Source organism: Diceros bicornis, chromosome X (genome assembly GCF_020826845.1).
Source record: "Diceros bicornis minor isolate mBicDic1 chromosome X, mDicBic1.mat.cur, whole genome shotgun sequence".
Lineage (NCBI taxonomy): Eukaryota > Metazoa > Chordata > Mammalia > Perissodactyla > Rhinocerotidae > Diceros > Diceros bicornis.
Window position 1 is genome coordinate 110,824,801 of NC_080781.1, and position 144,179 is coordinate 110,968,979.

The 144,179-nt window shown below is 41.0% G+C and overlaps 2 protein-coding genes and 1 pseudogene across 4 annotated transcripts; 1 reads left to right on the forward strand and 2 right to left on the reverse strand.

Moving 5' to 3' along the window:
* Nucleotides 1–14,445: 14,445 nt before the first annotated feature.
* ATP1B4 (ATPase Na+/K+ transporting family member beta 4) lies at nucleotides 14,446–30,386 on the forward strand. Of its 2 annotated transcripts, none has more exons than XM_058535307.1 (8): nucleotides 14,446–14,508; nucleotides 18,450–18,705; nucleotides 22,774–22,902; nucleotides 23,164–23,268; nucleotides 26,230–26,426; nucleotides 27,090–27,146; nucleotides 29,385–29,480; nucleotides 30,225–30,386. In XM_058535307.1, exons 1-8 carry the CDS (start codon nucleotides 14,446–14,448, stop codon nucleotides 30,384–30,386), a joined length of 1,065 nt encoding a protein of 354 aa, XP_058391290.1. The 2 variants fall into 2 exon arrangements, with proteins under 2 accessions (XP_058391290.1, XP_058391291.1); XM_058535308.1 differs by having other exon boundaries at nucleotides 18,450–18,693.
* Nucleotides 30,387–40,088: 9,702 nt separating this feature from the next.
* Nucleotides 40,089–63,306, reverse strand: LOC131400344 (chloride intracellular channel protein 1-like; annotated as a pseudogene).
* Nucleotides 63,307–74,712: 11,406 nt separating this feature from the next.
* Nucleotides 74,713–112,706, reverse strand: LAMP2 (lysosomal associated membrane protein 2). Of its 2 annotated transcripts, none has more exons than XM_058536621.1 (9): nucleotides 112,483–112,706; nucleotides 102,169–102,287; nucleotides 100,764–100,977; nucleotides 96,748–96,906; nucleotides 95,520–95,779; nucleotides 94,608–94,730; nucleotides 90,834–90,897; nucleotides 90,265–90,429; nucleotides 74,713–79,973 (listed from the first exon to the last, which is right to left on the reverse strand). In XM_058536621.1, exons 1-9 carry the CDS (start codon nucleotides 112,544–112,546, stop codon nucleotides 79,834–79,836), a joined length of 1,308 nt encoding a protein of 435 aa, XP_058392604.1. In that variant the 5' UTR covers nucleotides 112,547–112,706; the 3' UTR covers nucleotides 74,713–79,833. The 2 variants fall into 2 exon arrangements, with proteins under 2 accessions (XP_058392604.1, XP_058392603.1); XM_058536620.1 differs by lacking the exon at nucleotides 74,713–79,973 and adding an exon at nucleotides 85,060–87,725.
* Nucleotides 112,707–144,179: the final 31,473 nt, after the last annotated feature.

The following is a 144,179-nucleotide window of genomic DNA, read 5'->3' on the forward strand; positions in this document are numbered from 1 at the left end:
CCACAGGTCCACACACGCAGTCAACTCAGTCCTGCCCCGTGGCACACCCCGACCTCCCGAAGCAGACCCAGTCTCTCCATGGTGGGAGCCCCACACACTCCACCACTGCCCCACACTCTCCACCCGCTCCTTGTGCACACCCTGCCCCACTGAAGTGGGCTCAGTTGCCAGGCTGCAGAGAATCCAGTCCCCAATCTATGCAGGCCCACAAGTTGCCCGAGGGCCTGCTGTTGGGTGGGGCCAGTCTCCAGGGTGGGCTGCCTGCCCTGGCTGAGCTGGACCAAATCGGTGCTCTAGCGGGTGGGGCAGACCCCGGGCCAGCAGGCCCCACGGAGAACTCCAACGGCGTCTGTGTCAGCATGCCCACACCAAGCCACAACAATGGCCGCTGCCAATGTCCCAGTCCCTGGAGAGGTCTCACCTCTCACCGAGATGCACTCAGGGCCTATTAGCTGAGTCTCTTTTCACCAACGCACTGTGAACCTTTCTTTCTGGTGATTTTAGGTTGCTTTCTGAAATGGGTGAGTTTGTGTGTGGGCCCTTTAAGAGCTGGTTTTAATTTCTTTGTGAACCAGCTTTTCTGGGGGTACTCACCAATGTTTTAGTAGCAGGCAAAGTCAGATATTATGCCACTCGATTGTGCTGGGTCTACAAAATGCCTACAGCGGGGGCGCTCCTCCAGGGAGGGCTGCGTACCTTTGGGCTGCTCCCGGGTGGCCATGAGGCGCTGCGGCTTGTGAAGGTGGTGTTTCTCTCCAGAAGGGAGTTTCTGCCTCTTCTACCTCAATTAGGATTGTCCTTTGTTGCAGGAGTTCCTCTTATCCTGTTTTTAGTTCTGTCTCATGGGTAATTATTCCACGAGTAGTTGTAAATTGGCTGTGTCCGTGGGAGGAGGTGAATTCAGAGTCTGCCATGCCACCATCTTGACTTCCAACTTTCCCTATGGTTTTAACGTTTCAAAATTTTTCATTAGGCTGCACAATAATATTTTATGCATCAAATTTGTATGTAATCAGTACTAAAAATAAATGAACTATCAAGCCATAAAAAGACATGGAGGAACCTTAAACACATATATTTACTGAGAGAAGACTATGAAAAGGCTACATACTGTATGATTCTAACTATATAACATTCTGGAAAAGGTAAAACTATGGAGACAGTGGAAAGGTCAATGGTTGCTAAGGGTTAGGGAGGAGGGAGGGATGAATAGATGGAGCTCAGAGGACTTTTAGGGCAGTGAAACTATTCTATATGATACTGTAGTGGTGGATACCAGCCATTATACACTTGTCAAAATGCATAGAATCTACAACCCCAACAGGGAACCCTAATGTAAGCTATGGACTTTGGGTGATAATGACTTGCCAATATAGGATCACCAATTGTAACAAATGTAGCACTCTGGTGGGGAATGTTGATAGTGGGGGAGGTTGTGTATGGGGTAGGGGAGGACAGGGAGTATATGGAAACTCTGTAATTTTTGTTCAGTTTTGCTGTGAACCTAAAATTGCTCTAAAAATAGAAGTCTATTTAAAAATCTGTATGTATATTATATTTCACAGTTTTTTAAAGGAGGAAATGTCTAAAGAGAAGTGATTACAGTTATAGTGCTCTAAGTTTCTTGCATTTTTAGGAGGTACATCAATATATTAATTTGAGACTTAATTAAGTGTACTGGGATGTCCAAGTTCAAGTTCTATGCTTTTCCCATTACACCATCCTTCCTCTCTGGAATCAAGTTAGGAATTATTGACTTCTCAAGGTCTCCTAGGTCCAGTCCTGATAAGTGAACAGCCATATTCAGTGCCTGGGCTAATTTTTGCTGTTTCATAGCTTCTCCCTCTTCCCTACTTCTGAGGGTCTCCTTGCTGCCACGTTTGAAAGTTCCTTCCAGTCTTATTCTCTCCAAAGAGTTGGTTTCTTCCCTTGACTTCCAAGTTACAGTAGCTGAGAGGTAATGGCCTCCTCCCTCATGCCCTCCCCTGAAGTTAATCACCCTTTGCCCCCTACCGCAGGGAGGAACAGTGACAGAAGCCTTGGCGTACCATTTGGAAAGGTGTCTGACTCGTGATCAAGGGGATTAGACTAAGAAAGAGGCCAAGCTAATGATTAAAGAGAAAGTTAGGAATAATGTTTCCTTGCTTCTATTCCTAGCAGTACTGTACTAGTACGGGATTGCTTCAAATTAACACCTGACTTTTTATCTGTGAAACTCTGTTTGGGCTCACAAAATGCATGGGAAAAAATGTTTTGTTGATACCATAAGAGTGACTGACCAGAGAAGTCTGGGAATTTTTATAAATAAAATAACCATGAATCTGCTTGTAAACACCGTGCCATTCCACAGCATCATTCCTTTTTTTAGCCAGTTTTATTTATTTATTTATTTTTGAGAACAGATTGTGTCACTGAACAGATGTAGCCTTTGCTGGGAAGGAAAGGAGTGGAAGTGGGTTATAAGAGAAGTGTAAGGTACAGGCCTTGTTTTCAAGGTTCTTACAATCCTATCGGAGAGAAGAAACATTCAGCTAGGAGGAGGAAGGGTGGTAGCAAACCAGTGAAATATCTCACTGGTTTAGAGTACATGATCATTTCCTTTTTTTTTTTAATTTTATTTATTTATTTTTTACCCCAAAGCCCCGGTAGATAGTTGTATGTCATAGCTGCACATCCTTCTAGTTGCAGTATGTGGGACGCGGCCTCAGCATGGCCGGAGAAGCGGTGCGTCGGTGTGCGCCCAGGATCCGAACCCAGGTCGCCAGCAGTGGAGCGCGCGCACTTAACCGCTAAGCCACGGGGCCGGCCCTGATCATTTCCTTTTATGCCAGAGGTGAGGCTGACGTTTGATGAAGAGGAGGAAGGTTTGTGTAGCTAATTAATTGTGAAAAATGAGGGCACCGTGTAGGTTTCTTAAAGGTGAAAGCCAACAGAAATGCTTTCAAACACTCCTTGGGCAGCTGTGTTTTCTCTTAAAGAATGACTCTGCTAATGTCACCTGCGATCTGTTCTTTCAAGTCCTCAGCAGATTCTAGAAGCCTTATTTCCCTGACCCTCCTTTCTATCACCAGTGTTGCTGCCTGTCTTGGAAAGTAATAAGACTCCACTCCTTGGACAGCGTTCTACATCCTAGCTGGTCCACAAGTTTAGATTGAACTTTCACCTAGTTAGGGCCGAGGAGTGAAGTTTGACTCCAACAAAGAAAAGTCGTAAGAGATATGCTCTTATGTGGACAGTGTCTCTCAGTGAGGTAGCACACATCAAATGAGGTAAGTGAGGATAATCCTCTCTTCTATATGTTATACTTTCCTGATGACCAATAATTTTTTATTTATTTGTTTAACGTCTGTCTTCCCAACTAAAAGGCATGCTCCATGAGGATGGTGACCATGTCTTTTTCATTCTCTGCTGTATCCCTAGCACCTAGCACAGCATCTGACACATAGTAAGTGTACTATAAATATTTGTTAAATGAATGAAGAATTAATTAATTAATTAAAAGAGATTTAAATCCTGACAGGATGTGGATAGAAACCAGCAAATGGGTGAGAAAAGGTGGTGTATAATAAACTGAGGTCTTTGTTGGGAGCCATGGAATAACTGCAGGAACAGAGCAGGAATTGTGGAATAGTAGAGCCTTCTAGTAATAGTAGTGAGAAAGTGAGGGAAATGAAGCTAACATTTGTTGAGCATCTTCTAGGTGTCTGGTGCTTTAACATGTATGAACTCATTTAACCGTCACAATTCCCTGAAGTAGGTACTATTACAATACACACTTTACAGATGAAAAATATGAGAGTCAGGTTAGATAACTTGCTCTTGATCACTATTGTGAGACAACTTCCCATGGATCTCTCATGTTTCTGCACATCTTCTGAGCAGAGACACTGACTGACTTTGTTCCGGAGTATTTTTTCAAGGATATTTCTATAGTGAACAGCTTTGGAAGACACAGTGTCTCCCTCTGGAGCAAAGGAAAAGCATACTTACTTCCCATCATAAAAGATTCAAATTCATTAAGCTCAGTGTTGCTCTCCTGTAACAACGCACAGCATGTGCAGGTGTCACCTGGCCCTTTTCGAGTAGCTCCTATGAGACTTGGGGGCAAGGGGAACTGACACAAGTAAATGCTTATACTCTGCCTACTACTATTGCTGTGAGAAATAAATTCCCTTATCTCTGAGCCAGGAGTCTCATGTCTTCTGCCAGCATCCATGAAAATGTGGCAAGCTAACTTGTTAGCTTACAAGTAAGACAAAATCTCAGAACCATCACAAGTCTTGACTGTCACACAGGTGAAAAGTATCAGAACTGGGAATTGTACCCATGTCTATTTGACTCCAGAACCCACACTCTTTTCCCAGGATGGTGTTGCTTCCTGAGCTGTGTTCAGGGGTAGTTGCTGCGTCATATGATGTCATTCCTTCCTGCCCTTCCCCCATATCTATGTGTCACTGGACCTGACTTTACTTTTCAAGTTGGATGACTTGGCTGTCCCATTAATCAGAGAAGAGGTTTAAAGTATCTGTTTAATTGTCTTTCCTTCTGTCTCCTGGGTTAATGAAAGTCCTTAATCTATCATCCTATCTTCTTAGTCATGATATTTTCCCAGGGCTATGGTTCTTGCAATAGTCAGCCTTTTGTCAGACAGATTTATATTGATGGACAGAAATTCCCAGAGGACACAACAACTGGAGCACCTTAGATACTTCATAAATAATCAGCTAGTTTTAGCCTTCTGGGAATACTTGCCAAACTCCACATCAAAAGGCACTAGGCCACTTATATCCTTCCTGGGCCACTTAAGTGGTAGTTCAGGGGGTGTACAATGGTGGGATCCAACAATAACATTTTCCATATATTTCTAACCCCCAAATTAATTGTGTAAAGTGGTTTCAGTAGAGATTTCTAATCTCAGGAGTTCCAAGTATCCCTTTTGTTCATATAGGTTTCTTGCTTTCATTATCTACAAACTCTTTTATCTTTAACAACGTTGGGATGTTAGACAATAATTCTCTCTGTTCACTAAAGCTGGAGCAACAGCTGCCAGCATAGTGTGGGGAGAGGAGAAATAGGAGGCTGTGGAAGAGTGAGGCCAGTCCCACTTATGTCCCCAGGGGATTGATCTACCAGAAGGCCTGATGATTTGTCTAGCACTTTCACCAAAGTGATTACATGCCATCCTCACAACAGCCCTTTGAGGAAACTCAGGTCCAAAGAATTTAAGTGACTAACTAGTTCAACATCATACTGTGCATGTATAGCAGATCTGAGACTATAATTCCTCTCCCTACCCTGGATACTTAGTGAGTTCAGAGGATAGTGCCCTGGTTTCAAGGAGGCAGAGGAGTAGGAACATTAGGATGATGATTCTTCCTTTTGACAGCTTCTGGTCATCTTGCCCAGAAGACAGAATCTCAGGAGGCAAAGGTCAGGGTAAAGTCAATGCCAAGCCATGTCATACTTCCTTCCACAAAGGCAGAGCGAAAGAGTGGCATAAGGCCTGGTGTACTGCAAAGAGCTGGAGACTGGGAGTCCCAGAGTCTGACTTAACCATGACTTTTTATTTCATTTCCCTGCATCCAAAATCTACAATGTGTAGGTGTCTTTGGACCTGAGATGGTAGTCTTCCCCCCCCTGGAGTCCAGCCATATGGCTGGTCCCCCTGGCCAAATGGCCCACTAGCAGAGTTTCAAGCAGTGGAAATAACCTCCCCACAGCCTTCAGCTATCCCCTCCTTGACCCCCTTCAGCATCTGTTGCCCTTGTCTGAACAGAGGATGATTGTTTCATTTCTTGACTTCTGGGCATAGATTTACCAAGCTGGGCTCTGCTTGGGTTGGAGCCAGAGGTGGTGGGAAGAAAACAGTTCAGAAAAGGACTACACAAGTTGGGGTTTCCATCATCCTGAACCAAGCAAGGAAGAATGGAGTTAGGAAAGGGAGGCATTTGGGACACAGGCATCTATAAGACAGGGAGGGTCTCGAGAATGTGGGCTCAGGATTTCTCTGCTTGAATTGTGTGTCTGTTTGAAGAGGCAAGAGACAAGGAAACAATAAGCTTATTTCTGTCCTGCCAGCTCCTCAGGTGAGCAGCAACATGCCCTAGAGACGTTCTTTTTTAGTGTGGGCATTAGGAGTTCTCTAAGAACTGGGAACCTCATAGAACGTGCATTAATTTAATCTTTTTATCATAGAAACAGAGGTCCACTTAGGATACCTCAAGAAAAGAAAGCTTATGGTGAGGATACACATAGCCTGGAAAACTACTAGATTCCAAAGCAGCTCTAGTCATCAGCGTCTTGTTCTCTTACTCTTATATAATGTCCCTGCTTCCCTCTGTATGTCTGCTCTATTCTTCTCTTGCCACTGATTGGAAAATTCTCTCCATAGTCTATAGGAACAGTTCCACAGGGTGCTGGTCTGATTGGCTTAGTTTGTTACTATCGATCCTATTGGGCAGAGCTCTTTGTACCTGGCTACCTTATCTGTCACCAAGTTGTGGGGCCATTCCTGGTACAGTCAAGGTCACCTCTATGCCACAACTAACTCAGTTTGCCTTCCTAAGCAGGAGGCAGTGAGCAGAGTATTGGACATGGCAGATACCATGACTAACAGGTCTAGTACAGAGGACTTCCCTCTGAAGGTTTATGTCAGCCTTGGTGACAATTCACCTATAAAAGATTCAGCTGAACAGGAGAGAGACAGGGCCAGTTCTCTGTGTATGTGGAATAGGCAACTGTCCATGCCAGTGTTTCCTAGGACATGATCATTGAACCCCTGCATCAGATTCATCTTAGTGCTTTTTAAACCTTCAAATTTCTGGCCCTCTTTCAGACTGTCAGAATTACAGTTTTGGAGTTGGGATAAGAGGATCTTCATAGTTAACAAGCTCCTCACATAATTCTGTGCACACTAAAGTTGAGGACCTCTGCTCTATATCCTTCAAGCTTCACTTGAGTTGTTGTCCCTTTCTGGAAAGTTCTTTCCCTGCTATCTTTGTTTGGCAAAATCCAGCCCCGTCACTGGAGGCCAAACTCAGGTGTAGCTGCATTTATGAAGCTCTCTCTGATTTAATGTCTCCTTAACTCCAACTATCTCTTGTTGCTATGAGATGAAGGATATTAGATTAAGAACTGGAGTGCAGGGGAGTGTTGAGAATATGAGAAGGAACATCTGGGATGGGACTGTAGGAAGGGACTTATGTTTTACCCCCAACTTTTATTTGGAAAAAATTGAAAGTAAACTATGATGAATACCAGCATATTCTTCATCTGGAAATTGTTAACGTTTTAGATTTGCACACATGCTGTCTCTCTCCATGTATATATATATACACATATGTAATACAAGTATGCATGTATTTGTATGTATTTATCTACAACATTTGAAATTAAATTGCAGGTATCATGCCACTTTGCACATAAATACTTCAGCATGTATCTCCTAAGAACAAGAGCATTCTCTTGCATAATTGTAATACCATTATCTCATCCAAGAAATGTAAACATTGATAGACTAACATTATCCAGTATCGAGTCCATATTAAAATTTCTCAGATTATCTCCAAAATATCCTAGCTGTTTGTGTTGATATAAGTTTTAATCAAGAATCATGGATTTCATTTGACTGTGTTTTCTTTTTAGTCTTCTTTAATCTAGATTCTAGAACAGTACTTTTGGCTTTTTTCTTAATGATACTGATATTTTTGAAGAGTCCAGGTCAGTTGTCTTGTTTACAAGCTGGATTTGTCTGATTGCTTCCTCATGATTAGATCATATTAAACATCTTTGGCAAGAATACTTCAGAGGTAATGTTGTTTACTTCCCATTGTGTCACATCAGGAGGTCCACATGCCATTGCTTGTTATTGGTGATGCAAAATTTGATCACTTATTTAAGGTGATGTCTTCTAGAACTCTTCATTGTAAAGGTACATTTTTCCTTTGAAACTAATAAGTAATCTGTGCAGTAATCAAGAATGTGCATATTCAACAAGCTCTTATGGTGATTCTTGAGTGCACTGAAATTTGAACCACTGTTTTACATGTTACGATGTGAATGAGGGTCCTCAAAAACCTCATCTGCCTCCAAAATACTGACCCCAGGCTCTGCATGTCTGCCTTCACCATTTGCCTCCCACTCCACCTCCAAATACCTGCTCCCTCTTGCCTGGCTCCAAATCCCTAGCATGAGAGACATTAGTAGGCCAGATGGGGGCATTGCCTCCAACCTGAGGGGGCTTGCTCCCTTTACCCTTCAGGTCATTGGCCTTGTGAGGAAGAGCCCTTGAAAAAGGACAAGGTATTTCTGTTTGGTTGGTTGGCTTTTTTGTTTGTATTATTATCAATAATAATTGTTATTATTGAGTGAACTAAGCCAAGCACTTTATATAAATTATGACATTTGATCCTTATGCCAATCCAATGATTTTACAGAAGAGAAAATTGAGGCTCAGAGAGGTAAAGTAACTTTCCCAAGGTTACACATCTATTAAGAATGAGAACTGGATTCAAATCCAGTTCCAATTGTAGAGCCCATGCTTTTAAACACTATGCTGTACTCCCTAATGAGAATAATTCAACCTGTCTTTAGAATTCTCTCACCATTTTCTTCTGAAGAGTTCTAGGTTCACAGCATTCCTGAGTGTGAGGAAGCAGGGACACTGGACTTATTCTCTTTCAAGGAGGAGAGATGGTGCAACAGAAAAATCAATTTGCATTCCTGTGGTCTTACAACAAGTGAGTAACTGAGCAAGGCTGTTGATGGAGAGACCTTAAGGCTCTTGCTTATGAATTTGATTTTGATTTAAGAGGCAGCTGAGAGCCATTGTGATTTCTGACTAGTGCTTGCTGAATCCAGAGTGGGTTCAGGTTGGATTAATATCTCTGTCCGTTGTGTGGGGAAACACTGCTTCTTGATAATAAACAGGTTTGCAGGGTTTGGTGGAAAAGACCAATGTTGCCCAACAGCCCCTTCTGTGCTTAGCACACTTGATTGACTGTCTTTAGGTTTACAGTTCTCTGTCCAGCCTGTCACAGGGAAAAATGCTACCTCTTAGATTCTAGTTAGCTCAAGAAAACCTCTCACCCCATTCCAAATAAACACACAAAAAAAGCCTTGTAAAGGTGCTCCAAATTTGTGTAGCCCACAGTTTTCTTTAGTCTACCAATTCACCCATGAGAATGCCCAAACACTGCAGTGAAAAGAAAAAAACAAAACAAACAAAACCACAAAAAACAAGACTCTCTCCTGCTAGCAAGAATCATTTGTAATTTGGGGATTTATTGCACAATTTATCTTTAGGTTCAGGTTCCCCATTTCTTAGCGACAGAGGTGTCACGAAAATATCTCTGCACCTGTTGCAAAGACTCATCTATGTCTGGAGATAGGCACAGACAAGCACATATAGAGTATCATCCCAATTTTAGCATATGTGCTGTTGAAGCAAGAACATGTACATATAAAGTATCACCCAAGTTTAGCATATGTCCTAATAAATTAAACAACATCATATATAGACAAAGAAGATTTCAAAGTTGGAAAAGTCCTAAGAGGTCATCTAGCAAAGCCTTCCATCCTACTCCTTACCCCCTGGCCGTGCATGCTTAGAACATCTCTATACCGAGATATCAGAGTTTGGGCAGCTCCAGTGTCAAGTTGCTTACTAACTTTCAGAAGCAGCTGGTCTCTGTGACCAACTTTTTTTGTTTTTTTTAACAAAGGTCTTTTATAAAATAAGGCAAAATCCATCCTCTGGTATCTTCTAGTGTTTTGGAGCTACTTCTTCCCTCTGGAGTCACTCAAAACAAGGGATATCCTTTTCTGCTCAGACTCTACCCCCTGACCCTAGAGGGACTGAAACTTCTAGCACCGCAGTTCCCAGCCAGGACCCTCTCTGCAATGACTCTTCTCCCCCTCTGACTCTTCCTTTTCGATGGCATATATCTCCAAGGTTCATTCTCCCAGTTGGTGCTGCCCCACCTATATTGCTCTGCTCCTCCCTGCCCACCAAGCAAGTGCAAAGCTTCTGGGAGGCTGGGCCTCTGCAGGCCCATTGCAGTGCCATCACTCTGCTTGCCAAAAGCCATTTGATGCAGCAGGTAAGCAAGCGGTTAGAGAAATGCACTGGGTTTCAGAGAGGGATCAGTCTAGCTAAGGCAGAAATAAGCTCTAACTTAATAATAAGCTCATCACACACAGTAAGAGACACCCTGACTTATTCAAAGACACCGTGGGCGGTGCAGAGGATGAATAAGCATGATTCACTGCCACTCTGGCACCCGGGGCAAGAAGAATAATAAAACCCAAAGAATTGTAGCCGCCTGAGTAGTAAATTAAGAGATCCAGGGCTCAGCTAGACTCTAGACATCAATGTTACCATGGCAATAAAGGGCCCCAGCATTCAGCAGCTATTACAGAGCAGGCATCTAATAGGCTAGTCTATGTCACAGCCAAAGCCCAAGGGGCTAGCAAAGAAGACCAATTAGCATATCCATTCATTAGGGGCCTCTGCACACTTCTTCTCTTAATACCAATTAGTTGTTTGTTTGAACCAACGTCTCTTGCCTGCATTATACTCATTAGTGCCTTTTAGCCACTGGAAATAGGCTTGAATCTCCACAAGGACCTCACAATTTCCCAAGCCTTCATTTTTTTTCCTTAGGGGTCTAGGCTCATACAGTCACAAACCCATGGCCCTCAGTCCCTCGAAATGAAAGCATCTCTCACTGTACAGCTGTACTCGACAGATGGAAACTCTGTTCAGGAATGTGATGCGCTAAGGGTTCTTCCTGGAACCCAATGAAGTAGGGATCCGGGGCCATTATCTGGATCATTCAGGTCAAGGCAACCCTCTGGCCTTAGCCAGTGAGCCTGCTGGCCACGCCTGCTGGCCACTACTCAGAGGCTAGCTGTTCGGGAGGGGAACTTTGGGCACTGGGGACCATACTGGCATCATCAAAGTTGGGCAGTAGCTGTTCCAACTTGAAGGACTGTCCCTTAAGGTCCAGCCCAAACCCCGCCTATTCCGGGAAGCCTTCCCTGATCTTTGCAGCCCCGAATGAGTTCCCCCTCCTCCATGAACTTCAAAGATGACACCCTATGCTGCACAGAATTCATGGGCAGCCTCAGGCCCTAGGCTGGCCTAGAGATTCCTCACCCATGACTTTAGAGTCCACAAGGTCACTAATGCTGGAAGGGACTGGGGTTCTAGAGAGCACTCCACAATGCCTGGGTGACTCTGATGGCAAACAACTCTTAAGCACCACTGCATATGACCTCCCAGAGACTCCCTGAAGATTTAGCCAATCTCCAGGTATACAAAGTACACAACTGCTCTTTGATGGCTCTGGGACACACTCCCCTCCTCCACCCCACAATTGTGGAAATGGCCCACAAGAACAGATGCCATAAACTAGCCCATCTCATGGTAGAGGCAAAGATTCTCTGAAGAGTGCTACCATCTCTTCCTTCCTTTGGGAACAGGAAGACTCAGTCCATAGGATTGTTTCTGTTCCTCAGCAGCAGCCATGTGGTTTTACTAGAGCGAGCAACCAGGAAAAGGGGCTTATAGAAGCAGCTGCTAACACCTATGCTCAAGGAGTGGTATACAGTTTTAGAGACTTGACTCATTTGCCTTTGAATCTGCTGTGAAGTTCAAAGCATCTCCTTTCTCCCTCCTCTCTTGCCGCTGTAGCCACTGCTTTATTTGCAGCCCCATTGGCCACTTCTGGCTCCAGTCTGCTGCACTGTTAAGCAGATTGCTTTTTTTCCAAAATTGGCAGGAATGGTTACTCCTTTAGCTAGAGTCTCTCTCTCTCTCTCTCTCTCTTATTTTTTTTTTTGTGAGGAAGATTAGCCCTGAGCTAACATCTGTTGCCAATCATCCTCTTTTTTGCTGAGGAAGATTGGCCCTGGGCTAATATCCATGCCCATCTTCCTCTACTTTATATTGGACGCCACCACAGCATGGCTTGACAAGCGGTGCATTGGTCCACACCTGGGATCTGAACCCGCTAACCCCTGGCCACCGAAGCGGAGCATGGGAACTTAACCACTACACCACTGGACTGACCCCTAGTGCAAACTCATACAGATTTCTGTCTTTGAGATCTTATGGGATTTTGTGATTTTACCCCACCCAACAGTTGGCATTCCAGAAGACAGCCTGGGCTATAGTCAAAATACATTGCAAATATATTAAGTATATAGCAAACTCCGAATTCCACAGAATGCTAGGGAATGAGAGATTCTGGAGAATGGAATATTTTGTTACCTGAGGTCACATTATTCCAAATCCCCTTTTGTCTTCCCACTCTTGGTTTTTTTCCCCCAGCTTTATTGAGATATAATTGACATATAACATTGTGTAAGTTTAAGTTGTACAACATAATTTGATATACTTCTGTATTGCAAAATGATTACCACTGTAGCTAGCATTAGCTGACACCTCCATCACGTCACATAATTATCATTTCCTCTTTATGGTGAGAACACCCAAGATCTACTCTCTTAACAAATTTCAGGTATATAATACAGTATTATTAACTATAATCATCATGCTTTACATTAGATCCCCAGAACTTATTCATCTTATAACTGGAAGTTTGTACTCTTTGACCAACATCTCCCCAATTCCTCCACCCCCCAGCCCCTGGTAACTACCATTCTACTGTCTGTTTCTATGAGTTCAGCTTTTTTAGATTCCGCATATAAGTGTGATCATACAGCATTTGTCTTTCTCTGACATTTCACTTAGCATGATGCCTTCAAGGTCCATCCATGTTGTCACTAATGGCAGGATTCCCTTCTTTCTCATGGCTGAATAATATTCCATCGTATATATGTGCCACCTCTTTATCCATTCTTCTGTCGACAGACACTTAGGTTGTTCCCATATCTTGGCTGTTGTGAATAATGCTGCCTCCTGCTCTTGGTTTTTGAAGTCTTGCTAACATGACTGTACACTCTTTTCTGCCTTAGTAAGACAAGACCAGTTAACTTATCCTTTGCTGGTTTTTGAGGCTTCCAAGGGCTTCGGGATTCTCATACTTAACATCAGGAATAACACAAAAGGCTCTAGTGGAGAAAGTATAAGAGATGGAACTCACTGTCTACTGAAACCAGGCTATCCCCTGGAATATATTTTGCTTTCATCAAAATCCAAAAAGAGGAATGAGTTTCTATTTTTTTTTGCCAGTGGCCTCTTTCTCTTCAAATAAGGGTATGGGGCAGATTCTGTTAAGGAAGAGTCCCAATTAATAACGTTCTAGTAAATGGAGTCTTTATTTTAAATTAATCACTACTGAAGCTGTCTTCATCAGAATAGCCTAGACTTGGAATTATGAATAAATCTATCTATCTAAGCTATTGTGCTGGTTATCTTGGTTATGAATATGCCCAGAATCTCAGTAACTGCAACATTCTCAGCCACCTGGGTGTAATGGGGGAGGGGTGACTTGTGAAGGAAGGATCACAAACTCCATCCAGACCTGTTAGACACCCAGGCTCCAGTGGGGTGGACCAAACAGACCAAAAATGCTATATAATGTTCTTGGCTATTTCTACTAATTTTTCTTTTGTTGGATCTCACATCGGTTACAAGAGTTATATGTGTCTGGGAAACTGACACTGCAAAGTTCTGGCTTGTTCTCTGCCCTGATGCTAAGGGATAAATATAGATCTCAACCACCACAGAAATTTGGTCAGGATTCCAAGGGGTGTGTGTGTGAGGGTCAGTGACTGATGGGGCCATTCTGACATGTGGACTAGAAAAAGGCTTCTTTATGTCCAAGACCCTCTTTGGTGTGAGGAGGGGTAAAGCAGGAGCCTGGCCTCTAAAATCAGAATGCATAATCCACATAGAAGGGGCTTGTGGATTGACACAAATAAGGAATATTGTAGGTGGCTTGGTGTGTGTGTGGGGTGGGGAGAGCAAAGGGAATCTTTCCTGACACCCTAGATCCTTTTGCATGAGATCAGCCTTATGAAAAAAGAAAGTTACTCTTGGCCATCTCCCCTCACCCCCAACTCCTACCCACGCCCCACCCCCTGCACACACTGATATCCAACTCGCAACTGAGAAGAACACAACTTAAGATTTCCATTGGGCCCATAGTATCTCAGGCACTACAGAAGGACAGGGAGTGGGAAGAGACATGATGTTGGGGGTGGTGGTGAGTTGCTCATCCTCGTGACCCAGAATATCTCCCCCTCCCTGTAATGATGAGCTTGCTTTTCCATAAGGGCTTTCCTTTGATTCAGGGAAGGGGCCAACCAATGAGAGAGGGGCATGTTAGATTATTTTGGGGAAGGGCTCATGCCAGGAGGGTTCACATTTACCAGGCGTCAAGTGTCCCCAGCAACCAGTGTCTCCTGTACCAGCAGAAGCTCCAGAACTCTCACCCACTTGCCTGCCTCTGCCGCCTCTTTGCCCACTGAACAGCCATGAGAAGGCAGTTCCGGTCCAGAAGGGCTCCTGCCTTTCCTTACGGTTATCGCTACAGACTTGTGAGTCCCAGGGAGCAGAATATTTTGCTGTCCCTTTTTAGTGGGGTGGGTTGGGGGTTGTGTAGGTCTTGGCTTATGGCTGCTTCTTCTTGGGATGGGCAGGAACAGTGAAGTTTAAGGAAGCCCATGGTTTCAAGAGCGAGTAGTTATTCCCAGCACCCCATTGCACCCTAAATTGCTGGATTGAAGGAGGAAGCCCTCTTCCTGTGGAACAAAGATAAAGGAAGGGGAAGATGCAAGAGAACAAAGAGTCTTTTAAATTTTTTTCTTGAGAGTCTAGAATTCGAACAGACCTTTTGGAGTCTGGGAGCAGAGGTTTCATTTCGATAGCAAGAAATTTAGCCAAGCGAGAAGGGAAAGGGAAGAGGAAACAAAAGGCACTGCCTACCCAGCTGTCTCAATCTCTTTGAGTGGTAGCTTCTTAGGAACCCAGCTGTTCTTTTTCTAAAGCAGAAATTCCACACTCTAGCTAAAATCATAGTATCCTAGATAGAAGCTGAGAATAATCCTAGACATCATCTCTCCAGACCCCGCCTTATGTAAAGGAGGCTGCTGGGGCTCAGAGCACAGGAATGACTTGCAAGTTAGCGGAGGAGCCCAAAGTGAAATGCAAGTTTCCTCACTTCTAATCTTGTGCTCTTTCCATTATATTTGCAGTATGCAACTCCCTAACCCTCTGATCCTTCACCACCCATTGCTACCCTGCCTGCCACCCCACTCTGCCCAACACACACACACACACACACACACACACACACACACACACACACCTTTGATGTCACCATTTATCTCCAGGGTGTATTACACATTTCTTTGAACCCAGAGTTTCTATACATTTATTTTGCTATAAATCATTAGTATATGACACACATGCTACTTTTTTGGGGGAGGTATATTCTGAAATATCCCCCAGAGAGGATTGTGATCTGAGCCCCAGGAAGAAACAAAGCTAAACCATTTTTCTTTGGAAATGGCCACTTTTATAATCAGAGAGTTAAGTGAAGACTGTCAACAGCCAGCAGAGGAAAATACGAATTCTTCTAAGCCCATATCAACCTATGGATGGCTTCCCTTTACTTTCCAGCCACAATTTGTAGAATCATTCTTTTGACATCCCCAAAGTCCCTTCCAGCTCTCAGAGCAGTTACAATCTATAGGGCATATATATCTATTTATTACTTGGCTTCCTTTCTATGTAATGTTGCTAAAGTGTCGTTGTGTAATTTTAATTATTTGTCGACTAGTTTGGATCTTAAAAGCATCAGAAGATCTTGCTGTTTATAGGGAATACTTGATCAAATTTAAAAAGAAATTATTTGATGCAATGAATAATCGTGTGCTGATTTCTCTTTTAAAATTAACCAATCATTCGAATGTTTACAGGGCGTTACTCAATGCAGGGCACAAATTTATCCTTTGGGTCACACTGTTTACATGTTTGTTTATATGTTTATATATTTAGAGTGCTCAAAATGGAGCCACCCTCTGCCCTTCAGACTCTTCCCTTTTAGGGCAACGTGATGGCCCCAGCACACACCCACTACTATATCCCAGCACACTCGCACACACTGTCACATGAGGGCAGTGCCACTTTAGGAAACTAACAAAAACAGACCCTCTCATTACCAAAGGATTCCCTCCTGTTAAATAGTTAGTTGCACAAAAGTGCCTCTCTTGCACAATGTGAGGTTCTCCTATGTCTGGAAGCAGAGGAGAGGAAAAACGACATTTGAGGGTCCTGAAGCTCAGGCAGTATGAGAGCCATGGGGAAATTAGCTCTGAGAAGGTTAACTCTTCCCAGGAGGGTAAAGCTTTAATGACAAGCCATCTTTCATGGGATTATCAGGAGAGCTCATATCTACAAATAAGATGAGGCTGAGGCCAAAGCCAGCTGCCACCTCTGTGGAGCAGAGGTGGAAAGCAGGCATATTGGCAACAAGGAGAGAAAGAAAGTTGTTCAGAAAATATAAAGGGAATATAAATTCCTCCATAATGAAATGTTACACTTCAAATTCTCTGAGATTCTCAGTCGCAGTAGATTCTCTGGGGGCCATGATGGCTACCCACTACAGTCCACATGACTGCTGAGATTAGGGTGACAAGCTCTGTGAGAGCGTTCCCTCAGAGTCCTGGTTCAGGAGTTTTAAGTCAGACCGTTATCATTGACATCTGTTCAGTACCCACTAGTTACCAAGCTGTGGGTTCCACACTCTGGAGGGCCATCAAGGAGTTAGAAAAATATGGACCCTACACCCTCGGTGCTCACAATGTAGTTCAGGAGGTAACATGTGTACATATGTTCACACACAAGTGAGAGAGATTTAAGAACATTTATTAATCCATTCAACATTGAGCAATGGGGTTTATTCTCCTAAGCCTCACACTGTGAGTCCATGTCAACGTCAGAAATCCTTGATTATAAGCACCTACAATCTCTTGGGAACACATAATCTAACACACTGTTGTGCTCCATAAATCTGCTAAACCACCTCTAGGCACTTGTGCTCAATGTGATAGAGGAGAAACATCATTGTCCAGGGTATTAAGAGACATAGGTTCTGAGACTGTCAACTCTATCATGAACTTGCCGTGTGGCTTTGGCTAGATCCTGTCCCCTCTCTGGGCCTCAGATAGACAAGTGAATCTTCAAGGTCCCTGTCAGTTCTGATATGATGTGTGACATAAAGCTGTACATTTGAACAAATTAGAGAGCAATTCAAGAGTGCTTATAATCAAGAGCTAGATAGTGCTGGGAAGACTGAATGCTGAGAGTAGAGCCTTCTCATTCTGTATCACTTTTACTGATTCTGAACAACCCAATTTTCTGACCCCCACCCCCACTAATGGCAGCATATTTAGCTGAGTGTCCTCTAAATGGCCTTTGAGGAATCAGGCAGGGAGGGGGCAGCCCCTGGCCCCTATCGTTTGACACATCCAACCCCAACAGGTGCACAGGCCCTGCCACTCTTCAGATTTGGACAGCAGAGAGAAGGGAGGGTGGCCTTGTTTTCTGCTGCGGTAAGCCTTGGCAGACTCACAAGAGCAAAGGTCCAACTCTCCAGCCTATGGCTGGGAGGCATTTGAAATACCATTTGGTGAAGTCTGGGTTTTTCTTTTTTTGTTTCATTTTCTTAGAACCACTTAGAGATTACAGTTTCAGATCTCAAGTAATGGCTGCAATCAGTCAATCAACAAATATGTGCTGAGCACGTACTACGTGCCTAGATTTTTCCCTAGAGTATGGGGTTGGTGAGGGGATACTAAGAAAGTATCAGTTGGGGTCCCAGCCCGCAGGTGGTCTGTTCAACCAGCTCAAGGCAGGAAGAAATTCCAGCTTGGGCAACAGTCAGAGAAGCAGCGAATAGCCCCCCATCTCTTGCTTCTGTTGGGAATGCAGTCTAAGTTTTGAGGAGGGGTACAGTAGCTGGCCTTTCCTCCTGATGTCTATCCCAAACTACTTTTAGCCACAGCTTGGGATGGTGAGGTTGAGCAGCTGAAAGTGTACCGGGTGTTAGGATGAAGCTGGCTTGGACTGAGAATTTGCCATCACGGACTCAAGCGTCTAAAACTACTATATCCTCTGGTGTTGAGCTCAGCTCTGCCCTGACAGGCCAGACAAAGTTAAGCAGAAGGCCAAGGCCCCAGGACAGAGTAGTGACGTGAGCAGTCCCACGGGAAGAACCCAAATGCCTGAAGCTGAGAACAAAGCTTGTACCTCTATGGAAAGAATATTGGGTCAAAATGGGTCATATAAAGGATATCTCCTCCAAAAGAACAGACAGAAAGAAAATCTGCCTCTTGTAACAATGGGTATGTTTATAGGGAAGTGCAAATTTGAAGCATCTCCAAATATTGAGTCGTTTTCCATTTATTTTTGGCTGGTGGGATGCGCCATTGGAAATTTTTTTCAAAAAGGGGATTGAATTTTGTCACTGTTGCAGGATGATCAGGATGAAGTGAACCAGAACTACTTAGCAGATGAAGAGGAAGAAGCAGAAGAAGAGGCTCAGGTGATGGTGGTACATGATTTGGAGGAGGAGGAGGAAGAGGAGGAGAAAGAAGAGGAGGAAAAGGAGGAGGAAGAGGGTCAGGGTCAGCCAACAGGCAATGCCTGGTGGCAGAAATTGCAGATCGTGAATGAATACCTGTGGGATCCGGAGAAAAGGATGTCTCTGGCCCGAACAGGTCAGAGTTGGAGTAAGTCCCAGTTGTCCCAATGTCCCAGTTGGGTGTCCTTTGCTTTTTGTCCAGGCTTGGTGTCCAGGACTCCTTTACCATATGTTGGATGGGCTTGTCTGCAAACTCCTCTTAGATTCCACGTGAAGGGATAAATGCCTAGGGAAATGCCTAGACTATGGGCAGATCCCATCAGAACAAACTCCAAGTGGGTAAACAAACTTGATTGCATAGCTGAAATCCACTGGGCTCAATATCATTTGCAATGCAGAGACAGTAAGAAGTTGAAAAAGCACAGGATTTTTTTCATAAGTCCCAGCCCTGGCACTTTCTATATATATGACCTTGGGCTCATCATTTACCCTCTCTGAGCCTCAGTTTCCTCACCTGCCAAATGAGAGAAACAACCCCTGCCTTGCCTCTCTCACAGGATCAGCCTGAGGCTCCAATGATGTTAAAATCATGAAGTCGAAAGTACTATGCAGAAGCCTATCTCTAAGATATGAGACCCAAGTCCCTGCTGACCTGACCAAGAGTTTATAAAGCCTCATCTTTTCACCTAGTAGAAGGAGAGCTAGGAGGCCTGCCCCTTGCCCCAGCTTGTGGGTGCTTTACGTTCCCATAGTGTATACAGCAAAATTAGGTTTAAAGGGATCATTTCTAGTGATTAAGGCTGAGCCTCCATATTGCTTGATCAATGGCAGAATTGCATTCCTTAGTGTTTCCTCTTTGTACTACATCCTGCCACCACTTTTACTTCAAAACCTCCCCAGCACTGCTCTCCCAGGGTCCTACTCACCTCTTGAAATATTAATGCTGAGCCTTCTCTTCAGGAGATGTAGCCCGTGGTCAAATTCACACTTGCCACACTCTCTGCACAGCACAGAAAAAGAGCAGCTGCTGGTTTGGAACTCAGTTAACCCACAGGAGAAGGAAAAAAACAGAGGCTGCCACAGATGAAAGAAGAGTGCCCTAGTGCCAAGGGTCTAGGTTGCTGAAGTTGATGGTCATGCCTTCTAAAGGCCCCTTTGGCTGAGAATTCTCTCCCTTGTAGTTTATGTTTCTAATTCAACTCAGTCAGAGTGAAACAGCTAGCCTTGCTTCCTGGAATTAGGAATAGCAGGTGTGGAGCTCTGAACAACACCCACCTCCCTTCACCCCTCCTCATTTCCCAGCCCCACCCATGACCATCCCTCCAACTCTCAACTGGAACAAATGTACCATTCAAGGAACATTCCAACATTCTGGAAGCTGCAGGCAAATACTGGACACTCACTGGGGCTCCAAAGGGGGCACAGCTGTTTCTTCCTTGCCTAAAGAGGACTGGAAAAACAGGCCCTTGTGAAATGCAAGTGTGATTCTGGGAGAGGGAGCCCTACATTAACTCTTAACCAGCCAGCCATTGAAACTTCACCAGATGAGCTGATCCAAATCGCTCCTATGGAGAACAATCCATAGGCCAGTACGTGAAAATGAGGGAGAAAGGTTCAAGCACCCAGGGAAGATATGGCAGTGGAGACACTGCACCGTAGGCCATATCCTGGCCTCTGGGTAGCAGGTCTAAGGAGAGTCCAAGAACTCAGGCTTCTTCTGTTGGGCTACCCCTGAGCAAAGGGCGAATAGTGATGTTAATGTCTAGGCCACCAAGTGTGTGCCCTGCTGCCCTCTTACTTGAGAACTAGGTACCCACTTGAGCACTTACTAACCCTATCCCAGCCTGGACGTCAACATAACGAACATATTCGCCCAGCCTTTTATTATGTTCTGGGCTTTTCCTTTGGTAGCTGGGCAACCTCTATTCTTAGGAACTGTATGTTATTTTATTGGATATTGACAAGAACCGTATGAGGTAGTAATATTATTATCCCCATTTTACAGATGCAGAAACTGAGGCTTAGAGAGGGTAAGTAACTTATCTAAAGTCACGTAGTTAATAAGTGGCAGTGCTGGGATTCAAACCCAGGTTGGATGAACACTAGAGTTCATTCCCTTGCCAGAACACCACACTGTCTTCAAGAACTCTAGCAACGAACAAGGCCCTGAAGGGTAGGGCCTCAGGACTTGATGGGGTGTTTTGGTGGGAGGAGTGAAGAGTTAGGATCCTGGGTACCTAGTCTATCCAAGATATCCAGGTCTATCCAACGTTGGGTGGGGCATTCAGGAGAGAACCCTGGATTACCTAGAGGAGTGGCCCAAGTAAAACTTGGATATCTGGAGCAGAAAGGGTTGGAGGGATCACTGGGTTCAGATGGGTACGGTGCTTGATTGTGCCGTGTGTGTGTGTGTGTGTGTGTGTGTGTGTGTGTGTGTGGGGCTGAGATAGTTAGCCTATCACAGACTCCAGGGCACAGACTCCTGGGTAAGGCTGAGGGGATGCATTGCTAGTGCCATTCTCCCATCTATAGCTTCCTGGCCACACATCCTGGGCAAGAAGGAAGATATCTCCAAGGCAATATACCTGTATTTTATTGCTTTCCTTTCATCCATGAAACTGAGTCTTTCAGTCCCCGCAGATGGCTCCAGCTGTTGATCCATTCCCAGGATAGGGATGGCAGTAGAGGAATGGAGGAGAAGGCACAGGGCACATCCCATTAGGACAGCCAGTGGGTAGTAGCCAAGTATCACAGGCACGCAGGTGCTGCTGTTTCTCCTCCAGGGACTCCAGCTGAAACAATGTGTTCATGTTCCTGTTCTGCTTTAGTTCATCTTATAAAACATAAAAGTTCCAATTCCAACTGGATTACTAAGAATTTTTTTCTCCCTTCTTCCACTCCTTTTTTTTGGTTAATTTTATTTGGTTCATGGTTCAATTTAAAAATTAATATTTGGATTTGGTTTTGGATACAGCAAAGTTATGTGGTTTGTTCCAGTTTCTGGTTCATGATTCAGTTCAAATCTGTAGTTCTAACATCATTTCACCACTATGAGCAGAACCAGATATAGTTGCCCGAGAGAGCCCTAAGGAGGACTTGAAAAGAGCTTCTCAGCACCCATCTCACACTCATTCACCTCACTCTATGCTGCCTAATCCAGGGGCAAACTTAATCCTAATACAGCCCACAGAGGAGGAATTCACACAACTATGCTTCTGGTCCTATAGCAATAATAATATTAATAATAACAATGATGATGACTGCCATTTATAGAGCACTTGGTATCTACCAGGCTGTGTGCTATGCTATTTATATGCATTATTCAATGCTAAGTAAGTGCTGTTATTGTCCTCATTTTATAGATGAGGAAATTGGGGCCCAGAGAGGTAAACAGCACGTCTAAAATTAAACAGCTGGGAAGTGGTAGGGTCAGGATAGGATGTAAGGAGAGGCCGAATTTCAGATATTGTTATGGATATAGAGAAGGATACGAGGTAAGTGCTAAACTTACTCCCATTTTACCTGTGAGGAATTGGGGGTGCAGAGAGGTTCTGTAACTTGCCCAAGCTCACAGGTAGAGCTCACAAGTAGCAAGTGTCAATAATTAAGTACAGTTTCCTTCTCCTCCCTTCCTTGTCCTGTGTTAATGTTCTTTTTGAAAAGCAGAGCCACTTAAACTTTTGCTAAAGATTTGAAATAAGTAGGGTGAAACCTCACTTTGCCTTGATTAGAGGCAAGTCCAGTAGAAATTAATCAAAAGTTTGAATTATAGGCTATGTGAAAAGAAAAGCTGTCTTCATCACTTGCAAATAATCACTGGAACCAAGCTGCTAGGACTCTTCAGGGCACCTGCTTTAATGAATAGTGAAGAATGATTTGTACTTAGGACATCAACCATTGCCCAGAGGACTCCCAAGCAATTTGCCCTCTGCAGTACTTTAAACTCCACTCCCCTGTAATCTTGTTCACGGTCATCATTTGCTCAGCAAGCCCTTCCATCGGAGATGCTGTAAAGGTAAACTGCAATCAATCAGACCTCTGACACAATTCTCATCAATTCCAAATTCGTGAAATCTGAATGAGCAAGGACATACTGAATCTGGGGATAAAAAAAGGGCATCTCATGTGTTTGAGTTGGTTCTGGTTCATGAGTTCAAGTGAGGAGGCAGGGCTTGTTGGCAAACACTGACCACTCTCATCTCTGATTGTTCTGCAGGCCTGATTTTAGTCATTTACTTCTTTTTCTATGCTTCCCTGGCTGCTGTGATCACCCTCTGCATGTACACGCTATTTCTGACCATCAGTCCTTACATGCCGACCTTCACTGAGAGGGTGAAGCCTCCTGGTGAGTGCCCAAATGCCCTGTGTTGTCAGAACTTGCTGGACAGAAATCTGCTTGCACAGCATGTTCAGCTTCAATTAACTTTGGCTCTTCCCGGTAATGACTTAGGGATTCAATTATTAAGAGTTAAAGTAAAATGGTACTTGGCAAATTATGGTCCTTTTCATTTTGATTGCCTGGGGGGAAATGATTTCGTGGGAATTGATACAAAAAAAATTATCCGAAGAATGGGTTAATATATCCAAGACATGTTTTCATTGCCAGGAGTTATGATCAGACCCTTCGCCCATAGCCTTAACTTCAACTTCAACGTTTCTGAACCTGACACTTGGCAGCATTATGTGATTAGCCTAAACGGCTTTCTCCAGGGTAAGTAAGTTCTTCTGATTGGTGGAAATCTCTTTGGAAAGGTGAAGGGAGGGAATTCAAAATTCAAAATTCACCTAGCTCAGAAATCCCACTCTTACTAACCCCAGCCCATCCTAGTCCTTCCTTACCTTGCATCCCCCTCAGCACCTGTAGATACAATCAAAACTGCTCTGGTTTTTGATTGTATATTGCCTTGAAAACATACAAGCCAGCTTTGCAGCAAGATGATAAACTCATTGGGGCAGAGAACTTGTTTTCTCTTCTTGAACATCCTGCAGCACCCATTTATCTCCTGGGCACATCCAGATGGCTCAATAATGATCAATTATAAAAGATAATTCTGGGGGGAGGTACTGGTGAGAAAAGAAGAATGTTCTCCAGAACTGGAAGATTCCTGCCTCCTATACTTTCTCAATGTAAGAGAATTCTTGGAGATGGGCCATCTTGAAGGAAGAGAACAAGTGTCTTTATTTAACAGCATTCCAGAAGGGAATTAGTGGCAGAACCTCTGGGTGGCAGTCACTCCAACATTTTGATCTCAAGTGTTTTCAAGATGCCTATCTCTATAGCATCATCAGATACATTTTCAGGGGCAAATGAATGGCTTTTTGAGAAGCCCTTCCACAGGGTAAAACTAAGGCAGCAGCTTGGTTAAGGTTAAACCCAGAGAACAAGGCTCTGTATTTGTCCAGCTATCAAAGAGGAGCCTCAGTGGGTTTGCATTGTTGCACCTATTATTTGTGGACAAAAAGTCAGTTAGGCTGGTTTGGTTGTCCTGGCCTGGCTGAAGTGGGGGATGGGAGTGGCCAGTAGAATGTGCACTAACTTAAGAAGAAAACAATCTCTTATGTGATGGGAAGTATTATGTAAATACATAATTTTTGTCATTTAACTTGAACCCTGCAGAGCAGAGTCTATCATCCTCATTTTACACATGAGGAAACTGAGGCTCAGAAAGGGGAATTAATGTGACCAAAGTCTCCCAGCAGCAGAACCAGTGTTTAAACCCACATCCATGTTCTTGACACCCTTGCTACTCAAAGTGTGATCCAGGGATCAGCAGCATCAGCATCACCGGGGAGTTTGTTAGAAAGGTAGACTCTCAGGCCCCTCTCCAGACCTGTTCAATCAGGATCTGCATTTTAACAAGATCTGCAAGTGATTTGTATGACCTTTAAAGCTTGAGAAGTGCTGCTTTTCATTATTCTTTGCTCCTGCCATATGACCAGCAGTTAGAAACTCAGCTTTGTATCAGTAATGCTCAGTGTTATTTTGGCAAAGTCTGAGCTTCAGATTCCTCACCTGTAAAATGAGGGGATCTGGGTTCTTTCTGAGTCCATGCAGTTCCATTTTTGGCCAAAAAACAATGTTTTGGGCATCACAGCCAGCACAATATCTTCTTTTCATTCAAAATGCTTGTGAGCTATTGCAAATGTATTTCCAGAATCTCTGCTGAGGAAATCACTCTGAGAAGCTAGTAGATGGAGAAATACCAATTCTGACCTGATGACAGAGGGTGGGGGGAACATTAGGAAAAGCATTGTGTTTTTAGTTCCAAAGTGTAGATAATATGCCCTGTTTAAAAGGAACACATATCTGAAATAGACATCCCAGAGTATCAATTTCATCCCCATGATGACTAGGATTTTGCAACAAGGGTCATGCCCATGTCACATTATTTTTAATGGAACTACTTCAAGAGAAACAATGAGCATGTGATTAAAGCTTCTATTTAGAAAGTTATTATTTGAACATAGCTCTTGTTCTAAAAAAAAAAAAAAAAGATTAAACAAAACCTTGACTTGAATGTAGTTTTATAAAAGAAAAAATAAAGGCTTAGCCATAATTGGAATCGATTTAAAATTTCCAGTTTCTTCTTGATAATATGAAACCCAAGTCACAGCCTGTCTAGATGAGGCTCCAGTAGTACATTTGGAGTTTTACCACTGGTGGATCATAGGTACACAATTTCCTCTGAAAAACTGAGCTACTTGGAACATGAATGCATGGGGGCTAGATCTAACTGGACTCCATCATTTAGAACCAAATTGAATATAACACAGTAATTTCCAAAGCCCAGTTCTATGGCATCTATTAGCCCAAAGAGTCAGCTCACAGATAATCTCTTTCAGCTCTCTCTCTGATTATGTTTACCTTGGAAACATGTTGCATTCCATCCAATGTAAAGGAATACTAACTCCCAGGGCCTCAGGTCTCAGTAGACAAGATCTCACCCCCTCACCCTCTGAGTGGAGACCCTATGGTTGTCATTGGTTTCTGTCTTTCAACCTAAGCTTCTATTTTGCAGTGCTGACTTCCCTCTGTAAAGAATGAGGAGCTGATCTATCTCCTCCTCTTCTTCCTCCTCCTTTTCTTCTTTCTCCCTCTCTTCCTCTTCCTACCCCTTCCTCCTGTCCCACAACACACACTTTTCACTCTCTTGCATCAGGTGCCTCTCGTTGACCTCAAAGGGAGATGTGACCTAGAGATTTAACCCAGGAGCTTCGCCTCCTTATATACGCCATGCTTTGACACCATTCAGTCCCTTTTCCAAAATCTGTCATCTGTGTGCCTATTCCTCTTCCAGAAGTAGAAGAGGCAGCCATCCAAGTTTACAATTTACCATATATGAAAAGAAATAATGGAAAATAGAAGTTATAAAGTGACCAACATATGACCCATGGATAGATACTCAGAAGTTCCAAGGGAATAAGAAGCAAGGGGGCAGGCAATCAAAGTGAGCTGAGGAGACGAGCCCAGAAGGCTTCCTGGAGGGATGTTGCTGATGAAGGGCCTTGGGTACCTGATGCCAGGTCACAGGGCCTAGGACAGACTGAGTGGGCTTTCGGAGGAGCACAAGCAAGCTGGAGAAAGGAAACTAGGGAGGAGGACTACTGAAAACATGGCCTTCCCTTAGAGCACCTGTCTAACATGACCCTTTGCCACCCGCACATGCTTTAGGTTATAATGACAGTCTTCAAGAGGAAATGAATGTAGATTGTCCTCCGGGGCAGTACTTCATCCAAGATGGCAATGAGGATGAGGACAAGAAGGCCTGCCAATTTAAGCGTTCCTTCCTGAAGAACTGCTCTGGCCTGGAGGACCCTACTTTTGGCTACTCTACTGGACAGCCCTGCATCCTTCTAAAGATGAACCGGGTATATTGGCCCTTGATACTCTGGTGATGAGAAGTGGATGAACTGGGTAGGAGGGCTCTGGTCACTCCATTTCTCTTGGGCTCTATCTTCACACACTGCAAGTTTGGCCATTTTTACTGACAGCATCAGTAATACAAACAACCGGACAAAGCTATCAAGCAATAATTCCTTTTTCTCCCTGAACACTTCCTATTTCCATTCTTCTCCCCTATCCCTAAACCTGCCCTTTAATGCCCTCTGTCAGGAATGAGATCCTGAACTGTTTGGAATAGAGGATTGACATGGGGGTGGGGCAGGGGACAATTCTTATATCAAGAAATGCATTTTCCTTCTCTCCTGCCATGACTTAGGTATGGCAGAGCCTTACCAGGCAGATCCCTCTTGAAACCAGAAAGTTCTTTACATCTTCAGGGTTATCTTGCTGCAGTTACCATTCTTTGACTATCAGGCACAAATACAATAAGGAATAAGCTGAGCTGCACAGCTCTGAAGATATTTTGCATTTTCTGCTTTTTGTATCATTTCCGAGGGGGCAAAATAGATTAAGCTTATGCCTAAGGAAGGGATGACTCAGGGGAATTTAGAAAAGCCCCATTTTTACTGTCATATCTGCTTTTTTAAAAACAAAAACAAAAACAAAACACGCTGGTTTTCTTTTAATAGATTGTAGGCTTTCGTCCTGAGCTTGGAGATCCTGTGAAGGTTTCCTGCAAAGTTCAGGTAAAGTGCCTTTTTGAATGAGCATTGTTAGCGCATCTGTTTCATGCAAAAAGGTGGTTCATCCCTTCCAAGGGCTTTACCATGGATGGTTGGCTATGGGCTAGGGAAAGGATTAATCTTTTCATAACTACATCTCCCTTTAGTACCTTCAGGCCTCCCTATTTCCGGAAAGCAATCAATTCATGTGTGTTTGCATGTGTAGTGTGTGTGTGTATGTGCTGATTTATACCTGTGAAAGCCAAAGACTGAACCTCAGCTAAGGGCCAAAGACTGAACCACAGCAGGGAACAACAATGTGCTGAGCCATTAATTGGGATTCTGTTTACACTTTTGCTTTTAGCTCTAATTACTTGTTTCTTTGAACTAAACAAACAGCTTTCATTAGAGTCATTAGTCCCCGCTTTTAAAACTGAATTTCACTTTTTGCAGCAATGACCAGTGGCACTGGGCGTTGCAATAACAAATGACTACAAGGGAAGTATAAACAAAACTCCATTAATATGCTAATTAACTGTCCTTCGAGGGACCATTAACTCCTATCTCATCTGTACCAGTTAGCTCCTTTGTAGGAAAAAGCCCCAGATCTTGGGTTTGCTTCTTAAACTGGCAGTGGCTCCCTCCTTTTTGACAACATCAACTGCACCCTCAGCCTTGGACAGTTGTCTTGCAAATGTGTGAAGCCAGGTAATCCCATTCTCAGTACTAGAAATACAGCTTAAAACTCCAGTCTTGATGGTGACAGTTCAAAAGCAGCAAAAAGGAGCATTTATTCAGCCAATAGTCCACATTCAGCAAGCATTTATTGATCACTTATTATACACCAGGTACTTTGCTAGGTATGAGGGATGCCAAGATAAATATGACTCTGTCTCTGAAATCAGGGCAGTCAAGTATTATGGGTGCTATGAAAGGTGCAGTGGGGACATTGGAGAGGGAAAGGTTAGTTCCACGTGGGAAGTGATGTTGCTGAAGATGAGCTTTGAAAGGTCAGGCAGTGTTTGCTAGGTGAACAAGGTAGGAAAGACATTCATTCTGTTCACATGTACGTGAGTATGTGTAAATGTACACACATGTGGGGTGTGACTATAAACTAGTGGAATTGATTTCACAGACCATTCACGAAAAATGAATTTCATTGCTTTTTAGAAGAATATGTAAATAAATCATAAAGACCAACTCAGTCTTAAACTAGCATATTAATTGAATTGAATCCTGCTTATAGTTCTCTAGTGGAAGCCATTCATTTTTCAGCTTACATTGAACCTTGATGAGAACTGTCCTTCAAAAAAAGAGAAATAATAAGAGTCTTTATACATCCTATAATAATTAATACTTGCCAAATCTACACCCACTGAGGAAAGCAGGATGGGTTAATTACTAGAATAAACTAAGGAGAGCTTAGTTTATACTAAGAACGATTATACTATATTGACAGAAGTAATCACATGACCCTAGTGAGTGATTTGCTAGTAGTGATGCACTCTTTGTCCCTTATCAGCCTCAGACCTCTGCTATTTAGGGCGAGCCTAGTGCATAGGCAGAATGGGCAGTCCCCTACCTGACATGATATAATGAGGGTAGACTTGTTTATTTAATCATTTCCAGTACTGGGCCCCTCTTGCTTATCTTCCTGACTCTACCTACTTAATTAAGCACTACAGAGAATGTGGTTAGAGACATGAGTTTAAGTGAGCCCACTATAGGGAGTGTCCCTACTCATCAGGTCCCTGTGCACCTGGTTTGACTTCTGATAGAAGTAAGCCCACAGTATGCAAGTTGTTGTGGAATGGGATTTACTAAACATGTTCCAACTTATACCTGCCTCAGCTCCAAAGTTCAAGACTGGGTGCCAGGCCCAGGGTGATTCTTTAGAAAGGGGCTGGCATGGTAGGCCCTCTTGCCAGAGCAGCACCAGGTACTGCAATCCCTTTGGAGCTCTTCTGTCTGGGTCCCCTAGGAGCCAGCTCAGAGCCATACTGAGCACCTTCAGCCTCCTCAGTCCAGGCCTATTTTGTTTGGCATTCTTTGAACTGAAAAGCCAAGGCACAGTGTCTCCCTGGAAACACTTCTCTGGGGTTAGGTCTGGGCTGAGCTGTGCCCCATTCTGCTTTCATGGTCTTCTTGCGACAGTTGGTTGCGGGTCACACAGTGATTTCACCTGGGGCACAGGCCCCTTTAGCTCAGGCTCCAACCCACTGAGTGACCCAGCACTCTACATGTACCTGCTTTTACTTACAGAGAGGTGATGAAAATGACATCCGATCCATCAATTACTACCCAGAGTCGGCTTCTTTTGACCTCCGCTACTACCCTTACTACGGCAAACTGACTCACGTAAGCCTGTATCTCCTTCAGTCTTTGCTGTCAGAAAGGGCTCAGAGACAAAGGAAGGGCTGGCTGGGATCTATGAGAATTAGGGAGCAGCAGGTAGTAACAGAGGGGTGAATAGCTGCTGGCCAAGACCAGGAGCTTCCTCTACCAATTCCTATCACAACCACTCCTTTCCATATCTGAAGGAATCTCAGATATGGTCTGGTCTAACTCCTTCAGTTTATAGATGGAGAAATTAGGGTTCAGAGAGATAAAGTGACTTGTCCAACATCACATAGCTGATTAGTGGTAGAGCCAGGAGCAAAAAAAATCACTGCCATTGCACTCAGTTATGCATAAATAATTGGGCATAATTCTGTGTTTCTCCCATTTGAAGCCTTGGGGCAGTGAAGGCTTCATCTCTAGCATAGAGACTTGATAGATACTAGTTCTGGTTTGATTCATGGTCTGATATCCAGAAAATCATATTACGCTGAGTTAGAACTGGTTTTCCCCAGAGTACAAGCAGACATCTGACAGTGACTTACGAGAGAAGTGTGAAATTTCCCCACTGTCCCAGGGGAGAGAGAGCATGTCAGTTGCTTTAGGCATTTGTGACTTGGCATCATGGGATTTACTCAGTCCCCTTTTGTGGAGGTTAGCCCATCCTGCACTGAATATCTGATCACTTCCATCCTATTACCCCACCACCACCACCATACACCCTTCCCTCCTCACATTTAGGATTCATTGTTCTTCCACCTACAGGTTAACTACACTTCCCCGCTGGTGGCAATGCACTTTACAGACGTGGTGAAGAACCAAGCGGTGCCTGTGCAGTGCCAACTGAAGGGCAAAGGCATCATAAATGATGTCATCAATGATCGTTTTGTGGGCAGGGTAATCTTCACTCTGAATATAGAAACCTAAGAACTTCAGGGGGCCACTCCCACCTGTTCTGTTTCTGTTTTATTTCATGTTACACCTGGTAGCAGCTGAATTCTTTTTCTTCAATCAGGACACAGCCAGATGGACACCCAAGACAGCAGATCATCTTTGACATATGTATAAAATGACATTGTGGGAGCTATTTGATTTTTTAAAGGTAGTCTCTCCTGATGACAACTATTAATTTCCTTTCCCTCCACTTAAAACTAAAACCCATTCTTGCTGCTAGAAGTCTCACTGTAGTGTAAACATACTATCTGATAAAATTCACAATAGCCATGAAGGAGAATTTCTATGATGATTCTAAATTCATGTGTTTTCTAAAACATTGTTGTTTTACGAGGTGAGATTCTCCCAATCAGGCTGATAACTAACGTTTTTTTTTACTTGCCTGGCAAGGTCCTTCCCTGGGAATCACCAATCATATCAACCCAGAATATACCTAGAGCCACCATACCTAGGGAACTCTATATCCAGGGGTGCTTGAGAAACTGGCTGCCTTGCATGGGCAACTAAATACTGATTCAAAGACTAGGTTATCTTCAACAGGGATAGAAAGCAGTGCTGACTGGATATTGTTCTGGGATACAGATGAAGACCTTCCCCATGATTTTTTTGGGAGGTGGGGCCCAAATTGGAGAGAATGTGGATGTGATTGGTATTTGATTCCTTGCTCTATGGTGCGATCATCCAAAGGCAAACATTCCTGCAAACAGGTTTGTTTCAGCTTTAGGCAGAGGAGAAAACATGGAAGAAGATCTCCATCAGCTAATTCTTCTTGGGCTATTTGTTTGACTATAGTGTGAGACTCTTTGAGACCATCAGGGACGGATGTGTTGACCCATAGCTACAGCTCTGGGGATTGAAATCAGGGTCTCCCAATTAATGCATGGCAAGACAAAAAGCTCCTGCCAGGCCACCCTAAATCCAAGGCCCATTAGTCAGCTTTTCATTTGCTTAAAAAATGATATGAGGCAGATGTTTATCCAGGTTGTGGATCAGCCAGGCTGCTTTGTCTTATCTTTGGCCATGTGATCATTCCACTGCTTCTTAACACCTCCACCGGGCGGCGGGGTGGGGGGAGGAGGGCGTGGCGGTGGCTGGGAAAAGGAGAAAAAGCGAGCATCAGAGAATAGCATAATGTCTCAGGGTCCAAAGCAAGCTTAAATGCCATCTAGAAGCATCCAGATTCTGAATCTCCTCTACAATGTTTACGTTCTCCAAAAAAAGGGAACTGGCAGTCTGGTAGTGAAGACAAACAAGTGAAAAAGTAACTACGATATACTGTGACAAGAGTTATAAAACTAGTATGTGGAAACGCTATGGGAACATGAGGAAAAGTAACTAACTTGAGCTGAGAAAGTAGCAGAGGAAATTTCACATGCAAAGTCACAATCATGAAAGACCATGGTGTGTTTGGGTAACTGTGAGAAGTTCACGTAACTGGAGTTTAAAGGGCTCAGAGGAACGGCAGGCAGTGGCAGGGGATTGGGTTAGAGAGGTATGCAGGTACCAAAAGAGGACTTTGAGTTTTATCCAGTAGATGAAAAGGAGTCATTAAAGTGTTTTAAGCTGGGAAGCTCTGTGATCATATTTGCATTTTAGAAAGAGCACTTTGGCAGCCACTATGTGAAGGGGGGATTGGAGAGGGGCAAGACTGGGGAATGGGCAATAGGGAGAAGGAGGAGTCAAGATTGACTCTAAGGTTTTGAGCTTGACTAGAACCAGTGGGCTGGTGATATGAATACAAGAAAGAAGCAAGATTGGAGAGGAAGATGTTAAGATCAATTTTGGACATTTTAGGCTTGTGATTTCTATTGGTCAGACATTGATGTGGAGATGTAAACACAGTGGGGTTTGGGAGAAGGAAACCTAAGAACAAAAGCAACATTTGGTTAAGTGAACTCTCTTAAGAAATTCTAAGCTATTTAATCTTGGGGATTTGAGCCAGTTATGTAAACACACCATAACAATCTAGTCTCTCAGTGTTTTTCTCTTAGCTTTGTGGCAGAAAGGACTGCTGCTGCTCTTTCAAATCTCCTTCCTAGACACCCTCCAACTCCTTCCAACTCTATGGACAGGGTAGAGGAGGGCTGACCGCTATTAACAAGTGATAGAAGATATGCGACAGCAGATCTGTGGAAAATACAAAAAACAGTGAAACTGTCTCCTCCCAAACCCTTTCCTTACCAAATTCAATTTTTAAAACTAACCTTTAAAAAGAAATAAACAAAATGCTTGAAGACAACAACTTTAAAGCCATTTCAAAATTACCTCCAATAATCAAACCCCCAAGATTCAGTAGTAAAAGATAATAGAACATTAGATCTGGAAAGGATATTAGAGAGCGTTTAGTGAAAACAACGTGCATTGCATCTGACTCCAGGTCCAGTGCTCTTTCTACTCTGAGCTGCTGCTTACCAGGAAGTACCATCTTTTTAAAAATCAATGAATGATATCCCAAACATTTTGAAACATATGCCAAATCTGAGTTAGAATAGTTAACATTTCACAGGAATTCAACTACTGGTGCTATATTTTATACGTAATACATTATCCTGTTAAATATGTTGACTATTAAACAGACAAAGAATTATGACTCTTTTGTCATACAGTATTTCTCATTCAGTGGAATCCATCGTGTCCACAGTTACAAAGCAGTATTGAATAGTACTAGGATAGTTTGGGTTGTCAGCTGGGGCATGAAAAAATCACTTTATTATACAGAACTGGATATTATAGTATATTCATTAAAATTGGATTCTAGCAGTTCAATAAACTTCTAGTGGATTAATTTAAATTGTCTCCTATCCTGTGCTGTACTAGGATTTGATTTGTATACCATCTGTTGCAATGCACTTGGTTTATTTGATTGTCAATGAGAAATACTACTTCCAAATGCCTTCATGATTTTGTCCATGCTAGACTTAGGATTTTTCACCCCTCGCCCCTCTGAAATCATTATCCTGAAGTAACTTTTCTTAGGCATCTATTTGCTGGGAATCCTCATGTCGAAAACATTAATATTGTTTTGGGGCGTGTTGACGACAATAAATTGAAATAAAAAAGAAGTGTATGATTTCCTCTTTCTAGACTGTACTGCTGATTTTCCCTCAGGAATATGGGGTAGCCATGTGGGTAGAAAACTTGACAATTTACGGCCTATTAGTTTAAGACTTTTTTTCTTCCCCCTCTTCATTTTTTTTTTTTTTTTGATTCTTGGGGTTTAGCCACAGGAGGATGAAACTAAAAGTTGTTTCATTTCTGAGCTTTTTTCCTTTGCAGTCTCCATGCTCTGGTTTCTCAGAAGACAACTTTGTCAGAGCAAACTTCCTTTCCTCATCAAGGTTGAGTCTTGGTATAAATTGTTCTGTTTGTTAGTGTTGGAGAAGAACACTAAGAGAAACTTTGAGGTGAGGAGAAGGAACCAAAATCCAAAGACAAACTCTGTGATTGCTTAGTGACAGCCTGGCTAAGTGACTTTAGGGCACATCTGGCCACAGACTGTCTCCCAGAGCAAATCTCTAGTGGTAATTGCAATTAAGACAGAAATATTTCCACTCCCTTGTTTGACTCAAAGGCTAGGCTACAGCAGGAATCCCTTCTTTCCTTGGAAGTTGCCCTGGCCTAAGGTCTACTAGGCTGATATGGTTTGATTGGGGAGAGGTCCATGATCCCAATATATTTCTCCTCATCTAGGTTCTTCATTAGAGTCATTTTTCTTACTGATTTCCTCTTAAAATATTCAAACATCATAAAGTAATTTAACCAAATCATACAGAAGTATGATTTACACTGTGATTTTATCCAGGCAGTGGTTAGAGGTTTGGTTGTTTGTGTGTGTGTGTTAGGGGTTGGGGGAGATAGGATGGATGGAGGCAAAGGGCAAGGAAAAAGGGGTTGAAAGGCTAAATAGCCCTGCCTACTTCACAAAGTTCTTTAGTTGCAAGCTAGGAGGGAAGAAAAGCTGATAGGAAGATCCAAATGGTTTAAGAAGGATGTGATAGGCTCTCAATCTGGCAGCTTACTCTCCAAGATTTACTTCCTTGCAGGTTCTTGTATGGCCATAGTATCAGTCAGGGTTCCAACAAGAAATAGATAGCACATTTGACAAAATAGAATAATTGGAAAGGAGGTTTATTTACAAAGATATTACTTATAAAGATGTAGATGTAGGGAACCATAAAGAATAGCACAATATGGGGCCGGCTCCATGGCCTAGTGGTTAAGTTTGGCATGCTCCCCATCGGCGGCCTGGGTTTGGTTCCCAGGCGTGGACCTACACCACTCATTGGCGGTCATACCGTGGCAGTGACCCACATACAAAATAGAGGAAGACTAGCAGAGATGTTAGCTCAGGAAAAATCTTCCTCAAGCAAAAAGAGGATGATTGGAAAAAAAAAAAGTTCTCATCACAAGAAAAAAAAAAAAAAAAAGAATAGCACAATAACCCAGGCTAGTAGAGACTGAACTCTTACTATCCCTAGACCCTAAGGGGTAAGAGTAGGAAGTGGTTACCAGAACCCATAAGGACTGAGTTGTGTACAGTTAGCTGCCTTGAGAGGAGTGGTAACCTTTTTGAAGGACTAAGCTAGCCCAAGGTGATCTTGTAGGGAGGGAAACAGGAGAACAAATACCTTGACTTAATTTTCCTCCCTCCCTCTGATCTCCTGCTTGTAATTGCCATTGGCCAAACCCAATCAAAAGCAAGAGGGCAAGGAAGCCAATTGTTGTGATGCATATGGTCAGCCTCCTAAGGAAGAAAGTAGGGTGTAGAACAGTGGAGAGTATATTTGGAGGAGCAAACAGGAGATTCCTAGCACAGCCACCAAGTGGAAGTTCTGTGGGCAGACTCCTCGGAACCTGGTACAGTGCTGGAACCATCTACTGAACCAACTCCAGTGACTGGGGAAATTTTATCTTGATGCACACATACTCTGCTCTGTGGCTATAGGATCACAGACATTAGGCTTTCTCATCATAGAAACTCTTTCTCTATTCTTTAATATTTGTTCCCTTTTCAAATTTCCTCCTTCATACTTTCCAAATCTGGTATCCTTTGGTATATCATTCAGAACTGTTTTGCTTGCAAGTGACGAAACAAACAAATGAATTAAAAAACCTCAAATTCACTTAAGGATAAAAGGTAATTTACTGAATCACATAACTGGAAAGTCTAGATGTACTCTGGCTTCAGGCATAGCCAGGTCCAGGAACTCAAAGATGTCATTAGGAAACAGTCTCTCTCCATCTCTCTATTCTGCTCTCTATCATCTTGGCTTCATTCTCGGGCTCCGCAAACCAAGACAAGCAAGATGGCTGCCAGCATTGCCAGGCCTACATCCTTAAAGGCTAATGTCCACTTGAAAAGATAGCTTCTCTTCCCTGACAGTTCAAATAAAAATTCTGAGTCTTTCATTGGCTTGAATTGGATTTTGTGCCCATCCCTGAACCAATCTCTGTGGCTACGGAGAGAAACCTCTCTAATTGACCAGGCCTGAGTCACATGCTCATCCCTGGAGCTTGGGGTGATAGCAATACCATTCAATCTTCCTGAATTGAAAGTCAATAAGAGGTGATCCTCCTGAGGAAAATTGAAGTGATGTTATCAAAGAAGGGTGAATGGATGTGAAGTGGAAGATAGAATAGATGTCCACAACATTTTGTCAAAGAGTGTCCTGTCAAATCCTACATCTACTTATGGTTTTATCTGAACTTTTAGAGTAAAATCTTTTCGAAATTTTAACATTAAGATCTCCAAAGAACAGTCGTTTCACCCTACGCTAGCATTTTGTTCACACCTTTTACTGGGAAGAAAGGGAGGGTGGAAAGAGAAAGAAAGAAGCTACCTTGATTAATTCTGCTTTGTCTTTACCAAAGAAAATTCTAAAATTCAACTCTGCATTAGAGTTTGTCTGGCTTTCATAAAACATTTTCTTTCCAGAACAGAATGATACAACCTTCACAAAACAGTTAACTTGAATCAGAAAAGTATTTGACTTCCATCAGGAACAAACATGTTCATAAATGAGAAGCAGGATGAGGATGACATCCTTTTCCTCCTCTCCAATCCTCCAGCTGATGATATTTTGTATATAGAAAATCCCTTACTAAAAGACTATTAGAGCTAATAAATAAGTTCACCAAGGTTGCAAGATAAAAGATCATATACACAAATTAGTTGTCTTTCTATACACCAGCAGTGAACAATTCAACAATGAAATTAACAAAACAATTCCATTTACAATAGCATTAAAAAGAATAAGATACTTAGGAAATGATTAACAAAAGAAATGCAAGACTTGTACACTGAAAACTACATAGTATTGTTGAAATAAATTAAAGAACTAAATAAATGAAAAGACACCTGTGTTCATGGATTAGAGGATTAAAACTGCTAAAATGGCAATACTCCCCAAATTGATCTACAAATTCAATATAATCCTTTCAAAATTCCAGCTTCCTTTTTTCTTCAGAAATTGACAAGCTGATCCTAAAGTTCATTTGGAAATGTAAGGGACCTGGAAAAGTCAAAATAATCTTGAAAAAGAAGAACAAATCTGGAAGACCCATACATCTCAATTTCAAAACTTACTACAAAGCTAGAGTAATTAAAACTCTAAAATTAAGGCACTCTCATAAGGATAGACCAATAGATCAATGGAATAGAATTGAGAGTCCAGAAGTAAACCTATACATCTATGGCCAATGGATTTTTGAAAACAGTCCTACATCCATCCAATAGTCAAAGAATAGTTTCTTCAACAAATGGTGTTGGGACAATCCACATGCAAAAGAATGAATTTGGACCCCAAACTCACACCATATGCAAAAATTAACCCCAAATGGATCAAAGATCTAAATGTAAGAGCTAAGACTATAAAACTCTTAGAAGAAAACATAGACATAAATCTTTGTGACTTTGGATTAAACAATGGTTTCTTAAATATAACACCAAAAGCACAAGTGACAGAAGAAAAATAGGTAAATTTGACTTCATCAAAATTAAAAACTTTCATGCTTCAAGGGACACTATCAAGAAAGTGAAAATGCAACCCACAGAATGGGGGAAAATATTTGTAAATTATATCTGATGAGGTACTAATATCCAGAATATAGGAAGAACTCTTATGACTCAACAATAAAAAGACAAATAACCCAATTAATAACGTGTAGGGGCCAGCCCAGTGGCATAGTGGTTGAGTTCGCGCTCTGCTTTGGAAGCCCAGGGTTTGCAGGTTCGGATCCTCAGCACAGACCTACACACTGCTCACCAAGTCACTCTGTGGTGGCGTCCCACATACAATATAGAGGAAGATTAGCACAGATGTTAGCTCAGCGACAATCTTCCTCAAGCAAAAAGAGGAAGATTGGCAACAAGATTTTAGCTCAGGGCCAATCTTCCTCACCAAAAAAAAAATGTGCAAAGAATCTAAATAGACATTTCTCCAAAGGAGATATACAAATGGCTAAAAAGCGTGTAAAAAGATGTTAAACATCATTAGTCATTAGGGAAATGCAAATCAAAACCACAATGCGATAACATTTCACATCCACTACGATGGTTATAATAATTTTAAAAGAAAAAGAACATTGTGTATATATACCACAGCTTCTTTATCCATTCGTCCCTTGATGGGCACTTAGGTTGCTTCCAAGTCTTGGCTATTGTGAATAACGCTGCAATGAACACAGGGGTGCATGTACCTTTACAAATTGGTGTTTTCAAGTTCTTTGGATAAATACCCAACAGTGGAATAGCTGGATCATATGGTAGTTCTATCCTTGATTTTTTGAGGAATCTCCATACTGTTTTCCATAGTGGCTGCACCAGTTTGCACTCCCACCAGCAGGGTATGAGAGTTGCCTTCTCTCCACATCCTCTCCAACACATGTTGTTTCCTGTCTTGTTAATTATAGCCATTCTGACGGGCGTGAGGTGATATCTCATTGTAGTTTTGATTTGCATTTCCCTGATAGTTAGTGATTTTGAACATCTTTTCATGTGTCTGTTGGCCATCTGTATATCTTCTTTAGAGAAATGTCTGTTCAGGTCTTTTGCCCATTTTTTAATTGGGTTGGTAGTTTTTTTGTCGTTGAGATGCATGAGTTCTTTATATATTTTGGAGATTAAGCCCTTATCAGAAGTATGGTTTGCAAATATCTTCTCCCAATTGTTAGGTTGTCTTTTCGTTTTGTTGATGGTTTCCTTTGCTGTGCAGAAGCTTTTTAGTTTGATGTAGTCCCATTTGTTTATTTTTTCTATTGTTTCTCTTGCCCGGTCAGACGTGGTGTTTGAAAAGATGTTGCTAAGACCGATGTCGAAGAGCGTACTGCCTATGTTTTCTTCTAGAAGTTTCACAGTTTTACAATGTCATAAACCAATGTTACTGCAATAAACAAAACATTAAAAAAAATAAAAGAAAAAGAACAATAACAAGTCTTGTTGAGGATGTGGAGAAATTAGAACCCTCGTATACTGCTGGAGAGAATGTAAAATGGTGAAGCCACTTTGGAAAAACAGTTTGGCAATTCTTCAAAAAGTTAAACATAGAATTTATCATATGACCCAGCAATTCCACTCCTAGATATACATCAAAGATAACCGAAAACAAATGTCCACTCAAAAACACGTATACGAATGTTCATAGCAGCATTACTCATAATAACCAAAAAATGGAAACAAACCAAATGTCCATCAACTGCTGAGTGGATGAACAAAGTGTGGCATATCCATACAATGGAATATCAATCAGCCATAAAAGGAATGAAATACTGATCCATGCTACAGCATGGATGAACCTCAAAACATTATGCTAAGTGAAAGGAGCCAGGCACAAAAGGCCACATGTGTGATTCCATTTACATGACATGTCCAGAACAGGCAAATCCATAAAGACGCAAAATAGATCAGTGGTTACTAGGGGCTGGAAGGAGGGGGAATAGAGAATGACTGCTAATGGGGATGAGGCTATCTATCTACCTATCTATCTTCTCTATCTGTAGAGAGAGAGAAAAATTTCTGGGTCATATGGCAACTTTATGTTTAACTTTTTGAGGAACTGCAGACTGCTTTCCAAAGCAGCTGCGCTATTTTACAGTCCCACCAGCAATGTATTCTGTATTCCAATTTCTCTACATCCTTGTCAACACTTGTTACTGTCCAGTTTTGGAAACCAGAAATGTCTCCAGACATTGCTGAATGTCCTCCAGGGGTCAAAATCACCCCTGATTGAGAACCACTGTTTTAGAGTTTACATCTTTAACATCACAATCTACCTTCAAGTTATATTATACCACTTCATGTATTGTATATGAACCTTACCATAGTATGCTTTCATTTCTCCCCTCTGGGGCTTCATGCTATTGTTATGATACATTTTACTTATACATATGTCATAAGCCCCACAACACATTGTTATCATTTTTATTTAAACCATCAATTATTTCTTTTTTCATTTTGTATTTTATTGCTGAGATACATTATCCTACCCACCCCACCCCACAATAAAAATCTCACCTAAATCCTCCATCATTTCCCTTCATCCCCCCAGCCAGCCCTGCATAAGTGCTCCAGGATTCTCTGCCCACTGACCATTTAGAGTGTGTCCATTGGGTAGCCATGTGGAAACCACCACCCTTTGTGGAGAAAGTGGAGGAGGGCAAGGGAGCTGCAAGAAGGGCCTATTTTAGGGCCTTGGCCACTTGCTTGTACTTGCGCAAGTATCGATGCACTTCCCCAAACACTTCCAGGATGGAGAATCCCCAGTAATTCTTACATACCACCCATACTATGTGGAGATTTGGCAACAGGTTGTGATCAGCCAGAGTGAGCTCATTGCCATCCAGAAACTTCCTCTGACAGATGCCCTCATCCTCAGCACTGGTCTCATCCACTTCTTCTGGGAGAGGGGATGACAAGTAATCGTCTAAAAGTTTCAGGGCTTTCAGAAACCCCTTCTCAAGATTATCATTGAGTGCTGGGTTTGAATTCTTGATGTAGGGAGAAAATTTGGCAAATATGTCCAGCCCAGCTGTGTTGAATTCAGAGTTCAGAGCTGCTAGGTTGGGGTACCTGGGAGGGCACAGCACTGCCTCCAGAAATTCCTCAATCTTGTTGGTATCTGTGTGCATGTTGGTGCCATACAGCCGGAATGGGAGCTGCCCTCCAGGGCACAACTTCTGTACTGTCTTGGTCTGCCTTTTTGTGTCAACGGTGGTGATGTTGAAGGTGACTCCCTTGAACCAGAGTGCTATGAACAGTCTCTGGGAGAAGAGGGCAGTTCCCAATCTTGGCCTCATCACTTTCAGCCTTCAGGAACAATTTGACCTGTGGTTGTTCTTCAGCTATGGCTGTGACCAACAGTCAATTATTTCTTAAAGAGTTTAAATAATAAGAAAAAACTTCTTATATGTTTAATCATGTAGTTACCATTTCCAGGGCTCTTTATTTCTTTGTGTAGATCCAGATTGCCAACTAGTATCATTTTCATTCTGCTTGAAGGATGTCCTTTAACATGTTTTGTAGTGCAGAGCTGCTGGTGATGGTTTCTTTCCATCAGAGGCTGGTGATGGCCTGAAAGTCTTTATTTTGCCTTTGTTTATGAAAAATATTTTGATGAACATACAATTCTTGATTGAAAGTGTTTTCTTTCACTTCTTTAAAGATGTTGCTTGACTGTCTTCTGGCTTGTTCCTTCAAGAAATCTGATGTTGGGGCCGGCCCCATGGCGTAGTGGTTAAGTGCGTGCACTCCTCTGCTGGCGTCCCGGGTTTGGATCCCGGGCACTCACCAAGGCACGGCTTGTCAGGCCATGCTGTGGTGGCGTCCCATATAAAGTTGAGGAAGATAGGCACAGATGTTAACCCAGGGCCAGTCTTCCTCAGCAAAAAGAGGAGGATTGGCATGGATGTTAGCTCAGGGCTGATCTTCCTCACAAAAGAAAAAAAAAAAAAGAAAAGAAATCTGATGTTAATCTTTGTACATAACATACCTTTTTTCCCCTTGCTGTTTGTAAGATTTTCTCTTTATCATTATTTCTAAGCAAACTGATACAATGTGTTTGGTATAGTTTTCATGTTCCTCGTGCTGGGAGTTCATTGATCTTCTTGGATCTGTGGGCTTATAGTTTTTATTAAATTTGAAAATAACTCAGCCATTATATCTTCAAATATTTTTTCAGCTACTACCCCCACCCCATCCTCTCCTTCAGGGACTCCAAATACACATGTATATTGGGTCACTTGAAATTTTCCCACAACTCACCGATATTCTGATCTTTTTTTCAGTCTTTTTCTATCTGTATTTCATTTTTAGTGTTTTCTATCGTTATGTCTTCAAGTTCACTCATCTTTTTCTCTACAATTGGTAATATATCATTAATCCAATACAGTGCTGATTCCATCTCATCAATTGTCATTTTCATTTTTACAAGTTTGATTTGGGTCCTTTTTATATCTTCCATGCCTCTACTTATTATGTTCAATCTCTCCTCTAGTTTATTGAGCATATTCATAAGCTCATACATTTATAATGGCTTTTTAAAAAGATTAGATAATATACAGATTTATGGGAGGTGGTACATGACCTGGCCCACTGGTCAGGGACCTGGAAGGAAAAAGATTGGAAGATTGCAGACAAAAGAGTCTGGGATGTGAAGGAACATGTGGCAATGGTTACATAGTATGTATGAAAATCTTTGTATCACATGTCAGTGCTCACCAGAGAGTGTCTACCATGGAAGAGGTACTAAAAACCCAAATAAACAAAATGATTTGGTCAGTTGACATCAGCCAGACACTTCAACGCTGGCATGTTGAGCACATGAACAAGGTGGCCTTAGGGGCAGAGGTGGAGACTAAATATGAGTCCAACAGCATAGACTCATACTTACCAAGCCTGATCTAGCTTCTGCCATCTCTGAATCTCCAACCTGCCAGTTCATAAGACCAACATGGAGCATCTGGTAGGGCACCATCACTTTAGGTGTCCAACTGACCATTTGGTGACAAGTCGACTACAATGAACCACTTCTATCCTGGACATACCAGCAGTTTGTTTTCACAGCAATGGACACATGTATGGGTTTGCCTTTCTTAACCATAGGGTCCCAGTCAACACTGCTATCTGAGATCTTACAGAGTATTTGATCAATTGGCATGTGATACCACGTGACATTGCATTAGACCAGGGGATGCATTTTACAGCAAAGGAGATACAGAAGTGGGCCTATGATGATGGGATCTACTGGTTCTATACCACATGACATGCCCCAGAAAGTTGATATCCTGACAAAGTAATAGAATTGCCTGCTGAAGAACAGCTGAAGTGCCAACTCAAAGTAAATACTCTGAGGATATGGTCATATTCTCCAGAATACATTATATTCATTGAATCAAGCATGTTTACATGGTGTGTGTCCTCAATAAGAATACATGGGTTCAGGAACAAAGGAGTGGAAGCAGGAATAGCTACTTACATCACTTCCAATGACACATTTTGGGGACTCTGTGTTTGCCATCTTTGCAATTCTGAACTTTCTAGTGTTAGAGGTCCTGGCCCTGAAGGGAGCTCACTCCCTTGTGAAAGCCTGGGCTTTCTCAACCTTGCCACTGATGACATTTGGGCTAGATAATTCTTTGTTGTAGGAGCTGTCCTGTGCACTATAGACATTTAACAGTATCTCTGGCTTCTACCCAGAGATGCCAGTAGCACACTCTTCCTAGCTGTGACAAACAAAAAAAAAGTCTCCAGCTATTGCCACATGTTCCCTGAGGAGCCAGATTGCCCCAAGTTGAGAACCACTGCTCTATCCAATGGATAAAAGAAGATTCATATTGAACTACAATTTGTGGCTGCCACCTGGACATTTTGATCTCCTTGTGTCCAGGGACCAGCACGCAAGAAGAGGAGTCACCATCTTAACTTGGCCAATTGACCCTGATTAGCAGGAGGAGGTAGGGTTACTGTTATACATGGAAACAGGGAGGAATTGTCAGGTGATCAAGTAGTCTCTAAGCAGAAGCAGCTACTAGGTTGGCTTGCTACTCTGTCCGAGATTTGGCCAGTAAAGAGAAAAGCCCAAATTGATACACACAGTTTATTACCTACATAGTAGAAGCAAGATCAGCACAGTGTCAGCTCCCCACATCCCTAAACTCACAGGATGACACTTGAATGATAGGGGTCAGATAACAGACTGATAGATCACTCTGTCGTGGAGGAGCCAATTCTAAACTGCAGCTAAGAGATGTTATAGCCTGCAGCTATACACTAAAGAGGCCAAGATAATCCCATGTCTCACTGGAATCAGGGAGGTAGGTGAAAACCTGATTCATGGCATCCTCCTACAAGATAGGAAAGCTGATGAGAAATAGCCTTGTGACAGCTCCTCACAAGATTGCTGTCTTGCCACGTTCCAGGGAGGATCACAGGGTGTTCTGCCAAAACTTAAGTCAGACGAATTGAGCCTTGCCTATGTGGTCTATGTGGATATATGCAAGGTTGCCAGGGTGCCATGGATGAGCTGTTTCCCTACAGGAACGTGTGTAGAACCCAAGTGCTACTTGAATATTTTTAGGTGCTAACTTTCCCACTATGACTATAAATGGACAGGTACAGCAATTCTGGACTGAGAAGGATATGGTGGTGAGGAGACTCAGGCCCCTCAAGGATGAAGGTCCAGGTCATACCACTAGGTAAGCCATTGAGGCAGCAGAGGTGGTAACTGGAGTGAAAGGAATTTAGAATGGATAGTAGAGGAAAATGATGACTATCAATTGTGAACCCAAGACCAACTTCTGTAGTGTTGGTTGTAGTTTGTAATGCTAACCTCCCTCTTCTAAGTTTCCCCTCAGGAGGAAAGGCCTTCTAGAGTCCTGTAGAATCTGCTCCCCAATATATATATAGAGAAATGTAGCCAAGTGGCACAGGTGTATCGTAGTAGACAAAGAGATACGCTACCCAGATCCGTCTTCAAGGAAGAACTTGCTGCTTAGTTCTGGAAAGGGCAGTCAGCAGACCATATGCAGCTGTCAGCTTCCTCAGAGTGTGCTTCAGCTGCAGAGTCTCACTTTGCCCAAGTTACACCCTTCCTGGGCAGCCCACATCTAGCAACTGAGTGAGTTTGACATGAGACCACTCTGATTGGCAATATTCATTCCAGAGCTCTTTGCTGCATCACCCAAGTCTTTGTTTGGCCATATCATATTTTGGCTTCTCCATTGGCCCAATCCTTTTTAATTTGCCTTTCACAGGTGTTGATCCCTAACAACATCAAGCACCCTAACTCCATTTTAGCATCTGTTTCTGGAGAACCCAAACTGTAACACCAACCACGATGTTCAGATCCAGATTTAGAAGAAACAGTATATCTTGGTATGTCAAAATGTACTCCACATTGTCATTTTAGTGGTATAATTCATAATATTTCTTTATAATCCTTTTTATGTCTGTATGAATCTGTAGTGATGTCTTTTCTCTCATTCCCTATACAGTCACGTGTCACTTAACAATGAAGATACATCCTGAGAAACGCGTTGTTAGGCGATTTCGTCACTGTGCAAACACCATAGAGTGTACTTACACAAACCTAGATGGTATAGCCTACTACACACTTAGGCTCTATGGTACTAATCTTATGGGACCACTGTCATATATGAAGTCCATCGTTGACCAAAATGTCATTATCTGGTGCCTGACTGTATTGGTAATTTGTGTCTTTTTGCCTTTTTTCCTAATGAGTCAGGCTGGAAGTTTATCAATTTCATTGATTTCCTTAAATACCAGCTTTTGATTTCATTGATTTTCCTCTATTGTTTTACTGTTTTCTACTTTATTGATTTCTGTTTTGATTTTTATTGTTTTTTTAATTATTATTTTGGGTTTAATTTGTTCTTATGTTTTTGGTTTCTTAAAGTGGAAGCTTAGGTCATTGAATTGGGACCTTCTTTTCTAATGTAAGCATTTAGTTCTATAAATTTCCAAGTATGTTTAGATTTAAACATGTTTAAATTTCCCTCTAAGTTTATGCTTTAGCAAGAATTCTGATATATTGTGCTTTTATTTTCATTCCTTTCAAAACACTTTCTAATTTCTCTTTTGATTTCTTCCTTGACTCATGAATTATTTAGAAGTGTATTATTTAGTTTCCAAATATTTGAGGATTTCCAGATATCTTTCTGTTATTAATTTCTAGTTTAATTTCACTGAGGTGAGACAACATACTTCATATTATTTAAGTGATTTAAAATATATTAAGATTTGTTTTATAACTCAGAATATTGTCTATTTGGCAAACGATCACTTGAAATATGTATTCTGATGTTTGTGGGTGTAGCATTCTATAAATATCAATTAAGTCAAGTTGATTAATCATACTTTTCAAGTCTTCTGTATGTTTACTGACTTTCTATCTAACTGTTTAATAATTGCTCCATTATTAAGAGAATGGTGTTGAAATCTCTGACCATAATTTGTTTGAATTTGTCTGTTTTTCCTTTCAGTTCTATCAGTTTTTGCTTCATGTATTTTGAACCTCTGATATTAGTTACATAAAGATTTAGGATTGCTATGTTTTTTTTGATAAATTGATCCCTTTATCATTATGAAATGACTTTTGTTTTCCCCTGGTAATATTCTTTTCTCTGCTTCTTACTTTGTTTGAAATTAATGCAGCCATTTCAGCTTTATTTTGATTAGTGTTAGCATGGTGTATTTTTTCCTTTTTTTTTTTGTTGGTTGAGGAAGATTAGCCCTGAGCTAACATCTGTGCCAATCTTCCTCTATTTTGCATGTGGGTGGTCGCCACAGCATGGCTGACAAGTGGTGTATGTCCATGCCCGGGATCCAAACATGTGAACCCGGGCCACCGAAATGGAATGCATGGAACTTAACCACTACGCCCCTGGGCTGGCCCCTTTTTTCTATTCTTATACTTTAGCCAATTTGTGTCTTTACATTTAAGATGGGTTTATTGTAGATCATGCATAGTCGGGTCTTGCTTTTTTTTTTTTTTTATCCTGACAATCTCTACCATTTACTTGAGTTGTTTGAACTATTTATATATAATGTGATTATTGATGTGGTTGTATTTAAACCTACCATCTTGCTGTTTTCTGTTGGTCCCATCTGTTCATTTTCCCCCTTTCTTCTTTTTCTGCCTTCTATTTGAACTAATTGAGTTTTGAAAATAATTCCACTTTATCCCCTTTATTGGCAACTTAGCTATATTGCTTGATTTATTTGCCTGGTTTTTTTTTAAGACATTGCTTTAGGGTTCATAGTAGATATCTTTAACTTATCACTGTCTACCTTCAAGTCATATTACACCACTTCATGTATAGTATAGGAACTTTACAACAATACACTTCCATTTTCATCTTTGTGCTATTATCACACATTTTCTTCTACATATGTTATAAACACCACACTACATTGTTATTATATTTGCTTTAACCAATTACCTTTTTTCTGTTTGCAACATGACTTTTAATAGCTAAATAGTATTATGTACTATTCAGAATATGGATGCATCAAAATGTATTTAATCAATTCCAAATTGTGCATTAAAGTTGTTACCTATTTTTCCCTTGATATTATAAATTATATAACAATGAACATTCTTGTGCTAAAATCTCTTTGCCACATCTGATTATTTCTTCAGGAGAGTTTTTATTGTGGTAAAAAAATATACATAAAATTTACCATCTTAACCACTTTAAGTGTATAGGTTAGTAGTGTTCAGTACATTTACATTGTTGTGAAACAGATGTCCAGAACTTTTACATTTTGCAAATCTGAAACTTTATACCCATTAAACAATTACTCTTTTTCCCCTCGCCCCAGCCCCTGGTAACAACCATTCTACTTTCTGTTTCTATGAATTTAGATACTTCATATAAGTGGAATCATACAGTATTTGTCTTTTTGTGGCTGGCTTATTTCACTTAGCATAATGTCCTTAAGGTTCATCCATATTGTAGCATGTGACAGGATTTCCTTCTTTTTTAAGGCTAAATAATATTTCATCGTATGCATAGACCACGTTTTGTTTATCAATCCATCCATCAATGGACATTTGGGTTGCTTGCATCTCTTGGCTATTGTGAATAGTGCTGCTATGAACATGGGTGTGCAAATCTCTTGGAGACTCTGCTTTCAATTCTCCCCCAGAAGCAGGATTGTTGGATCATATGATAGCTCTATTTTTAATTTTTTGAGGAACCTCAAAACCATATTCCATAGTGGTTGCACCATTTTACAGTCCCACCAACAGTGTGCAAGTATTCCAGTTTCTCCACATCCTTACCTTTACTCGTTATTTTCTGTTTTTGTGATAGTAGCCATGCTAATGCATGTCAGGAGATAGCTTATTGTGGTTTTGGTTTGCATTATCTCATGACAAGTAACATTGAGCATCTTTTCATATACTTGTTGGCCATTTGTACATCATCTTTGGAGAAACTCAAGTCCTTTGCCTATTTTTTAATCAGGTTATTTTTGTTGTTGAATTGTAGGAGTTCTTTATATATTCCAGATATTAACCCTTTATCAAATATATGATTTGCAAATACTTTCTCCCATTCTGTAGGTTGCTTTTTCTCTCTGTTGATTGCATCCTTTGATGTCCAAAAGTTTTTAAGTTTGTTGTAGTTCCATTTGTCTCTTTTTGCTTCTGTTGCGTGTGCTTTCAGTATAATAGCCAAGAAATCATTGCTAAGTCCAATATCATGAAGATTTTCTCCTATGTTTTCTTCTAGGAGTTTTACAGTTGAAGGTCTTATATTTAGGTATTTAATCAATTTTGAGTTAATTTTTGTATAGTGTGTAAGATAAGGTTCCAACTTCATTCTCTTGCATGTGGATATACAGTTTTTTCAACACCATCTGTTGAACTGAGTATCCTTTCCCCATTGAGTGGTCTTAGTATCCTTGTTAAAGATCATCTGACCATATATGAAAGGGTACATTTTTGAGCTCTCTATTCTATTCCCTTGGTCTATTTCTCCGTCTTTATGCCAGTACCACTCTGTTTTGATTATTGTAGCTTTGTATAAGTTTTGAAATCAGGAAGTATGAGTCCTCCAGTTTTGTTCTTTTTCAAGATCATTTTGGCTATTCAGAGTCTCTTGAGATTTCAGATGAATTTTTCTATTTATGCAAAAAAAGCCATTGGGATTTTGATCAGGATTGCATCAAATCTGTAAAATGCTTTGGGTAGTATGGACATTTTAACAATATTAAGTCTTCCAATCCATGAACATAGGATGTCTTTCCACTTATTTGTATCTTCTTTAATTTCTTGCAGCAATTTTTTTTAGTTTTTAGTGTACAAGTCTTTCACCTCCTTGGTTAGGCTTACCCCTAATTATTTTATTCTTTTTTATGCTTTTGTAAATGAAATTGTTTTCTTAAGTTCTTTTTCAATTTGTTTGTTGTAAGTGTATAGAAATGCAACTGATTTTTGCGTGTTGACTTTGTATCCCGCAGCTTTGCTGAATTCATTTATTAGATCTAACATTTTTTGTGTGTGGAGTGTTCAGGGTTTTCTACATATAAGATTATGTCATCTGCAAATGGATAATTTTTCTTCTTCCTTTACAATGTGGATGCCTGTTATTTCTTTTTCTTGCCTAATAGCTCTGGCTAAGGCTTCTGGTACTATGTTGAATAGAAGTGGTGAGAGCAGGCATCCTTGTCTTATTCCTTTGGTATCAGGATAATGCTGGCCTCATAGAATGAGATTGGAATTGTTCCTTCTACTTCAATTTTTGGAAAAGGTTCAGGAGGATTGGTGTTAATTTCTCTTTAAATGTTTGATAGAATTCTCCAGTGAAGCCATCTGGTCCTTTTCATTGTTGGGAGGTTTTTGATTACTGATTCAATCTACTTACTTGTGATTTGTCTGTTCAGATTTTCTATTTCTTCATGATTCAGTCTTGGGAGGTTGTGTGTTTCTAAGAATTTATCCATTTCTTTTAGGTTATACATTTGTTAGTAAACAATTGTTCATTGTACTCTCTTATAATCCTTTTTATTTATGTGGCATTGGTTGTAACATCCACTTCCACTTCTGATCTTAGTTACTTGAGTCTTCTCTCTTTTTTTCTTAGTTAATCTAGTTAAGGGTTTGTCAATTTTGCTGATCTTTTCAAAAAGCCAACTCTTGATTTCATTGATTTTATTTATTGTTTCTCTATTCTCTATTTTGTTTACCTCTGCTCTATTCTTTGTCATTTCCTTATTTATGCTAGCTTTGGATTTAGTTTGTTCTTCTTTTTTCTAGTTTCTTGGGGTGTAAAGTTAGGTTATTGATTTGAGACCTTTCTTCTTTTTTAATGTACACAAATACAGTTATAGAGAGTATCTTTATGACATTTATTTTAATTTTTTTGTCAATCAGCTCACAGATCTATGTTTCTTTAGGGTTGATGTCTAGATGTTTTTTTTTTTGTTCCTTTGATTGGGCCATGTTTCCTTATTTCTTTATATACCTTATAATTTTTTTGCTGGGATTTGGGCTTTTGAAAAACAACCACCTCTCCCAATCTTTGAGTGCTGGCTTCTCACAGGGGAAGATCTTCACCAATTATCCCTGCTGGAGGTTCTAGGACCTCTCAAACCTTTTCTGATCTCTTGCTCCCTCAGGTGTCTGCCTGCAGAACTACAGCTCTAATATGCTTCTCTCCTCTCTTTTCAGTGACTTCCAAACTCTAGTGCTGGTCCCATCAGTGTTCTGAGTCAGGCAAGACAAACTAGACACTCTGGCAGTCCCAGACAAGCCAGAATGTTGGACACATGGTCCATTCTTTTGATTCCTTCTGGAGGGAAGAGCTCCAGTATGAAGGGTTTCCTCCTGGTTCCTCTGCACTATGCTGCAAAGGGGGAGTGGTGTGAATGGGTGCACTAAATGCCACAAATTTTCCTACCCCTTTCACTGAAATCCTTGGTTTTACAATGGCCTAGGTGCTGTAGATTCTCAACTGGTCTCTGGAGTTCTCACAGAGGTATTCTGGTCGGTATACTGTTGTTGATTCAGTATCTCTGTCGGGGAAGGAGAGCCTGTAGCTTCCTAGTCCACCATCCTGTTCTCATTGCCCATTTTTTAATCAGGGTGTTTTTTTTAATCATTGAGTTGTAGGAGTTCATTATATACTCTGGATATTAACCCTTTATCAGATATATGATTTGTAAGTATTTCCTCCCTTTCCATGTGGTTCATTTTCACTCTGTTGATTGTGTCTTTTCATGCACAAAAGTTTTTAGTTTCGAGGTAGTGCAACTTAATTTTTTATTGTGCTGCCTGCATTTTTGGTGTCACATCCAAGAAATCATTGCCAAATTCCTTCTTTTACTTTTAAACTGTTTGTGTTTTTATATTTTAAAGTGTGTTTCTTGTAGGTAACTTATAGTTGGGTCTTGCTTTTAAATCCACTCTCTGATAATCTCTGATTTAATTGGGGTGCAGTATCAATGGTATATTTGCCCCATCTATTCTTTGTTTCCTTTTTCACCTTTTTCTGCCTTATTTTTGATTAATTGCATATTGTTTATGATTTCACTTTTTCACTTTTGTTGGTTTATTAGCATTAGCTTTCTGTTTTGTTATTTTAGGGTTGCTTCAAAGTTTATAGTATATATTTTTAAGTTATCACAGTCTACCTTAATGTGACATTACACCATTTTATATATTGTATGAGTATCTCACAATAGTACATTTCCATTTTTCCTCTCATAGCCTTTGTGTTATTATTGTCATGCATTTTACTTTTACATATATTATAAACCCTACACTACATTGTTAATATTATTTTAGCAGTTAATTTTATTTTAAAGAGATTTAAATAATAAGAAAAAAATCATATATACCCTTGTTGTAACCATTTCCAGTGTTCTCTATTCCTTTGTGTAAATCTATATTTCCATCTATCATTTTCTTTCTGCCTGAAGGAATTCCTTTAACACTTCTTATAGTATGGGCCTGCTAATAATGCATTATTTCAGCTTTTGTATATCTGAATAAGTGTTTATTTCACCTTCTTTCTTGATATTCTCACTGGGTATAGAATTCCAATGATCATTTTTTTATCTCAGTACTTTAAAAATTTTGCTGCCCTGTCATCTCACATTATTTCTGATATGAAATCTACTGTCCTTTTACGTAACATATGTTTTCTTCTGGTTGCTTTTAAGATTTTTCTCTGTCACTCATTGTGAGCAATTTAATCATGATATGCCTTGGTATACTGTTATTCAATTTTTTTTGTGTGTGCTTGAGATTCTTTGAGTTTCTTGGATCTGTGGATTTATAGTTTTCATGAAATTTGGGGAAATTTTCAACTATTTTCTGTACTTCCCTCCTTTGGGAACTCCAGTTGCACAAATATAGCTTTCCCACAGCTCGTTCATTTCTTTGGATGCTTTTTTTTCTGAGTGTGTTATTTTGGATAGTTTTCATTGCTTAATCTTCATTCATTTCTTTGGATGCTTTTTCTTCTGAGTGTGTTATTTTGGATAGTTTCCATTGCTTCATCTTCAAGTTTACTATTTTTTTCTGCAATGTCTAATTTGCTGTTAATCTCATCCAGTATATTTTTATTTCAAATTGCATAGTTCTCATCATTAGAGATTTGATTTCTGTCTTTTTATATTGTCCACATCTTTACTTAAATTTTTGAACATATGGAGTATAGTTATAACTGTCTTAATGTCCTTGTCTGCTAATTCCAACATCTGTGTTACTTTTGGATTGCTTTTGATTGGTTGATTTTTCACCTCATTATGAGTTACGTTATCCTGCTTCTTTGGGTGCCTAGTAATTTTTATTGGGTGCCCAACATTGTGGATTTTAACTTGTTGGATACTGGTTGTTTTTGTCATCCTATAAATGTTATTGAGCTTTTTTCTCAGACACAGTTAAGTTACATGGAAACAGTTCGGTCCTCTAGGATCTTGCTTTTATGATATTTTAGGTGGATTGAGAAATGTGTTCAGTCTGAGTCTAAATATCCTCCACTACCGAGGCAAGAACCTCAGTACTGTACCCAATGTTCCATGAATTATGAGGTTTTACCAGTCTGGCTAAAGGGAACAGTCACTATTTCCAGCTCTATTTGTGTTCCAATCCTTTTGTGTGGTTAATTCTTTAGCCTTGGGTAGTTTCCTCACATGTGTGCACCCATCAGTACTCAAGGGGACCCTCTGCAGGTCTCTGGGTGAAGTTCTCTCTATATATGCATCTCTCCTATCTAGCACTCTGTCTTACAAACTCTACCCGCCTTAGTCTCCTCAGATTCTCCACTCCATCTCGTCAACTCATGGAGTTTTCAGGTTCCACCTGGGTTCCCTCTCCCTATGCCATTGGCCTGGAAACTCTCGCCAAACAGTATGCTGAGCAAATATGAGGCTCCCCTCATTTGTTTTCCATTTCTCAGGGATCACTGTCCTTCATTACTTGATGTCCCATGACTTGAAAACTGTTATTTCATATCATTTGTCCATTAAATTTTTTTTTTTCTGGTGGGAGAGTAAATCCAGTCTCTAGTATACCGTCTTGGCTAGTAGTGGAAATCTACCTCTTCTTTTGTTAAGTTTTATTTCAAAGCGTGTCAGTTAGGCTTCAATCAAAGTAGCAGAATTACTGTGTGTGTGCACGTGTGTGTAATTTTTAAGAGCTTTGTTACAGAGATTTTATCTTACACAATTGTGGGAACTGGTTAAGAAGTCTCTGTAAGGCTGTTGTCTTCACATCTGATGCTGGAAATTGAAATCCACAGTGCCTATAGTCAGGAAAGCAAGATGGACATAGATGTAAAGTGGGAGAGAATAAAAACAAACTGGAACCCATGAGCATGAGCTGGTGCCACCAAGGACTGAAACCTGTCAGTTCTTGTTTCCTCTGACCTTGATGGAATGGGTATCATGCAGAGATCAAGACACTTTGTCACAGAATTAAACTCACACACCTGGCGCAGGAGTCAGAGGAGCTAAAGGATGATCCAGGGGAAGGTGGAACAGTTCTAAAACTAGCTGCTACCTTGTGCCAATGAGGTGAGTCAGCAGAAAAGCAGCAACGTGTTCAAGGTATAAAATGGCTACTGCATCACTTCTGTCTGCCAAGTCTCCCACAAAAATCTCTCTTGTGTCCCACCTTAACTAGACATATAAAGGAAAGAAAATTCTGGGAAATGTAGCTGAACTTAAAGAAATTTACTCATTACAAACCTACCACATGAAGTATTTCGTAATTTAAGTCACTCTAGTGAATGAAATAGTTCCCCCATTTCTATTTATTCCTACTATACAGAAAATCTATTTTTTATATTTACTTTGTATTCAGCAACTTTCACAATGTCATTAATTGTATTGGTATTTGTTAGTGTCTCTTGGATTTTCTGGGTATACACTCACAACAGAAAAAGTTATGATTCTTTTTTTCAATATTTATTATGCTGAATCATTTTCTTCCTTTATTGCATTTATTGAAATATCCAAGAATATGTGAAATAATAATTGTAATAGCATTCCTGTGTAATTCCTGATTATCTTGGAAATGTCTTCAGTGTTTCACTCTTTGGGATGATATTTGTTGTTATTTTTTAGTAAGGAGTATTTAGGTAGGTGCTTTCTACTCCTCTTTTACCTTGTGTTTTTATTAGGGATAGTTACTGAATTTTATGAAAGCATTTAAAGTGTATTATTAATATATCCTATAATATTCTGCTTTAATTCATTTTGTTATGAATTACAATGATAGATATATTTATATTGAGCCACCTTTGTATTCCCTGAATATATCCAAAATGGTAATAATTGATTAAATCTTCGACATTGTATCAGTTCAGAATTATTTTGGCTGCAAGTAACAGACAGCCTAGCTAAAAATATCCTCAACCACAAAGACATTGAATTATTCAGCAACACTAGAAGTTTGGAGCAGGTGGTTCCAAGGTCTTTTTAGAGGTTGAATAACATCATCAAGGACCCAAGCTCTCACACTTTTCCATACTGCCATCAGAAGTATATTGTAGTAGAGTCTGATTCTCTTTTTCAATGTTTGACTGCTGACAGCTTTTAAGCTTCACCCTCCCTTTTCCCTTAGTACCCCACATCTTGGCAAGCTGATAAGAAAACCTGGGTTCTCCTTCCTTTGGCACCAGCCATAGATTCAAACCACACAGGCCCTATCCCATGCACAGGAACCTTCATCCCAGCCCACTCCTCAGCCACCATAAAAATCCCAAGCCATCTTCTTTCCTTGCTCTCTCAAGCCATTTTCAGATCAGTTTGAGATACTTGCCCTGGTTGCCCCAGAAAGCCTCATTATGTAAGTAATAAACCTTTCATATCCTCTAGATATATGTCAGTCTTGACATTCAAACCAAATTTTGGGTGAGAGTCCATCCTGTTTCTGTAGCGTGTCCACAATTGGTACTGTGAGCAGGATGCTGAGACACTGACCACCACCACAAGGGTCTGTCTTCTCTTGCTTTGACTTGCTAACTGACTCTACTTCCTCCTGGCTAGCTTGCCCTTTGAGTAGTGCTGCTTTGTGCTGCATTTGCTGAGTTCTACTGAGCCACTGTTATAGATTTAACTGACCTAACTCAGAAGTTTCAATAATTAATTGGTATTTAGGGACAGGAGTATGGGATCAGGGCTCTCCTTAAAGTGACCCTGGGTTGTGTGTCTTGGCCCAAACCTATCTGTGTGTCTTAGAATGAATCATCTGTCTTGATTCCAGCATAAGCTGTGACTAATGCTAGGCTCAGGGGAAAGATCTTACCCTGAGACCGTTTGGTTGTGTGCCTCAACCAGGCATTGGCTACTGTTCTATAGAGCACTCATGGGAAAGACTATTCCCTGTACAATATATAAGCCCATTGGGTGGTTGCTCATGTGGAGGAATATCAGTCACTATTTGAAAAGTAGTTATTTGAATATTTTAATTATTGAATCCACATTCCTAAAGACAGAGGGCTCACTAGGATTCTACAAAATGCCTTTATTGCTGTTGCTATTGTTGTTGCTGCTGCTGCCTAAGCCTCAACAAAGATACCGATCCTCACGGTTATAGCAAAAATAACCCTGCTGGCACAGTGAAGGTGTATATTCAAACTCAACTTAAGCCTGAGGTCCTTAAGCGGTATAAAGCAACCATTGCCTTGGGAGAGGCCCTAACACTGATGATACTTATCTGAGGCTCTCTGGAGGAAGAAATTTATAAATATGAGCAGGGTAGAGAGAACTTCCCCAAAGTATATCAAGTAATCACAAAAAAAGGGAAGAAAAGACAGAAAGCCAGGAAGGAAAGAAAGAAGAAAGGAAGAGAGGAAGGGAGGGAGGAATCTGGATACCGGGGAGGAAACAAAATAATGAAACAGAGGTCCACAACTTGACCCAATTGGAAATCCAAAATTTACTAAAAGAATTTATAAAACAAAAAGATGAAAGTGTACTGATTTGCTTTTGTACCTCTACAACATAGCTTCTGAATTAACTTTAATATCTGCTGAAATGTACCAATTGGCAAACCTTAATGGCCTTAATCAACACTTGGGCTCAAATTACAGTAATACCTGAGGATTCTTCTCAATTTGAATAATATAACCCTTATAATCTTAGAGGAGTTACTGTAACATAAAATAGAGGACAAACAGTTATGCCTCACCTTAACTATCAGAACAATAGCCTTGTCTAAATTCCCCATGATGGTAGCACCCCCCTAAAGTATCCTGTAGTGGGGTCACAGACGCTCTGACCCAATGAGTAATAAATTAAAATTAAATCTTCAGCACTTACAAATTGGCTTTAAAAAATGGGACCACATGGACCTTCTCCCCTCCCTGTCCCTGTTAAAATGGTTAATAAGGTCCAATGTAAATTTATATAGGGCCTTCAAGGATTGAAACCCCTTATACAAGACCTATTTAGGGAAGGAGTGATTGTGACCACTGCTCCTCCATTTAACAATGCAATTTGGCTGGTTCTTAAACTTGGAAAGAATGAATGGCGCCTTGCGGTAGATTATTGCAGCCTCAGTGCTGTGGTCCCATTCATTAAGGCTTCCATACTCAAAATTGTTGAAATTACTGACTGCATCCCATCAGCAAGTGGTAAATATTTTTCTATAATAGGTTGGCTAATATTTTCCGTTCAGTGCCTATTTCAATAGGCTCTCACTCACAGTTTGCCTTCACCTCCTAAGGGACATGATACACCTTTACCTGGCTATCTATGGAGTACTTTAACAGCCTTGCCACGGCACACGACCTTTGCAGACACTATCTTAATGGCATCCAGCTTTCTCCAGGGGCACCACCATATCTCCAGATATGGTGTTATATTCATGACATCTTCCTCTGAGGATATTCATTTGGCTTATTCAGGACATACAAATACTCCCAAGTGAGCTCAAAAAACAGGATGGGCCATTGCCTCACACATAGTGCAAGACCCCACCACCTCTGTAAATTCCTGAAAATTATTTGGTAAACCGAGGGTCCCTCCATACCTAACACTGTCAAGAAACAGCTATTGACCCTCTCAACTCCCACAATGTTAAAACAACCCCAACATCTTTTAGGCCTTTTATGTTCTGGAAGCAACATATTTCTCATTTACAAATTTTATTTAAGCCCATGTACACAGTTATTTGCAAATCAGCCCACCTTGAATGGAGCCCCTTCCAACAAAAGGCTCTAGGTTCTGTCAAAATTGCAATACAACAGCCACTCTTGTTAGTGCCCCTCCACCAGACTCTTTTCATGGTAGAAGCTTCAGCAACCTTCTCTCATGCCTCCTGGAATCTCTGGACTACACATAATGTCCATAAGTTACCTATGGGCTTCTTGTGCCAAAAAAACTCTGCCCTCCTCAGCCCTATGCTGTATGCCATTTAGAGCAGCAATTGCTGGCTACATACTGGGCTTTCCTGAAAACAGAGGTCCTATAGGCCCTGAGCCCATGTCTCTCCACATCCAGCAGCCCACTATGCATTTGGTCATGGGAGCAGCACCCTACAAGCTTGCCATGGCCACCAAGGTCTCCTTTGCTACAGAATAGAACCAAACCTAAGCCCTCTGGCATATCCCATCTGCAGGAGGGGTGACCTCCCCTGTCCTCAGTTCCTTGCCAGATGTCATAGTGCTGAGAGGAGGTCACCCCTCTACCAAACCCCTTGGCTACCTGAGGAGCCCCTTGGGATCAACTGAGTGAACAGCAGTGGAAGTGGGCACATTTAACAGATGATGTTGTCACCATCACGTGACTGAAGTTCACTGGAGAGCTACTTCTTTTCATCCCTTAACCAGGACATCCCTGATGAAAAGGATGAGATCTAAGGATCAACACAATTGACCAACTTCAGGCACGCATCTTAGCACTGTTTTCCCTGGCCAAAAATCAGTCCCATCTGTACCATTTCACAAACTCTTAGGCTGTTGCTGATGGTCTGGCTCTCCAGTCCAGCCAATGGCAGCAACAATAATTCCTTGTCCAAGGTTTCCCCCTTTGGTGTAAAGAACTCTTGCCTCATAGATACCCCAAATATAAATCAAGATCACACATGCACACATGCCACATATACTGAAACCATAATACAAGGCCTTACCAAGACACTCTTTAGCCCCTTTAGAGTTCCAGACATTACTGATAGTGACCAAGGCATTCATTTCACTTCTTGGAATAACCAATACTGGGCTCTTGAATAGGGGATTCAATGGAACTTTCATCTTCTTTACAGGCTACAGGCTAGAGGCCTCATGGAGTGACATAATAGCTTATTTAAACCAGTTCAAATTCAATTAAATTAAGCATGGTACACTTTTGTTGTCACAAAAACATCAGGGGTAAATTACAATGAAGAGCCTGACTCCATTTTTTGATGTTTAACTGCTGGCAGCTTTTAAGCCTCAACCTTCACTCTCCCCTTGTGTCCCACATCTGGGCAAGCTAATAAAAAAGCCTGAGTGCTTCCTCCTTTGGTGCCAGCAGGAGTTTCAAACCACACAAGCTCCTGCCCACACACAAGAACTGTCACCCCAGTCCCAAACTTAACTACAGTTAAAATTCCAAGCCAGTCTCCTTTCCTTGCTCTCTCAAACCATTTTTGGACCAACTTGGGAGGCCTGGCTGTTCTCTCCAGAAAGCTCCATTACATAAGTAATAAACATTTTTATACCCTCTTAGTGTGTATGTAGTGTCATCAGTCTTGACGTCTGACCCAAATTTTGGGTGGAGGCTGACCCTGTTTCTGCATGATGGTCACAACATATGCCTGCCACGTCTCCCCTCATGGTCTCAAGGTAACTACTGCAACTCCAAACACATCCTAATCCCAGCATCCCAAAGACGAGGGCTCATGGTGAAAGGTTTTCACTTCATTGGTCCTCTATCTAATCACAAAGGAAAATCTTTCCCTGAAACCTCAAGCAAATTTCCTGATATGTCTCCTTTACCAGCACAAGGTTACATGCCCACCTCTAAACCAATCACTGACAAAGGGGAAAGAGATTGGCTGAGACCAATCATGAGAACTGCCCAGGGCTTGACACAACACTGTCTAAGCAATGTAAAGGTTCTGTTAGCAAGGAAAAGAGTAGGATTTGCTGTTGGTTATTAACCAACAATATCTGCCACGGGAATGTTGATACAGTCCCTTATGAGATATTTTCTGTAGAATTTTTGCAGATGGGTCAGTATATTTGGTACTATATTATTTTGTACACTATTTTTCTGATTGGCTATTAAAGTGTCATCGGCTTCACAAAATGAACTGGGGAACTGTGGCCATATTTTTCTATGGTGTGGAATATACATCTTTAACTTACAATATAAATTTTTAACTTATAATATACTTTTATTTATTTATTTTTTGAGGAAGATTGGCCCTGAGCTAACATCTGTTGCCAATCTTCCTCCTTTTTTCCTTTTTTTTTCTCCCCAAAGCCCCAGTAGATAGTTGTATGTCATAGTTGTACGTCCTTCTAGTTGCTCTATGTGGGACGCCACCTCAGCATGGCTTGACGAATGTTGCATAGGTCCACGCCCAGGATGCGAGCTGGCGAGCCCCAGGCCGCCGAAGTGGAGCACGCGAACTTAACTGCTACGCCACCAGGCCAGCCCCTCTAATATACTTTTAAGAGTTATTACACTCTTTCATGTATAATGCAAGAATCTCACAACAAGGAATTGCTCTTGGATATTAACCAAAAGTAACATAGAAATGTTGGTACAATCTCTTGGCAGCTATATTTATAAATGAGATGGGTCAATAGCATTCTTTTTGGTAATATATTTTTCTCATTGGTATTATTTATAATGGCCATACAAAATGATATGGGGAGATTTTCATATCTTTCTATGACTGAAATGGCATATATCATAATTATCTGATTTTAAAGGTCAAATAGGAATCAGCATGGAATCATTTCTGTGCTTTTAATAACTGACTATACTAGAACTATGCTTCTATAAGTTGGAGTGCCCCAGGACTCAGTCCTCTGTTTTCTCCTCCTCTCTCTTCCTAGAGGATCTCATTCAAATCCATGGTTGTTACATACCATCAATTCACTATTGATTTCCAAATTTATATTTCCAACCCAATTTCTCCCCTGTGCCCCAGATCTGTATATCCCAGAAGGCCTACCTGATACCTCCACCCTGGTCACTAAGAGCCATCATAAATCACATCTCTGAAGCAGTACTCTTGCTTTTTCCTTTCTTTGCCCGGTCTTCTCCATCTCAGAAATGGTACCACTATCCACCCACTTGCTCAAGCCTAAAAACTAGGGGTCATCTTTGTCTCCTTTCTTTCTCTCAGTCTTTACAATCCCTATCCAAGCAATCTATAATACCTGTCAATTTTACTTTCAAAATATATTCTCGGGCCGGCCCCGTGGCTTAGCGGTTAAGTGCGCACGCTCCACTACTGGTGGCCTGGGTTCGGATCCCGGGCGCGTGCTGACGCACCGCTTCTCCAGCCACGCTGAGGCCGCATCCCACATACAGCAACTAGAAGGATGTGCAACTATGACATACAACTATCTACTGGGGCTTTGGGGGTAAAAAGGAGGAGGATTGGCAATAGATGTTAGCTCAGGGCTGGTCTTCCTCAGCAAAAAGGAGGATTAGCATGGATGTTAGCTCAAGGCTGATCTTCCGCACACAAAAAAATTATATATATATATATATATATATATATATATATATATTCTCAATCTCTCTCCCTGTGTCCTTATCCCCTAACACCATTTCAGACTAAGCCAAATCATGATCACTTCTTACTTGGTCAACTGCAACAGCTTCCAAACTGCTCTCTCTATTTATACGCTTGATCCCATATAATCTCTATTCTATGCAACATCCAGAGTAAAACTTTTCAGATCTGATGACACTACCAGTAGAAACACTACAATGTTGCCCCCTCATACCTAGAATAAAGTTCAGTCTTCTTAATATTGCTTCTGAGGACATACAAGATGACACTTTTGTCTGTTTTCATCATCTCATTCCACTCTCTTCCTAACTTACCATGCTCTCGCCACACAGGGATCTTTTCTATTCCTTGAAGATTTGAAGCTTTTCTACACCAAGACTTTGCCACTGAAGTTCTGGGTCTCAGCTCAAATGTCACCTTCTCATAGAGACCTTCCCTAAACTCCTTTTTTACAGGGGAGAATCTCAAACCCCTATGTAGTCCCTATCTCTCACATCAACTTATATATTAACTTGATAGCACATACCAAAATTTATAATTACCTTGCTTATTTATTTACTTTTTCTCATTTATTTTTCCACCAGTGGCATGAGAGCTGGGAACTTTTCAATATTTTTCACCACTTTTTGTCAAATGAACCTACTACGTGTTCAGTAACTATCTATCAAAGGAAGAAAAATGTATGAATCTGATGATTAAGAGAGAAGCCTAAGTTAGAAATACAGACTCGTGATAGAGGTAGTATTTAAAATTATGGGAGTGAATAAGCTCATCCAAGGAGAGCATATAGAATGAAAAGAGGAGGGGTCTGAAGATAAAACTGGGAAAACACCAACTTTGGGGCTGTGGGCAGAAGAAGAACAAGCAGTTCAAAGAAACTGAGAAAGATAAGCCAGAGGGATAGGAGGAACATCAATAGAATTTGATGTCACAGAAACCAAGACAGGATGGAGGATCAAAGAGGGAGTGGTCAACAGAATCAAACTCTATTGAAAAATCATGTGAAAACTAACTTTCAAAGTATCCGTTCACTTTCATACTGAGGTAGGGACTGTTGGTGACCTTATCAGATAATTTTTACTAAAGTTTTGGGAGGTGAAAACCAAAGTGCGGCAGATTGAATGGCAAAGGGAGTGCAATGAAGTGGACATAGTGTACAGTATTCTGCAATGAGAAGAGAGAAAGGCCAGGACATAGGGTAGAGGAAGTATATTATTTTAAGCACAGAGAAAACTTCAACAGGTTTTCTATATGGGAGAAAAATATCCTGTAGCACAGGAGAGGAGAGAGATGCAGGAAATACAGGAGGAATAAGATGTATTAAAGTCCCAGAGGAAATGGAGTAGGAAGTACTGGGATCTAAAGCATGAAGATAACGTTTACCAAGGAAAGCCAAAGGACTTCATGGCTCAATCACTTAATTTTCTTTTTTTTTCCCCCAAAACCCCAGTACCTAGTTGCGTATCCTAGTTGCAAGCCGTTCTAGTTCTTGTATGTGAGCCGCCACCACAGCATGGCAACTGACAGACAGGTGGTGTGGTTCCGCAACAGGGAAGCAAACCCCGGGGCCCATGTGGTGAGCACCGAACTTTAACCACCAGGCCATCAGGGCTGGCTCAATCACTTGATTTTCTTTTCTTTTTTTTTTTTTGGTGAGGAAGATTAGCCCTGAGCTACCATCTGTTGCCAATCCTCTTTTTGCTGAGGAAGACCAGCCCTGGGCTAACATCTGTGCCCATCTTCTTCTACTTTATATGGAAGGCTGCCACAGCATGACTTGACAAGCTGTGTGTAGGTCCGTGACCCAGGATCTGAACCTGCAAAACAGAGCGTGTGAACTTAATGCTACGCCACCCGGGCTGGCCCCAATCACTTCATTTTCTTGATGAAAGGAACGCTAAAGTCATGTGCTTAGGATGAGGGGGGAAGAGTGCAGATACCTTGAGACTGTATAGCGTGAAAATTAATAAACAGAAACCTTATTTAAAATGGAATCGGAAGGCCAGAAGGGGGAGCTCCCACGCCCTATCAGATTGCAGAGCCCAATAGGAAGACGAAAGTTTTCCTCTTCTTGCCTAGCAACAGCTCAGCTAATGAGAGACTGTCACAACTCAGCCAATGAAAAGCCATTACACTTCTTGAACTCCCAGTCTTCTCCAATGGACTTTTTGTTTACAATAACCCTCCCAATTTCCTATTCCCCTCTATAAAAGAGTTTCTCCTTTCCTTGTTGCTCAGGATTTGCACTGGCTCACCCTGGTTGCAGACCTCAAATTGCAGTTCTTTGCTAATTGGAATAAACCCATTTTTGCTGGAGAAATAACTGGCTATTTGTTTAAGGTCAACAATAGAAAGTTTGATAGAGTAATTGCGAGTTACGGGAGAGGGAGCTGAACCAAATAGAGTCCACCCATGCATCCTCTCATTGGTCTCCCAGGTTAGAAATTCGTTCCACGCGTCTGGGTGTTTTCCTTCAGAAGCTTTTGGAAACAAGAGTTATCTCTGGGCTAAGTGCAGTCCCCAGCACACTCACTCAGCCAGCCTGCCCTGTAGGAGGCGTTGTTCCAAGGAAAGTAGGTCCCAGGCAGAGCCCAGTGCAGCCTCCCAACTTGCCCGCTGAGCAGGGGGCGCTTTGCCCAGAGAGGTTTGTCCCAGTACGCTTTGCGGCGTAACCCAGTGCCCATATCTCTGACGTGTTACCCCGTCGCCCCAGTAGGGATTGGTGTGGTAAGTTAGGGGTCGGTGTGGTAAATGAATCGGCTTCACTCTGTTAGGAGAACGAGTAGGTGAGAGAGAAAGGAGGCCGAAGAGGAGGCCAGGACTGGGCAAGGACTGAAGTAGGACTGAGCCAAGAGGTGAGAGACGGATAAGTTGGCGGCCACCACTTACAACAGCAGCGGCGGCAGGTCTGCTGACTAGGCCACAGCGGCCATGGCCTTGGACTTAGGGGACCACAAGAGCGGTTTCCACCACAGAGAGGTAGTCATGTTTATCAACGAAGAGGTGCTCAATAACGGCGGTGGCCCAGACTTCTACTTGACCTTCTGCTCGAAGGCCTGGAACGAGATAGAGGACGAGCTGCGATCCATCCTGGCCGACCCGCAGGTGCCGCGTCCCATCAAGAGGGCCTGCACCTGGAGCGCACTGGCCTTGAGCGTGCGTGTGGCCGCAAGTCATCGGGAGGAGCAGACGCGCCGGGTCCGGCAGCTGCAGGAGCAGGTGAAGGAGCGCGAGACGGCCATCTGGGCTCTGGCCTCCCAGCTGCAGCGGCTGCGGAAGGAGCGCGAAAAGATGGTCTCGCAGTTGCGTTGCGCACGAGACGACCTGCGGCAGGTGCTGGAAGAGCGTGAAGGGCTGCGCGGGCAGCTGCTCCAGCCCGAGAGGCTGCCCCAGGAGGTCGTACCCAGGTCTCGAGCCCAGCAGCTCGGGATTGAGGTATGGCCCACGACTACAGAGGAGCGGAACAAGGTGCTGGCCCAAAGGTCTCAGCATTGGCCGGGGGCGGAGGCCCAGAGGGAGGAGGCCCAGATGGCCTCCACAACAGGTGTGCTTTACGTGCCAGGACCCCCCAGTCCCTGGGCCCAGGTTGTTCAACTCCCTCTGCCAATGGCATTCCCCATGCCATTCCCCACGCCATTCCCATACCCACCACCTCCCCTACCAAGAGTAGTCTCAGAAGCGGAAGTGGCAGCAGGAACAGCATTCCCACCCCAGATGCCTAATGGGGGGATCTACCCACCTGGCGTGTGGCCTGCAGTTGGGTTCCAGCAGGAGATGGCCCTGCAGTGGGACCAGAGCAGCCAAGGCCAAGTGGAAGGTCCTGTGATGCCCCACTTCATAAACGCCTCAGGGCACAGCTGGAGCCAAGGAGACCCAGGGAACCAACAACCTCAGGAACAGATGCCCAAGCTACCAAAAGGTAAGAAAGCCTTCGAGTCCCAGCAAGAGGGGAAACCTGCCCCAGACCTCAGGAGGAGGGACTGAGACTGCCTATGGTGTAGAGCTTGATAAATTTTTCCTAACATTTTGGCTTGTGACAAATGCAAGAAAATCTAGATAGTAAGTGAGGTGGGATGCCTTGACCCAAAACAAACTCCTCACTGAACTCAGGGGTGTAGAAAGAGAATGGAGACATATTCCAAAGATAAATCAATTTCTGGAGGCCCCCTTCTGATCAAAAACTAACTCTTTTATTTATATCATAGAAAATTTGAAAACCAACGAAACAAAAAATTTTCATTATCCTACCGTCAAGCAATAATCATTTTTAACACACTAATATATCTATTTCCAAATATGGATTTCTTTCCCTCAGTTTCATATTATATATGTATATGTGTATATATAATTGTGTTGTTTTAAAGAAAGATGAGATTCTATTGAATATGTTAATTAATCTTTTAAAGGAAATTTCTCCAGTTGCATTTGAGTTCACAGGTGGTGGACTCTGGATGGCTGCTACCGATTGGTTGACACCCTGGAGAGCCAGATGTGATGAAACATTCTCTTTTTCTCCTTTCTGTATTCTCCTTAACCTCCTCTCCCCCATAGTACCAGGTCTTCGGCTGAGAATAACCATGGTTTTAGAACATAAAGTACATTATATTCTAGGAACACTGCTTTTCCTTGAGAATGCTATTGTTATGCTATAACCTGCAGCAGTGTTCATATTTCTTTCTTGATTTGTTTTTATAACATTCATAGGTGAGGGCCTGTTCTTTGTGTCTCTAAGCTGCAGGAACTTTGTCTGAAGCTGAAGAGGCTCCAGCTCCCAGTGTGTGAATCTTCACGAAATACCCTCTTGCCTCTCAGCAGCCTTCACCTCAGTGAGACCTCAACTGGCTGGAGCTAAAAAGAATGTGAAGGAATGAGAGAAAAGGAGACATTCTGGCACACATCTTGTAACAAGAGAGAGCAGACAGATTTTGTTAGAACTTAATCCTTCTGTTGTGGAAAAGGGATTGACATAGCAGAGTTCAAAGGGGGCTGGGAGGGTAGTGTTAAATTTTAGAGGTTATAGCAAGTTTTTAAATTTCACTCATTAATTCACTGAACAAATAGTTATTGATTGCCTAGTATGTGTTAGGAACTACAATTATATGTTATTATCTGGTGCACACATTATAACCTAATTGGATGAGTTTGGATAGATGGCAGGAGAGAGCCTAATCTGAGATACAGTGTAGACCAGGGGTGTCTTCTTTGCCTAGCATGTAGTGTGGCTTTTGGGTGAACTCAATTGAAAAAATGTCAAGATCCATTTCTACGATTCTGGGGGCAATGTCAAAGAGACTTTCATGGAAGGATTTGAATGACTGAACTGCTCATCACATTAATCCCGGTGGAGACGAATGGACAGTGGCAAATATCAAGAAAGTAGCCTGACGAAAGTGCAGGCGGGACTTTTCTGATACTCTGCTGATTTCCTCCTTTGAGAGGGACGGCTATTTTCCTGGTTGCTTGAAAGACCGCTGGGTGACTGTCTCAAAGAATGGTGCCTGGGGGAGTGTTGGCTACACACTCGAGCCCTCAGCCTCAGGTCACCACCATCCCAAGGCTCCTTCCAGTCAAGAGTGGATGAAGAACAAAATGGATTCCAAAGACTGACGTCGTGCTATGGATGGTGCTTCTTTTGGGAGGACTAACTGGATTAAAAACAGAACTGGACTGAGACAAGCATTCTTGAGAACGCCCCTGGGCCCCTTCTCTTCCACTTGGTGTGTTCTCTGTGTGCTCCCCCGAGGCAGGTGAAGCCCAGGGGGGTGGGAGGAGTTAGATCAGCGTCCAGTCTGACCAAAAGGTGTCCTTGAGTTCCCCCATGAGATCCCAGCTCACCAAGCTCAACCTTTGTCAGTTTTCTGATTCTAACTAGTAATAAAATGTGTGCACTTGCCTGCTGTGTCTTTTGTGTAGTGTGCATCCCAGGACAGGGTTGCTCAGAGGCGGCAGATTAAATCTGCATCTTCCTTTCATCCCACTGAGGTGAAGGAAAGTTCAATCTCAGTCACTATGGAAGGGCTCCTCCTCTTGCTGTGAGTTACCCAAGAATGGGAGGGGAGGGGCTTTATGGGGTCTTCAGTCCGTTGTGATTGTCCCTGCTCCCCTCACTGTCCAAGTCCACGTGGTCCCTTGAAGGTGAGCATCTCTGCTGCTCCTGGGCTCCTGGGACACAACAGGTGAGGGGGGAGGGGAATTCTGCCTAGGCTGGGGGCCCTAATGCTTGGGGTCAGGCCTCCCTATGTGCCCCAAGAAGCCATTTTCCTGAGGCTCTGTCTCCCAGAGGTCCCACAAGCGGAAATTTCCCTCCTGCATTTCTGCCCTACAAGGCACTGTTCCTTCCCGCCTATGGGTAATCCCATCAACGTGCTTAAGATTCTGGAAAACAACCAAGCTTAGACGGTCTGCTAACAAGATAAATGTTCCATAAGGCAAAGTGGGGTGGAATCTGGCTCCTGCTTGGTATAGGGACAGGGATGGGGCAGAGAACAGAAGTGATCCTGCCCCACCAGCTTTCTCTCTTCCCTCAGAGTCCTGATTACTGGGAGGCCTTGGTTACTTGGGAGGGTACTGGGAAGGAAGGGGACCACTGGCGACATCAACCCAAAGCTAGGTTTTCTGGGTCAGAAGCTGGTTTTGTGATACTCTTGTGTGTGCCGATAGCTCCCTGGAATTTGGGGAGGATGGGACCAGATGGAGACTTGGGAATGTTATAGTATATTTTAATCTGGTGGTTCTCAATGTGTGGCTTCTGGACCAGAAGTATCAGGGTCACCTGGGAAGTTGTTACAAATGCAAATTCTTTTTTTTTTTTTTTGTGAGGAAAATCAGCCCTGAGCTAACATCCATGCTAATCCTCCTTTTTTTTTTTTTTTTTGCTGAGGAAGACCGGCTCTGAGCTAACATCTATTGCCAATCCTCCTCCTTTTTTTTCCCCAAAGCCCCAGTAGCTAGTTGTATGTCATAGTTGCACATCCTTCTAGTTGCTGTATGTGGGACGTGGCCTCAGCATGGCCGGAGAAGCGGTGCGTCGGTGTGCGCCCGGGATCTGAACCCGGGCCACCAGTAGCGGAGCGCGCGCACTTAACCACTAAGACACGGGGCTGGCCCACAAATGCAAATTCTTGAGTCAGACTTCCTGACTCCGGAAGTTCTGAGAGCGAGGCCTTACAAGTGTTTCTGATGCCTGCTGAAGTTTGAGAACCTTTGTTTGTAATTCATAGTGTAATGTGAACAAATCACCCTAGATCTCATTATGGTTGGTTCATTTAGGGCTTCACAACACACTCTGATGTCCATTGGAATGTCTGTAGATCTCGATAAAAGCAGACTCATGCCTGGGCAGAGCTCTTCCATAGCTCAATGTGACTACCTAATATTTCAGGGCTGATTCTTTTCACAGCAACCTACATGGATCTTTGGCCAGAATCATTGAGGTTGGCTGTCAATTATCCCTTCATTCTGGGCTGGGCACATGCAGGTAAAGGCATTAAGTTGTTTAAGGGAAGAGCCTGGGCTTTGGAGCCAGAGATACCTGGGTTTATATACCTGCTCTGCCATTCACTAGCTGTGTGACCTCGAACAAGCTACTGAATTTCTCCGATCCCCAAAAAATGTTGACTCCCTTCCCATACCCTTAGGGTTCTGCTTTGTGATGATGGGGTAATGGGTATAAAGGATACCCATTGAGTGCCTACTTATACTGCTGAGCACCTTATGACACTGTGTGGCCATTATCCCATTGGTGACCATCACAGCTCTATAAAGTATAGGTACAATTGAGACCTCTATTAATAGTTCTTCAAGGAGGATATTTTACTCCATTTTACAGATGTGGCAACTCAATAACTTAGCCAAAGTTATTCAGTTGGGAGTTGGTGAAGCCTGGGTTTAACCCCAATCTGCCTGGCAGCAAACTCCACGCCCTTTCTACTACATCTCAGTACCTCAACTTTTTACCCTTATCAATTAATAGCAGTTAACAGGGTCTGTCAATACCTTGACCAATAGAATTGACTATAATGGAAGGACTCTGAGTCATAGAGGCAGTCTGGTGGAGAGGAATATGGGCAGAGACGGCAAAAGAGTCAGGCTTGGTCGCTGTGGAGTGTTGGTGATAGAAAAGAAGGTGCTGGAAGAAGAGGATTGTGGACATGGCTCCTAGAGGTGTCAGCCTGGTGAAACTTGCAGACAGAGATGCAAAAGACGGAGCAGCATGAAGTGGTTGATATGTTCCCCGCCTCACCTCTACAGAGCCCCTTGCCAACAACACTTACACTCTCCTTTGTCTCAACTACAGAAGCAGAGGCTCCAGTCCACCCCTTCCTGTGGGGGCCTCTGCAGGCAGCCTGTGGAAAAGTGTAGGGATGGGTAGAAGCACCTCTCAGGCATCACAGGAGACAACAACAGACCAATGATAAGTGTGCCTCTGCATCGTTTTGCAGGTAAGAGGGCTATACATGATGAATGGTAAATAAAGGCCAGGTGACTGGACAAATAAACAATGTAAAATAAATGATTTTTTCTTTGATAAAAACATGTTTCGAATGAAGGGAGAGTCCTGATATCTGGTAGGAGTGGAAGCTTTGTCCTCTCACAGAGGCAGCTCTCATTTATGAGCAGAATGCAAGAGAGAAGGAGATTCAAAGCCCACTCCCTTGGGAAATCATTTTCTTGAGGCCCTTTCTGATTATCAAAGTAAACTGGATTCACCAAAACAGAAATATGAAAAGCAATTAAAACCACCCACAATCCCAAAACCTGGAGGTGACTGCTGTTTATATTTTAATGTATTAACTTTATATACACACACATATGTACATATAAGCATATACATATATAACAAGACAGGATATGGTACATACTTTTTTGTAGCCTCCTCAACTGGAGAAGCACTGGCTCCAATCTGGACCCCTCCTGTGGTGGACTCTGCACCCAGCATGGGGGAAGGTGTAGGGCTAGGGAGAAGCACCTCATGGGTGGCAGAGGAGCAGTTATAGATATAGATGTATAGATGTAGATATAGATTTATTTTGTTGTTACATGCCGCCAAGTCGGCTCTGACTCCTAGAGACCCTATGAATCAGTGACGTCCACAATATCGTGTCCTCAACAGCCCTACTCAGCTCCTGTAGACTCATGCCTATGGCTTCCTTTATAGAGTCAATCCACCTCATATTTGGTCTTCCTCTTTTCCTGCTGCCTTCTACTTTTCCCAGTATTATTGTCTTTTCCAAAGAATTCTTCCTTCTCACGATGTGCCCAAAGTAGGACAGCCTCAGTTTTGTCATTTTTGCCTCCAGGTAGTGTTCAGGCTTAATTTGCTCTAGGACCCACTTGTTCATCTTTCTAGCAGTCCAGGATTAAAAATAGATTTATTTACCAAAACAGAATAATGGTACATATTTCTTTCCAACATTTGTTTTTCACTTAGTAGGCACAAGCATAGTCTCATATTCACATTATTTGAGAATGTGATTTTAAATGGCCGCAGAGCATTCTGTCATGTCAGTGTTTCAATTTACTTAACTAGTTCTATCTAATTGGGCATTTAAATTGTTTTCAATTTTTTTTTCCCCAAAGCCCCAGTAGATAGTTGTATGTCATAGTTGCACATCCTTCTAGTTGCTGTATGTGGGACGCGGCCTCAGCATGGCCGGAGAAGCAGTGCATCGGTGTGCACCCGGGACCCGAACCCAGGCCGCCAGCAGCAGAGCACGTGCACTTAACCACTAAGCCACGGGGCCGGCCCTGTTTTCAAATTTTTCTTTTCACTCTCGACATTATGTTGGTGTGCACAGTTTTCAGTACCATGGCCAAGGGTGCATATTATCATTAAAAATATCTTAACCAGTTTGAAAGATATCTTGTTTTAATTTATATTTCCTTGCTTACTAGAAAGATGGACATTTTTTCAAGTTACTTATCCATTTGTATTTCTTCTGTCATGATTTTGCTATCATGCCCTTATTCAAGTTTACTCATGGAATATTCACCTTGTTTTGTATTTATTTGATAGTAAGGACATTAACCTAACCCTTTGTCACACATAAGATTGCAAGTATTTTCTCTTGTTTGTAGTTTATCTCTAAATTTGTGTCTGGTGGCATTTTGATGGTCAGGAGTATTACATTTTTGTATATTGCGATCTTTTCTTTTCCACTGTCATTTCCTCTTTTTCTTTTATTCTTAGGAAGGTCTTCTTTATTTTGAGATAAGATATACAGCCATCTATATTTGATTCTATATTTTTGATAGTTTTTAAAAATTTATCTTTAACCATCCTTGAATTTATTTTGATTCTTATTGTGAGGTAGGTGTCTAAATTTATTTTTCTCCAAAATAATCAACCTAGTATCTCAGCATCATTTTTCAATGTTCCATTCTTTCCTCATTGATCTGAAAAGAACATCTTTATCAAAAACCAAATACACACACACACACACACACACATATCAATATGTATCTTGTCCGCCAAGCTGTTGGTTTATTCTTATATCCATCTAACATTTGATTCTGGCTTTATAACACATTTTAATAAATGTAGTGCAAGTTATCACTCATTATTCATCTTTTCCTAAACTTTCCTGGTACTCATCACTTGTTTATTCTCAGTTGAAGCTTTATAATAATTCTCTCTTCCTTTGAGTCCCAGACGTACTTCCTTCAGTTGGATTCTGTAAGACTTACTCTATAACTTCATGATTCATTCCTCTTTTTTAAACCTAGTTTGAGTGCATTTCTGTTCCTTAAGGTTTTATCTCAGCCCTATTCTCTCTTCACTTCCTGCTTCTGTGATCTTGTCTAAACCTAACATCTATCATGTTTAGAAAGATCCTGATCTATAGCATAAAAAAAGTCATGTTTATTGCTTACTACATATTTGGTAGCATTATGTTATTTAATTCTCTTTAAAACCCTACAAGATGGGTAGTTATATCATCTCCATTTTACAGATGGAGAAAGCTAGGCTTAGAGAGGTTAAGTAACTTGTCCAAGGTCACACCACTACGGTATGGTAAAAGCCAGGATTCAAATTCTGTTCTAACACACCTGCCGTGCTATACTATATAGCATTTAAAAGAAGGAAAATTGAATATTAAATATTCTGTCTGCTTTAAAATGGAAAATTATAGCAACCATAGATACAGACTTCTGTTTTTGGAACTGAAAATGACACAGGAACCAATATGCCGTACTGAAGGGGGGCTGTAACGGCAGAGTGCTTAAAGGCATTGGTTCTGACTGCTTGGGTCTGAATCCCAGATGCATTCAATGGATTAATGGTAGACGATATAATCCACGCACAGCAGTCTCCACAGTTCCTGGCACATATCAATTCTAGATGTATATTTTTTTCACATTTTAACATCTTTGAAACCAGTAGATCTCCCACAACCACAGTTTAATTGGCAGTATTTATCTTACAAGTGATGGCATCTTACATTTGATAAAATAAGGTATAAAGTACTTAATAAATGTTAAGTTTATTTACAAGACGACCACTCATCCATTCAGCAAATATTTATTCCGTGTGAACTATGTGCCAGGCACTGTTCTAGGGACTGGAAGAGAGTAGTAAACACAGCAAAAATTCCTGCTCTCATGAAGTTTACCTTCTAGTGGAAGACACACATGAAACACAGATTAACAAGTAAAATATATAGTATGTCAGATAGTGATAGGTGATAAGTACTAAGTGAAACAGAGTAAGGGGAATGGAAAATGGAGGGGGGGGGGCCGGGAGTGTTACTTTAAATAGGGTGGTCAGGGAATGCTTCACCGACTGGGTGACATAAGAGAACCGAATGAGATGGGAGGGTGACCCATGAGGATAGCTCGGGGAGGTCTTTCCAGGCAGAAGGCAGAGCAAGTGCAAGGGCCTTGAAGTGAGAGCATGCTTAAGGTCTTTGAGGAGCAGCAAGAGGGCCAGTATGGCTGCAGTGGAGTGAGTACAGGACAGCAGGAGATGAGGTGGGGAAGGGGGGCGCTGCCGATTATGGCTGGAAACTTTAAGTATATGGGTAAGAATTTCTTGAAATCCTTTCAAAAGGTTCTAGATCTGAGAGTAGCAACTGCGTTTGGGGGCTCAGAACCACCTAGCAAGGATTGCTGAGTGTTATGGCTACACTGCACTCAAAGCTGGGGGGTGGCTGGGGTGTAGGGATGGCATTAATTTAGGGAAAGTGAGGACAGAGACAGTTCCATTTAGTCTCTTAAACACACTAATGCACAGTCAAAATGATTCATGGTGCAGAACAGTTTGAGGGCAGAATGATAATGATATGTGATCAGAATAACTAGATGAGGATACTCTGAAAAAAGCGACATTCAGGGCTTAACATTACTGATGAGTTACAGCACAAACTGGCCTTGATTTGATCTTTCAAAAGGCATGCTGCCACAACATCAGTCTGCCCCTCGAGTGAGCTGGACAAGACTTAAGTTATTTTAAGAATAATGAAGAACATTTATAGGGTGATTACATACAAGATAGACGAGTACAGATTTCTGTAACCATTTAATGTAAGGCATATGTTTTTTAAAAATCTATCGTTTCTTAGAAACCAGGATGCATAGTGGTTAAGAACATGGTTTTTGAAGGTAGACAGAGCTGGGCTCAAATGTCAGTTTTGTCACTTACTCCCTGTGCGACTTGGGTTAAGTATCCAACTCAAGCCTCAGTTACCTCATCTGTAAACTGGGAATGATACTGTCCAAGCACAGAGTTGCTGTGAGGATTAAATGAAATAATGTGTGTAAAGTGCACAACATGGTAACTGCTCAACAGAACTGTAGCTGCTTTTTCCTACTGAAAATGCATTGTATACCAAAATTTCTCCTGTCCATTATGCATACCTCTTGAAACACAGGGGCTCAAATTTACACTGCCATCAAAATACATACAGATAGTAAAGGCAAAGAGAAAGTAAAACATTTCCTCAGAGTTCTAAAGGCAGTTCTAGAATTCAGAGTATACACACTGAACTTAAAAAGATAAACTTTCAAGTTGAATTTTTAGATATATGGTAACCCTCACAGCAATATCTATAGCACCACTCTTCTTGCTATCAGTAATCTTTCAGAGGCCCTGTGAGGTGCAGAGTCAGTGAAGTAGCTCAGTGAAGAAGCTGAGACAAGAAAGACAGGTTCCATTGAGAACTCCCTTTCCAGTCCCACAAATGCAAGGTAAGGCCATTTTTTTTTTTTTACTTAATTAAAAGCCATTAAACATCTAACAATCAGAATATGAAATCCTATTACTCAGGAACTATAGAGAGATCCAATATGTTCAATTCCTTCTGCCACCAAAAATGTCCCTTATGGAAAAAGGAGTGTGTTGTCATTTAATCCAATCATCCAACATTTGAGCATTAGACCAGGTGGTAAGGAATTTAAAGGAATTTTCAGAAAATGGATAGCTCCCCCTCTGCCCCTGCCATAACCCTGAGGTACATCTTGCTCAGAATGGAATGAGCTTCAACAATGAGTACATTTCATCAGTGCAGACAGACATTGCTAAAACTACATTTATTATAAAGCTCTTAGATTTGTTAGATTTCCATATTTTATTGTCAATGTTTGCTTGGAATTTTCATGACCACCTATGCCCCCATATTAGAAGTGCCTGTACTAAAGCTTCTAAAGCCTTCTTTTGTGTGTGTGTGTGTGTGTGTGTGAGGAAGATCAGCCCTGAGCTAACATCCATGCCAATCCTCCTCTTTTTGCTGAGGAGGACTGGCCCTGGGCCAACACCTGTGCCCATCTTCCTCCACTTTATATGGGATGCCGCCACAGCATGGCCTGACAAGCGGTGCATCAGTGCGCGCCCGGGATCCAAACCCTGGCCGCCAGCAGTGGAGCACTTAACCGCTACGCCACGGGGCCAGCCCCCTAAAGCCTTCTTAATGATGGCACTTGGTTAATCTGCAGACCTACGAGATCATGATTCCTACTGACAATCAAGAGACTAGATTTGAGGAACTTAGATTAAGCAAATCAATCCAAACTCTTAAGGCTGAGCACATGGAATAAAAATGAACTTATCCATAGTGATATGGATTGTATGATCTTTATTATTTTTTAATCCATTAATCTAAAAACCACACATATCAGATCAAACAGGAATACCACAGTATGCTTTATTTTGCAGGTATTATTAGTTTACTAAATTGATATATCCAAAACTTTAGGTAGCAGCAAGGATCAGTTCTTCCAAAAAGGCTTAAGTGAAAAGCAATTCTTTATATTCATGAGTTCAAGGTCCTACTGTCTGATCCACTATTGAACTGACATAAAAATGAATTCAGTGAGCATAGCTAATTGAATACTCAGGTCATAGATTTGGGGCTTCCTGTATTTTATTGGGGTTGAAGCAGCTTTTGTTTTAACCCTCTGTTAATATTTTGTATTTTAATCTTAATTCTCAAAGAAGAATTAAACATACGTTTGCTAATTAAGATACAGCCATGATACCTAATGAAGAATTAGTGATATTAGTCTCCTATCCAAATGGTAGAAAACTTTTAAATGAACCCATAATTTTGAATCTATCTGTATTTCCAATTCACATACTTAGTAAGGTCACAAGCGGATTTAAATAATCTGGTTTCTAGACATTCATCTCAAACATATTTATTGAAATGAAGCCACTGTTCTTTATGGTGCCATCATTTTGACCAAATAACAAATAAACAACTGTTTTCACAGGAGAATATTTTAAAAGAAAACATTCTTTATATACTTAGCAAATAGAGGAGAGCTTGACTCTGCAAGTCAGAGCTAGCGAGTTCTAAGGAAGATGTAACTGAGCAATCTGACTTTCTACTCCAGTTTGGAATATATGCTTCCAAGATGAACATATAGACAGAATAGTAAAGAAAGATTTTGATGAATTTTCTTTCTTCTTAAAAAATTTTTCTAATTCCAATGATTGGCAAAGAGTTCTGGCATAAGTTAACGGCAGCAATACAGGGGTGAGCATCTGCATTGTGCTGAGAGGTAGATTGGGACTTAATCCTTAGATTTAATAACAAACTAACTTTGTTTAAGGTTTAGGCTTAATTTTTTAATCCATGGAACATTTTGAAGTAAAAGCAGAGATCTTTGGAAACTTTTCGTTTTAGTCATATAGAGATAAAATAGTTTGATAAACATCTGCCTTATGATAATAACAGGTGTGCAAAGCAGCCATTTGGGACCTAGAGAAATACGACACTGTGCTTCCAAATCAAAGGGCAATTCAGCAGCCTAGCCAATCAAGCAGACAAGGGGATGAGTGGTCTGTATGACCTTACTCCAGAAGCCAGAGCCATTAGACATCCCTACAGGGATATAAGTCTATATCAAGATCAACAAATTTACAGAATAATCCCGGTAGAGCTTTGGCTAGGCAGCCATCTGACTGATGACACTTCAGGGCCCACTAGCCTCTAGAATTAGCACTTGCTGCTGCAAGAAAAAAGAAATTAATACATTAAAAATATCAATTAGAACTTATTCATATAGGGAATGGGAGAGCGCAAGAGGCACACAAAGTATACAAGTTTTTTTGTTGTTTGTTCTTTTTTTAGTGGAGGATGAATGAACTTTCTGAACAAGTTAAGGTTCCAAGGGAAAAAAAATCAAAATCATAACCCAAAAAAAACCATAACCCACTCTATATCAACACCTTAAAAAAAAGCTGAAGATCTTACTTCATCCTTCAGCAGAAATGTCAAGTCTGAGATAATATATTCAAACTCCAGAAGGCAAAAAAGAGACATCCTTGTTAAAATACAGTTGTAATGAAGAAAACAGCCAGACTTTTGCTATTAAACACAATATCGTGAAGCCATTTCTTTCTTTTTTTTTTTTAACTAACAGAAAAACACTACATAGATTTAAATAATCCTGATTAGGAGGTAGGGAGAGGAAGTCTTATTACAAACCAAATTTTATGTTTGCCACCAATGAAAATGAGTTCATTATGTTCTTGAATTTATTTCCTGAAGCAAGTTAAATTCTCTAACAGCTTTGATTTTACAAATAATGTCAAAGTAGCAAAATACAAGTAACTGCAACATATAAAATTATACTTCAGCAGAAATTCTTCCTAATTGAATCCAGAGGCTTAAAATCATTATTTACTAAAAAAAAAAAAGTTCTACACCACAGTTTTTCTTTCAATTACATTTTAAGAAAGGAAGAAAAAAATCGAAAAAAAAATTGGTCCTAATATATTTTTTCTTAAATAATTGCTACTCATGCCCAAGTTGGCTAGCAACTCACTGAGGTTAGTCTGCATATCTTAAACAATCAATTGCACAGCATTTCCTGGCTTTTAACCAATGGAAACATAACTTCTGATGGCAAAAAACAAAAAGCACTAGATTTAATTGATTACACAGACTGATAACCAGTACGACTTTTCCTTCTTCCAATCATATAAGAGATAAAGACAACAATTATAAGGAAGCCCAAGGCCACACCCACTGCAACGGGAATAAGAAAGTTGAGGTCAGAGTCAGCAGAACATTCTTCAGCTGTTAGAAAAGAACAGACAAAAAGCAAAGAAAGGAAATTAGTAAGGGATGCAATTAAGCAGAAACAAGCAAACAAGAAACAAGCATTTTGAAAGTGTACATAGATTAGTCTTTTGTAGCATTACCCCGATTTTCTTATTTTCTCTATATCCACCCAAATATTTCTAAGCAACTGATTCTCCTATATCTCTCAATATCACTTCATCTCAAATCACACCTAATTCCTCAGTACAAAAAACAGAAGTTAAGGGAAGAACAGGAAAGGGTCCAAAACACAGAACTGTGCTTGTCTAATGGCACCGTGGAAAAGAGCTATCTATCATCTACACTTACAACCACTGCCTGCATACTTCCCCACTCCCTCTCTCCCTTGCCACAACTATCATTAAAATATAAATAAGAATTCTGTATGAGTAATAAAATTTAAGTTAAAAAGGACTTAGGATCCAGAAAATGTAGTATAATTTTTTTCACTCAGGCATTAGGTAGCTACCAGGTCATATATAATCATTTGTAGCTGAGCAGTGGCCTGGAATAACAATAGCAGAATCCAATACATCGCAGTCCATTCCACTGGACCACCAGGAGGGCAGTGTGTGCAGTGCAGACTCTGAGCTATGGATTCAGACAGAACAGAGTTTGAATCTTGACTCCTTCAATTATTGGCTAAAGGACCTTGGTCAAGTTATTTAAACTAGGCTTCACTTTCCTCATCTGTTAAAAGGGGGATAATAATACCTATATTATAAGGTATTTGAGGATTAAATACAATTATATTTCTAAAGCATTTGATGCACATCAGGTAGTCAACAAGTGTTCATTCCCTTCTGTTTTCCTCCCATGTTTGTGATCCCATCCTAGGAGGTTTAGGTTTTGGAGTAGCAAAGAGATCAAAATAGGAGTGTCTCAGTGTAGTATTATTGCAAAAGTCAATATTCAGTACTTTAAAGAATACTTAGGCACACGAAGTTGGTATCATGTGTTATTTATTGAAAGTAGTTAGTACAGAAGCTCAAAGTGTGCAATTCTGACTCATAATTTCAAGTTAAACTAGTTTTACCAGTGAGTAACTAGATTTCATTGGGACAATTTTTATCAAAATGCTAATAATGGTTTTGTTGCCTACTAGATACATAACCTCAGTGAAGTCACTCCCCTTTCTGTAAAATTATGGGGTTAGAGTAAATAATCTTTAGGGTCCTTTCCAGTATAAGTCTAATGCAATTAACAAAATGTGCTATTTGGTATAATTTATGATTGAATAATAACTTGCATTTTCTTCTAATTTTATTTTTTCCTCCCCTTGCACTTCTGTCATTCATAAAAATAGAAATATAGTTGCTAACAGTTGCTAAGGTTCCGAGTATATAATACGAATTTCAGTGATGACGTTAGCCTTTGTTGAAAGGATTTATATATTTTACTGAAAGCCTTCAGAGACTGATGGCTGGGTACTAAGATCCTGCAATCAGTGAGTTACAGAAATTCTGAAAAAAACAGTATACACATAGAATGAATTAACAAAATAATCACTTCAGTGTGACCGTCTTCTCAAGTCTATTAAGCTTCCTTCTTATATGTCTGTTATACATTCAATATATGTGTGCCGCACTTATAACATGGAGTATGCTTCAACAGGGGCTGATCTAGTTCATTTTAATGCCAACAGCTTCTCTCTACACCCCTATCTATGCTCTGCCCCACAGGGGCCGTTTTGAAGAAGCAAGAGGCTAGTTGCTATGCTTCACTGCCTCCCTTCTGAGATTGCTGTTAGCTTACATTTCATAAGTACCTGTCTGATGACAACAGTAAATACATTTTAATGCTCTAGAGATCAACAAGATGAGGTAGAGAAACACAACACAATCTGTCCTAATTAGTTCATAGACTGTTTCTATCTTTCAGTGCTAATCAGGCATCTAAAGAAGAGAAAAACACAAGGAAAAAAAAAGGCAAGTGGTTAAATATGCTTGAATCTCTTCAGTCTATATTGCTGAAAAAGAAATATTTTTTTTTAAACTCTAATTCTGAAGCCAGTTTAAGTTCTGTTGTGTCCTCTTGGGTCTGCTTTTTAACCTAGGAAAAAATCACAAGCCTGAGATACTGACTTCATCCTTAGCTTGAACTCAAAGGTATCAGCAAAAGTCACATAACCTAAAAAATGCTGATGGTCCTGAGCACATTCAACTGAAAACCAAGTCTGAGTGTATCTGATGGGCATTTATGCCACATCAAGATTTATTTAATGAACTATATGCAAAGGCACAGGGATGAGTTTAAATCAGGACAGTTCTTATACATTGAAACAGAACACCGGTAGTGAAACAATATTTATTAATTCCATTAAGAAACAGCTACATATTTTATTCTCATAATGGCCACATTAATAAGTTTAAGGCATCTGAGGTTAGGATCAAAATTTGGCCAAAGCTTCTTAAGATAGACCTTAAAACATTGCGCACCGATGTTCTTTCTAACAAGTTTGCCTTCAGGACCAGTAAATACAAGATTTTTTTTATTTTCAGTTGATCAAAGCTTTTATTAGCAAAGACTTATCTCAAAATGCTGGGACTGATTTAAGAATTAAAGTTTCAACATATCAATCTTAAAGAGCGAAGTGTTTCAAAGCCAAGAGGCAAGAAAACCTTGTTATGTACATGTATTTTTATATGATCAATCAGATTGCAGGTTCTAAAATTGCTCATATCCAGCGTGATGGCGCTTGAGACCAATAAAGTAAGCCAGCAACACTAGAATAAGTACTCCTGCCAGGGCTGCTCCCACCGCTATGGGCACAAGGAAGTTGTCGTCATCTGCACTGCAGTCTTGAGCTAGACGTGGAGAAAGGACAATTGAGAACAGAAACAATGACAAAATGTCAAATCTGTAAATTTTAAGTTAAAATGACAGCACTTTCCAACACACATATTTGTTTTTTACACCAAGGTAACAAGTCACTGGCATTCATGACCAGCAAATGAGATGTTCCACAAAAGTGATTTTCCAAATAACCAAATCATACACTTTTAAGTAACCCCCCAAAAATGCAGTCATTTTAGATGAAAGACATATTAAATGATCACATGCTTCCCAGATTTCTTAAACAGAAGATAATGGATAAAAATAATTAGCCTTTCCTTGATGATCAGGCCATGAGCTTTCAGAGGTAAGCTTATGACGTTGAAGAAGCACAGTGCCTGGAACACTGAAGACCATGAAATATTAATGAAATGTAACAAACGAACAACTATACAAAGCAGACGTAAGAACTCAATGCGTAGCTATCTGGGGTCATTTAGTAGAGGGAAAAGACATAAACTGGCCCTGACTGCATAACTGTTTCCCTCAAATGTTCAGTCTAGTGTGAGAGTCAGACAAGAAAATCAGTGGTTATAATTTCAAAATGTACCATAATAGGGGCAGGCAACACGCAAAGTGTCATGGAAGTGTTTCAGAGGCACACTCAACTCAGCTTTGTTACACAAGAGGTGACGCTGGAGCTGAGTTTTTAAGAATGAGTGGGGAGCCGGCCCCGTGGCTTAGCGGTTAAGTGCGCACGCTCCGCTACTGGCAGCCCGGGTTCGGATCCCGGGCGCGCACCGACGCACCGCTTCCCCAGCCATGCTGAGGCCACGTCCCACATACAGCAACTAGAAGGATGTGCAACTATAACATACAACTATCTACCGGGGCTTTGGGGAAAAAAAAAAAGGAGGAGGATTGGCAATAGATGTTAGCTCAGAGCTGGTCTTCCTCAGCAAAAAAAAAAAAAAAAAAAAAGAGGAGGATTAGCATGGATGTTAGCTCAGGGCTGATCTTCCTCAAACAAAAAAAAAAAGAAAAGAATGAGTAGGAATTAACCATGCAGGTAATGGGGGGAAGGGCATTCCAGATATAGAAAACAGCACAGATAAAAATATGGAGGATAAGAAAACACGGCACTTCAGGGGAAATGCAAGCAGGTTGGCATAGCTAGAACAATGGATAAGGACACACTCTTGGCTGGAAAAGAAGCAGAAAAAGGGTACTAGGACCAGTTCACAAAGGCATTGTATGCTCTAGGTAGTTTGGCCTTATACTGATGGCAAAAAAAAAAAAAATGCAGCAGGATTTTAAGCAGGATATTAATTTCAGAAGTTACGGCAGATGGAAGACTGGAGGCAGCTCTATTGCTAGAGGCCAGATGGCCAATAATATGGTCCTGAACTGGGTTAAAGAAGCACAGATACAAACACATAGGGACAGAGATTGGATTGGTGGTTACCAGAGGGGAAGGGGGGAGGGAGGAGGGTGAAAGGGATAATTCGGTACATGTGTGTGGTGATGGGTTGTAATTAGTATTTTGGTGGTGAACATGATGTAATCTATGCAGAAATAGAAGTATAATGATGTACACCTGAAATTTTTACAATGTTATAAGCCAATGTTACTGCAATAAACAAAAAATTAAGAGCCAAAAAAAATAAATAAATGTGGAAGGTGATGTCACAAATCAAAAAAAAAAAAAAGAAGCGACGGACTAGAGATCCAATTAGAAGGCAAAAATTGATCAAATGGATGTAGGCAGTGTGGTAAGAGGAGATAATAGAATGGTTTCCAATTCCACGCTTGAGTGATTATGTAGATGCTGGTGCCATTCATCATGATGGGGAATACAGGAGAAATGTGTTCACTTCAGTTGTTTGTAGTTATGTTTGTGTGTGGCGGTTGGTTTTTCATTTAATTTTTTTTTATTTTTATGTGTGTGGGGAGAGTAGAGAGGGATATGTGGAAGAGAGAGAAGTTCAGTTTTGGATCTGCTGAGTTTAAGATGCCTGTGTCCCAACCAGGTGGTCGAGGAACCTAAGTGGTAGTTAAAACAAGGGACAAAGATATTTCTTAGCAAGGGCAAATAGGATAAAAAGAGGACCAGAGACAAAATCCTTGGGAACACCAATATTTGAGGGATAAAGGAGCAGGAAAAAGAAGTAGAAAAGGCAGGTAGAATATGATGCCACAGAAGCCAAAGTAGAAAACAGTTTCAATTAGCATGGGAGAACAGTGTAAAATATTAAAGAAGTCTGAGAAATGTCCATTGGATCCAGCAATATGGAGGGTTGCAGGGGGGTATAAGTCAAAGTGCTGCAGGTTTAAGAGTGAATGGGAAGTAATTAGTTAGATCAAGAACATGGGATGGGGAACATACAATACTCACTATGATAAGTTTAGAAGAGAGGACAATAGGGAGGTTGCTAGAAGGGGGACATAGGGTCAAGAAAAGGTATCTTCAAGGTGCAAGAAACTTAAATATGTTTATAGGATGAGGGAAAGATCCACGAGCATTTTATAGGCTGGAGATGTTGAATGGTACAAGGTCTCCTAGGAGGTAGGAAAAATGGGATTCCAGAAGCATCGACTAGGAAAAGAAAACCTCCTGAGACGAGAGGAGGAAGGAATGGTGCAGATGGAGATACAACTGCAGAGAGGGAAGTAGGAGGCCAGGGTGTTGAACCACCACTTCTCACTATTTTCCATTTCCTTCCTTCTTATTGTCCTAGTTCTCCTCCTAGCTTGCAATCTACCAGGGATTGACAAATCAGATAATTAAGCTTATTAGAATTATGTCAAAAATAAGAATGAATAGGCTGCAAGGCACTTCTGATTGTGCTTGCATTTAAGAAATGTGCCAGGCTTTTGCTAGCCTCTAGGGCAATAACTGGGAACAAGATGCAATCCTGGAGTTTACAGACTTTATGACATTGACTTTGGCTGCCAGCTCAATGATCTTTTTTATTTGCTCCTTGGTTCTGTTAAGGATCCAGATAGCTGAGGCTGCCAGAGGTGACTTGTGAACATATGATGTTAAGAGCGCCCAGTTAGCTCCTCCCTTTCAATTTCCCAAATTACCACCCAGCATATAAACTATTATGTGACATGTACCATAAAGTATTATGCCTTGGATTTAATATAACTTGGTTTTTAAAAAATTCATTAGTAGATTAATTTCTTATTCTGGCAACAGATTCATAGTCCTCTCTTTCCCAAATTGGGTATTTGACCCAGTACTAAAACGACTTTCATAAATACTGCCAATAAGGCTTTCATGTAAGACAAATATTCCCAGAGTAGATGAAAAAGGCAATTCTAATACAAAGATCTTTCGAGATGCTGTCACTTACTTAAAACGCTCTCAATTAGTATGTGAAATATTAATTTATAATCACTATTGATTTTATGAATTCAACCTTTAAAAATTCTTTAGGTAACAGAAAATTTTGGTAACATGTATTTTTGGTAAAATATGTATTTACTAGGTAAAATATGATCCTATTAATAGGATCATACCCTGAAGAAAAGAAATCTTATTCTATATTTTGATCTATTTGCCTAATGTACACTCGAGACCATATTGAAAATATTTCTGGAGAAAGGAAAAGTGTATTTGTGGAAGAGTTTAATAGTCACAGAAGCAGTGAAGATTTTTAAAGATAAGTTTCATGGCCATTGAAATTTCAATGAAAAGTTTCATGTAGATTAAAAAATACTGTTCATATTCAATTTTCTATTAGTTCAGAAATTTTTCAAGTACAATTTTCAGTGTGAGTTGTAAAGCTGAGAGATACATTTATAACAAAATATAAAACAAACTCCTCTTAACCAATTGTGTCAAAATCTCTCTTTGGAAGAAATCAGCATTAAGAATCACATTCTTATGTGACATCTTACTTATTATATATTACATACCTTTTAGATCTATAGTCAAACCGTTTGAAGAATATCACATGAACCTGAAAAGATACTTCAAGCTACTCAGTATCACCCAAACATTTCTGTACTAGTTTCAAAAACAAGATATGGTAATTATTGATGCAGAAAGTTAGCTACCAGTGTAAAACATAAGCAGATGAGGGGGAGAGAGATGAACCCAAGTCAATTTAACATCATCTACCTAAATAAACGGAGACAAAATGCTATAATCTTAAAAATATGAGTCATATAAGAATTCCTCCTGAAAAATGGAAGAAACTTCAGATGGTGCGTTTTTACATTGTATGTAAAGTATGTTCTTGATACATGACAAGTAGCTTCTTATCAGATTCCTTCTAAAAATACTCATATATTCATTGAAATGGAAACTATCACTCAAAGAAATAAGAGCAACAGGATTTTAAGGACTTCCGGTCCCAGATAAAGAAACCGAGGCCCCAGAAGTTAAGCAGCTTGACCAAAGTCACATGGCAGCTAGTACCAGAGTTGGGAGCTGTGATGATTTACTGGCAGTCACATGGCTTAACTGGGTAATCCAGAGGAAAGTTATTAGCCAGGTTGCTAAGTTCTTTTTGTGTGATATACTAAGGTGACTGGGAAGTACTTGGAAATCGGAAGGTTCAAGTATTTTAGGGTGATCTGAGAGAGAGATTGCCACAATCCTATTTAGGTTCAGATCAATAGCTCGGTTTGTATGGCTGCAATATATAGCTGCTATGTATAAATACTATATATTAGCCTCAATTTAGGAGTTGAGAAAAGTGTACAAAGAGATACTCTGAAGCTTTTACAATGAAATAAATAGTCTAGATCACTGGTTCCCTAATTGGCTACACATCAGATTCAGCTGGGGAGCTTGCTTACACACACACACACACACACACACACACGCTTCATCTCAGACCTGCTAAGTTAAATCCTCTAGGAATGGAGCCTGGAATCTGAATTTGTATAACAAGCTTCCCAGGTGAGATTCTTATTCTGTAGCCAGCCCGGCATCAGTAGAGACCTATGTATGGAACCACTCTTCCAGACAGTAATAGACAGAACATTTTGGAAATAATTTAGTTCTACTTCTAAGAATTTTTAATGTTTCTCCTTTTGGAAGAAACTGCCATTATGTAGTATACAAAAGCTTGACTTTAACCAACGGGAAAAAATGTGAGCGAATTTCCTTAAGAAATAAAAGAATCTTTATTGTTTGTTTTAGAAGCAATATGTTGAGCAAATGAACAGGCAAAAATCTAAAGAGAAATACCATACATCAACTAGTGGTTTAAACATTTGAAAAAGAAACATAGAAAGTATTTACATGGACCAGTTTCTTTATACAAATGCTAAAACATGAAAAACACCCAGAACCAAATAGAATGTTAGATTATCAAGGCGTAAATCCACTAAAACAAATAAAACTACAAAAGGTACAAAGAACATGTGGCTATAGGAAATAATAGTGTAAATAACAGTACATAAACTGGCCCATGTAAAATACAAAAATATTCAACGAAGTCAGATTTTCTATAAAACAGTGCTAGAGGTATTTTAATATGAATCAGGTACGTAATCTAAATGTAGAAACTTTTAGAAACATTAACAGCGTAAAGTCAGTGCCACCCACTTGTGCTTCCAATCGTTATTTTTTAAAAAAACTGCTTTGTTTTGACTCATGAGAAATATCTAAGATCCATGTTCTTATAAGCATTATCCATTTTTATAAGGTCAATACATTAAAACACTATTTAAATAAAAAATAATTTTTAAAAATTAGATTTATATTTACTCTTTAAAAAGTTCCTTAAGCTGGCAATGCAGCTCAATGTAGCTTTAAGAGAAAGACTAGTCAGGAGTCTGATTCTGAGCCAGTAAGATTTTCAGGCTACTCTAAACAGAGAGCAAATTTAAGTGGGAGAAAATATTTATCACGCCAATATAACTCGAAAGATAGTTATAGACAGGGGCCAGCCCAGTGGCGCAAGCGGTTAAGTGTGCACACTCAGCTGCAGGGGCCCGGGGTTCGCCGGTTTGGATCCCAGGCGCGCACCGATGTACTGCTTGGCAAGCCATGCTGTGGCGGCATCCCATATAAAGTAGAGGAAGATGGGCACGGATGTTAGCCCAGGGCCAGTCATCCTCAGCAAAAAGAGGAGGATTGGCAGATGTTAGCTCAGGGCCGATCTTCCTCACACACACACACAAAAAAGATAGTTATAGACATACATGTGCTAACATGCAATTGCCTCTGTGTGTGTGTATAGCTAATCTACCAAATTAATTCAACATCAATAATATTGAGGAACCCAGATATCTCATTTTCTAGTGAACGGGGAGGGGTACATAATCTCCCACATGAAAAAACACAGGAACTTTCCATATATGGCTGCATATTAACAATTTTTTAATATTTGGTCAGCCATTCCAATAAAAAAAAGATCTAGAAGCAGCAAGAAATACTTGATGTGTTAACTGTCAAGCTGAAATGTTTTGCTTTCTCATATAAACACTAGGTGGTGCACGGTAAATGGACAATTGGTGCATCTCCCCAGAGCACAAAACTGAACACAAAATACATGAATTAATAATGATTCTACCATAATGAACAATAATAACATAAGTTTTGATTAGCACAGAACCATTTAAACGTGAAAGCCAAATTAGTAAATGTTGTAGCAATCAATGCAAACAAAGAACAACTTTTAAATGGACTAAGAGAAGACCGAGACTTTCGGGTTAGGTGCAAGTTACTTTATAAGTCTAAGTGCACTTCTTTAGGTTCCAGGACATACTGGCATTTCTTCTTTAAGGAAAAGGAAAGAATAAAACATACTGCCACCAACAAGGATATTGGAAGGCTAAAGAGAAACCTACATTAATTTTAGCCCTGCATGTAGAGGCCAATTTACGGGTACAAAGAACTAACACCCCAAATTGGCACTGCCTAGCAATTATCTCTAAAGCACCTAGAAAATGGATTGAAATGCCCAGTTGGAATAGTCTTGTGTCTTGCAATTTAAGAGTGAAATATCCAGTTTTTTTCAAAAGGATTAAACAATAAGATTAACACCTATTCTAAAACTTAAAAAGCTTTTTTGTATCTTTTGTCATTATAGCCATGCTGAATACAAATATATTCAAAAGGCATTAGAAAGCACTCATTGCTAAGAACATAATAATACTAGACCCTGTTCAACCTACTGGCATATCTCTCATAGGTCAAATATGCAGCGGTGCAAAGCACCTAAGTTAACCTGCAAACAAAATCACAAAAAAAAGGCAAAAGGAGCAAGTACTAATCCACTGTAGAATTTGTTGTCTCAAGTCGACTACATGCAGGGAAAAAAAATCTCTTTTCAAAAACTGTTTTTCCTAAACTGTTTATTTCCAGTCAGAATACCTAAAGTGAAAGCACTGAAATACTAATTCAAGACAATAAAATAGAACCTATAATCCAGGTGATTTTGCACATGCCTTTTGCTATAGAAATAACAGTTTTCAATTCCTTGGTAGGGGAAACCAAAATCACGTGACTAATTTGTAGTTTATAGTTTTTGGGGTGTTTTGACTTAAGTTCGAAATCCCCCATACCACCCATTCTAAGATCAGAACTGCAACTAAATATACCTTAAAGTGAACAGTATTGCATGTTGGAACTTGTACTTGCTTTATTGTTTTGTAACAAAGACCACATATGGATTAGTGTTACAGAGTCTGATATCCAGCATAACTTTTTCTTCTGCCAATTAGGTAAGCAATCACTATAACGATAATCAAGCCTGAAAGACCAGCACCAACTAGAATTGGTATTAGAATGGTGTCATCATCCAGCGAACACTCTTGGGCTGTAGGTGAGAAAAAGTGTGTAACAAATAATGAGTATAATCAAAAAAGAATGTCCAAAAGTAAAAGATGTTGATTCAAAAGTCAGAAATGTTCTTACAAGATCAACTTTAAGTAATTAAGACAGGTATACGGTCATGCGTCACTTAACAACAGGGATACGTTCTGAGAAATGCATTGTTAGGTGATTTTGTCATTGTGCGAACATCACAGAGTGCACTTACACAAACCTAGATGGTATAGCCTACTACACACCTAGGCTATATGGTGCTAATCTTATGGGACCCCTGTCATATGTGTGGGCCATCATTGATTGAAATGTTGTTACGTAGCGCATGACTGTATTTTAATGATAAAGCTACAGAAAACTATGGATTATTCTAGAATTAAAATCCTAAAACTTACTTCTCCTTTCATTCATGTATGTGTGTGTATACATAGATATTCATATATATGAATACATATATACTCATTTATATCTATGACTAAACACATACATGTGTATATGTGTTTCTTTGTTTATATTCCAAGTCCTTTCCAAAATAGGAGTATTACTTTATTAGAAATGAAGAGAGTTAATCTAGACAGATTAGCCTCTTAGTAGTAGAGTGAATGTCTTTTGGGAAACTGGGAACAGATTAGGAAGGTTTAATCACGGGGTCAGAACAGCCAGGCTGGCTCTGAAGTCCTGTAGAGCAGAGATCGACAAACTATAGCCCATGGGCCAAATCTGGCCCAAGAGCTAAAAATGGCTTTTAAACATTTTTGAATGGTTGGAAAAAAAAAAAGAAAGAAGAATATTTTGTGACACATGAGAATTATATGAAATTCAACTTTCAGTATCCATAAATAAAGTATTATTGGAACACAGCCACACTCATTTGTTTATTGCCTATAGCTGTTTTCGTGCTACAACAGCAGAGTTGAATAGTTGTGACAGAGACCATATGGCCTCCAAACCTACAACACTTACTGTCTGGGACTTGACACAGAAAGTTTGCAGATCCCTGACTTAAGAGTATATGACTTTCGTGGCTGCAAAAGTCAAGAAACTGGGACCTCTTACTAATTTGAGTGCATTTACCACATTTATCAATCTGGTTGGGGCTGGCAGCCCACAGGGGCTATTTGTTTCTATTTGTAGAGAGTAGTCTGATACAGTGAAATCCCATCAACACTCTTTTACCTTACTACAAGTCTATTTCCTCCTCCTATACAGTCAAGTATTACCAGTGTGTTGTATTTATAGGTACCTACAGTCAAGAACCTGGCTCCACAAATAAATTATGCATTCATTATCAGTTTTAAATGCTGTATACTTCTTTGAGTGACATTTTTAATTCTATGTCCATAAAAACCAAGGTTTCAAATTAGAGAAAGAACACAGCTCATCTCTATTACAGCTGACAACAGGCTTGAGCTGATATTACAGTGCAAATAATTTTAAATTCGAAACACAAATCTGGGCCTAAAATTAGGGTAATGACATAGGGAAGCTAGATAAAGACTTAAAAATAAAACTATTAAAGGATAAAAATAATGGAAGTACATAAGCAAAACTGACAAAAGGGAAAATGAATTCTTGAAAAAAAATTTCAAGTGTGATTGACCTCTCCAGTCCCAAGAATGGTAGCGTGAAGAGCCCAGTTTATTTTGGCCTAACCCTAGTCAGGCTAGGTATTCAGCATTACTGCAAAAGCAGTTGAATGGCTCACAGTATATTCACTTTTAAATACAGCTTCCACATTTCCTTCCAAACCATAGAATTTTTAAAAAGGATGTGGATGACTGGAATAGCTCTGCTCAGCAGAGCTGTGATCCACAAACCCTCAGTTTTAAGTAATCGGTTTAAAAGGACAAGTCAATTAAGGTATTTTATGTACTTTTTTTTTTCTTCATGCAAATTTTAATCTTGTAATGCCAAATGCATCTTTCATATTCGTCTACACACCCTGTAATGAGCCCTTCACAAAGGTTTCATTAAAAATCTGATAAATACTACCATTAGCCCTGAGTAGATCTTCAAAAGCCTCACTCACACTGGCACACGCTTTTAAAACTCCAGATCAATCAGCTGGCCAAAACATAGTTCACCATATTTGAGGCTTTGCTATCACAATCTTTTGTCTTAACAAACTAAGACCAAACTGCTTTTATTTGGGTATGAAAAGGTTTACAGCAAGAAGATGGCCCCGAGAAAGCAGATGCAAGATGCCCAAAGCTGCTGCTTACAAGCGCCATCCTTCTCACAAACTAAAACCTAGAGGAAGTGCTCTACCTTAAAGCTCACTTAAAGCTTCTATCAGTTTTTATAAGAACTTTGTTGCAAATGGTTTTCATATCACACAAAAAAATCTGGTTTGAGCAAAATGATGAGCTAAATGCAGAGTTACACAACTTGCTCAAGACTATGAGAATTCATCGAGAGGTGAATTTATATTTCTCCATTTCAATGCTTAAATTGCCAAGACTCAAAGGGAAAACCACCTATCAGTCAACATAAGAATATAAATTATTAATAAAACTTGCTTTTACTCTTACCTGTAGAATACTTTGCTTCCTTCACATTGAAAGGCTGAACTCTCAGATCAAAAGTATTTATCTGAAATGCTCCCGACACTGAAACAGTCTGCTCTTTGTTGCACATATAAGAACTTCCCAGGGGGGCATCCCAGTAGCTAAGGTTGTTATTTGCAACGCTGAAAACTTTTAAAAGAAAAGAAACACGTTAGTAACTTCTTATCCTATCAACATAAAAAGTGGGACAGTCCTCAGGATTTTTCAGTGAAGTATGAGAGCTTGGGGTACTGGGTCTACCCACAGAAAGCAATTCTTATGATCACCAGATTCCTTATCTTTCTACAGATGTTTCTATAGTCTAAAAGTCAGTCCCACTCTTAACCATTATCCACCATACTTTGAAAATATGGGATACTGCAAAAGTGCCTTAGAGTTCTAAATTACTGATTTTAAGTTGTGGTCAAGGTACAATCTTCCCATGGAATCTTCTGTTCCATTAAATAAGGCACTATTTGGTAGCAAGACAATTATGGTTTCTATTCTTTCAGCATAACCCACACTTTTTTCCCCAAGGCCAATGCTTTGCTTACCAGAGCCATTAGCCAAAGACATGCTGATGTTCACTTCCTTCAGATAGAATCGGTTTTCATTTTTCTGTTTGAAAAAGAGCTTCCAGTTAATCAACACATCACAACTGTCTACAGGCACAGTTAACATCCACAAAAGAAAAGCAATCTAATACTATTACCCAGAAGATAAAACCATAGAGTAGACCTGGGCCAGCAGAATAAACTGCAAGTAAGTAAAGAGAATGCAAAATGTGACAGACTCCCTTTTCCTCCGCATTTTGTTTGCGATGTTTGGACCAGAGGTGTGGTTCCGTGGTTCTTAGACACTCGGCAATCCACTCCCTCCATTTCATTCGTCCTGTCCCTTGTGGAGCCCTCACCACCTCTAGCCTGGGTCAGGACAGCCTCGTAACTGGGCTCCCTGCCTTTCAGCTTCTCCAGCTCTAATCTCGCCTTCGCTGCTGTTACCTTTCTGAAGCACTCATTTTTTTTTTTTTAAAGATTTATTTATTTTCCCCCAAAGCCCCAGTAGATAGTTGTATGTCATAGCTGCACATCCTTCTAGTTGCTGTATGTGGGACGCGGCCTCAGCATGGCCGGAGAAGCGGTGCGTTGGTGCGTACCCGGAATCCGAACCCGGGCCGCCAGCATCAGAGAGCGCACACTTAAACGCCAAGCCACGGGGCCGGCCCTGAAGCACTCATTTGATCAGCCAGTCACTCTGATTATTTCAGCACTGAGGATGTACAAGGTAACATATCTAGTGCTCCAGGGAGCTAGCAAAATGAACCGGACTCAGATCCCACCCCCACCGTGTTTGCCATCTGCCAGGGAAAACAAGATAAACCCACAAATAAATAACCATATTACAAAAAATAAAGTACTAAGTTATGAAAATTAAAAGGAGATAAATTACTTCCAACTAGTGGAGGAGCAAAAGTAATACAAGCTTAGGGTCGGGCCATTAGAACTGGGTAGGATTCGATTAGGAAACAAGCAGAAAAGAGTACTGGAGAAGGCAACAACATGAGTAAAGGTAGTCAGAAAATAAGCATAAAATAAGCATACCACAAGTACGCCGGCATTGGAGAACTTGCTAAATGCCAAGCACTGTTCTTAAAACTTCACATATAAGGCTGCATTGAATACTCACAACACCCCAATCTGAGATGGGGTAATCGAAGCACGGAGATGTTAAGTAACTTCCCCCAAGGCTATATGGTTAGTAGTCAGTGAGCTGGGATTTGAACCCAGGAAGTCTGGCTGCAGAGCCTATGTACTGGTTATGACTACACTCTCCTATCTCACTGGATGCACACAGGGAAGAGGGCGAGGGGAGCATGAGATGCGTGAAGAAGGAAAGAAGGAAACCAGACGCTGGAGAGGCAGGCTATACTGCATGGGGGGCGGAGGAGGCTTGAACTACCCTGCCACAGAATTTAGATGCTATTTTGTTGGCAAACAGACCCAGTGAAGGTTTTTGAGGAAGAGCTGTGTGCTTCAGGAAGATTAAACCGATGCAGAACATTAAGGGAGGGGAGGAAGAGGAGGGACTAGTTAGAAGGCTGTGTGAACAGTCCAGGTAAGAGGTAATGCAGGCTGGAATCAGCACGAAGGCAGTGGGGAATGAAAACAAGGGGACAGACTCAGAGAAATTTCAGGGGGAAGCATAAAGGAGGACTTGACAACCTCATCACATCTCTCCTCCACTTAGGCTATGTCTCGGCTCGGCATTCAAGGCTCTCCACATTTTGTCCCAACTACTTTTCCATATTTATCTTTCACTAAGCATGCCACATGCCTCATTCTCCCAGCTGGTCTTGGTTGTGTTCCTCTATCTAGGGATAACCTGTACTTTTCCACTTACTCCTCTTATCTCCACATGTACAAATCTGACCCATCCCTGAAGGTCCAGCTCAAATGCCGTCTCTTCTGTTAAACCTTCCTGACTCTCCTCCAGCCAGAATTAACTGCTCCCTCCTTGATACTCCCATAGCACTTTCTATTTTCCTCTGGTCTAGCACTCTTCCTACTTTGTATGCACCTTCCACAGTACTCTAACTGCCCACAGAATCAAGTTCAAAACCTTGAGCACAGCATTCAAGGCTTTCCACAAAACGGTAATGATTTGTATATTTCTATCTTTCCCACTAAACTGTGGGCACCTTAAGAATACAGGCCTTTTTCTTTGTATCTCACCATAGCATTCTGCACATAACACACTCGAATTCAATAGATTCTCCTTAGAAGCATCTATCATGACAGGCTTGAAGGTGAGATGGGCCCCACTGAACTCTGGTGACACTGCAGGTGTTTCTTGGGTTTTCAAAGTGCCTGTAGCATGGTTAAAATGTCACTATTTTGGATTACATTTTAAAATAGTCTGCTGGGAAAATTAAATATTGTAATTATAAAATATTTCCCCCATGAGAGTCAGGAGAAACCATGCTCCTTTTGGGATCCTATTGCAGCTAGAAACACCAAACTTAACCACTCAAAAGGGAATGAACCTAAAATATTACTTTCCTAATTCCTACTGACTATAATATAATCTCTAGGAGGTAACTTCAAAAGAGAACATGTCTGGGGAGGCCTGCTCTTACCACATTGGAGAGGACAAGCCTAACTAGACATTTTTAGTAGTAACTCACTGGTCATATATGTACTCTAACATAGGAATGATTTAAATGCTGGAAAAGGGAAGATTTTTGTAAACCTTTCTAAAACATAATTGCCTAATATAATCCTCAGTTACTCAGCATATATTTCATAGAGAAAAAAGGCTTTAGACTCAAGATACCAAGTTCAGACATGAAACAAATAACAACATACCTACTTTTTATATATCAGATGTTGAGACTATTTCCCATCCCTAGAAACAGTAACATGATTTAAAAGCAGAACTGTTTTTATCCACTTAACAATAACTCTTAGTTTGAGAACTGTTGGTAGTTCAACATTTTCCTTCACCAATAGCTATCCCCTCTTTCCCATTCCCATATGCTCTAACACGTACACACACACACACACACACACACACACACACACACACACCCTCAGAAAATTATGGGAACAATAATTGCTTCTGATAAGGTGGAAATAAAGGTTCCTGATGATTAATTTATGCTACAAGAAGTAGAATATGTATACTTAACCTGGAACCTTCTGTTTAGGGTTCAGCCCTTGATACAGGCATGAACAACAAAAACCTGAATGACGCCATTATAAACTACCCTGATTTAACAAATTAATGCATGTAAAGAACTTATACAGAGCCCTGTACATAGCAAGTGCTCAATAAATGTTAGCTATTATTATTACTGATATGATTACAAATAGCATAGCCTCCAAAAAGCCTAAAGTATTATAGCAGACAAACATGAGAGTTTTCTAACCAATAATAGAGAAAAATATTATAGAAATTACTTTATATCTTTTATATATATACTTTATATATATATATATATACACACATACACTTTATTATTACATATATCTATATGGATATATCAGACAGTTTTTTTGATGTGGGTTAATTATTTTTCCTACGCTAAGGTCTATATAACAACAGAATAGCCACTTTTGGTGAACATTAATGCAAGAGTCAGCCCACAGCCCACTGAGGTGACCCTGAGATATTAACAGGCATCAATGGACTACATTTTATAATTAAGTAGTGTTGAAGTGGAAAGTAGAGCTAAATAATCCCCCCAACACATACACACACACACCTATTTAGACTTTCAGATGTGTTCTAAGAGAATGAACCCAATTTGAGAAAAATCTGTTACTCACCACAGCAAAGACAAAGTCAAGATACTTAATGCTGCTGCTGTTCAGCCGAAGTAGAGCAGTTTGAGGATGGCAGCTGCCACTGAAACCAGTTGCATTGGGGTTGATGTTAATAACCGAAGCAACCTTTAGGGGAAGAATAGGGAGGAAAGGTACAGATTAATCATAAAAGTCTACAGCAAAACCTTACACTCTAATAAGACCAAGTTCAGTGGAGAACAAAAAATCTTTTTTTGGTCTGGATACTTAAGTTTATGGTGTCTAACTTTCAAAAAAAAGTTGGCACAGGCCCTCAAGCTAGGACTCAAATGACTTTAAAAAAAAAGAAAAACAAGAGGGAAGCTTCCTCAGTAAAGAGCCAGATGAAAACACACAGTTTTTATGGAGCTAAAGAGCCATCTGTCTAGCTTGTTTAAGTCGCAGGACTCTGGAAATAGGATTTCTTCATTGGCGCGCCCTCTGTAGCCTCAGTGGAACATTGCAACTAGATGTGCCATGTGTACTTGAGCATATCTACATGATTCCAGTCATCAAATCGCTGGAGAAACAGCTGCACTGTTCCCTACATCAACCTACAATGCATTGCAGATAAAAGTGTAAAGGAGTTATATTTTAAACTGACTGAAATAAAGATCAACTGTTTGTACTATGATCTACTGATGGTAAATAGAGTCTAAACCCCAAAGAGTCCCTTAAACTGCTAGGTTTCCTGCTGGCCAAGACAACACCTTGACAGCGACATTAACTCTTTATGGCTATAGTAACTCCAAACTAATCAAACAGCAACAAGTCAACGTCAAATCTCCATTTAAAATGGAATCGTTCTTGTAACACTACTCTTGGACTAAAGGTAGGATATATCGTATTTGAAAGGAGATACAAAAAGAATGTATCACTAAAAATAGACAACTATACCTTATCGTGAGTGATGTTCAGCTGCAGCCCCATGGTAGCCAGAAGACAAGTATCACTGCCATTTTTAACCCAATAGGATCCAACGTCTGGTTTTCCCTTTGGAGATGGCGTTGCAGTAGCAGATGGCGTTGTAGTAGGAGATGGTGTCGTAGTAGGAGATGGTGTTGTAGTAGAAGATGGCGTTGTAGTAGAAGATGGCACAGTGGTGGGAACGATGGGCGCCGCTGTGGTTGAAGTGTTATCTTTCTCACACAGATACTCTAAAATAAACACACAAAGGACAAAATAAAGTAGATTTTTCCTTAAATCATAAGGCCAGGGAAGAGCAAAAAAATTCTTACAATAGAAGTTCAAAAGGGTTATATTAGGGGAAGGGAATACCTTGATAGCATATTTTCAACTAGATGAGGCAGAGGTTCTCAAACTGCTACTTCATATGCAGGCAATCTCTCTAAGAGTTATGACATAGCAGACAAGCTCCAGACACATACAAATGCTTTATCTACTCACATATGGCCGCATATTCATCTTCCCAGACCCTTAATTCCCTTTATTTCCAAAGAACTTTACCTGCCTCTGATGTGAAAATCAGAGATTTATCTTTGAAAATATTTCGCCCCTATGTAGGCCTGCCCTCTTCTTTCCCACGTACAACCACTATAAGGAAGGATAGTGTTTACCAGAAAAAGGTTTAGATATCATTAAAGTATTTAAATACAAATGAACCTTTTATTTGTGTTACCCCTACAGCAAATCATAGGCATTTCACCTACTTCTTAGAAAGTGTTGGTAGTTTTCCAGAACTGGTGAATAAGAAATTATTACATTTCCATAAAGTCATATATAAGTTACAAAATCAATTTATAAAATTCAAGATTAGAACACAGAAATCTAATTTCTAAGCTTTGGTCTTAGATCATCAAAAGCTAAAGCGCTGGTGATCAAGCTATTTGAGGATTTGTTCAAAGATTGGGCTTTATCAGCTGAAAATATTATAGGTAGAGCGTTTTAAAAAACCATTCCACAACGTGTACCTCACAAACTTAAAATTGCAAGTTCCACAAGAATACGAATTGCTATTATTTATAAGAACTTTACAGTCTAGTGTAAGCTATGAATAAGTCTTAATATATAAATGCTTTCAGATAACGACTTCAACTAAAGCCACTGGTACACTCTAACCTTAAATCAGGACCCAAGCATAGAAATGTATACTTTAAGTACCCACCGTTTGTGCTCACTGTGCCATTCTGGACAAAAGCTTGTACATGAACATCCCAATAGTGCTGGACAACATCCTTATTTTCTAAAGTTGATAAACTATTGCATCTAAAGATGTCATTCAATGGAATTTTCAATGCCACATGGCCATCAACAGTCTTAATTTCTGTAAAACAAGATTAACAATGCTGTTTCCAAGAAGGTGGGAGAAAAGTAATAATATAAATATATATTAGACTTCTCTTCTGTCTGCCCCATCCTATCTCCAAAGTGACAAAGGACATAGCATGTTCAGGGAATGACAAGCTCACTGTGGCTGAAACATGGGGAGGAAGAGGAAAGACATGATGGGGTTAGGAAGAAAAGAGGAGTTGCAGGTGGTCACACTTTGAAGCATCTTCTATGATCTGAGGACAGGTTGGGCTTTATTTTGTCTGCAATAAAAGGTTAGCTTCAGTTTTTTTTTGTTTTTGTGAGGAAGATCAGCCCTGCGCTAACATCTATTGCCAATCCTCCCCCTTTTTTTTCCCCCAAAGCCCCAGTAGATAGCTGTATATCATAGTTGCACATCCTTCTAGTTGCTGTATGTGGGACGCGGCCTCAGCATGGCTGGAGAAGCGGTGCGTCGGTGTGTGCCTGGGATCCGAACTCGGGCCGCCAGTAGCAGAGGGCGCGCACTTAACCACTAAGCCATGGGGCCGGCCCTAGCTTCAGTTTTTAAAGCTGGAAGTAAATATCACACATATAATTTATTTTAAGGAAGACAGCCAAATTGTAGAGGATAGGCAGGGGAGAAAACTTTTAAGGAAAGTCATTTAAGAAGGAAACTAGTTACGAGGCTGATGACCTGGTTAAGGTGAAAGGCGAGGCGGGTACTGCCTAAACTAATAAACTAACATGGTGAGGGGCAGTAGGAAGAGAGCAAACAGGTCAAACTGAAAATATCTATCTAAGGTAGAATCAATAGGACTTAGTGACCAAACAAGGAAGCCAGATGGATTCATTAAGGATTTCATAGTAAATCCTTATTTTTGTGCTACTTTCCCAAAGTAAGTTATAGTCACTAAAATGAGCTTTTGTAACCTCTTACTGGATAGAATTTAAAGACTTCCATTTCAGGAAATCTTCAGAATGTGAAAGCAATAAGTTATAGCCATTCTGTACAGTTTTTATTATAATGCCTATAGTGAAACTTCCAAAGACTATGATCACACTTATCCACCCAAATGGCTTAGTTTCTTCTGGAGAAGCAGCAAGGAAGGAAGGTATTCAAGGTCCTTAATATAGGCTGCCTTCTGTGCCTCTCCATCATGAAGCAAGGCAGCCAAGCATCGCTGTCTTGACACCCCCTAACGGCCAAAGGAAATTTTTTTTTAACCAATGAACTATAGCAGTTTTCTCCAGAACTGTTTCTCACCGTTAGCATAAGTGAAGAGATATATGAACTGGCTGTATATAGATAGACCTCAAAACAAATGAGTAAAAAAAAAAACCAAGTTGTAGACATTTGGAGTTACACTATAAAATTCTATAATTTTAAACTATATATTATTGATGAACATATATATTAGTCAAATATAAACACGTAGACAGGAAGGCTACACCCCAAATTTGTCAGAGTAATTGCCTCTCTGTAGGCAGGGAGGAAAACGGCTGTGGGGCGTGGGTAGAGAGGAAACCTCAAGTGTATCTGTAAGATTTTATTTCTTTAAATAAATAAAAAAATGAGGCAAATATGCAAAAAACGGCATTAATTCTGAGTAATAGGTACATGTGGGTCTGTTACATTATTCTCTTTACTTTTCTGTATTTTAATCACGAAAAAAAATTTTTAAAGAAAACAGCAGCTTCAAAGTCACTTCAACTATCAGATGCTTAAAAATAAAACACTAAATTATTTCAAAAACACTTATCAACAGTCCACTTAAGAAGCCATTTTAAATTTCAAATAGTTTCAAATATTACACAGAAGCTAGTAACAAAAAATTGCATTCTCCCTTGTTTAAAATAAAAGAGGGGAGAGATAGGTGTTAACATTTTAGAGTCCATGGTTTTTCCATCAGATCCGTTAGATTAAACTCCACCTGCTTTTACTGCTGCCCCCTTGGTCCAGGCACTCATTGCATCATCCCTTAATTACTCTTAACAGCCTCTTAGGCTGCCATCTCTGCCTGCCATCTCCTCACTTCCAAATTCATCTTGCCGAACATTCTTTATAAACTTCTGTCTATGCTTTTGTTATATCATTCTCCTGCTTAAAAACCTAAATGGTTCCCTAGTGCCTACCCCATCAAGCTAAATGCCTTTTCTTGGCTTCCAAGGCCCCCTTATAATTTAGACCTACCGCACCTAGCCAACTTGATTTTCCTTCTGCTACATGCACTGCCTCTATTTTAATCAGGCAGCGCTCCAATTACTGCTGCACATACTATGCTTCCCCCTGCTGGAAATATTCTGCTCAAAATTCTCTGCTTACTCAAATTCTACCATTAGCCAAGTTTCAGCTCAGGTCCTACTTCTCTATCAAACTTTCTCACTCCTCCAACGCACGCAGACCTCTCCTTTCTCTCTGCTCCTAATGAAGACCACTCGTGAGAACACTTTTAAATCAGGCACTCTCAACCACAGGCATCCACAGATGGGCTCATGGACTACGTACCATATGCAAAGTTTACTCTGTACTTTGAGAGAGAGGGTCTAGAGCTCCCCTCACATTGCCAGAAAAGATTCATGAACCCTCCACCCCAAACACAAACAACAACAACAAAAATTTACACTGATCTCAATGGTTTGCAATTTTTCCATAACTTAAGAAAACAATTTTGCTTTGTCTCCAACTAGTTTTTAAGCTCCTTGAAAGTGAGGGGCAAAGCTCATACTAGTTCTAAAAAAGCATGTAGGGCACAAAGCTGAACATATAAGATATGCAATAACAAACCTGCTTTAGTTATCCTCTCAAACTAAGACATAAGTTAAAAGAAAACTAGGATTTGATTTCCAAGTTTCAGTCTGCAACACCTCCCAAGTATTACATGAGCTCATTCACTTCCGGGTCTTAAAAATAAATATGATCTTTTGATATCCATAAATCCAAATGAGTCATTTATCCCCAGGTCTAGGCATCTGAAGTCCATATATCTGTGTTTCTGGGGTCAGAATGAAATACTATGTGTGAGAAATGCTAAGCTACTAAAAACACCATGTTAACCCCATCTCAATGGTGGGGGAAGAAAGAAGAGAATTATAGCCCTAACAAAACTGAAATCTCCATTACCCACGCCTTCAAAATATTTTAATACCCATTTCAGTTCTAGTAGTTACTAGAATGGCCTAATTGCCAATACTTTCCCAAGTTCATTTTGACCTGAAATTGTCTCAAAATAGCAGAAAATGTTTACTTCAGTCATTTTACCTTTAATTAATCATCATTAACTTTTCAGTCAAAATCCTATCTAAATGGTAAAAAGATTTGAAGATGAAGTATCGCTGCTGGTCTCAGGTGACTGAACTTGTACACATTTAAAATAGTCATTAGTAAAGGGTTTTCTCATTCGAATACTCAACACTTGTTGAATGCCCACTATTGAAATGAAACAAATAATAATAAAGTGCATGAACTCTGTAGCTCAACAGACTTTGGTTCAAACACCAACTCACCCACTTACTAGCTTGTATGACCTTTGGGAAAACCATTTAATCTCATCAAGCCCCATTCCCTTTACCTGTAAAGTTGAGATAATATCTACTTCCCAGGCTTGCTGTTAAGGATTAAGTGAGATGCTGCTGGTAACATACTTAGGGTGTGATCTGGTACAAAATAAAGCACTCAAGCAATGACAGCAAATTATCATCACTGTGTCAAACACTGCTGTACATGGGGCGAGGGGGATACGAAGACATGAGGTTTCCATTCTAGTTAGGAAGACAGACATTCATAAGGATGATTTTTTCAATTATTTACATTTTTTCTTATTATTAATAAAGAGCAAGAGAACATAACACAAATCCATTTCTTAAGGTTACCTTTTTTTTCAGCATCAGGAAATGTGGCGTTATCACTAGTATTGTAGGAAAACGAGATGGTGTCAATTGAATAAGCAGACACCTCCTTCGTGAAATTTACAGTCCAGGAAAAACCAGGTCCAAATTGCACCGCTATTCTGGAACCATGCTGGTTATCCCCACAAACACTTCCATTGTATGTTGGAGTGCCAAGGTCTGAAATGGTTACAGTTTTCTAAAAGAAAAAGAAGTTCAGGGGTAAGGAGCAAACAGGCAGTACTGAGCACCCAGCATTTAGGCAGAGGGTGCCACTTCAGCCTACATCACACATCCCCCATGGCCAGCTTGCCCTTTGCTTGGTTTGCTGTGGAAACCAGTCTCAGATTCTCCAGCTACATACCAATCCTCTGGACAAATTCATGTATATCTAAAAGGAAAAGGAAAATGGGCCTGAACTTCTCGAGTTGATTTTTTTAAAAAATCAGGTTGTAAGCAGGCAAGACCTTAACTAAAGGAAAATAAGAAGGCAAAAGGATTGAGAGGATACCTTCCAAAAAGGAGATTTTAATAGCAAGCTATTTAAAAAAGGGGCAAATAGGGGCCGGCCCGGTGGCGCAAGCGGTTAGGTGCGCGCGCTCCGCTGCGGCGGCCCGGGGTTCGCTGGTTCGGATCCCGGGCGCGCACCGACGCACTGCTTGGCAAGCCATGCTGTGGCGGCGTCCCATATAAAGTGGAGGAAGATGGGCACAGATGTTAGCCCAGGGCCGTCTTCCTCAGCAGAAAGAGAGGAGGATTGGCAGATGTTAGCACAGGGCTGATCTCCTCACCAAAAAAAAAAAAAAGGGGCAAATAGGGGGCCAGCCCGGTGGCATAGTGGTTGAGTCCCACACGCTCCACTTCGGCAGCCCAGGTTCTCGGGTTCCGATCCCAGGCGTGGACCTACACCACTTATCAGCCATGCTGTGGCGGCATCCCACATACAAAATAGAGGAAGACTGGCACAGATGTTAGCTCAGGGGGAATCTTCTTCAAGCAAAAAAAAAAGAAAAAGAGGAAGATTGACAATAGATGTTAGCTCAGAAGTAAATCTTCCTCACCAAAATAAATAAATAAATAATAAAAAAGGGGTAAGCTTTGATGTTAGTACCTGTTAAAAATATTACAGAAGTAGTTAGACCTGAACACCATATATAGTCTTCAGGTCATTTGCCCTAAACCAACTTCAAGAAAACTCCAAAGAACTAATGAATTAAAATATTCATTCCAATACTAAACAGAATACCTTCAAGTGTATATGTTAAAAAAAAAACCCAAACAATTTAAGTGTTACGTCAGTTAACATATGAAATCTTATTTGTAGAAATGTATTTAAAGAATAAAAAAGAGAATTAAATTCCTACTATAAAACTCAAAGAAAAATACTTACGTAAGTTTCATTTGTAGTCTTATAGCGTATTGTGAAATTCATCTGCCATTTTGCATAAAGGCAAATGGCTTTTTCTGAATCTGTCAAATTAAGTTCCAGTGCATAAGATGAGACAGCTCCTAGATTTATTAAAAAGAATAAGATTTTTAAATTGTACTACAAAAACACATAAAACAAAAACAAGCTCTATCCACCACTGAAGTTCAGTAAGCTCTAAAATGAAACAAAGTGTTTTTAATATATATGGTATCTCGGTGATTGTTTTTCTTTGTATTTTCAGCGGAATCCTATTGATAAAGTTAGCGTTACCCCTTCCCAAGAGAATGGTTACTCAACCTAGGATGCTTAGGTAATGGCACAGACTGGTGACATTTGCCTCTTGCCTCCTAATAATCATTTCCACATTCATCTGTGCCTTGCTAGTTTTGTTTTAGGCAATCATAGTTTGCTTGTTAGGACTTTTGTTTTTTAAGATAAATGAGGTAAGGGGAAGCTTGGCAAGGATATTAAACTCCTGCTTCTCTCAAACCAGCTGGTGAAACTTTCTCTGCAAAAATGATAGACAGGCCGGCCCCGTGGCTTAGCGGTTAAGTGCGCGCGCTCCGCTGCTGGCGGCCCGGGTTCAGATCCCGGGCGCGCACCGACGTACCGCTTCTCTGGCCATGCTGAGGCCACGTCCCACATACAGCAACTAGAAGGATGTGCAGCTATGACATACAACTATCTACTGGGGCTTTGGGGGAAAAATAAATAAATAAAATTATTAAAAAAAATGATAGATTTGATGTTCTATGGTCTTGTTGCTTTAAATCCTGACACAAGCTACAAGACCTATGACACACGGATGTCCTGGCATCTGTTTTTTTTCCTGATGTGAAGATGTGGGATAGTTCTTAGCATGTGTACCATGTGACCAAAGTTGCAAAGTTGTTAGATCCATAAGCAAAAGGTCAATTTTTATAAATGCAACGTTCATCATTTTGTTTCATTTTAAAATCCAATTGATTAGAAAGGCTGATGAATCTTTTGACATGGATCAAAGTCACTTCCTACGTTGTCAACCGGCTACCTTTTTAGGCAGAGAATTCGGCTAACTTGATTCTGATCTTTTTCCCTGTGTTTAACCTAGTGAAAAAGATCAGAATAAACACAGGGACATTACCTCGTAAACTGAAGAGCCCGAGGACTCAAAACACTATATGCCAGAAAACACACCATAAACGATGGGCTACCATCTAAGGATTTTCTTCACTGTCTCACACATTACCCCAGAGGTGAGCTGTTTCCTGTTAGGATAGCTGCAGATCCTTTAATGATATCTGAGCAATCCAGCATCATCTACAAGTAAGGACATGCTATAGACTATAGAGAATAAAGTCTCAAGAGGAATACCAAGAAGGCGTGCCTCAGCAACAGCTTTCAAGCTGTACACAAAAGCCTGCCGTCATGCTCGGGAGACCGGGCTGCCTTGCCAAGTCTGAACATTATGCTAAAGCTTGTGGTTACTGACACTGCCTAAATGTAGGGGCTCAGGCTCAAAAAGACCTTGTGAGGGCTAAGTAGGTTTTACAGCTATTCTTTACTAAGTACAATATGGAGTGGAGCTGTCATCCCTGATCCAAGGCTGCCCTGTAGTGGTGCTGAGAACTCTAGCTTACAATTTTTCTAATCAACTGGAGACCTGCTTTGTATATGCTGTCTCTCTCAGTCTTGTTTAAAGTCCCCAGCTTTAACGTATTCTCCTTGTATTCAAAGCTATTAGAAATAACCAAGAAAAGTCTTATGTGTATTTATCATTTCCTTTCCAAAGATATTAGAGTAACAGAAAGAAAACAGCATAAGGGGCCAGCGTGGTGGCATAGTGGTTAAATTCACGTTCTCCACCTCAGCGGGCCCGGGGGTTCTCAGGTTCGGATCCCAGGCACGCACCTACACACTGCTTGTTAAGCCATGCTGTGGCAGCATCCCACATACAAAATAGAGGAAGATTGGCACAGATGTTAGCTCAGGGCCAATCTACCTCAAGCAAAAAGAGAAGGATTGGCAACAGATGTTAGCTCAGGGCCAATCTTCCTCACCAAAAAAAAAAAAAAAGAAAACAGCATAAAATAATAATAGTATCAATGTGTGCCCAGGTGGGAGAACTGAAGCTTTATGAAGTAGAACGCACAGGTTGTGGTTCCAATTTTGCACTACATTAAATTCAAAACAGTCTACCCACCAACCTATAAATGAGAACTGAGAAATGCCCTGAGGGCTCCAGCACATTCTGTTCCAGTCCCATCAGAGCCTCTCTCCCTGTGAGAGCTTTTCCTTTCACACAGCTTACTTTGCTTCCCAGTTTATATCTCCAACTGCACAGGGACCACTCTTACTCAAATACATATCATCTCAAACTCAACAATTCCCAAACTAAAATTCATTCGTCTACTTCCTCCCAACCTTCTCAGCCTCTCTAGCTCTAAATGAAAGGCAGGACCACATACAGTCACTCATGCTCAAAAGTTTAGGAATTAGCTTATACTTCATTCTGTTCTTGAAGTCCTATTGATTTTTTCCTTCAAATTCTCTCTTAAATCTAATCTTAGCCTTTTATTTCTATTCCCAATCCACCACCCCACTCAATTACCACAGACGCCTCTTAGCTGCCTTAATGGTCCTTAAATACCTCTTCCTCCCAGGACACTTTCTTGTTCAAAAATTTTTACTAGCCCCAAAATTCCCGTATTAAATTTAAATTCCTCTGCCTGACTTTCAAAGTAATCCTTAATCTTGTCCCATCTTAGTCCTTTCAACTTCTCTCAAACCATCTTCCCAGAACACACCCTTTGATCTGGTTAAACTTGTTCCACTGGACTCAAATGCCAAGCTCTAGTCAACCTCTACCCCTAGGCTTCTATTGTTCCTAACATTTGAAATCTACTTTCTTCTACTGACCTAAATGTTCAGCCTCAGGAAGCGTTTCACTCTCTTTTTGGCTGCCCAAAATCTGAAATATCCTCCCTCCCACCCTGCCTTTCTTCTAATTTCTGGCAGGTATAACCACCCACTATAAAAGCTGAAAATGCTAGATACTTGCTTTTCCCAGCCTGCCTTGCAGCAAGGATGGGCATTTGTGCTAGGCTCCGCCTAACAAAGGCCTCCACCCCAGATTTTGAATAGGAGAGGAGCAGAATGGAGCCAGGAATGGAACTATCACCCTCAGGTAGAAGCAGCTACAGCAGGATCAAGCTCCTAGGGAACAAGGCCAGCAGAGCTAGTAGTGGCAGTGGCCAGTGGTATAAACTGCAGTTCAATGCTCGGCAGTGGTAGTGCGGTTCAGTAGTGTGATCTGAGGTATTGAACCAGGCTTTGGGATATACAGCTAGGAGCTCCAGTAATTCTGAGTTACCTAATATATTTTTAATAAGTAAAATTTTATTGATGTGTAACATTGATCAGAAAATGCACAGCATAACATACGGAAGGGAAAACTTTACATAACATTAAGTGTACAGCTCAAAGAATTTTCATAAACTGAACCCACGTGTGTCAAGAAACAGAACATTCCAAGAAGTCCCCTTGTTCCCCCTTCCAGTTACTATTTCCCTCACAAGGGCAACCACTATCCTGACTGCTATCAGTATAGATTAGTTTCACCTGTTTTTCAACTTGCTCTAAATGGAATCATTCACTATGCTTTCTTTTGTGTCTGGCTTCTTTCAGTCAATACTGTTTGTGAGATTCACCCAGGCTGTTGTGTGTAATTGCAGTTGGTCCATTCTCACTCTGTATGTACAGCTTTCTATTACGGGGTGAATACTCCACCACTTATTTATGCTACTGGTGATGGGCATTTGCATAGTTTCCAGTTTGGTTCTATTGCAAAATGGACACATCAGTGAACACATGTGTATGTGGGTCTGTTGGGTACATATCTAGGAATGAAATTGTGAGGTCAAAGGGTATGCATGTTCCGATATCTTTTTAATAATAATAAGTTCCTTTTCTGCTTAAAATTGATCAGATTTTATTTCTGTTGCTTACAATTAAGAACCTGGATTGATATGCCATCCATTTTTCAGCAGCCATTTTCTCCATGAAGATTTCCTTGACTATGAAAGCCCTCCAGCAGCATTCACAGTATCCCCACTTTTCAGTATATTTTATACTATCCTGAATTATTCAGTTATTTTATGCCTGTAAATCCTGTCTTCCCTATTGTCATAAGCTCCAAAACAGTAGTTTTCAACTGTCACTTTGCAACAAACTGATGTGCCATGGTAAATTATAGTATACAGCAAGTAATTTGTTAACTAATAAAAAAGTACCAAAGTCTGTGAATGAATGATACATATGGATAGATTCACGATTCCCTTTTGATAATGTCTCTGTCGCTCATTTGAATTCCAATAGGCTGCCTTAAACAGAAGATCTTATCTATGCCACAGCCCCTAGAAGTGTGTCATTTATATGAATATCATCCATCATGGGTGTCATGGCAGAAGAGACCATGACTATTACTTTTCCTTTGTCTCCTATCATTCCTAGTAGTGTGAAACACAGACTACAGTCTCAATAATTACTGATTGACTATATCAAGGTAAAATACCCTGCGATAAGGACCTGAAATGTGGCTTAATATAGGAATAATAATACAGGAAGGCCAATCTTTTAGCTCTTCCAAATCATGAACCTAACCTATCAGTCTTCTGGATACTCTGTCAATCCCCATGTCAGTTTTCTCAACAAATTTTGACATGGACTTCAAGCTAGGAATAATGCTTTTCCCATACGGTAAGTTTATAGTTGAAACATTTACACTTTGGTCAAAAACTTCTGGCAAGCCATTTCCATCCTTATTGCTGTGTTTGATTTTAGAATAGCCAAACCATTTTTGTTTAAAAGGCTTTACGACATTTAAAAGCCACAGCTGAATATATCCCAGAGTGTGCAATTATAAAGCTGAGAGTTTATTCTCCAAAGAAAAAGGCGTGCCTCAAAATCAACTTTCTCAAATTCAAATATCCTCTCAATCTTATTTCCAAAGAGATCATTTATAGGTTCTTTCAGAACTCAGAATTTATTTCTCCAAGCATGAGATACTGCAAAAAATGGCTAGGTTTTTACAAGTCTATCTGACCCAATGTAGCTGAAAAATAGACATTCGTAAACAAGATAGGGAGGTTCGTAAACAAAACCAATTTACTGGTGGTAAAACAAAACCAATAAAAAACAAACAATGGTCTAAGAGGCAATATAATGAGGCAATTAAGAACCCCATCCCTGGAGTTGAAGAGGCAGAATTTAAATCAGGCAGTCCAATTCACTGGCTGTGAGACTCTGGGCAAGTGAACCTTGCTTCGAATAGTAGTATGTATTTCTCGAATAGGTTCTTCAAAAGTATGTAAACCCTGTGGAGCTAAGAGAACTTTGCCAAGCAAGTTAGAGATTCCAGCTTACAAGCTTCTCTTCTAGTAAACACAGCACCTAAAGAGATCCTTCCCAAATTTTAGGTATATGTCACCTTTCATCATACTAAGGTATGGACTCTTGTCCTCAAACTCATCAATTCAGAATGATGTTGAGCAAAGGGTCTTAAAAAAAACAGGACATAAGCATACAACACCTATTTACTCTTTCTTCTCTATTCATATGTTTGCTAAGTCAGATTAACTGTTCCTCATTTACAATTCCTAATATGGGTACAATCACCATATTCAGTTGCCCATACTCTCGATTTCTGGTAAAGCTCTTTAAAAAAAACAGTAATAATATAATTTTAAGCTAAAAAATAATTTCATTTTTTTAAGGTCAGAGAGTGGGTAAGGAAATAAGATTCAACATTATTCAACTAATGGAAAGTACTTATTGCTGAGTGGTGTTTGGCATACCTCCAGAATTCATTTGCAATGCACAGCAGGATACCAACAGTACTTATAAAGTACACTTTTGGATCTGAGGAGACCCCTGATCACTTTCATATGAAATTACAATGGGAATGCTTTTGTCACTACAAGAGGAAGAGCAGCCTTCCTGCATCGATGATCACTTAAATCAGCTACAGTGCTGTGAAATAATCCTTGATCACAAATTCCAGCGAAGGACACAGGAGAAGAAAGCTGCTCTTATGGGAAATATTTGAATATCTATAATCCTATCAGATGTGATAACCAATGATTAATGGATGAATTATAAGCCTGCCCTTTCAAGTATCTCTATTATAACCAGAATAATTTTAGCAGAACCTTGAAATCAAAGTTATCAGTTTAACAAGATGTGGTAAGGCTACAGAAAAATTTCAATGCATACTTTCTCTCTTTTAGATCACCTCCAAAAGGAGAGAGATTAGTTATTTGTGAAAACCTTATTCTCCTTCTCACCAAGGACTTCCTAGTTTTCCATGTTAACCTTCACTACTATGTAAGTATATCTGAAAGGGTACAGGTATTACTAGCATTATTATATAGCGTTATACTTCAGTAAATTGATGTATAATTATCTGTACTGCTCAGCACCGATCTTGAAGTTCTCAATCCAAAGACACAAAAAGGCTTCTTGCAAAACATAATTTAAGGTTCAGAGAAGAATAAGGAGACTGGGTCGGTTTAGTTCACCACCATATCCTCAATGCCAACAAATACCTTCAATAAAAATGTACTGAGGGTTAACCAGGTACCAGGCCCTGCACTAGGTAGGCAACTGGAATTAACAGTACACAAGACAGTCTCCACTCTCAGAGACTAAGACCACAGGGGAGGCTTGACTAGTACTGTAAAGAAAAAGAAGAGTGGAAAATAGGCTAGCCTAATAACCTAACAGATTGGAAAAGACAAGATTTACTTCTATTCCTCCAGATGGTCACCTGGCTGGCCTCATTCCAACCCACAGGTCTCTGCTCGAATGTCCCACAACAATGGAAGGCCTTCTGACCACATACTGTCAAGGAGAGTCACCCCCCCTCACCCACTCCTATCACTTGCTCATTCTTCTTCCTCATTACCTGCTTCATTTTCTTCACAGTGCTTACCACGATCTGAAATTACATTATTTACCTGTGGAGCTGTCTCCCCCCACTAAAATGTAAGCTCCATGAGAGCAGGGCCCTCTAGTCAGCCCTTTCATCTAGAGTAGTGGCTAGGACACAACAGGCATTCAATAAACATTTGTGTGAGAGAGGGGCTCCAACCAGTGAAGTACACACTCAGGATATTTATATGGGTCTTTTCCCACCCAGAAAAGCCTCAACTCTATAAAAACCAGACGTGAAACTAGTTATAAGAATCACTAACCATAGAAGAATTCTGAAATGTATGATATCACAACGGGAACATAGTGAGGCAATGATGCTAGGAAAGGATTTTCATCCACTACTCTCTTTATAATGCCTCTATATGGCTTTTCTTCAGAAAATCATATAGGCTTTTCTCCAGAAAGTTCTCTAGTCAGTTATAGTTCATTCAAATAAATATCAGCATAATTTAATCTCTGTGAAAAAGACCCATACATAGACTCTAAGGATTCTTTTCTATACTTACTCTAAAGCAGCAATTTTTAAAAAGTTACCAGTAGAGCTGGGATAGAGAGAGAAAGTTACGAAGTGAAACTGGCACAGCTAGAGCACTCATGCTAACGAGACTATAAATTCAGGACAGATCCTCCTTCACTGGTACCCTCTGCAGTGCCCAGGAACAGCACGAGATTCACAAGAGGTACTTTACAAATATGTATTGAGTTCTCAAACACCTATTCTTGGTATCCATTTTGACATATAAAAGTAACGGGCAAAATCCACCAAGCAACTGGAGATCTCCTAAATTCTTAAGAGAGAAAGCCACATGGAGGGAGTCTGAGCTCCACACTGAACCAACAGCTGTCAGAAAAAGCAGCTGTATGGAAGAGATTGTTTCTATTTTATCCTGGTTCCTTTTAAAAATCTAATCTAGGCACGTTATTAACCTTTACTCCTCCAAATCCCGCTCTGAACTTGGAAGTGGAGGGAATCAATCTTGGAAATCTTCCAAGCGGATGAATCTAGTTAGTCCCAATCAATAAATGGCAAACTCGCAGATGAGCTGATGGGTTCTTTTATGTGCTTCTTTTTGCCTGTTTATTTTCTGCAATGAGCAAGCATTGCTTTTGTAAAAACAAAACAAAAAAGCTTTCATTAAAAAACAAAAAAAACTTTACTGACACGAAAGCCAACAAGTTAGGACAACTATTATTTTTTTTCACTTTCTCTAAACAATAATAGTGTTGTGTTTCTGCAGATTCAATTGGCAGTGAACTACTGATTAACAGATGCCTTGGTCAGATGTGTTCTAGTCACTGATAAGGTGCTTTTCGTTCTAAACAATCCTCTCAGGGTCGCACGGCCCTCAGTAAGTGCTTCACACTAGGGTTAAAGCTTCAAATTGTGTTGGAGCAGAGTCTCCATGGCCCCCTTTCAGAAGGGCTACAGAAGTTTCCTGCACTGTGCAGACAGCTGGACTAGATCAGGGACTCTCAAACGTTCTGGTGTCAGGACCCCTTACTCTTATCCACTGAGAACCTCAAAGAGCTTTGGTTTATGTGAGTTATATCTACTGGTATTTGCCACATCAGAAATGAAAGCTGAGAAGTGAATAAAACACAACATCAGAGCCATCAGAGTGGTGACGTCATCACACATTATGTAGCCTCTGGAAAACTCCACTGTCCACTGGTAAGAGGACGCGAGTGAAAGACAAATAACTTCTCAGTATTATTCTGGAAATAGTTTTGATTTGACAGACTCCCCGAAAAGATCCTTGAGAATCACTAGATTAGATCATCAAGAACCCTTCCAATGCTATGGCTTTGGAGCAAGATTTCTCAACTTTGGCACTACTGACATTTTGAGGTGGATAATTCTTTGTTGTATGTGTGGGGGGGTGCCCTTTGCATTGCAGGATGTTTAGAAGCATCTCTGGCCTCTACCCACTAGATGCCAAAAGCAATGCCCAGTTGTGACAACCAAAACTGTATCCAGATATTGCCAAATGTCCCCTGGTTAAGAATCCACTGTTCTAGGGTGCTGATTTTATTCTACGGAAATGTGAATTACAAAATATACACCTGTCACTGCCTTCTCAGGCCCCTTATATCTATTTCCTCTCCACTGCCATCTGGGTCTGTTCCTTCTGTTCTTTTATTAGGTCACAAACAGCAAGTGTCAGTGGGTATCAACAAGCATAGGATGAATCCGGTCAGGAAGAGACATTCTGGTCAAAGTTCACCTTTCAAGCATTAAAGCCCTCAGGGACCCATTGCTTATGGGGGGGCCGGGGGGGAAGCACAAGCATCCAACACTCATCTAGCCATTCTTAGGACCCAGTGACAACCCAATCCTTAGGAAGTAACCTACCCTCCTCCTCCAAAAACGAAATAATAGGCCAGTTGTGTAATACGGGCGAAGAAAATGAGCTTCTGAAAGCCAAGAGGCAGTATACAAGACTCAGATACACCACCTCGAAAACCTCACATCTGGGAGGCCCACACAACCGAAGCATTTGGGGATTTTTTTTGTCAGGGTCTGGCTGGGAGGAAGTAACAAAATTGGAAGAAAACCGACATCTTCAACACCTCCAAATCAGATAGTCACTCCCCACCAAAGTTCCCCCTCATCCCTTTAGTCTCCAGAGGCTGGGTCTGAGTTTTCTCGCCTGGAAATTGCCCCAGCCGTCTTCAGTCTCTTCCCCCTCAAAACTCCAACTACCAAACTCAAATCCAGCATCATTCCTCATCTCTTTAATCACCATTCCTCCACAGCCTCAAATTCCTCCCCACAAAAGCCCCCAACGCTCTCATTGCCCCTCAGACTCTACTATCCTATCTGCCCTTCCCTTCTCCCGAGCTTCTCCACGCAGGCAGTCTCTTCCCCTCCCAATTTTTCTCTCTCGCCCCATAGTTGTCCACCATCTTCAAAACACTTCCCTGATCCTAGAAACCAGGACTCTCCTAATTGTCTCTGCCACCCCAGAATCTGCACGTACCGCCCTCCTACGCTCACTCCTTAGTATCTTCCCCAAGTTACTCTTTCTACCCCGATCTGCTCCACTCCTCACTCTTCCCTACCTACTCCCTCGGCGACCACCCTCCTTACTTGCCCCTTCTTACTCTCACGGGCCCTTCTTCCCCGCCATCCCTTGGTCAGGCCTTCTCTAGGTCGCCTCCCCGGGCCAAGCACCGCCGCCCAGTGTCAGCCGTTCAGCCTCTCAACGCCCTCCCCCCGGACCAGTCTTTCGGGTTGTGGCCTTTGAACTGGGCGCCCCCGGGCCAGGATGAGGGACTAGGCAGGAGGGCCCGATAACTCACCCAGGACGAGGAAGAGCAGAACGAGCCCCGAGCCCGGAACCGGGGTGAGGCGGAAGCACACCATGATTCCGCAGAGCAGGAGGCGGCGGCGGCGGCGGCGGCAGCGGCAGCAACAAGAGCAGCAACACCAGTGAAAAGGCTCCCGGAACTGGCGCAGGAGCTCCGCCGACCACCGACCACAACGCTGCGAAAGCCAGGAATAGGAGCTTGAGCGCGGGTCATAAGACTAGGGGCGTGGCTCTTTCTTGTCTTCAGCCAATCTCTGCGCTTGAAAGCAGCGAGAGGGGTGGTGCTGTAAGGTTCGGTGGGCGGGGCGACCACGCCCTGGCTTTTTGGTTCACATTCACCCTTCCGCTCCTAGGAGATATGCGCGGACGGCCTTTTCTCTGTAAGGCTACAGAGAAAGGATGAGTTTAGGCGGATGTAGATAGCAGATATAACTTCAGTTCCGACTCCTTGAGGAAGAAGAGAATAATTTTGTTGGAATACAAATGGTTGCTAGGCATTACAACGTAATACGTACGAAAACAATACATGATTATTCTCCAAACACTATTATTACCTATGCAGTTCATGCCATTACATGGACAAGAGAGCTAGGGGGTAGTATAGAGTCACTGACCGCCAGAGCACGATGTGGCCTTAAAGTTCATCTAGTTACAACACCCTGTTTTTCAGATGGGGAAACTGAACTCATAAAGAGGAAGAGTCTTCTTTAAATACAGAAAGAAAAAAAATGAGAAAGAGAGAAATAAAATAGAAAGATAAAGGGAAAAAAAAACAGAGTGTTCATTTTCCTACTACCCAGAGAGAGACACTGTTATCTATCTATCCATCCTTCCAGTTGTTTTTCCTATGCATATACACATGTAAATATTCTTTAATGAGTTCATACTAAACATACTATTTGGTATACTTGACAGCTGAACAGATGAACCCTAAAATATTCAACAAATGAAAGCATTCAAAACTATAAAAATCTCAAGTTGGGATAAAGCACTGATTCTCAAATGTTTGTTTCTAAACGAATCATCTGGGGATTTTTAATAACATACAGATTCCTGTACCTCATTCCTCAGAGATTCTGAAACAGTAGGTCTGTGGCAGTCCTAGGAATCTGTTTTTTTTTTTAACAGGTACCCCAAGTGATTCTGATTCCTATGGTCCCTGCACCACACTTTGAGAAACGCTAAAATAGAGCTTCAAAATCATCTAGTCCAGATCTTAATCTGGTGTCAATGGAAGAACTTGGGGGGTTGATGGCTGTGAATCCCCACAAATTACATGCAACAATTATGTACGTGTATTTTTCTGGGGAACTTTATAGCTTTTACTAGTTCTAATGGGACCCGTGACTCCTCCCTCTAACACCCTCCCCCGCTCAATATTAAGCACCACTGATCTACCCTCACTATTATTTGCTTTAATGTGATTAATTCCTGAAAGTGAGAACACTTATTGGTGAATGTCTTCCATCATGGGTGAAACTGAGTCATGAGCAAGTGACTTGCTCTATGATGAACTACGTACACTACAGTATTCAGCACTGCCTTTAGCAAAAGAAGGTCACTTGACTGCCCCGCCATCAATAAGACTTGGCAGGAGCTGTGTCCTGGAGAACCAATGATTGAATTGAGCTCTCAGAAGCCGCCCCACCAATGCTTACTGATGGACTCTGTCCCTTCTCCCTCAACTGTAAATTGCATAACTTTAATGTTCAGCAAAACCCTAAATTCTAGAAGAAGAGACAAAAGAGCATAGTGGAAAGAACATTGGCAGTCAGTAGAGTTGGGTGTGAGATACCACTTACAGGCAGTGTGACCTTGGGCGAGTCGCTTCATCTCTTTGAGCTTCTGTGTCTTTATCTGTAAAATAAAATAGTGAGACTAGAGCTGTTTCTCAATCCTGGATGCACATTGGAATCACTGTGGGGCTTTAAAACTAGAGATACCCCTTGGTCCCACCCCTTGAGATTCTGATTCAGTTGGTATGGAGTGGGGCCTGGGCATTGCATTTTTCTCAGAACTCTCCAAGGCAATATTAATAGGCCAGAGATGATCTAAGGTGGCCCCAGTTTTACTATTCTAGGATTCTATAAGAGTAAATGCTAGCTAGTCAAATACCAGGTTTAATAAATTGTTGCCCTTAACCTCTTGCAGACGTCATCAAATAAAAAACTGGAGCCCAGTGAGACATGAGCTGCCTTATAAGCTAAACTCCCCCATCACAGCCTTTTCCCCAGACAAAAAAAATCTGGTTCCTTGACTGGGACAGGCACCTTCATGAGACAGAACAATGTTTTGGAAGTGGTAGGTAAACAGTGAGTATTTTGTCAGAATAAATAGGCTAAAAATTCTCTAACATTTGTTTGGTTTGAGCTTCCATACTCACAATTATTTGTTTTCCCCCAAACACTGTGAGAACTACTCCCTTTTGTGTGCACTGTCTCCCATTACCTCTGCCCAGCTGAAGGAGCTCGCACCAGGCTCTTCTGTGGTCGACACAGACCTGTATGTGAGACTAGGGCGATGTTTGAGGAACTCCGTGAGATCCCCTCCGATCTGAGCCTCACATCTGCTGCATCCAGAGTACTTTTCTGTGCACTTCCTCTCCTACCATACCTCCTCATACCTCTCCAGTGCGCAAAACTCCTCACCCACCCCCTCCACCACCCAGCTCCCGCCACCATAGGTAGATTATAATTCTTTTGAGCAGCTTTGAGAGCTCGTGACTTTTTGGCCAGGGAGCAGGGAATCACTGGCAAAAACTTCCCTAAATGTGAACATGCTGAATGGTGTGAGAAATAATGACCCGATCAGATTTGGTAAATGATAGACAATGAAATCTGTGAGTCAGAGGAAGGAAATGGACATAACAATGCAGAGGTTTAGAATGGAAAAATGATAAATGCTTATTAAATGAAAGAATGAGTGGCCCTGAGGTATTACTGTCATCTACTTGCCATCTCATGATTTTTTTTTATTTATTTGCGTTCTCTCTCTGCCATTTTTCCTTTCCCTACTCATTCTCCTTTTGGTTTCTCCTACACTCTTTTTTCTCTTCTCCCTCTAGCATGTCCACCTTTTCTGGATAATGCCTCCAAACTGCGACAGTATGGTCATTGCTCAACCCCAACAGAGAGGTCACAGTGGGCTCCAGGGGCTGCCCTGGAGCTAGAGCTTGCTGGGTGAATGGAGACGTGCCATTTTGAGTTATCAGTTTTCCCCAGCAGGATTCTTCTCGACCCTCGCCTATAGGATCTGGTCTAACCTGCTAAAACGAAATGGTTCTCAACTTTGAGCGTGCATCAAAATCATCGAAAAGGCTTTTTAAAACACAGATTACTTGGCCCCACTATGGAGTTTGAGCAGGTCTGGGGTAGGGCACGAGAATCTGCATTTCTGGCAACCTCCCAGATGATCCCGATGCTGCTGTTCTGGAAACCACACTCTGAGTAACGAGGTCCCAAACTCAAATCCGTGGTTACCTGTCCTCCGGGGAATGGAATTAAGAGGTGAAGGAGAGGGACTTTCATTAACTTCTACAGTATTTAAATTTTTACAGCAATTGGTTTGTTTTTGTAATAATGATTTCTAAATTAATGAATGCAAATCATTTAAAAAATCAAATAATTTAAAAAGGTATAAAATCAAAAGGAAGCATCGCTGGACCCCAGTCCCACTCCTCAAAGTAATAACTGTTAACAGTCTCTTTTTTTATACTCTTGGGAAAAACATTATGCGTGTACCTGCATATATATTTATATTCTTTTTTTTAATTAGACAAATATGAGCATGCTCTGTATATTGTTTAGTAATTTGCTTTTCTCAGTGGCACGTCTTGAAGATGTTCCTTAAAAGTCAGATAGCTTTACCTCATTCTTTTAAGTGGCTGCATAACCCGTAATTGTGTAGCTGTACCACAATTCATAGAAATACAAAGATTCTTAAACCCCTCCTCAAACCCCAAAACACCTAGATCTGCCTGCAGCATCATCGTGTGGTTGACGTAGGAATTGCATCACAGAACAGCACCATTAATATAAGGGAATTTTAATAAACCATGTAGACCTAATGTCCATGTTTTGAAGATTGGAAACTTGCCACTGGATAAGCATTGCTGGTGCGGCCAGAGCAAAGTGGGGTCCAGCAGCTGTGATGCTGAAGTGGATTTCTGGAACCCACTCAGCCATCAAATGATCATGCAACCTTAGGAAAGTCACTTCATGCTTTTCGTGCATCTGATCTCCCACTCCACACACAAATGAAGACTCTCCTCTGCCCCACCCCTCCGACTTAGAGGAGACAAGGACATAGTCAGCTGATGCCAAGAAGTTGCTTCTTAGAAGAGGGCAAAGTTAAAACACTAATTGGTCTCCTGTATCACTTTAATCATTTAAAGAGGGGCAGAACAGTGTAGTAGTTAAGAGCCAGGGCTCTGGCACTGGACTGCCTCAAGTTGATTCCTGCCTTTACCACTTACTAATTGTGTGACCTCTGGGCCTCAGTTTCCTCATCCATAAAATGGAGATGATAATGGTAGTACCAATCGTGTAAGATTATTGTAAGGATTAAATGAGGTATGTGGGAAACACTGACACGTAGTAAGCACTCAACAAATATTTTCATTGCTGTTATTAGTAGCAGTGATTGTAGTGTCCCTTTCTCTTCCTGTCAGTGTGTCACAGACCCAAAGAAGTTCTCACTGGTGCTCACTGATTAAGGGAGGGCCGTTGCTGTCCTTCATATTTTAAAATTCTTTCTATAGAAATGTAATATATGTCCACTGAAGAACATTTGTAAAACACTGCTAAGCACAAAGAAGAAAATTAAAATAATCTGTAATCCTACTTCTGCCTAGAACATTCTTTCTCCTCCCACCTCCTCCAACACCAAACTGGCTTCTGCTTCTCTTTCAGGTGACGCGACTTTCTCAAAGAAACCTTCTTTAACCAGCCAAGGCTGAATTAGGGGGGTTTCACCAATGTTCTCCTCTAATACCCTGGACTTCCCTCATCAGGGCTTTCATCACACTGTAATTGTCTGCTCACTGGCCCAGACCCCAGAGTAGCCTGGGAGCTTCTTTAGGGCAGAGAACATGGCCATTTTTTTCACCAATCTATTCTCATAGTAAGTGCTCAGTAAATGTTTATGGAATTCACGAATGAATGGCAGAGCAAAAAATAGGTTCTGGCTTTTGCAGACCATATGACCTGAGCTGGCGGAATGGTCACCCCAGCAGAATATTTCCCAGTTGTTTTCCCTCTGTGTCACATCAGGGAAAGTGGCAGAGGATATATGCCTTCTTTCCACTAGACCAGCCAGCTGACCGTTGACAAACTTCTGACTTCCCCTTCCACCACTTTCTCCTCGTCCATATGTCTCTCTTTCTCTCTCTCTCTCTCTTTTTGAGTCTTTCTCTGTCTCTGTCTCTCCCTCCCTCTCTCTCTCTCTCTGTCTCACATACACACACACACACACACACACACACACACACACTTGCACGCCAGCCTTACTTATCTCTCCACTGTAATCCCCACATTCTCTTTCAACTCAATAGATTATGAAGGAGAGTGATTTCAGGACATTATGACCCGGGGAACTGTGAAATGATGTATTGCTTGGGAAGTAGTGTCATATTGTTCTCTTCCTTTGCAGTAGGGGTTTGGAGGAGAGAGTCCAGATTCAGAAATTCTTACCTCCCCTTTATGACACTATTGATGATGATAACAACCTGACTCTGCACGTGAAACTGAGAAGGTTACAGCTAGCTCTTTGGCATAAGATGGCAGCCCTTGTTGCAGACTTTTGATATGGAATGACACACATTTTAAAATCAGAAGAGCACTGGGGCCGGCCCCATGGCCTAGCGGTTAAGTGCGCATGCTCCGCTACTGGCGGCCCAGGTTCGGAGCCCGGGCGCGCACCGACGCACCGCTTCTCTGGCCATGCTGAGGCTACGTCCCACATACAGCAACTAGAAGGATGTGCAACTATGACATACAACTATCTACTGGGGCTTCGGGGGGGGAAAACAAAAGGAGGAAGATTGGCAACAGGCGTTAGCTCAGAGCCGGTCTTCCTCAGCAAGAAGAGGAGGATTAGCATGGATGTTAGCTCAGGGCTGATCTTCCTCACAAAAATAACAATAATAATAATAATAAAGGACACACTTTAAAATCAGAAGAACCCTTGTCTGCTTCAACCCGTTCATTTTGCCCAGGGAAGTCAAGTTACTTGCCCAAGTAGACAGCACAGCTCGGAATAGAGCTCTTACCTCTGTATTTCTTGTCTAGTGCTCTATTCTCAGTTGGCTCAAACCTTGTGCTCTAGAAAGGCTCCTTCATTAAAGTTTCATGTCAGTGAGAAAGGTCAGAAAAACACTGAGGGCCCTGCTCAGTTCTGGTACAGAATTTATTAGAAGGAGACCTTAGTACTCATATGAATTGATACGTGTAAGTTTCCTAGCAACTTCACTCTTCCAGATGTTATTTGTTCCCTTTTCTGGCTGACTGTTCACATAAGTACTTGCTGGCTTTACACCGTGCTTTAAGGAAGATGGTCCATCTGGCCAACCCCTTCATTAGGGATTTAATAGAAGTCAAGAAAAATAAGTCTCTGGCTTGATTCCATCCGTTTCTTTCCATCCATATTTCCCCATCCTTTCTCTCAGACATAGTGATTTCTGAAAGCCAGGGTGGCTGGTTTCTTATCCCGGTTTGGCCACTACTCACTCTGTGACCTTTTCAGGCCACTTAATCTCTTTGGCCACTTACTCACACTTTCCTCCACTGTCTAAGGGTTTGAACTACATTAGTGTTTCTCAAAGTGTGTTGCATGGAGTCCTTGGGTTCCGGGGAGGTATCTCAGAGCAGGCGAGGAAGAGATTGGGTGGGCAGGACATCCTGCCTTTCACCCCACACCAACCAGAATGGATCCAGTTTTCTCTGTTTTAGAGCATGAGTTTTTGTATGAAATTTTGTTTGAGAACACGGCGCTCTGTGGCTAAAAAATTACAAGAAACGTTGGACTAGAAAATCGCCATGGCCAGTTTCAGCTGTAACAGTCTAAAATCCTAAGTAGTTTCTTGGTTTCCAAGATGGGCCTTTCTGATAATGAAAGATTCTGGTGTATTTTGCTCTAAAAATAGCAGCACAAATGAAAACACTCAAAAAGCACATCTGTACCAGGCCTCTAGGATCACCTCTAACCTGATGAGACCCAAAAAGTAACAATAGCTGGCACATCCTATATGCAAGGGACTGTTATAAGCCTTGTACGTGTGTTATCTCATGTAATTCTCACAACAACTCTATAAAGTAGGTACTATTATCTCTATTTTACAGATGAGGAAACTGAACCACAGGAAGTTTAAATAACTTGCCTGTCTTTGTCAGTTCAGGCTGCTATAACAAATTGCCATAAACTGAGTGGTTTAAACAACATTTATTTCTCATAATTCTGGAGGCTGAGAAGTCCAAGATCAAGGTGTTGGCAGATTCAGTGTCTGGTGAGAACCCTCTTCTTGGTTTACAGATAGCCACCTCCTTGCTGTGTCAGAGAGATCCTCTCATCTCTTCTTATAAGGGCATTGATCCCATTCATGAGGGCTCCACTCTCATGACTTAATCACCTCCCAAAGGCCCCACCTCCAAACATCATCACACTGGGCATTAGGGCTTCAACATATGAATTTGGGGGGGGGGACACAAACATTCAATCCATAGCATTGCCCATGGTCACACGTCTATTAAGTGGTAGAGCCAGGCTTCAAACTCTAGCAGTCTAGCTCCAGTGTCCGTGTTCCTAGCCATTACACTATTGTGCTATTTCTAATCTCTGAAAATCCATCTGCCTGTTGAACATATGCACTCAAATAGCTCACCATCACCTCAAACTTAATATATCCTAAACTAAACTCATTATTTCTCTTGTTCCCCAAGACAGGTGTCCTTCCCAATTTCCTTTGTCCTTACAAAGATGTATAGACATTCTCCTCAATGTCTTGACATTATCTTTAATCCAGCTCCTCCATACTCCAAACTAGCCACTCACCAAATTCTACTGATTTTTCTTTTACTATTTCTGTTGAATACATCCTTAGCGCTCTATTCCCACCCTAGACCAGGCCCTCATTGTCTAACTGGTCTCTTTGATTCCGATCCATCCTACACACCAATGTCACATTGTTCTTCCTCAAATATTGCTTTTACCACATCCTCCTCCTACTCAAAACCCTTCAATAGCTCTCTCTTTCCTACTCTATTAAATCTAGATTTTTCTGCTTGGCTTTTAAGGCCCTCACAATCTAGTTTCTCTCTACCGAGCCAATTTTATTTTCACATTGTGCATTCTCTGCTTTACCTTGGCTGGTCTCCTTGTTGCTGCATAAGTTTTCATTCACATTATATCTGTGGCAGACGCGGCTTGTTGCCTGTCCGAGTCATTTCTCCTACTTCCTTAGTGACAGAACCTTGATCATGTTACAGGTGACAATGCACTCAGCTCCAAGAGGTGAAGCACAGTTGCTTTAAGCCAGTCATGCTAGTCTTTGCTACTGATGGATATAGGGGTAACCAAGTGATCTAGTTCTGGCTAATAAGACATGAGAACAACTCTGAGGGAGACTCAGGGAGAGATTTTTCCTTTCTTAAAAAGAGACGAATGTGGAAAAGGGCTCCATTAACCTCTTTGCTTGAGATACTAGAGTTAGGATGTGATGTTTGGTGCTGTGGCAGCCATCTTGGAACCATGAGGGGGAAATATCACTGTTGCACTGAGGATGTTAGAGCAAAAAGACAAAAATATTGATGATATTGTTGAGTTGCTACACAAACCCTGGAACTGCCCACCTCCAAACTTTTTGTTAAGTGGGATAATAAGTGTCCCTATAAACTTAAGTCACTGTTAGTTGGGGAACTTGGTTGCTTGCACTTGAAGTCATCTGAACTAACATCCTTCATTCAGGAAGCTGTCCATTTGCTCCACCGTCAATTCAAATCCTGGGTTTCAAGATGCAACTCAAACCCTACCTACAGAGCTCATCAACCTCCTTCTCTGCTGAGCTTCTGAACTAGCATTTAACATGTGTCCTACAGCTCAGTACTTCATTATAATGAGGTTTTGCTTAAATTTTCACTCTAGCTTCTCTCAGGTTCATTTTGACTCTCCAACTAGACTAAGTTTCTTGGGGAACAGGCCTTCTACTAGCTTATTTATCTCCAGCACTGCTGGGAGTGCCTGACACTGTGCTGTGCTTACAGTGGTCACCAACCGTACTTGTCTGACAAACAATGATGGCAATTACTACTGCAACTTTTAGTGCTAAATAAGAGGCACCTCATGTCTCTCCTCACAATGATAGGTTTGTTTTCTCTCGAGGACAAGTACAGGTTCCCCCCCGCTATCTGCAAGTAGAGCATTCCCATGAAAGCGTTCGTAAGCTGAAATGGCGTAAAGCAAAGAAGCAGTTACCATTCATTTACATAGGAACAATTTTTGAGCATTCCCAGACCCCAAAAATAACCTACCAAATCATACCAAATAACACATACACCCTACAATAAGACTAACATATAGTAAAGCAGGGATGATATGATAAATACACAGCCTGTGTAAAGTAGAAATAACGTGTGTATAGTGTAGTTTCACTTACCGGAATCGGGAAGACAGCGAGCCCGCTGGAAGGCTGAGAGGTGGTGGTGGTGATGGTGTGTTAGGCCGAGTTGTCGGAGGTTGGGAGTGTAGGAGAGGGAGGAAGAGGGTCATCTATTAACATATCATCATCTGAATCCATCAGGGCAGGCAGGTCACTAATGGCCACACCTTCTTCTATGTCTGCCTGCCTCCATGTCGAAGGTCGAGGGTCGTGTCCTCTGTGGCCTATGTGGCTGATGTGGAAGGCTTGACATACGACAGCATGCTTGACTGCTTAGCCTCTGTAATACTTATATCTGCAGAGCAAACCCTGAACGCTATTTTCACTTTGCGCCTTTTTTCCTGAAAGCAAAAGTCCTCTTCGGATTTCTTTCAGTTAACAAAAACAGGTAGTAATGTAGGTCTTTTGTAAAAGTGATGTGGCGTAAAGCGAGCTTTCCGATTGCTGGGGAAACCTGTACTTCAAAGTCCAAAATAAACAGGTGACATTTTATGAGCTCAAAGGGTTTTTTGAGATTTGACAAGTTGTTAAATATTATTTAACCCTCAAATCCATGCTGTGGAACATATAAATCAGTGTTTCTCAATAATGGCTGCACAATAGAATCACCTGGGAAACTTTTTTTTTTTTTTTTTTTTTGTGAGGAGATCAGCCCTGAGCTAACATCCGCCAATCCTCCTCTTTTTTTTTTTTTTTTTTGCTGAGGAAGACGGCCCTGGGCTAACATGGGTGCCTATCTTCTTCCACTTTATATGGGACGCCGCCACAGCATGGCTTACCAAGCAGTACTTCGGTGCGCGCCCGGGATCCGAACCAGCGAACCCCGGGCCGCCGCAGCGGAGCGCGCGCACCCAACCGCTTGCGCCACCGGGCTGGCCCCGAAACTTTTTTTTTTTTTTTTTTTTTTTGTGAGGAGATCAGCCCTGAGCTAACATCCGCCAATCCTCCTCTTTTTTTCGCTGAGGAAGACGGCCCTGGGCTAACGTCGGTGCCTATCTTCCTCCACTTTATATGGGACGCCGCCACAGCATGGCTTACCAAGCAGTGCGTCGGTGCGCGCCCGGGATCCGAACCAGCGAACCCCGGGCCGCCGCAGCGGAGCGCGCGCACTTAACCGCTTGCGCCACCGGGCCGGCCCCCGAAACTTTTTTTTTAACCATTCAGATGCCAGGGTCCCACCCCCAGATATTGTGACTTAATACAAAGCGTGGTCTGGACATGAGAGGTTTTAAGAGGTCTGCAGGTGATTCTGATGTACAGCCAGGGTTGAGACCCACTGCTATAGATCACTGTGTTGAAGTCCTGAAGCAGGGTTCTTAAACTCTAGTGTCCATAAGAGTAACCTGTGGTTTATATCAAATGATATTTCGGAGCCTCACTATCAGAGAATCTAAGAGTCTAGTTTTGGCCCATGATCTGCAGTTTTAGAAAATAGCCAAGTGATTCAGATGTATGTGGTATGTTGGCTACATTTTCAGAAACTGTGGCCTAAGCGAAATTATATCTAGAAAATTCTGTGGTCCATTTTCTACTTGTTTATAAATATACTTTTGACAGAAAATTAATCTGTAGGTATTATAAGTCAGATATAGGAAAAACAGTTATAGTTATCTGCTCTAAAGAAAGGAAAAAAAAAAACTGTGCCAGCCCCAGTGGCTTAGTGGTTAAGTCCAGTGTGCTCTGCTTTGGCAGCCCAGGTTCGGTTCCTAGACACAGACCTGCACCACTTGTCTGTCAGTGGCCATGCTGTGGCAGCAGCTCACATACAAAAAGAGGAAGATTGGCAGTGGATGTTAGCTCAGAGCGAATCTTCCTCAGCAAAAAAAGAGAAAAAAACAAGATTTGTTCAGTGTTAAACTGATGAGTCACACTGAAGGACAATGCTAATTTCCAATGCATTAAGAAGTGAGTGTAAGGGTGGAAAGGAAAAAGAAAATCATGTTTTACATGACAGGGATACTTTCCTGAAAATAAAGCAAGCATAAACTTTGCAAACTATCCAAATCTAGGAGGGCGGTTGAGCTATTCTGATGATTCAGATTCAAATGCATCAAGATTTCCAATTACGTGGAACAGGCTAGAATAGTGAGTCCAAACCAGTGAGATGAAACTAAACAGAGATAAATATAAAGACTGGTTTTAGGTTTTTTTAAGTCTATTTCACAAGTACTGGATGGAAGAGACCATACTTAGTGAAAACTCATGTGAAAAAGATCTGCAGGTTCTTATCACTGACAAACTCAATATGAGTCAACAGTGTGACTCTTTTTTTTTTTTTTTTTTTAAAAAGGTGCAAAGTGCAAGCTTGGGCCACTTGGGTAGAAAGCTTGAGTCAAAGGAGGTGGTATCCCAGTGGACTCTGCCCCAGAGTCACATATCCAGTTCTGGGTACCACATTTTCAGAACATTAAACTAGAGAGCCTCCAGGAAAGGGAGACCAGAATGGAGGGGAACTGGGAAATCTCCCCACGGGAACATGCTTAGGCTGAAGAACAGAAGTCTTAGCAGGATAGCGGTCCTCAAATACCGATAGGTTGAACATAGGGAAGAGGGAAGACGGCATTTTATGGAGCTCCAGAGAGAAAAGAGAAAGATTAGTTTGCAGTTACAAGGAGCCAGGATTCAGTTGAGTAGGAAGGAAGAGTTTCTAACAATAAGACCTTAAAGAGTAGTAACTCATAGTGACTTGTTCCGAGTCACCGTAGGTGTTTAAAGAGAAGCTGAATGAGCATTTGTCCAGAAAATGTAGAATGAGTTTCAGCATTGGAATAAAAGTTAGATAAGATGAACTGTAAGCCCTCCATCAACTTGGATCCCACAGCTTTCTGAAATTCCTTGTGCCTCAATAGTTGCTAGAGGAGGGAATTTACAATGAATAAAAATACAAGACAGTGATATAAAAGGAAAAGGACCACAAGATAAGGAATGCGGGCAGCCTATATAAACTAGAAAAGGCAAGGAAATGGCTTCTCCCTTAGAGCCTCCAGAAGGAACGCAGCCATGCTGACACCTTGATTTTAGGACTTCTGACCTCCAGCACTGTAAGATGATAAATTTGTGTTGTTTTAAGCCACCAAGTTTGGAGTAATCTATTAAAGCAGCAATAGAAAACTAATACAACTCCTATATGAAAGACTAGCAGGTGTTGGGGAAGAAGAGGTGGGTCCCATTTTGCCCCTGAAGTTGGGATTTATAAGATTTTCATGGAAAATGTAGTTTATTGTTTTTGTTTTTTGGTTGGTTCGTTTGCTTCCTTTGCCACTTAAAAGTCCCAGAATAAGAGCACATGCCAGTTTTCAATGGTCTCAAGACTTAGGTTTCTCATCTAGCCCTTTCGACACCTGCAAGTCTGGGCAATGATGATGGGGCAGTTTGAGGCCCTGGCTCCATTTTATATGTCCTCTCCATCCTCCCCTCCCTTCCACCACTCAAGTTCCAGGAAGCCTACCTAGAACCATCTTCATCTGATAACTTCTTTCCAACCCAGCAGTTGCTCAAGCACTCGTACCTTCAATTTGCGGTATGGGTAGGGTTTTTTCATATTTGCTAACATCTTGCTTTGTAATCGCATATGTAGCCATTGACTCATTTAAGTAACAAGCTTTGCTGCTCCCCATCCATGTTAGCTGCCCCCTCCAGGGCCTTTCTACTTGCTGTTTTCTCTGTCTGGAACATTCGTCCCTCAGATATCCAGATGGCTAACTCTCTCACTTCCTCCAAGTCTTTGCTTACCTGTCACTTTCTTAATGAGGCCTACCCAGACTACCCTATATGATACTGAAACACACACACACACACACACACACACACTTTCAAATTCCCTTTTCCTGCTCATTTTTGCATAGCACTTATCTCCTCTTAACATAAAATAGAATTTATTTATTATTCTGTTTATTTAGGGGCTGTTTTCCCCCTTAAAATGCTAATGACACAAAGTGCAGGGATTCGTGTCTTTTACTTTCACTGATATCTCCTAAGCACCAAGAACAGTGCCTGGTACATACTAGATACTCAGTAACTTGTTGAATGAATGAATTTATTCTCTTTTCTATGCTAATGCTAGAGCAGATCCTGGGGGAGGGCTACAAAAGAATAAGACATTGTGTGACTTCAAATTGGCCTAATATTGCACCTAGGTTTGATTTCATTTTGACTGGCTGGGGTGTAAGCACTCGGGGGCATGTATACTCTTACTTCCCTCTAGTCCCGGGGTGCTCAGTCCCTTTTTCCCCCTCCTCCCCAACCTTAATTGCTGTTCTAGTGGTTGCCCATTCTCTCCACATTTCTCTCCTCCACTCAGTGGAAAGAGACGAGCGAAAAGGTAATTAAATCATTCCTCTCACTGATCTAGGTACTTACAGATATATAGGGGGTTGAAGCACTTCAGAAAAAACACAAAAGATGTTTAGAACAATAGTTTTGGGGATTTTTCAAACATTTGTAGGAGAACCTCAAACGACTCCCAAACTTTAAAGAAAAAAGTTGAGGTGTGCTTTACCTTAAGCAAACTCAATAAATGAGAACTCAAAAACTTATGAAAGGAAGCAGAACACGCCCCCCCCCAAATGTGCCACTTTGGCATGTAGATTGTCTTGAGCTGGAGGCAATTAAGACCCAGCAGACTCAGGAACAGCTTTTTACCCCCCTTAACTGCCTGAAAGAACTTAGATAGGGGGCCTGTACCAGGAAGAGAGCTATTACCAGAGACACCTTTTCTATATCAGAAAGACTTACCTTCATGGCAGGGCAAACATATGTTTACCAAACATTTGGTCTTCTCATCTTTCTGTGAATTGTCTTCCTCCCCTTTGAAGCCCCAGACCTCAACCTTAGCTCAGGATGGTACATAAGCTTGGGATGGTACATAAGCCTCAATTGCCTGACTGCCACAGAGTCTTCATGTCTTTGTGGGGTTATCGTATGTATGTAATTAAATTTGTTTTTCTCCTGTTAATCTGTTTTATGTTGATTTAATTATTAGACCAGCCAAATAGCCTAGATGGGAAGAAGGGAAAAGTTATCCAACCCTGCACTTATAAAAATAGATTGGATCTGGGAGTGGCTATTCGCATTTCAAAGGATGTCCCGCTTCACAGAAAGAATTTACCACAGAGTTATTTTAAATAGTTTGCACAATTGAAAATACTGAACCTGAATGTCCTCAAATGGAGGATTAAGTGATGCATGTTACATTCATACAATGGACTATTAAACGGTCATTAAAAGTTATGTTCTTAATACAGTGGGAAAATGCTAACACTGTAATGAGGGAAAAGAAGTTAGAAACAAAACTGTAGAGTTAAAATGGTTTTTAAAAATCCATAATAAAAAGACTGGAAGAAAAGACACCAAATTACTAGCAGGGATTGTTTCCGAATGTTGAGATTATAAACAATTTCCTTTTTGTCTTTTGAATTGTCTGATTGTCCACATTTTCTATAATGAGTGTGTATTGTTTTTATTATAAAGATTAAAATAAAGCAAAAAAAATCAAGGTTTGAGTTCTAAAAATTCAATTCGCACAAAACTTTTCAGAAATGTCGCTATTGGGGTGTATCTGTGGGGGAGGGAGAGAAAATTCCAGGAGAACTGTTTATCAAGTCTTTATCTAGTTCTCCCATTTGCTTAAGAATGGGTCTATAATAATCCAGAACTGAGGTAGAAGAGTGAAAAAAACCCTGATGATGCTCCTAAGAAAATGTGTAGCCGTTGCTTCCATGGGGAATAAGGGAGGAGACTGTGTCGTGATTATTTAAAACTCTTATCATTTCACGGGCTTGAAATGAATTGGTTAAATGAATTTAACAGGTGACATTTGTTCTTTTTATCGAATGGGAGAATTCCGCTTAAATGTTCAAAACTGATAGGTAGGACTGTACAAGAAAAGGTGGAAGCGGTGATGACAAACCAATAAATTAAAGGAGGCTGTTTGGAGAAATCGCTGAGTCAAGAGTCGGGCAATCACGTGAAGTTTTTAATAAAAATGAAACTTAACCAGAAGTGCTTTGCTTTCCCTCCCCGCTCCACCCACTCTCGGTATCGTTATAGGCGCTGGAAGCATCGGTTTAATCTATCCTTTGGATCCTCCACTGGGCGGACCCCGGGCAGGCCGGAGCGAAAAGGGTGGCAGAAGGAGGGGCATCTGGGCCGGGCTGGCGCGCCTTGACTTGTGGATCAGCGTTTTGGGAACAGAAACACATGGATCAGAGCGAAACATTGGCTTTTTGTGTCTCCTGCGTTGGGTAGCTTTGGAGGGCTGGCTGTAGCTGTGGGAGGCTGCGCTCGCTGCCAGCGGTCAAGGCGACCTTGCTCGCCAAACGACTATTGTACTTTGAGATAGTGACTCCGGAGGCTTTGCGGCTTTGTAGGCGTGCCTCCAGGAGCTTTCTCCCCCTGGAGGCCGAGCCTGTAAACGCAGTTTGTTTTTGCAGTGTGATGCTGCTTTATTCTTGTCTTTGGCGCCAAGAGTAGCCTGAAATTCTTACCAGTTAATCATGGCCTCTCGGAGAAAAGAACAATAAAGTGCTGTCCTTTGAGTCTACAGTTGGTGCTTCTGAGGTCACTGGCAGTTGTTGCTTTGAAATTTTTCTTCAGCACACTTACTCACCTGATATTCTTTATGACCGCAAGAACCTGCACCAAAGACTAGTGCCACTCCTGGGTTGGCTATAGATGACTTTGACATAATGAGACACTACAGTTTTTTCGTTCACTTACATATGTCAAAACTCATCAAATTGTACACTTTAAATATGTGTAGTTTATTGAAGGTAATTATACCTCAATAAAGCTGTTTAAAAAGAGCACATTCAGAGGATTAATTAATAAATGATAATCAGGATTAAGTAACTGATAAAATACAAAAATATATTTTGTTTATCTACATCACTGAGTAGTGAGAAAAAGATCATAGCTGTTACTCTTCTTTGGTGAGTTAATTGTTATTTATTTTGAAGCCTTAGATTTCTGGGCCAGTCTGGTGGCATAGCGATTAAGTTCGTGTATTCCACTTCAGTGGCCCAGGGTTCCCCAGTTCGGATCCTGGGCGCGGACCTACTCACTGCTCATCAAGCCATGCTGAGGCAGTGTCCCACATAGAAGAACTAAAAGGACCTACAACTAGGATATGGGGCTTTGGGGAGAAAAATGGAAAAAAGAGGAAGATTGGCATCAGATGTTAGCCCAGGGCCAATCTTCCTCAAAAAAAAAAAAGAGTGAATTAAAAGAAAAGCCTTAGATTTCTGTAAATATAGATGCATGACTTTACTTGCAAAGTTCTTCCTAAATAAGGATATTTCATTAATATTTTATTTACTATTGTTGTGACACCTAAGAGTACACAAAGCCGTCACGCCTCAAAAAAAAAAAAAAAAAGAAAGAAAGAAAGAAAAAGAAACCATCACAGCCCAGGAGGAGGTAATACAGCAGCAGAGTTAGGAGCCCTGCTAAGGAGTCCAACTGCCTAGGTCTGAACTCGAACTCTGCCACTCGCTAGCTGTGTGAGCAGAAGGTTGTCCCTTGTTCTCTCTGAAGTTCTGCTTCCTCATGGAGTCCTGAGTGAATCAGGGTCAGCAGAGGAGGAGCAGAAAGAGGGATCATTGGGCTGGAGCCTCAACTCTAGGTGGGCCTCAAATCTGGGCTGCTGCCTGGTAGTAAATTTGTGCGGAATTGCTGGGAGAATGATGATCATGAAAGTTGATCTTAAGTGAAATGCATGGAACCCTGGTACTAGAGGGTGGGAGGTTGGTGAGAGCTTCCCAGACCTTGACGACCTTTAAGGTATAAATGAGATAATAAGGAATGTGAAGGCTCAGAACAGTACCTGATACATAGTAAGTACTGCGCTCAATCAATGGTACTTATTTTTACTTTATTATTATTGGTGGTGGAACCACCTACCCCATAGTATCATTGTGAGCAGAGCATATATGAAATAAAGCAAGTTCCTATCAGAGAGCCTGAGACATAAGAGGCGCTCAGTGGGTATTAGTTCTATCAATGCAAATAATCCATAACCAATCTATAAATCAAAATTAGGGTGAGTTTATTTTGAGCCAGGTCTGAGGACCATATAGTCCAGGGGAGTCTTTTCACAAAGGAATGGAGCACTCCAAAGAAGTGAGGGTGTACAGAGTGGTTATATACCATCAAAGAGCATGTATCACATATGATTGGAATGTCCCTTTTACCATAGTCACGAGATTGCTTTGCCTGCACAGCAATTTGGTGAACACACCAGGTCCGCAGTCTCAGGGTGGGTGGTCACAAGGTGAGAGCAGCAGGCCAGCAATCAATCCGTAGCCTAGGGAGAGATGCTTATCCTCAAGGAAATGCCAATGTGGGGAAGTTACATCCTTATCTTTAAGGGCGTTGTTCCTGTCTTTGGGACAGTAAATACTTAAAGCAGATATACAATGCATGCTCAACGGCCACGTCAGGCCCTTTTGGAAAAAGCAAGTTCAGGCCGATTTAGCTTTACACCAAGTGGCTTTCTCATGTACTCTAATATCCTATTGCTTGTCATTTATTTATCAGTTCTCTTCCCTCTTCTCTCTCCTTACTTTGAAATGGTCACCTCAAATGCAGCCCGCTCCATGAAGCTCTCCCTGTTTCCTGTCCCCCAACTCAACACATGCAGGCTTTCCTGTGGCTATGGGGCAGGATACAGGGAAGCACAGTGTGGATCCAGTGGAGACCTGGATTGGGTCACCTGGCACTGAGCTGCACGGAAACATCTAGTTTGCACTGAAGTATCGCTCTGGACTTTGTGTACTTCAGTTGTAGTTGCTGTAGGGGAAGAAATGGGGTGTCATGGCTTGGGTTTTCCAGAAGCAGACGCTGCGGTGGAATTTGGGGTACAAGATGTTTAGAGATCAATATCTGTGAAAGGAAGGGGTGGGAGGCAGGATTGGTCAGAGGGAAAAGTTGAACAATGATGCCAGCCTAACAAAGCCTGGGCCAACCCCACAGGGAGGTCTGGAGTGAGTATTGCCCATCAAAGTGTCCCACAATGGGCTGACGAGACCAGGCCTTAATACCTCTCTCTCAATCACTAGATGAGGGCTACCCCAGGAAGAGCATGACCTCATGACCTGAAGTGGAGGCAGACCTGGAAGTGGCTGACAGTGGGTGTTTGAGCACACTCTCCACAGCTGGGCAGCATGTCAGTCCTTCCTTGAACAGAGATCAGAATGGCGTATTCTCTGTCTCCACTACACTGAATGGTAAACCAACAATGTAGTGATATGTACCAGACTGTTGATTGTTCAGAACAGAGAATTCCAATCATATCTCAACATGTTAAGGAAGAGGATTGGCAGCCAACTCTTGATAGAGGATAGTAGGAAAAGTGAGTTGAAATGTCTGTGCACCAGACAACTGTACATGTGCAGTAAGAGCAGCTGCCACTGAGAAAAGTTTGCTCTGCCCAAAAAAGAAGGAGATCATACTCTTGCCAAATGCATCGTGTGCAATTGGTAGGGTTTTATATAGCATGGGAGCAGTCAGGAGTTAGCAGTTAGCATGGGCGAAGTTAGGATGAGTGGCAAGGGTAGAGGTAGAGCAAATCTCTTAGCCCAGGGCTGTCCTGTAAATCTACATGGCCTCACAACAATGTTCCTCTTCACTTGGGATGCTTGTTCAGTTCCCAGACCCACCTCCCCACACAGATCTACTCAATCAGAATCTCTGGGGTTAGACCCAGGAATCAGCATGTTTAATAGGCATCCTCACCGCTTCTTCTGCAAGTTACAATTTGAGAACCCTGCAGAGGACGGATCAGCACCACGGATTACACTCTGGCTACACATAGTACCCTCACTGTTACAGACTCTGTAAAAAGAAATGATCCAGCCAGCACCCTCAATCACCAGACTCTAATGGCAGAGATGGCAAACCCAGCAGGAAAAGAACATATCAATCAATTACCATCATATAGAGTGAATCATCCATCAATGTTGAGGAGATATGGTAAAGACAGGACAATCTGAATGGGATCCTGAGTTACAGAAATAACTAGTGTGACCCTCTCTAGTCAGTGTCTTGAACTCCCTGGCTCCAAGGCAGGCGTCCTTAACCCAGGGTCCGTAGGTAGAGTTCAGAGGGGCTCATGAACTGAGATGAGAAAAAACATAGCATCTTTATCCGAACCAGCCTTTTGCCGAAATTTAAGATTTCCCTAAATCATGGATATAGGCAACAAACCACAGTAGGATTAGCAATACCTATGGCTTGGTCACCAATAGAAACGATGGATATGTTTTATATCACATTACTCTTATTGCAGGTATCTTGAAATATGGTATATGCTCATGACTACATCAACATTCTTACTTTTTAGATCTCTAGATGTTGATATTTAACGTGTTAATAGAGAAGTGCATATATTATATCACACATTTCTTATTAAATGTTTTGATAATTGTATTTTGATATAATTGGCTTCCTTTGTAATCTTATATATATTTATATTATTTTATGCATTTAAAACATTATTCTATGTCAGGGTCCCTAGGCTTCACCAAATTGTTTTTTTTTTATATCTAAATCAGTATCTATTTTTTTTAATTTTTTGTTTATTACAGTAACATTGGTTTATAACATTGCATAAATTTCAGGTGTACATCATTATACTTCTATTTCTGCACCAACCAAATACTAATTACTAATTACAACCCATCACCACACACATGTGCTGAATTATCCCTCTCGCCTGCCTCTCTCCCCCCTTCCCCTCTGGTAACCACCAATCCAATCTCTGTCTCTATGTGTTTGTTTATTGTTGTTATTTTCTACTACTTAATGAAGGAAATCATACGGTATTTGACCTTCTCCCTCTGACTTATTTCACTTTGCATAATACCCTCAATGTCCATCCATGTTGTCACAAATGGCTGGATTTCATCGTTTCTTATGGCTGAGTAGTATTGCATTGTGTATATATACCACAGCTTCTTTATTCATTCGTCCCTTGATGGGCACTTAGGTTGCTTCCAAGTCTTGGCTATTGTGAATAACGCTGCAATGAACACAGGGGTGCATGTAGCTTTACGCATTGGTGTTTTCAAGTTCTTTGGATAAATACCCAGCAGTGGAAGAGCTGGATCATATGGTAGTTCTATCCTTGATTTTTTGAGGAATCTCCATACTGTTTTCCATAGTGGCTGCACCAGTTTGCACACCCACCAGCAGTGTATGAGAGTTCCCTTCTCTCCACATCCTCTCCAACACATGTTGTTTCCTGTCTTGTTAATTATAGCCATTCTGACGGGTGTGAGGTGATATCTCATTGTAGTTTTGATTTGCATTTCCCTGATAGTTAATGATTTTGAACATCTTTTTATGTGTCTGTTGGCCAACTGTATATCTTCTTTGGAGAAATGTCCCTTCAGGTCTTTTGCCCATTTTTAATTGGGTTGGTAGTTTTTTTGTCGTTGAGATGCATGAGTTCTTTATATATTTTGGAGAATAACCCCTTATCAGAGGTATGGTTTGCAAATATATTCTCCCAATTGTTAGGTTGCCTTTTCGTTTTGTTGATGGTTTCCTTTGCTGTGCAGAAGCTTTTTAGTTTGATGTAGTCCCATTTGTTTATTTTTTCTATTGTTTCTCTTGCCCGGTCAGACATGGTGCTTGAAAATGTGTTGCTAAGACTGATGTTGAAGAGCGTAATGCCTACGTTTTCTTCTAGAAGTTTCATAGTTTCAGGTCTTACATTCAAGTCTTTAATCCATTTGGAGTTAATTTTTGTGTATGGTGTAAGGTAAGGGTCTACTTTCATTTTTTTGCATGTGGCTATCCAGTTTTCCCAACACCATTTGTTGAAGAGACTTTCTTTTCCCCATTGTATGTTCTTGGCTCCTTTGTCAAAGATTAGCTGTCCATAGATGTGTGGGTTTATTTCTGGGCTTTCGATTCTATTCCATTGATCTGTGCGTCTGTTTTTGTGCCAGTACCACGCTGTTTTGGTTACTATAGCTTTGTAGTATATTTTGAAATCAGGGAGTGTGATACCTCCAGCTTTGTTCTTTTTTCTCAGGATTCCTTTAGCTATTCGGGGTCTTTTGTTGTTCCATATAAATTTTAGGATTCTTTGTTCTATTTCTGTGAAAAATATTATTGGGACTTTGATAGGAATTGCATTGAATCTATAGATTGCTTTAGGAAGTATGGACATCTTAACTATGTTAATTCTTCCAATCCAAGAGCACAGAATATCTTTCCATTTCTTTGTGTCTTCTTCAATTTCTTTCAGCAATGTTTTATAGTTTTCCGTGTACAGCTCTCTTACTTTCTCTTTCTGCTACTTCGTTGTTAGTGTATAGAAATGCAACTGATTTTTGTATGTTGATTTTATATCCTGCAACTTTACCATGTTCGTTTATTACTTCTAAAAGTTTTCTGGTGGATTCTTTAGGGTTTTCTATATATAAAATCATGTCATCTGCAAATAGTGACAGTTTCACTTCTTCCTTTCCAATTTGGATCCCTTTTATTTCTTTCTCTTGCCTGATTGCTCTGGCTAGGACTTCCAGTACTATGTTAAATAGGAGTGGTGACAGTGGGCATCCTTGTCTGGTTCCTGTTCTTAGAGGGATAGCTTTCAGTTTTTCACCATTGAGGATGATATTACCTGTGAGTTTCTCATATATGGCCTTTATTATGTTGAGGAACTTTCCTTCTATACCCATTTTATTCAGAGTTTTTATCATAAATGGATGCTGTATCTTGTCAACTGTTTTCTCTGCATCTATTGAGATGATCATGTGATTTTTATTCTTCAGTTTATTAATGTGGTGTATTACGCTGATTGATTTGCGAATGCTGAACCATCCCTGCATACCTGGAATAAATCCCACTTGATCATGGTGTATAATCTTTTTAACGTATTGTTGTATGCGATTTGCTAGTATTTTGTTGAGGATTTTTGCATTGATGTTCATCAGTGATATTGGCCTATAATTTTCTTTTTTTTGTGTTGTCCTTGTCTGGTTTTGGTATCAGGGTAATGTCGACTTTGTAGAATGAGTTAGGGAGCTTCCTCCCCTTCTCAATTTTTTGGAAGAGTTTGAGTAGGATAGGTATTAAGTCTTCTTTGAATGTTTGGTAGAATTCACTAGGGAAGCCGTCTGGTCATGGACTTTTATTTTTGGGGAGTTTTGTGATTACTGTTTCGATCTCCTTACTGGTGATTGGTCTATTTAAATTCTCTACTTCTTCTTGATCCAGTTTTGGAAGGTTGCATGATTCTGAGAATTTATCCATTTCTTCCAGATTGTCGAATTGGTTGGCATATAGCTTTTCATAGAATTCTCTTATAATCTTTTGTATTTCTGAGGTGTCTGTTGTAATTTCTCCTCTTTCATTTCTGATTTTACTTATTTGTGCCTTCTCTCTTTTTTTCTTGGTGAGTCTAGCTAAAGGTTTGTCAATTTTGTTGGTCTTTTCAAAGAACCAGCTCTTGGTTTTATTAATTTTTTCTATTGTTTTCTTGGTCTCTATTTCATTTATTTCTGCTCTGATTTTTATTATTTCCCTTCTTCTACTGATTTGGGGCTTTGTTTGTTCTTCTTTTTCCAGTTCCTTTAGGTGCATTGTTAGATTGTTTATTTGAGATTTTTCTTGTTTGTTGAGATAGGCCTGTATTGCTATAAACGTCCCTCTTAGAACTTCTTTTGCTGTATCCCATAAATTCTGGCATGTTGTATTTTCATTTTCATTTGTCTCCAGGTATTTTTTGATTTCTTCTTTGATTTCTTCGTTGACCCAGTCGTTGTTCAGTAGCATTTTGTTTAATCTCCACGTATTTGTGGCTTTTCTGATTTTCATCCTATAGTTGATTTCTAGTTTCATACCGTTGTGGTCAGAAAAGATGCTTGGTATTATTTCAATCTTCTTAAATTTATGGAGACTTGTTTTGTGGCCTAATATGTGATCAATCCTGGAGAATGTTCCATGTGCATTTGAAAAGAACGTGTATTCTTCAGTTTTTGGATGGAATGCTCTGTATATATCTACTAGGTCCATCTGTTCTAGTGTCTCATTTAAGGCCAAAGTTTCCTTATTGATCTTCTGTTTGGATGATCTATCCGTTGGTGTAAGTGGAGTGTTAAAAGTCCCCTACTATTATTGTGTTACTGTCTATTTCTGTTTTTATGTCTGTTAATAATTGCTTTATATATTTAGGTGCACCTACATTGGGTGCGTAGATATTTACAAGTGTTATATCCTCTTGTTGGTTTGTTCCCTTGATCATTAGGTAATGTCCTTCTTTGTCCCTTTTTACAGTTTTTGTTTTAAAGTCTATTTTGTCTGATATGAGTACTGCTACCCCAGCTTTCTTTTCATTGCCATTTGCGTGGAATATCTTTTTCCATCCCTTCACTTTCAGTTTGTAAGTGTCTTTAGGTCAGAAGTGTGTCTCTTGTATGCAGCATATATATAGGTCTTGTTTTTTTATCCAATCAGCCACCCTATGCCTTTTAATTGGAGCATTTAGTGCATTCACGTTTAAAGTAGCTATTGATAAGTATGTACTTACTGCCATTTTTTAACTTTTTTTCCTCAGTGTTTTAGTAGTGCTTCTCTGTTCCTTTCTTCTTCTATACAGAATTGATGGTCTCTTTAGTTTGACCTCTGTCTGAAAGCTCTACTCTTTAACTCCCCTCCTCCCTCCTTTTATGTTTTTGATATCATATCTAACCTCTTTTTTGTGCATTTGTATCCATTACCCACTTATCGTGGAAATAGATAATTTTTCCTATTTGTGGTCTTCTCTTTTCCCCTTAAATCAGTCCCTTTAACATTTCTTGGAGCGCTGGTTTCTTGGTGACAAACTGCTTTAATTTTTGCTTGTCTGGGAAATTTTTTATCTCTCCTTCCATTTTGAATGATAACCTTGCTGGGTAGAGTATTCTTGGCTGTAAGTTTTTTCCTTTTAGCCTTTTAAATATATCGTGCCACTCTCTTCTAGCCTGTAAGGTTTCTGCTGAGAAGTCAGCTGATAGCCTTATGGGGTTTCCTTTGTGTGTAACTTGACTTTCTCTTGCGGCTTTTAGGATTCTCTCTTTATCTTTAATTCTGGACATTTTGATTATGATGTGTCTTGGTGTGGGCCTCTTTGGGTTTATCTTGTTTGGGGCTCTATGTGCTTCCTGTACCTGGATGTCTGTTTCCTTCCTTAGGTTAGGGAGGTTTTCATCTATTATTTCTTGAAATAGATTCTCTGCCCCTTTGTCTCACTCTTCTCCTTCTGGGACACCTATAACACGGATGTTAGTGCACTTGATGTTGTCCCAGAGGTCCCCTAGACTGTCCTCACTCTTTTTAATTCTTTTCTCTTTTACCTGTTCAGCTTGGGTAATTTCTTCTAGTCTTTCGTCCAGCTCACAGATCCGTTCTTCTGTATCCTCTACTCTGCTTTTGAGTCCCTCTAGTGAATTTTTCATTTCCAGTATTGTATTCTTTATTTCTGATTGGTTCGTTTTTATATCTTCCATTTCTTTGTTGACATTCTCACTGAGTTCATCTATTCTTCTCCCCAGATCAGTGAGCATCCTTAACACTCTTAATTTGAACTCTCTGTCAGGTAGGTTGCTCATTTCTGTTTCCCTTAGCTCCTTTTCTGGGGTTTTGTCCTGTTCCCTTACTTGGAATGGATTCCTTTCCCTCCTCATTTTGCCTCTTTCCCTGTGCTTGTGTCTACGTATTAGGTAGGTCAGCTACGTCTCCTGCTCTTGGATAGGTGACCTTGTGTAAGTAATGGCTTAGGAGGCCTGCAGTGTGCTTCCCTCACTTTTCAATGTTCCAGGGGTGACCCCTATGTGGGCTACGTGTGTCCTTCTGTTGTGGCCTGTTTGCTCTCCCTGTAGGCGCCCAGGGAGGCCGAGTTATGCTCCTGGCCAGCTGTTGTAATGCTCAGCTGCTTGTAGTTGTTGTGGGCCCTTCAATCTCTTTATCAGGTGTGGGGAGCCCCAGCACAGTTGGCTGCAAGTTCTAATACCACATTTGTGTTGCAGTATTTCTTTTAAGTTAGTAGGCCCACAGCGTGGCAGGTTGTTAGCCTCAGGGCCTTACAATTGCTGTAAGCCTCCAGCCTTTAGGTCTCTTGTCAGCACTCTGAGGATTGCAGCTGTGTGGGGCTGGCATCAGGCACAGGAGCACCCAATTGTTTCAGACTTTGGAAGGTGGGGCAAACCCCCTATGTGGGTCTTTGAGAAGCACAAGTCTTCTGCAGCTGACAGGCCCTGCCGCCCACAGGTCCACATGCACAGTCAACACAGTCCTGCCCCGTGTGCAAGCCCCGACCCCCCGAAGTGGACCCAGTCTCTCCGCAGAGGGAGCCCCACACACTCCACCACCGCCCCACACTATCTACCCTCTCCTTGTGCATGCCCCGTCCCACCGAAGTCAGCTCAGTTGCCAGGCTGCAGAGAATCCAGTCCCCAATCTATGCAGGCCCACAAGTTGCCCGAGGGGCCGCTGTTGGGTGGGGCCAGTCTCCAGGGTGTGGTGCCTGCCCTGGCCCAGCTGGACCAAATCGGTGCTCTAGCGGGTGGGGCAGACCCCAGGCCAGTAGGCCTCAGGGAGAACTCCAACGGCGTCTGTGTCAGCACGCCCACACCAGGCCACAACAATGGCCGCCGCCAATGTCCCAGTCCCTGGAGAGGTCTCACCTCTCGCCGAGATGCACTCAGGGCCTATTAGGTGAGTCTCTTTTCACCAAAGCACTGTGAACCTTTCTTTCTGGTGATTTTAGGTTGCTTTCTGAAATGGGTGAGTTTGCGTGTGGGCCCTTTAAGAGCCGGTTTTAATTTCTTTGTGAACCAGCTTTTCTAGGGGTGCTCCCCAATGTTTTAGTAGCAGGCAAAGTCAGATATTATGCCACTCATCTCGATTGTGCTGGGTCCTCAAAATGCCCACAGCGGGGATGCTTCCCGGCTCAGGGCCCTGCGCCTCCAGGGCTGCATACCTTTGGGCTGCTCCCAGGCGGCCGTGAGGCACTGCGGCTTATGAAGGCGGCGTTTTTCCTCTCCAGAAGGGAGTTTCTGCCTCTTCTACCTCAATTAGGATTGTCCGTTGTTGCAGGAGTTCCTCTCATCCAGTTTTCAGTTCTGTCTCAGGGGTAATTTTTCCATGAGTAGTTGTAAATTGGCTGTGTCCACGGGAGGAGGTGAGTTCAGAGTTTGCCTACGCTGCCATCTTGACTTCGTCTCTCTTCATCAAATTCTTAAAGAGGTGCACAGCACAAAAAAAAGTTAAGAACTCCTGTAGTAAAATGTCTATGTTGCTAGTGGTCACCTACATGAGGTCATTTATACTCCAACCACCTCTCAAATTATATATCACAACTGCTCCCGATATTTCTTCTAGTTATTTCCTGGATAAGACACATTAGAAAGAAGGAGAGACAGAAAATTTTGCTTCTGGACCTTTACGTTGGGTCATGCAGCTATTTCATTCATTCATTCAATCAATTCGACAAATATTTATTGAGCACCTATTATGAGCCAGGCACTATGGGGATACAGTAATGAAGAAAACAGATATTGTCTTGGTGCTCAAGGAGTTTACATTCTAGGAGAGATTAGTGAGAAGCAAGTAAACAGACAAAATAATTTCAAGTTTTATTGCTTTATAAAAAAACAAACAGGGGATAGAGAAAATAGTAGCCAATATTTATTGATTGGAATGTTTAATATGTGCCAAATTTAATATGTGCCAAATTTAATTTAATATGTGCCAAATGTTTAATATGTACCAAATATAAGTAGTATACGAATAAAATGCCCAAAGTGCTTCTGAAGAGACACTGGACAAGACACTTTTGTTCTCAAACAACTGTCCTCAAATAATGACCAACACCACCTATGCTAAGCAGAATCAACCCGCATGGAAGGGCTTACCCCATTTACTAGAAAAACAAGGACTCACACTCTCATTTTCTTTCACAAACCTATCTGAACTCACGAATTAGGCAGCTTCATCTCTTTAGATGTATGAGTCGGAGTCTAGGAAGCACACTCTACCTCACAACTGTCCGAGCACTCCCCCAAGTTCCCTTCAGCAAGTCAATAAGCGTTTCCTGATCAGAGTGATGCTCTGTGGTTTTTGTCTAGTTTCCTGCCTTCAGATCATCCTAGTCATATGACATTAAAACCTACCACACCCTCTGGTGTCAGAGGCTTGCATTCACATACTGACTGCTTTGCCACTTACTAGCTGTGAGACTTGAGGAAGTCACCAAACCTCTCCATGTCCTAGTTTCCTCATCTACAGAAGAGGTAACACCCCTCATAGGTTCTCTGCAGGAACTAAACACAGTAAACGGAAAGCCCCATGGAAAGGCACAGCACACAGAAAATACCCAATACTGTTCAGCGGCTTTGTATTATTATTGTTACTGTTGTGGTGCTGTCATGACAAGGCCTAGGAACAGTATACAAACATAGTACAGACATAGGTTAGAATGTTGGATAATCATATAGACAACTTGTTTCTTAGCCATATTAAATGAGGACTGAGCTATTGGCTCTGGGGGACAAAATAGGAAATGCTACCAATCATATCTTATATTCAAATACATTTCAATGACATAATTTACATCTTAATCCTCTTTATTTTTACAAGGTACTTTAACATTTTATCTTATTAATCCGTTTTACACCTGGGGGGTTATGTTTTTAGTATTTCCATTTTGTACTGAGGATCAGAAAGGTCAGGTGGCTTGGTCAAGTTCACATATCTGGGAGACTCCAACCCACACCTTGGCTCTTTTTCCCACTAGATCAAGTGTGCCAATTATGGTAAGGAATGAACTCTGAATTAGCCTTTAATCCTAGAGTGTTTTTTTTAATTCTTATATACCTTTCCCCCGCAAATACATGATGGACTTTCTCTTGTGGCAAACTAGTAAAATAAGGTGAAGTTTAACATGAATTAAAACAAAAAATTTTAAGTGCTCCTTAAATATCAAATAATCAAATGAGAAACAAGTAATATCCATTTAATTGCTAACGTTATTACTCTCCATGCATTATCGACAAACTCAACGTCTCTTTACAAGCTCTACATTGACTGACACAACTCTATAAGGTCCTCATAAGTTTAATATTCCCATTTTAGAAATAAGAAAATTAAGGCACAGAGAAGTGAGCAATGCTACTCAGCTAGTAAATGACAGAGCCAGGATTCAAACCCAGGCAACAATTCCTTTTCAGGTGTGTTAAGCTTGAAATGTCTATAAACCATTCAAGTGGATATGTTCAATAGGCAAGTAGGGATATAAGTCTACACATAAAGGAGAAGCCCAAGCTGCAGACATAGATTCAGGAACCATCAGCATAGAATTGGATTTTAAAGCCATGGAACAAGATGAGATCCCCTAGGGAGAGAGTGCAGGTAGAGAAGAGGAGCAGGCCCAGGACTGAGCCCGGAAGCACTCTCACGTTTAGAGCTTGGGTAGAGGAGGAGGAACATCAGAGTTAAGATGAAAACTCCCCAGAAGCCATGAGAGGGAAGGACATTTTAAGGAGGATAGTGTAATCAGCTGGGTCAAAAGTTCATCATCATCATCAACATCATGTTATTACTCTAGGACACTGGGTAAGACCATGTGGAGTTATTAAAGGGAATCCAGTGGAAGAAATGATAATCTAGTGAGAAGTAGTGTAATCAGGATTGCCATACATTCTCGGTTTGTCTGGGACAGTCTCAGTTTATACCCATTGTCCTGCATCTCATCCAATTTAGCATTTGTCCCACATTTTTCATTTTTGAACCAAGTATTACAATTAATAGTTGTGCTAAAATAATTCGGTTTGGATTTAGTAGATCTCTACTTCGAACTTCCAGTTTCTACAGAGTTCTCATTTTGGTTCTCACATGATTAAATCTGAAAGGCAACCAGTTATAATCCATCTCTTTTCCTAACTAACCCTTTCCAGATATGACATCATGAACCTCCCCACCAGGGAAAGCAGGCAGGGAGCTCACCATAAAAGGAAATGTTCCCAGATAACAGCAGCTTGGGACTGCTAACCACCTCAGGTCTCAGTAGTAGTGGAGGAAGTATTTGGCACTGTTCAGCTGCCTGTCACCTGGGACACTGGCCAGTTGTTCCTTGGCCTGCAAGTTCCAGGTGTGAGTTGCAGAAGCCATTGGGTTGCCAATTAGCAGAGTCAATGAGAGATGTGGGAAATTACAGGTCAGGTATACATGAAATATGTGTAGGAAAGAGAGGCTAAGCAGTCCCGTCATATAGTATATACAGAGAGCAGTCTGAACATTCTTGCAACAGTGGTTGTGTAATTTATGCATAGTGTAAATCTACAGCTATTTATTTTATTGATTGATAATGGTTTTCTATTTTTCTATAAATCCTCTTAGCAATAATGAGCACAAATAAATGAAAGTACGTGTTTATGGAAATTTAGGTACTGAATTTGATAAGTACATGTAACTCACACAAAATGTCTATTGATGTTTACCACTCATGGGGGCCACAGTGATATAACTGACCACACAAAAACCAGAAGACACCTATCTTCTGAAGAAGTTTCAGCATCTACCTCAGAAGTCGGCAGTTATTTTAATAAAGTGCTCAAGGATCACACATGCAGATACAGAAGGTTTATGTATAACTCTATGAAGCATAACTTTTCATATTGATCAAATGGTTGTTCTTCTAAATTCATCTTGCTCATTTTTCACTCTAAATTTCCTTGTGCATGTATTAAAAGTGAAGCAGTAGCTGTTAAAGTGTTTGCGGAATTAGCCAAATAAATAGTTCCATGATACCGACTTTATGTCATTGTCTTCAGGTGCTTCAGATAAAAGAGAAGTTCAATTAATAATGGTTCAATTATTTCATCTGATGCATGAAATCAAATAACAATTTTGGAAGTTAATTCTGATGAAGGTGAAACATTTGACAGCATTGTAAATGCTATTGTAAGTCCAGTAACAAAGTTTCATGTTGAAGATAAAGTTATTTGGCTTTTTTTCAGTGATAATATGAACACAAATTTTAGCAGAGGAAAATGTCATGATAAAAATATTGTTCCTTCCAAAGAGATTTATGCACCCCTATGTGCATTGCAGCGCTATTCACAATAGCCAAGACGTGGAAACAACCCAAGTGCCCTTCTATGGGTGAATGGATAAAGAAGATGTGGTATATATATACAATGGAATACTACTCAGCCATAAAAAAGACAAAATCTTCCCATTTGCAACAACATGGATGGTCCTTGAGGGTATGATGTTAAGTGAAATAAGCCAGACAGAGAAAGACAAATACTGCTTGATTTCACTCATATGTGGGAGATAAACAAACACATGGATAAAGAGAACAGATTAGTGGTTTCCAGAGGGGAAGGGGGCTGGGGGTGGGCGAAAGGGGTAAAGGGGCACATATGTACGGTGATGGACAACAATTAGACTACTGGTAGTGAGCACGATGAAATCTATTCATAAATTGATAATAACTTACGTGCAAAATTACACAATGTTATAAACCATTATGATCTCAATAAAATCATTGGAAAAAATTATATTGTTCTTTTTGTGTGTGTGTGAGGAAGATCATCCCTGAGCTAACATCTGATGCCAATCCACCTCTCTCTCTCTTTTTTTTTTTTTTTTTTTGCTGAGGAAGACTGGCCCTGGGCTAACATCCATGCCCATCTTCCTCTACTTTATATGGGATGTTGCCACAGCACAGCTTGACCAGCGGTGCATTGGTGTGTGCCCGGGATCCGAACCTGCGAACCCTGGGCCACCGCAGTGGAGCACATGCACTTAACCGCTGCACCACCGGGCCGGCCCCTATTGTTCTTAATCAATTAGGAAATCCATAGGGCAGGTCCATCCTTGAGATTGGTTATAGTGCACATATAATTGATAATTGCATCTACACCAACTGTAACATACCAGTTGAAAAAGAAGCTGTAGTGTCAGATTTACAAATATATTTTTTCTATGACACAATTAGTGTCTGAACTACATTTTTTGTATGTGACCAAGTTCATACTGAATACCCA

Bases quoted from the DNA above. Each gene is read 5' to 3' on its own strand.
- ATP1B4 (XM_058535307.1), top strand. From the start codon at position 14,446: ATGAGAAGGCAGTTCCGGTCCAGAAGGGCTCCTGCCTTTCCTTACGGT. The intron at 14,509-18,449 runs GTGAGTCCCAGG...TCACTGTTGCAG, and splicing joins ACGGTTATCGCTACAGACTT to GATGATCAGGATGAAGTGAA. The intron at 26,427-27,089 runs GTATATTGGCCC...TTCTTTTAATAG, and splicing joins TCCTTCTAAAGATGAACCGG to ATTGTAGGCTTTCGTCCTGA.
- LAMP2 (XM_058536621.1), bottom strand. From the start codon at position 112,546: ATGGTGTGCTTCCGCCTCACCCCGGTTCCGGGCTCGGGGCTCGTTCTG. The intron at 102,288-112,482 runs GTGAGTTATCGG...TAATAAATCTAG, and splicing joins TCTGCTCTTCCTCGTCCTGG to GAGCTGTCTCATCTTATGCA. The intron at 100,978-102,168 runs GTAAGTATTTTT...TTTTTCTTTTAG, and splicing joins AGACTACAAATGAAACTTAC to AAAACTGTAACCATTTCAGA.